The sequence below is a fragment of the Haemaphysalis longicornis genome, unplaced genomic scaffold (genome assembly GCF_048455015.1).
Source record: "Haemaphysalis longicornis isolate Haplotype H1 unplaced genomic scaffold, Haemaphysalis longicornis Haplotype H1 scaffold_1, whole genome shotgun sequence".
Classification (NCBI taxonomy): Eukaryota; Metazoa; Arthropoda; class Arachnida; order Ixodida; family Ixodidae; genus Haemaphysalis; species Haemaphysalis longicornis.
This window is the reverse complement of record NW_027526203.1, coordinates 276,829,482-276,956,403: the sequence shown is the minus strand read 5'-3', so window position 1 is coordinate 276,956,403 and position 126,922 is coordinate 276,829,482. Positions and strand designations below refer to the sequence as shown.

General features: G+C 48.1%; 1 protein-coding gene and 1 pseudogene across 6 annotated transcripts in view; one reads left to right on the top strand and one right to left on the bottom strand.

Moving 5' to 3' along the window:
* Positions 1 to 4,423, top strand: part of LOC144146562 (uncharacterized) — a 93,216-nt pseudogene extending 88,793 nt beyond the window's left edge. Inside the window, exons 3-4 of the transcript XR_013317685.1 lie at positions 1,338 to 1,558; positions 3,129 to 4,423. The product of XR_013317685.1 is annotated as an uncharacterized LOC144146562 (transcript). The remainder of the gene's footprint in view (positions 1 to 1,337; positions 1,559 to 3,128) is intronic.
* Positions 4,424 to 63,802: 59,379 nt separating this feature from the next.
* Positions 63,803 to 125,990, bottom strand: LOC144146528 (uncharacterized). 5 transcript variants are annotated; one of them, XM_077678479.1, is made up of 11 exons: positions 125,868 to 125,990; positions 122,443 to 122,565; positions 115,269 to 115,532; positions 113,534 to 115,122; positions 105,504 to 105,625; positions 91,100 to 91,224; positions 81,615 to 81,866; positions 75,409 to 76,011; positions 74,995 to 75,156; positions 66,931 to 67,169; positions 63,803 to 66,302 (listed from the first exon to the last, which is right to left on the bottom strand). In XM_077678479.1, exons 1-11 carry the CDS (start codon positions 125,868 to 125,870, stop codon positions 66,194 to 66,196), a joined length of 3,591 nt encoding a protein of 1,196 aa, XP_077534605.1. In that variant the 5' UTR covers positions 125,871 to 125,990; the 3' UTR covers positions 63,803 to 66,193. The 5 variants fall into 5 exon arrangements, with proteins under 5 accessions (XP_077534605.1, XP_077534625.1, XP_077534599.1 ...); XM_077678499.1 differs by lacking the exon at positions 125,868 to 125,990 and adding an exon at positions 124,715 to 124,997 and having other exon boundaries at positions 113,534 to 115,050; XM_077678473.1 differs by lacking the exon at positions 125,868 to 125,990 and adding an exon at positions 124,715 to 124,996.
* Between the last annotated feature and the right edge of the window lie 932 nt (positions 125,991 to 126,922).

The window sequence follows — 126,922 nt, the reverse complement described above, 5'->3', positions numbered from 1 at the left end:
TTAGCCTAGCTTAGCAAGAACATCGCAAAACCTAACAAAACTTATCAAAGCCTAGCAAAACCTAACAACACCGGAAGAAGCTAGGTCGGCCCCCAGCTCCGCTGTTTATTTTGCAACTGAACACCAATTCACACAACACCCTACAGAAAACCGAGGCTGTTGCAGTCGGTAAACACCCTTTTTTTCCACAAAAAAGGGTTGTAAAGCTACAAACTAGGGTGCTGTAACCTAAGAAAAAGGGCGTAATGACCCCAACACCCTTAATACACTTATGCTAGACCTTTTTTAGGCGATAAGGATCCCCAGGTGGGCAAAATTAATCCGGAGCCCTCCACTATGGCGCGCATCGTCGCCTGTGGCATCTGCGCGTTAAACCTCATAATCAATCAATCAATTTTTTAGGCCATAAGGGTGCAAAAAGTTGTGTGTACGGAGGTGGGTTGGACGTCTGAACATGTGACGACGACGTTTTCAGCACAGTGTGGGGTGCATGCTGTTATCAGCGGAACATTTCTCCACAAATGTGTATGTATATCACAAGGCCTCACCTCCACCTCCACCTCAATTATTTTCCGCTCGGTATAACCCCCGTAGTGGCTGAGGTCAAAAAGCACAGAACACTTGGGCGTCGTTCACCACTTTGTGTCAAACGAAAACCGATTGTCGCACAGATGGGCGGGGGTCGCTAAAAAAATGGTCTGACTGTCCCCTCTAATGAAGGATGAATGAAAAGCGGTAAAAACCGGGCCATTTCCACTAATGGAAAACCTGCGGAGGGACGAAGCATGCACTGTATAAGTGTGTTCTTGGCGCCTTGGCGTTTTGGCCCACAGAGATGAAACCGTTGGGAATAGAGGTATACAGCTTTGCTGTAAAAGTCTCGTGTCTTTGAAGCACGAAGCGTTCTAGCGCGAGGCGTTGGAAAACGAGTGTCCTGGTGTGTTCTTTTAGTATGCGTTACGTTCTAGCGCGAGGCCTTGGCAAACGAGTGCCCCCGTGTTTTAATACCGTGGCTACATGAGAGGACGACGACGACAGGAGACGTCGACAGCCCCGAACCCCTAAGGGGCTTCGCCCCTAAAAGCTTAGAATCCTGTAGGTGTATCGCTGGTGGGCGAATTTCTCTTGCATCTAGCTCATGCCGCTAGGACACGGGACCTTGAGTTTGTTCTGTTTGATAACGTCATCCCTTTTCGGGCTCTGTGCAGTTCTTCCAAAAAGGGATAAATCGTTTTTTTTTTTTTTTTTTTTTTTTTTCTGCGCTGAGCCGTCCCTGCCTCCTTGGCATATCTTTTCTCGCCTGAGGATGAGCGGCACCCGACGACCGTCCGTTGCAGGCAGATCATCCAGGGCGTGCTTCGGAACCTGAACGTGGACTTGAGTGACAAGGAGATCCTGGCGCGGCAGCCCTGAACCACGAGGACAGCATCGATCAGCGCGTGTGCCCCACCAAGCGCAAGACAATCTACCCAAAAAGCGCGCGCAGCGCGGATCAGGAGTGGTTGTACGTGGTCAACGACGTCGAGTACGCGCAGGCCGTCACCACGGAAATTTGCGCGTAAGTGCTGTGCCGCCACAACGCAGGCAACGTAAGAGCGAAGGGTTGTAGCTGCTACGTCACGCTCCACATGCTTTGCACTGCTGGCACGATGCGTTTGTTTTCCGTAAGGGACACTTATGCGCCTTCTCGTGACCTTCCATTTCATTTGCAATCTCTCCCTGTACCCTTCGTGGTACCTTTGCACCTCTCTCCCAATCTAACTTCAATGTTCGTTCTACTATGCCCTCGAGCGATAAATTCTCAGGGCCTTTATATGACGCTTCGTAAAACTAGCACTAACAGTTGGTAAGCGTACCGCCTCAAAAAGCACAGTGCCTTTTAAAACTAATGCTGAAAAATCGAGGTCAGTCCGTCTGTCCGTATTCCCGCACGCCCGCCTGCAACGGATTTCCGGCTGTATAGCCAAAAATATTTCTGGCCCCTGTACCCTCACAAAAGAAAGCGAGAACAGGCCACATAACTGTTAACGCACGTATGAAACTAATCCGTAGCTAACCATCACGCGAACTCTCGTAGCAGCTGTCACTGAGGTATACACTCGGTGGAATTTGCTTTTTTCTTTCTATTTCGCACGTCTTTTGCATGTCGTAAGAAAATGTGAGCGAGAACATTGGTGGGAATTTCTGCCGTTATATCCCTAAGGCCTTACAGTAGCAGAAACAACGGAACGCTCCTGTGGGATTCCAGTAACTTGAAGCACTGCATTAGAGCACGTGCTTAGAAAAATGCGTACGTGACCCCCCACCCCGCTTTAAAATAGCGAGAAAAAACTCAAGTACAAGTGTTTGGTGTTTAACATGTCCATAAGTTGGATGGCGGTAATTATAGCAGAGCTCGCACCATCCTATCATGTTTTATGAAGCAGTGTTTATTACGCCATGTTCCCAATCAAAGCTGTTCAATTCCGTAAAAACCCAAAAAAAGAACGTAAAGGTTTCCAAGCGCTCGAACAGCCTCGTCTAAACAATTCGTCTTTGCAGATTCACAGCTGGCTCCGTTTGAAACAGGAAGCCAGAGCATAAACTTCGCATTATTATGTTTATTTCTTGCCAGTTTTTTTTTAATCAATAAAAGCCGTGTTCAAACAAGTGCACCACTGATTTGCGATCGTATTACCTTTACTGTTTCAAACAACTCCAAATCGTGAATTCGATCCTTTTTCTTCGGATATTCAATAATGAACATGAAAGGCGCATCCGCTAGTCTAACGAAAGGAAGACATTGCTTCGTGAAGGTGTTAGCCGTTCTTTGTAATGGAGGCAAAGACAGAGGTGCCCGCGTTCGCAGAGTTACATTCGCGGTAAAGGACCGGCCACTTACCTCAATTAGACCGGAGCTGTGCGCTGCCGGCGTGCCCCATAGCCTAGTTTTAGCTTCGGCCCGTTAAACTTCAGCTCCAGTTTCGGTTGTTTCTTGGTGGGCCGAGCACTGTACGCTTACGGCTCCCCCACCCCACCTCCCCTCCCCTCCCCTCCCCTCTGCCACCTCCTGCCACTTCGCATGTTGACAGGACAGCTTTGGACAGCTCGGCAAAGCTCCCCTTTGACCTGGTCGGTGCTCTTTGCAGGGACGAGGAGGCGCCGTGCGACTTCGTGTCCACCGGTCTTCCGCCGGGCTACTCGTCAGCGTGCCGCCAAAAGTTCGCCTACCGCAAGCTGCTCGCCATGCACCCGACCGAGAAAAAGGCGTATGCCGAGAACTTCCCCTTCCCGTCCTGCTGTGTCTGTTACGTCAAATCTCCGCCGTTGGCTGGGCGCAGCCTCAACACGAACCGCCGCGCAACTGAGAATGCGGGAGTATGCATACGAGCGGCTCTTAGTGGCCCACGGGGCCAGCATCTCTGTACAGTCGGGGGGCGCGGCGAGGCGGCGAGCCGTGGGTGTGATTCTACGCGGTCTCTCGCGCTGGCGTCACGATACTGTGGCGTCGGGGGGTGCACTGACAGGATACTTCGCTCGTTGGCTGAAATGAGTGAAGCCCCTGCGCTGACGGCGCACACCGTTCCTCTCCATGTTAGTCAGCCCGGCTTGTGGAACCGCGGTTTATCCGCGCGAAACCACGCCAACACTTCGCGATATGTAGCTGGGTTAAAAAGACAACTTCCTACTCTAATACTAGCACATGGCGCTTTCTTTTGTGGCACCCCGCATAGTCCGCAAATTCAAGCCGCGTGCGTCAAGCGTGGCTCCTCTTGTGGCGTTGTTTCAATTTTCATCCGTGTCGTCGGCCACTGCACCGACCTACATAATTGTAACCTGGGCACTGAAGAGTTGCAAAGCGGAGAACAAACCTGCGAAGAGCAGGGAGAAGCGGGCACCCAATGCAGACCCTTCTTGCTAACTTCTAGTCCCGGCGCCCACCTGTGTGCGAGGATTAGCGTGTATAGAGCTCTTTTATCTACGGCTCCCTCATTTAAATGTTGTCCTTAACGGAGGTCTTAAAGCACGCAACCTTGCGAATGTTATCACTGGGGTGATCGCCTGGGCGGCAGGTCCTCTGCAGACGTCAGTCGACATTGTAGGACGAATGCAAGACGCTTCATCGCCTCACAATCATTCGAAGGCTAGAGTAACCCTGTTATATGTGGCCTCGTTTGCAGTGCGAGTACGTGCAAGCGTGATTGCGTGTGTGTACGTGTGTGCGTGTGTTTTGTATGCATCAATGTGCGTGCGTGACTGTGTAGTATAAAAAGTGAGAACGCAAGGTGTAATTTTACACCCGAAACTACTCGCTTGTAGCACCTACACCGCTTCGGGAGTCGCGTCTACGTGTCCGGTTCAGTCTCTGTTAATTAAAATGCATTTTTCTGCATACAGTTGCAACAATCATTGTCCCCGCCAATAAACTTCTCATTTCATTTGGTTCAAGCTCATTTATATATCTCTGACATCAACCTGCAATCTTTACCCTTAGATGCCTTCTTTGGGTTATGTCACAAAGGTTGACGCATGTCGAGCTAACGACGCTCTAGAAAGCAGCACGCCAGACTGAGTTGTAGTGCACGACTAGCACTTCACGAGCGACTAACATTTTTTTTTGTCGTGTTGTTTCTCGTCTGCGATTGTGCTGCGTTTCCTGTTGGATGTCCGACGATTCGTATTGTTGTTACCTTCGTTGCAGCGGAATTCTAATCACTCAGATGCCAGCTAGGACGTGTCTAGCGGACGCGTGCCTTATTGCAGGGGCAATTCCAAATCCGAACCTGAACATCACATTTCTCAAGTTTTCGACAGAACGCCTAGATCAGGCGACAAAACAGGCAAACTTCGTTGTGCCACCGCACTCAAGTGTGAAATGTTCGAAATTGAGTAATATAATCGTCACCTTCAAGAATACATGGAGCTTAAGCGTCGAGTTACTGAAAGGCATTTGAACTATAAAGTTCGCTAGAATAGCAAAAAAACGAATGCAGCATTTTAAGAGGCAACTGTATACGCGGCAAGTTACAGCTGCTATTTAAAACAAAATTTACGAAGCATCGTTTTAGGTCGGACGCTTGTGAAGGTGGACAGAAGTGTAAACTTGTTACGGCTCCGGTTGCAGTGCAGCACGAACAGTTTGCTCAGAAGCTACTGCTGCAAGATGAGCATAACATTGTGCATGTCAACCTGAGGCAAAAAAAAAGTGAAAAAAAGGCAAGCCGGGACATTGCGGAGCAAGGGAGTGTTTCTCAGTGAATAACTACTGGACTGTTTGATATTTCTCTTTTTGGGCTCACTTGGCGACTCGGTGTGTATTAGTGCCCTTAAAGCCAAATTATTCATTCAAAAAATATTTTACATCGGGATGAATACATATATATGTTCCCCCCAAAAATTGTTCCGATGCAACCCTGAAACTGATTTTTGTGCTCCAACAAAACGGTAAGTATAAAAATAATAAGGCAGAAGTTTTAATCATCGTGGCTAATGTATTTCACGTGATGCATAAAGGCAAATGTTTACTGAAACGAGAGAGCGCAACGTACAGTTTCTGACATATACAAGCTATAAAAATCTACGCTGTGGCTAGTGCGTGCACATAAGGGAGGCCTAAAGTGCTCATTCGTAACATTTAAACTGACGAAAAGCGTGGCTTGGTCAATGAAAGCCTACTGTGGTTAGTTGATCTCACCCTTGGATGGCGGCGTTACTGGGCCCCTTAGCGATGCACGTCAGAAGCCCTGCCGTTAAATTCTGGTAATGAAATGGTCACCGGGATGAAATTCTGCAGAGGGTGTTGGCCTCACCTGGCAGAGACAGAGTTTAATTCCTCTCCTACGCTCTGCTCTCTCCGCACCTTCCGTTTTCTGACTCTGGGCATATACAGGGTGATCAAAGTTAAGTCGACGGGTTTTTTTTTTTTTAAATAGACGCTTAGATTTACACAAAGACCACCTCTACAGTGAGGTTATGCGCCCAGGGGGACACATAATTAGGAGGTAATTATTGATGTAGGTAACTAAAATTGATGAATTAACTTTTTAGTGGCTACAGTAACCAGGCATGTTTGTATTGGAAAGTCAGATGCAATCGTGTTTCTGCGCAGTTTCATTTGGCAGAATTCTAGCGCATCCGTACTCCGAGATATCAAACTGCTAAGTTTAATTGCCGCTCGCATGATTATGCATGCTAGAAGTCAAGACCGGCGCGTAGCTCCTCCCTTTTGTTCTGTGTTTCGATAGCGGTTCCGAGCACTGCAGATTGCGATAACGCTAGCCAGGAATGAATAGGTGTCACTTTTGCCTATGCCTCCACCTCCACCCCTTTGTCGAACTAAACACCGTACACAGCAGGCAGGTCACAGAAGGGAGGAGCTTTGCGCCGGTGCAGACTGTCTTGAATGCGTAATCATGCGAACGGCAATTAAACTTCGCCGTTTGATATCTCGGTCTACCGATGCGCTAGAAGAATTCTGCCAATTGTAACTGCGTAGAAACATGATTGCGTCTAACTTTCCAATACAAACATGCGTGGTTTCTGTAGCCGCTAAAGAGTTAATTAATCAATTTTAGTTAATTAAGCGTCCAAAATCAATAATTACCTCCTATTTATGTGTCCCCTCGGGGCGCTTAACCTCACTATAGAGGTGGTCTTCGCGTAAATCTAAGCGCCTATTTTTTTAAAAACCTGTCGACTTAATGTTGATCCCCCTGTATAACGTAACGCGCCCAGCGCTTTGTTTAGATACAGTAAAGCCCGCTTATATCGAACACGGATATATCGACTTATTGCCTATATCGAACCCTTGTATAATTCTGGTAAAATTACATGCATTTAAAACTTTTTATAACGAACGCGATTTTGCTCACAATGGATATATCGAACTCTCCCGTGCGGGATTTTTCGCTCACCATCAGGGGCTCTACCCCGGCTAGGGCGGAGCAGGCAGCTATCGCTTTGGCACTCCTGGACGAAGAGAAAACTCAAACCTTCACTGATTCGAGGGCGGCGGTCAGGGCATACGCCTCTGGCTCCATCGCCGAAGAAGCTCATAGAATTTTCCATCTCCTCCATCCACATACTATCCATCCACACACTATCACGTGGTTCCCGGCACATCTCGACTCCCAGCTCGATTCCTTCGCCAACCTCCACGACATCGCACACGTCCAAGCGCGCGCACTAACCCACCGCGCGGGCGCGAATGCTAGTCGAGGTCTTGTTGAACCTGGGTTTGTCGAGTTCCGAGACATTCTTTACACCTTTAATGAGATAACTAAGCACTACTACCTTCACAGGAGAGTTTACTCTCCTCCCCACGGTGAACTAAACAGACCACAGGCTATCACACTCCGTATGCTTCAGACAGGATCGTATCCAAACTTGGCTTTATTTCTCCATCAAACCAGACGGCTATAGTCCGGACTGCCCGAGATGTGGACACAAAAGTAATTTAGAACATATGCTCTGGGGATGCCCCTCGTTACAGAGGGGCCTGAATAGCTGCACCGAAGAAGAGTGGAGCTCTGCGCTACGAAGCTGCGAGTTTTCATGTCAGTTATGGGCTGTCCAGAGAGCCCACGATGCGGCGGTGAAGCTTGGACTTCCCGTCCCAATGTGGGAGCGGCCCGCGGCTTCATCACCCCCCTGAAAAGGGGGGCATCGGAGTCTCTCAGGACCACCAATAAAGTTCCTTGTCTGTCTGTCTGTCTCCTTAGGCATGCGGCAGGCTTTCCCGCAATACATCGGCGCGCAGCGGCGGTGCGGGTGGCGCTTGCGACTCCCGCGCGAGCTCGGGCGCGTCCAAACTGGCCGTGGCAGAGTGATCCAGCTCCACGCATGCATGTCGTTGGAGCCGAAATTGCCACATTTGGCGCTGCGGGCTGCGGTGTCACCGAACTTCAAGTCCGCGCCACTCGCTGCCCGCACTTGCTCGGTTCTCTGGGTTCGCCGTTATTCGCTTGTATCCATGCTTGTCTCCGCTCTGTCGAAGACGCCGAGGACTCCGTACCGCTTCGGAGCACGAGCGAAGCTGTCGCTGCCGTGGCCCTGCTACGACGAAACTGCAGTGCCACTGAGAGCAGCGGTCTTGTGCTTTTCGACTGTTTAGATACCGTGGAGCAAGCAGTCACCAGCAACGCGTTGCGCTGCAAGAAGCAGGCTACACTCACGCAGTTCTTCCGCCCCAATAAATGATTGTTTTCTTTCAGAGAAAGTGTCGTATCAATAGTGAACTGCAGGCTGGTAAGAGCTCAGCGTTATCTCGTGACTCCGTCGGCAAGATTGCTCTCATATAAGTTTTTTTGCTTCACTTTCTATATCGAATTTTTTGCTATATCGAACTATTTTACAATCCTCGCGCTGTTCGATATAAGCGGGCTTTACTGCGTACAAAGCTGTTCGTCAGTTAACGGCCCTGCAAATACTGCGTAAAGTACTGTCACGCATACATACTTTATCCGTAAGAAGAAAAGGCAGCAGCGCTTCGCCACGAAAGGCTCCGGCAGTCGAGGAGTGAGGAACGCGATTGGGGCTTCCTCCCTTCCCACCTGCTTCGCCTGTGGTTCCCTTCGGTGAGCACGCGCCAAACTCCACTCTGGCGTCAAAGCGAGAGGGAGAGGCTTTTGCAAGTACCACCGGAATGCACAAGAGAAGGAGCCTCACCTCACCTCACCACCTTATCCTCTTGAGCGCTTTCCCCAGCCCCAACGGGACCTTGAGTCATGCTTCTCCTAAATAAGGAATAATAATTATTATTATTATTATCATTCAAATGCAGGTGATTAGCCGTCCCTGGGGGGCGCACTCATTTTAGGGCACTCAAAATCGCTGCGCTCTGCGCCCCTGGCACAAGCTTAATCCGCCTCTTTCACAACCCCACTGCGCATGCGCAATCCCCTAGCGGCCAAGTCCCTAAGCAGTCCAGTAGGGGCAGCAGACGACATTCCCCACAGCTCCCGCACAAGCGGGAAGGGGTCGTGGTTGTATTTACATCGTTTGATTTTTTGTGTGTGCTCGTTGTGCGCGGAACAATGCCCACAACTTGTGCTGCCTTCAGCTGTAACTCGGAGTGCCGAAAAGGGAACGGTGTCGGCTTCTATCGCTTCCCGTCGGCCGCACGCGATCGGCTACGGCGGTTTGCGTCGCTCGCGTCGGCTCGGGTGATGGGAGCTTTAAGCTTAGCATCCTGGCGGATATTTGATCGCTGCTATCTGTGCAACTGCGAATGACAATCCGCAACACAACTTTTCACTACACTATCATCCCCTTTCTCGCATGTGGAACTCAAATTAAGTTATAACTGCCGTTTGAGCGATCGGTGATCAAGACATCTGCGTAGCCTGTTTCGATGCTTCCGCGCAGGTATCGCCATCTCTCGGCCGCTCGGCGCACCGCGCGCCGCGGCGACCGGTCAGCGTAGGCTTGCATCGCGGCAGATATATCTGGTCGCCGCTTTTAAAATAAGCCCTGACAACAATCCCTAGCACAATTTTTCACCACACTAACACCTACTTTCTCGCATGTGGAACTTTTTAGCGATCAGATTGATTCAGAAGAGCAGCGACAAGCGCGGTTGCTACCGTGGTCTGCGCCGGTTCGAGCCGCTGAGTGTGCCGAGCTGGCAGGCGCGGCCGGCGTGTGCGCGGACTGTTTCCGAAGGCAGAAAACGCTTCACGATTGCTTGCTTTATCCATTTCTTGCGAACAAACGCGCAGAATCTACAAACTCAGCTCAGCGATCATCGTAGTTGACCATGGGTCAAAAACAGTGGGCGGAGCGACGCCGACGACGCATCTCATGCGCGCATCGGGCCGTCTCAAATTCACGCGTACGACTAGTCGTGGTGACAGTCGTAACGATCAGTCGCATGCGAATCGCGTGTACCAATCGTACATGTGTCCAGCGCTTAAAGACATTTTGCGAACTGCCGGCCTTTGTTGAGCTGGCGATCACACTTCATGCCAGACGACTCCAAGTACTGCTCGCTCTGCTGCTCGGACGGCACACGGATCTGTCCGAGATTTCTCTGCCAGCCCTCATTCAGTGATAAGAAGCCGCCTGGTATTATGTGTTGACCAGGGGCTGTCATCTTAAGGCGTTATAACACCAACACAGAAGAAAAACTTCGGCTGCTCCTAGCCGTAATGTGGGATTGCCGTGCATACAACGAGAACGCAGCCGGAGGAAACGCCGGCAAACCCTACAGCTTCAACTTCCGCTAGGCACGCTAGGTGGCAGCACACCGCAATGAAAAAGGCGGATTCTCTTAGCTGGACAGCACGGCTTGCCACGGCTGGAGGGGAGGAGGAGTTGAATTGGATATCGGAGGGGCCGCGGCTACTTGGAGTTTGGCCCAGGCTCACGCCCTACAATGTAGTGATGCGTGAGCCTGTCAGACGGGCTACCTATTGGAGAAGTAGACGCCGTGACGAATATTTCTTTAGGCGCTTGGGAAGAAACCCGAGGCCGGCTTCTCGTTGCTGCTACCGCCCTCTGCACCGGCTGCTGCTGTACAGCGAGGGAGAAGCTGGCTGGGCCCTGCTCCTGAAGTTCACGCGTACTAAACGGATTCGGCGGGGGGAAAAGGTGAACAGGGACACCCGCCCACTGCATGAAAATGTGGGCCCATGGCTCTGCAGTGTCAGCAGAGTCGCGAGCAGGTACAGGGAAGAGAGAGTTGCGGGTGGGTGCCGGAATGTGTTCGTTTGAAAGGCTCAGCCCGTGCTGGGCCGGGGAGAGATTCGGGTGAGATGGGAGGAGGGTTTGTCGATAACGCCAGGGAGTGATGCCCCCATACAAGACCAGAGGTAACGGAGGCCAGGGATGTTCTTCCAACCCGGATTCTCTGTCCGCAAACAGCGAGTTGTGAGGGGGTTGGTCCTGGCATTGCCTGGTGCCCTGATGAAGGCTTCAAGCCCTTGCAGGAGGTTGAGCCTGGACGAGACGCCAGGCTGTGTGGTGCATGCTTCCGTCGGAGTGATTTCTGCGAGCCTGTTGGCTGTGTGTGAGGATAGTCGCAGCATCGATTTGCGTTACTGCGAGGGTTATAGCCTCTACTGAGGTGTAGTCTTGATGGCGGCCCTAGTCCTGTGTTTTGAGCCGTAAGCACTACTGCTGTAAGCGCTTACATGCGCGTAAGAGCTTCCGCCCGAGCTGAACGACCACCCTCATTGTGGACGCGGTGCGTATTACGGGGTATGGAGGCACTGTGAGATGGTTGCGGTGGTTCTTGGGGATGAAAACCATGTCTGATGGCTGGTGCTTATAGTTGTGTTCGAAGACCAAGACAATGTAGGGGATTCGCCCGGTTGATTTTGCCGAGACTCGTACTCCCTGGTGGGACAGGTGAGCTTCACAGATCTCGAGAACAGCGTTATGAACACTATGTTGGATAAGCGTGGTGTAGGTGGTTTGATCGGAAGGTCCAGCGCCTGCCTCTAAGTCTTGCAAAAGAGCGTTTCGAGTTTAGCGACGGGAGAGTTGAGCAGGGCGTCAGAAGTGGAGTACGCGCGCTCCACCCTGGAAACCACGAAGGCCTGGACGAGCTGAAGAGCGTCGGGTGAGTACACGCCTCTGGTTTTGCAGATGACCCTCGCACCATGTGCGTGGCTTGATCGATGGTATTCTTCAGGCGGGCGATAAAAGTATTGTTCTTGCGATCAGACTGTAAGAACATCTCCAGGATCTTGATGCAGGGAAACAGCTTATGGGGCCCATGAAGGCACGATACAACTTTGTTTAATTTGAAAGAATTAGGCTTTAGTAGTTTACTCAGCTGCATTCGAGCCACGAACTATTTTACCGAAAAAACGCAAGAAATAGTGAAAAATTTCCAAATTTTGCGCTATAGTGACGTAATAACGGACGGCACTAAAACATTTTTATCGGGGTTTTAATTGCGCGTTAGCATTCAAGTGATACGATAAAACGGAACTAGAGGCCCCACCCATTACAATCTCCAAGTGATGTTTTTGGTGGTGTCTTAGGTCCGCGGCCGCCAATCGCACAAGTGATATTCTGTGACGTCATAGAGAAATCGCCGGAAAGTGGCTGGGGAGTCGCCACTGCTGAATATGTTTTCTTTAATATCTCGATTATTTCTTCGGCGTTTGTACCCGCCACGGTGGCTCAGTGGCTAAGGCGTTGCGCTGCTGAGCACGAGGTCGCGGGTTCGATTCCCGGCCGCGGCGGCCGCTTTTCTGATGGCGAAAAGCAAAAACGCCCGTGTGTTCGAGATTTCGGCGCACGTTAAAGATCCCCAGGTGGTCAAAATTAACCCGGAGCCCTCCACTACGGCGTGCCTCATCGCCTGCATTGCGTCGGCGCGTTAAACACCACATCAATTTCTTCGGCGTTTGCGATAAAATTGGCACTGTTGTTATCGGGACAAAACAGACTTTTTTATTGAACCAACCTTGTATGTTGTCTTCATGGCCCCTTTAATGGCATTACTGTGGAAGAAAATGCTTACTGGCGGTGGCGGAGAGTTGCCAGGGCGACCAGGTTTAACCGAGGGAGCTTCAATTTCCGAGGGGCGCAGGAGAGCCGCACCCTTTTGCGTGGCAATTCAATACTTCGGTGCCAGCCTGCAAACGGTCCTCAGTATCCCCATAGACCCCAGGATCGAGTCGCTGACCATATAGTTACGTCATTAACGTACAAGTAATGCCTGCCGCGCGGAATCTGAGAGTGTCTGTACTATAGGACGTATATGCACCTCGAAATGGACAAAAGCTACGACGAGCACATTCAAACCTTCAGGATTCCACGCAACCAACTTATTACACCGACGCCTCTTTCAAGAAAGGAAATGGTACGATGGTCCGTCACCAGAGAGAGTGCACGTGCTCCATATATACGCACCAGGCCCGACAGCCGAAATACGCTCCGTAGCAGACGCTATCCTGCTGCATGAACGTACCATTAAGATCACATGCGAGGAGCAATGGCCGAGCTGCCCTTCGAGATTTCGCCAACAGCATTATTCCTAGCGAACCGCCGCAGGTGGCTCAGTAGTGGTTATGGCGCTGTGGTGGTGACGGTGACCCAACGGCCGCGGCGGCCGCTTTTCGGATGGAGGGGAAAGCAAAAACACCCGTGTGTACGAGATTTCGGCCCACGTTAAAGATCCCCAGGTGGTCAAAATTAATCCGGAGCCCTCCACTACGGCGCGCCTATAGCACAGGTGTAGCTTCGGCATGTTAAACCCCACAATTAACAATCAATCAATCATTATTCATAGGAACGTGCATGGGACACTTAACTCCTACATGAAGAGGCATGCATCCAAACCATCACGTTACCTTTGAATGGGTGCCAGGTCACGAAAGAATAAAAGAGAATGAAAGCGCGCACGCCCCAATTGCTCGCGTTCAAGAATCACCGAGCAATCCCATCCCGTGGAAAGGCGGCTACAGTTCACTATTGAATAGAATGCTTCGCCATGGGAACGGCAGATACTTCTCCGCGCCCTACGCAACGCTCACCAGGCGCTTTCTTTTCCCCTACCACACTTCACCAGATGAGACGCCATCTTTCTCTATCTCTCTCTCTCTCTCTCCCACACACACGTGACATGACACACCACACATAATTCTATCTTGACTCACGATATATATTAACGACACGCAATAATTCCCCCATGCGCACTATGATTGGATTCGGAACCGGCCGCTTCAAGGAGCCGTCCTGCCACCATTACTCTTCAACCTAGCAATAAGACATCCCCCAAAACTAGCACGCATCTCACACCACTACCACAGCCTCTACGCAAAGGACATCACCCCCTGCAATAATTCCCCCATGTGCACTATGATTGGATTCGGAACCGGCCGCTTCAAGGAGCCGTCCTGCCACCATTACTCTTCAACCTAGCAATAACAGACATCCCCCAAAACTAGCACGCATCTCACACCACTACCACAGCCTCTACGCAAAGGACATCACCCCCTGGATTAACCTTAACCGGGAGAGCGATAGCCACGTCGAAGCAACGCTGCAAAGAGGCATAGAAGTGGTGGTGGAGGAGGCAGGGAAAACGGGCTTGACCTGCTCCCCGGCCAAGTCTGAGCAACTCGTTATTCCCCCGAACCAGACAAAACAACTCCCATCCAACATCAAACTCTGCATACTATAGAGAGAGATCACAGAGGTCGCGGCCTTCAACGTTCTAGGGATGCCGATGTAATCCACCACTTATGCTCATTCACAACTTTCTCCAGACAATAGAATGGCATGTAAACCAAACTATTAGTCTGCTTATAAGTCAGTAGTAAGCTCACAGGCCTGATCGAGCAGGACAGGGTCCGCCTGCTCCGAACCTTCACCGTGAGCGGAATAGTTTACTCCATTCCTTACCTTCAACTGATCGAGAGCGGCGGAAACCGACAAAATCGATGCCCTCATTAGACGCACCTGCAAGGCGGTGCCAGGGGTTCTCCCCGACACGTACATTGCCAGACTAGAAGGGTTGGGCCTTCAGAACAAGGCCAGCGAACTAGTCGAAACCCACCGAATGGGACAATGCGAACGCCTCGCTCGCACCCCCACAGGAAGACACATCCTCCGAAACTACCATTCCCCAAAATATCTACGCTCACTCATAGCCAAACCACTCGCCTGCAGTATGCCCCCCACGTACCACACCGACCGGAGGGGAAACGAGCCCGCGCACTAAACAAGAAGTACAAAAACGACACAGCCGTGTACTTCGATGCGGCGGAGTACAGACACCGCAATCGCTGTTCGCAATTACCCAACACCAACACGCTCGATTCTATCACAATCCGGACGCCCATCCCGGAACCGGCGGAAGAGGTGGTAGCGCTGGCCCTTACGCTAAATTCTACCCCCGCAGCAATCATTACAGATTCCAAATCCTCTCTTCAAAACGCATATCCCCAATGGCGCAAAAATTTTGCTCAGGAACCCCCCGCAATCCCCTGCACAACTGATCTGGACTCCCGCGCATTTCGGGCTCGAGGGGAACGAGGCGGCCCATGGCCTAGCCCGAGAGCTGCAGGGTCGAGCTCGTATCCCTACCACGGAGCCCGGTCCGCGCTAAACCGCGTAATCGGATTTTACGACATTACCACCTATTACCTTTTCTCCCGACGAATCTATCCGCAGACCAATAAATTCGTTAACTCAAAGTAATGTCGCGTCTGGCACCAATCGAGATAGGATTCTTCCCCGCTTCGGTTCCCATGACCCATATACACCCCAGCCCTCACCCAACCTCAGCGCGCCCCTTATGTGGTTGGTGCTCATGCCAACCTGGCCCCTCTGCGCATGCCCGAGGACTCTTTACCCAAAATTCTTTCTAAAGAAATGTGGGAGGCCTCGCTTCAGAGACGCTACCCAGACCTACAGGCCCGCCTGGCCAAGAGGGCGGAAGAGGTCGCGGAAAGGCGCTGGCCTGGCCATACGGGACCCCCAACCTAACTCAAGAAGACGACCAGAAGGGGAGGGCCTTCAGCCCCTTGCCCGCCTCCACCACCAGGACCTCGATCCTCCCCGACCCATTTCCTCAACCAATAAAATTTTTTTCTCTCTCTCTTCCACGATCCGTCCTTCCTCCTGGAATCCCGTACGCTTGGGACATTTGGGCCCATCCCTTACAGCCTCCAGCCTAAGCTGTGGTCACTTCTTGTGCGGCACATCCAGGAAATCTTGGAATACCCGAACTCCGTATGTTGTCTAGCCGACACGTCGGCTTTCAGTCCAGTGACCGTACGAATGGTCTAGAGTCGTTCAAATAAAGTTCTGCAACCGATACTCGTTCTTGGGCAACTTAAACGCGAAAAATGCCTGCCTGCCTGTCTGCCTGCCTGCGTCCTTCAATTCAGCCTTTCGGCCAAAAGTTGAAACAATTCGTCGACGAGAAGTACATATATGCACAAGCGTTACAACATAATACTAGAACTGCTGGCGTAATGGAAAGTCGTATACATGTCCCCATTATTTAGCGCAAAGAAAACCTCTGGCACATTTAAGGCATACGTACCCAGGAGTACTCCCCGCGTTCCTTTAGTGAAGAAAACACGTTGGGTTAAGTACGGTACGGTACGGTACGACAACTTTATTGATAGTGCCTGCAGACGGCTTGTCGCCCTGGTCTTGTTAGGGTACTTCGCCGCGACGCGGCCTTGACGTCGTCTCGGTTGGTGTCGCCTCTACTTTGGCCGCGGCCCCGCTACTTGCTCGGGTCGACCACGCCTGCCCCTGGTCTGGAGCGGCAGTCTTCCCTCGGGTTCGCTGGGTCGCTGCCTTTCGAGTGCGGCCGAGACCTGCTGGACGGCCTGGATCTGGGTCTCCCTGTCGTAGCTCCTCGTCGCTGCTTCTAGCAGCGGCGGGATCGTCTTCCTCGTTGCCGCTTCGTGTGGATTTTTGCTGCAGTCCCATAGGACGTGAGCCGCTGTGGCTCTCTCCTTCTGGCATGTGCGGCATAGGTCACTCGTGTACACGTCCGGGCACACGTGCTTCATTAGGGCTGGGGTGGGTAGCGTCCCCGTCTGGAGTTGCCGATATAGTACCGCTTCCTCCCTGGTCAGGCCCGGGTGGGGCGGTGGCATCGTTCTCCTCTTGTGTCTGTACCACTTCGTTATCTCGTTGTATGTGGTCATGTTGTCTTTGGTCTCCCACCACCACGTTGGATCGACGGCGGCAGTTGCCGCAGCGCGGTTAGTGAGGCCTCGCGCCACGGCGTTCGCCGTCTCATTGTGGTTTGCGTACCCTATTTCCGATAAGTCTTCGCCCATGTGTGCAGGGAACCATTTGATCGCCACGCGGCGGCTCTCGATTTTTGTCGCTCTCAGTATTCGCGCGGCTTCGCTGCTCACTCTTCCCCTGGCGTAGTTGCGTACTGCCGTTCTGGAGTCACTGAGTATGGTCGTGCACTCGGTGTCGGCGATGGCCAGGGCGATGGCCACCTCCTCTGCCCGATGCGCCTTCCGTGTGCGCACGCTTGCTGCTGCCTTAGTTGTCCCTGTCGTGGTTTGGACTACGACTGCTGCGTAGGCTTTCTCGTCTCCCGGGTATTCGGCCGCGTCCACGTATACGGCTCCCTCGTCCCTGGCGTGGAGGTCGATGAGTGCCCTGGCTCTCGCCTCTCGCCTTTCCCTGTTGTATTCTGGATTCATGTTTCTCGGTATTGGGTGTACTCGTAGCCTTCTGCTGATGTCTTCTGGGATTGTCTCTTCTGTTCTATTTTGTTCCCTCAGGCTTATGTCCAGGTTCCTTAGTACTTGTCTTCCTGTTCTTGTTTCTGTAAGGCGCGCGAGCTGCGCCGTTCTTTGCGCCTCTGCTATTTCTTCCAGCGTGTTGTGCACGCCGAGGGCCAGGAGTTTCTCAGTGCTCGTGCCGTCGATGAGCCCGAGTGCCGCCTTGTACGCCTTGCGTATCAGCACGTTGATTTTGTTCCGCTCGCATTGCCTCCAGTTGTGGAATGCTGCCACGTACGTTACGTGGCTTATTGCGAAGGACTGTACGAGTCTCATGAGGCTCTCCTCCTTCATTCCTTTTTTCTTGTTTGATACTCTCTTTATGAGTCGTATGGCCGCGTACACTTTGGCCGTCACTCGTTTGACCGTCTCGCCGTTCACCCACTTCCGTTCGATTAGCATGCCGAGTACCCGAATCTTCTCGACCTCAGGGATCGTGAGGCCGCTTCTCGTCTTGATCCTGATCTTGTCTCTTTCTCTCTCGGATTTGTCTCCCTTTGTCCTTCCGGTTGACCTCTTTGGTGGAATCACCAGTAGCTCGGACTTGCGTGGGGAGCAGATGAGGCCGGACCCGTCTAGTTGCTCTTCGATGGCCTCGACTGCTTCTTGCAGCGTGCTCTCGATGTACCCGTCACTCCCCCCCGGTACCCACAGCGTCACGTCGTCGGCGTATATGGTGTGTCGAACCCCCGCGACTCGCGAGAGTCTCTCGGCCACCCCGATCATTACCAGATTGAAGAGTAATGGTGAGATGACCGAGCCTTGGGGGGTTCCGACGCTGCCCAGCAGCTTCTCGGGTAGCCGCAGGTCACCGGCGTTGATCTCAGTGGTTCTGTTCGTCAGGAAATCTTTGATGTACGCATACGTCCTGCGGCCCATGTTTAGCTTCGCCACTTGCGCCAGGATCGCGGAGTGCCTCACTTGGTCGAAGGCGCTCTGGAGGTCCAGGCCCAGTATGGCCTTGTTGTCTCTCGTTCCCGTTGTGTCGTCGAGAATATCGTGCTTTAATTGAATCATGGCGTCTTGGGTGCCGAGCTTATTCCTGAACCCAATGATGGTGTTGGGGTAGAGCCCTCCGTCTTCTAGGTACCTCTGCCATCTGTTCAGAAGGACGTGTTCTAGCACCTTGCCTACGCAGGACGTCAACGAGATTGGTCTGAGGTTCTCGATGCCGGGAGGTTTGCCTGGCTTTGGGATTAAGATGGTCTTGGCCGTCTTCCATTGTCGGGGCAGCGACCCTGCGCGCCAGCACTTGTTGAAGTAGGCCGTGAGGTTCTCGATGGCCGTTTCGTTTAGATTTTTGAGTGCTCTATTTGTGACGCGGTCGGGTCCCGCCGCCGACTTTGTGTTCAAATCTTGTAGGGTGGCCCTGACCTCCCACACCTCAATGTCCCGGTCCAGCCACTCGTTCTGTTCCCCCTGGGTTAAGTGAAAAAAAAAAAAATCTCTTACACCGCTTGTCTACATTTTCAGTTCTTTGCAGCCAGATTTGGCTATGAGTAGCCAGAGATGTAAGGTCATCTTATTGTTTCTAAGTTTTATCTTGTTTCTTTTCGCCAATGATGTAAGTTTATACCATTATAGCGATTAAGTGGCCTTACTCCGCCAGTTGTGCGTTTTTCCGCATGTGCAAGGCGTCGTGCAGGGTTGGTCTGTTTTCGCTATTTTTATATTCGTGTTTACAACGTTCTTCTCCTCGCTTTTTATTCTTCGCTTTTTAGGGGATATGTATCAGATGTATATTTTTGATTTCGTCAGTGCGTTGTCAAACTTTTTTAATTTTTCTTATTTTCGGTTTTTCAAAATTCTGTTCGATCAATTATCTCCCTTTACACTATTAGACAGTTTTAGTATAGCGGCTAAACCCAAAAGAGTTTTACGGCCGCTAAACGCAAAACCAACTTTGCGTACTGCGCATGCGCAGTGCCACCGACACAAGGAAATAGCGTATGGTAACACTTTGAGTACGGCGGGAAACGCTATACTAAAACTCTCTATTATAATGATTATGTATATTACTTCCGCCAATTCTTCATATTTGTAAAAATGTAGGGCGTTACACGATTTCCCCATTTTTCCGGGTGTTTCTTCAGCTTAGTCTTCGTTTTTGAGAGATCTATAAGATGCATATTTTTATTTTGTTAATTAATTGTATTAAAATTTGTATTTCTGTATGTTTTTTTTTATTATTTCTGGGGTATGTTTTGAAATTCTGTTCGACCAATTATTTCCATTTACGCTAGTATGACAATTGCATGCGTTACTTCCATTAATTCTCCATTTTTGCGGAAATTCAGAGCGTTACACGGTTTGCCCATTTTCGCTGTTTTTTATTTGTCTTTCAAACGCTCTTTTCCGGGCTATGTTAGCTTAGTCTTCGTTTTTTTGAATATGTATGAGGTGTATATATAGAGCGCAGCTCTTAAAGGAGCCATGAAGACAAAATACATGTTTGTTTTATTCGAAAGATTTCGTGTTTTATAGTGTCCCCAGCGCATTCGCGGCAGCAAGTGATGCCATATTCACGGAGAAATTAATCAATTTAGGGTAAAATTTTGATTCTCCCGCCAAATCGTGTGTTTTGGTGACGCCTACAATGAAGTCATAACGACGCGTATACAAAAGAACTTCCACTGCGCCATTCGGCTCCGCAGCCTTGCTTGCCGTCAAATTTCCCAGATGGCGCTAGCATACGCAGCCCTCGTCATTGCTTTGTTTTTGACCGTATTTACACCAGGCTTGTTTTTGTTACGGTACAAAGTAATCGCTTCGTGAAACATGGGGTATGCTCGACGAACAGGGTCACGTAAGGCAACGTCGCTTACGCCAATCGGCCAGCGTCGTATATGACAACTCCAAAGCGTCGGACTTCTGTGCAGCTAAAACAAGCATATGCGCCCAGTACCAACAGCAGTGCGCATCGGTACTTCTATGTTTACTTGTATTTTCGTAACTTTTGCTGTTTATCGCACCATTCTTGCTACTGTAAAATGGATATACATTACTTTTAGGCACCAAATAGCTGGTTCGGCAAGCTTATATGCTGTGCCTAACTCGCGTTTGCTTTTGCCGGCCGCCGCCTATCGCAGAGCAGGCTGGTATGGCATCATATGTTCTGTTGCGGGAAATGAGCTAGTGGGTCGCATGGCCATTCCTTTTTTTCCTAATTATATAGCTTATTTGAGCGAAGTTTACGTTAAAAGTGGTGTCAGTATGATTCTAACGAGACAATGTTTTGAATGAACCAAACTTGTGTTTTGTCTTCATGGGAGGCTCCTTTAAGGGTTTGCTCCAGTGGTTTCGCGTCGTCTGGCGCCGTCGGCCTCGTTGTAACCGAGCGAACGAAAAGGACACCGACGGTAGACGAGATAGAGTGAGCAGGAAAACGGAGGAGGAAAGTATGGGGAAAGTGTGAGGGGGAGGGCAGTGTTCCTAAGCCGCGCGAGACATGCTCGGCGGCGGCGGCGGCGCGTTGCGAGATAACCCCAGAGCAGCACGCGGCCACGCGCTGCCGTGCGTACGCTGATGGAGCGATCACTTCCTGAGACGCAGCAGCTACGTGCCGCCACCAAGAAGACTGCTGCAGTTCGAGCTGCGCTCAAATTTCGCTTTAGGGCTTAAAGTTTCTCAGTAAGTATACTAGAGGGGAAAGTGCACGGAATCCATGTCGTCGTGGGGGATTATTATAAGAAGACGACAGCTTCTGGCTTGGGCTTGGCATGGCAACTGGATTCTTAAGCGGTTTTTTGGACTTTCTTTCTTCACTATGCATTAACACGTCTACGAGCTACGAGGTAGCCGCAATCCTCCCTGTTCTGTGGTAGCCGTGAGCCGTGGCAACTGCGTGTTTGGTGAAAGAGCAGGCAGTGCGTAATCGTACCTAACGTTGGTCATGCCGGACTCGAAGGAACGTTTGACTGAGCGGGTAATATGCCGCCGCGGGTATATAAAAAAAGAAACCAAACGCACTTTGACGAAGACCAAATACGGCAGATACGGCGCCTGCATCCGTTTTATATATCTTGTCTTCGTACACGACTGTTTAACGCTACGTTTTCCTTTTTCTTTAAGTATGAACCAACTCGCTCAGCAACAAGTTTAGTTAAAATCTAGCTGCCGTTTCGGGGAGAACCGGTGCACCGGTTCGCCACGAAGTCGACGTTTTCATTGGCACGCTCAAAAACATTTCCAAGCTTTTCAAACAACTTATTATTTGAAATAATGGTAAAATTAATAAAATAGTCTCTATAATGTTTCCCCAAAAATATTAACAGTGTTAACTACCAGCTTGTACTGCAGAATAGTAGACAAAAAAGGTACGGCAAAAATACGCTTTACTTCCTTTTCCCTAGGTTTAAAACAACCTCTTTATTTTTCATTTATAAAATAACACACCACTATTTGCGTTTTTGTGGCACTGTGTTCGAATATAAGGCCACTAAAACGTTTCAATCCAAGCCAATGATGAAACTAAGGCGAGCGCACGGTATAATGGCGGCCCGGGCCATGACGCCACATACGGCCTTGATGTGAGCCACATAGACGCTAGCGCCAGATTCCTCTCTGGTGTATATAGTAAGAAACTCTACGCATTAGGGAGTATCGCAATCGTCAGCCAATCTTTTTAAAGCATAGCTTTTTACCTCTACCCCCCAATGGTTCTGTCGCGACCGTTGGTGTCAACAGAAAACTCCCGCGAACAAATAAAAGAAGTTACTGGCACCGCCAGGAATCGAACCTGGAACGAACAGAGAAAGGGATCGAGAGCCCGTTGCCTTACCGATTGAGCTGCGACCCCACGAGGAGACGGGGGAGACTGACGGTGAACTCACCGAGCACATCTGCGGGTTTACCCCCAGCGTTCTCGCTGAATGCCACGTGATAGCGCTACGCGACCTTCGCGCCGCTGTGCGCTCCACCCACGGCACGTGTGGCGGCCGTGTGCGCGCCTAGCGCATGCGCTAGGAGTTCCTATCCGGTGGAACGCTACGCTTGGGCTTCTGTGTGGAACACCGCCCCGGCGCCGCTTTCCAAGGTGACTCGTCGGAAGTCGCGTTGTAGCCTTCTGTCATTTTGGCGTTTCTCTCGCGTCCACGCTTTCCGCAGGTGCTGCTAGCGAAGTCCTCGCTCGTGTCCATATCGGTGGTGTCAGCGTCAGGCTACTTCCTACCGTCCGCTTGGTTGCTTTCCAGGGTGCCTCCTCCCTGGGCAGCTTGGTTCACTGGTGGCAGTGATGAGCCATCTGTGTTGAGGCCCGGCCGATCATTTTCTTTTCCCTTGCCAGCTTGTACGGCGGATGACTTGCATATCAGCAGGTCCTTGGGCCCCGGTGTCAACCCTGGCTCGTCTTCCCCTCCTCCAGCGGTGACTTCTTGCGCTACAGCTTCATCCCAGAGGTGTTCAGATTGGTCGTCACACCCCACTGGTCCGGCGACGGGGGCGTAAGTTTGCACGCACTGCGGGGCTTCGTGGCCAAAACGGCGACAACGAGTGCAGCGCGGAACACGACACTCCCGTCGAACGTGGCCAGAACGCTACACTGCAGGCAAAACGGCAGACGCCCCGGCACGACGACTATGGCGTTGTCCCCGGCGATCCGGAGCTGGTGGGGCACGTTTGAGCGACACAAGGCGCGTCGTCGAGCCCTTGTCGCCGCACTGAGACACACGCCACCGGTCTCTTGCGACGTACGTCACTCACAACGCCAAACGGCGCAAACGCGGCTCGCACCATGTCTTTGGGCACACCGTAAAGAACCCAGAACACTTTTACTCGCAGCACCTGGTTGTTTTGGTCGATGACATTGCAGCGTAAATCTGTTACTTGTACGTCACGAAAATCAACCAACTTTTTAGCACTTTCCGCGTCCTTGAATGTTACTGCCCACACGTGATCCATTTGGAACGCTCCCAACGCTATCACGTCGAGGAGCAGCTCCAAGCGTGCGAGCAGAATTATCTGGAAGTCCTGTGCTTCGTTTTCCGTTGTCCTGTTTCCGCGGCCCACCCGCTGCGGTGGCTCAGTGGCGAAGGCGTTGCGCTGCTGAGCACGAGGTCGCGGGTTCGATTCCCGGCCGCGGCGGCCGCTTTTCTGATGGAGGCGAAAAGCAAAAACGCCCGTGTGTACGAGATTTCGGCGCACGTTAAAGATCCCCAGGCGGACAAAATTAATCCGGAGCCCTCCACTACGGCGCGCCTCATCGCCTGCGTTGCGTCGGCGCGTTAAACCCTACAATCAATCAATCAATCTGTTTCCGCGGCCCGAGGCCGCAACGACCGCTTTAACTGGAGAGCTCGACATCTTGCGTACGCTCGCTAGCGCTACCGGAAGCAGAGTCCCAATGCTCCATCTCGACATGATCGAAGCGGTTTGGATTTGGAGATGGGCGCATGGACGTGCAAAATTAGACTGAAAAATCCTGCACCCGATCGTGTAAAAACGACGATTATCCGTCACGAGAAAGCTAGCTTCGCGTTCAACCAGCCTTCAGGCGTTTAGGGTCAACCCTTTCAACATTGCGTCTTGTGAGGCTGCTACGACTTCACTTCGGTACCGTGAGTGGGTGTTTTGGCCAGGGCTGAAGTTCTTTAATTTGGGCGAACTTGTTGCAAACCTGTAGCGGTGGGGGATTTTGGGGCTATGGCCCTAGGTTCCCCGGGGACCAGCATGGCGTCTTGGTCCGCCAGCTTACCTGCAAGCACCTTACCCTTAGAAGCGTTCAAGCGGCATGGCGTGGAGAGCATTCCGGTAGCACTTGTCCCCGCAAGCGACGGGGTGATCCGAGCCAAAAATTCCAAGCTCCTTCAAGAGCAGCTGAAACTAGTGAGCCAGCATTACATGGCCATCTCGGAAGTAAGGCAATATGGCAGGGCAGGCCTGTTGTGCCGATACAAAGACCTAGATTGTGTCGCGGACCTGCCGCGGTGCACATCGTTTGCCTCGGTTCTCGTGAACGCCTTCATTCCGCCGCACCTCGCTTGTGTGAAGGCATTGTTCGGGACGTTGATCCAACACAGTCCCCTGAAGAAGTCCTAGAGAAGTTCAAAATGGCAGGTGTGACGTCAGTCTACCGCTATAGCAGAGTGGAGAATGTCAGGCGAATCCCTACCGCGTCCGTTATCATGACTTTTGCAGGACCAAAATGTCCCTCTGAGGTGATGGCATGGCCGCTAGTGCATAGGGTAGACCCTTTGGAGCTTAGGCCGCTGCAGTGCCGGAAGTGTTGGAGATGTGGTCACACATTTCGAGGATGCAAGTCAAATATCAGGTGCAAAAAGTGTGCAGACAGTCATGATGCGCAATCCTGTCAATCAGACATCGAGCTCTGCTGTCTCTTCAGGGCAGCCCGCGAAGCAACCTATTCCAACCACCCGACTAGGGCTCATGAATGTGCCCTATTAGAGATAATGGGCAAATATGGTAGCCACACCTCACACACCACTGACTGGATTTACATACTTAACCTGTGTATCCTCTTGGCAGAGTTTCAGCTTGCCGCCGAAATTCTCAGACTGACCGTACAAAAAAATGGGGTTCGGTCGGCACCAGAATCCCGGGACGCTCGCCACCGAGTCTGTACACAAAGCAGCCGCGTCGGCGGATTGCCTCGAAAGCGCGTCATCCCTATTTCATATTTGCCGCGCTTTCGAGACGCTTTTTCAAAGAAAGTGCTACGAGTTGCGCCGCGCCTCCGCCAGATGGTGCCACGGGTCCCGCGACCGAGAGAAGACGCAGTGAAACATCCCCCTCGCGAGGGGCACGATCAAATGCAGAGCATTTCCGGGGGCGCACGACGTTAAGTAGTTTGCGTTACATTAATGTTGTTGCACTTGTGGCAACTGCTGACGAGAGAGCGCTCGTCAGCAGTAATTTGAATGAGTCAACGATATAAGGCGCGTTCGTAGCGTCCCATTCTGTGTCGGCTTTGTGGCGCAGTGGGTAGAGCACCATGTACATTGCGTTCCGCCCGCAGGGTCGAGGGATCGAAACCGGGCGCCGGATAGTATTTTTTTATATAGTAGGGAGGGGTGCGGTGCGGACTACGGACGTCAACGCGGGTGACATCGTGAGTTACTGAAATGCTCTGCATTTAAAACCGCTGCTCTAGGTTTGAGGCTTCAGCTTTGTTGCAAAGTCGTACTCAGGGTTACGCGGCAGCAGTTCACAAAACAAGTGCAGCTGCTGATGCCGCGTTTCCAGCCACCCTAACTCCAGTAATTGCAAAGTCCGTCACGCAGGTAATGCAGCAAGTGGCCGCTCCGCTTACTCAGACTTTTGTCACGTGTTCACTCATATTACAAGCCTCCCGGCGACAAAGGTAAGGTGCTCACTGCCGGTTGTTTCCTTTGACCACCAGGCTAAATGTTCTACCTCTGAACCTCAAATTGTAAGTCATTCTGAAAGGCATGATACTGAGGCTATTGCAGGCTGCTCCTCCAAGAATATTAGCAGTATCAGATTCAGACTGGGACAGCGACGAGCCGGTCGCTCCGAAGGGACTTCAGATTGTTAGTAATGACGAGGTTGGAAAAGCTGCCGACATCGACGACTCCTACGTCATAGACGTGAATGACGTGTCTACAACAAAAGTTCTCCCCACAAAACAGAAGAGGCATATTTCCCCTATAGATGAGGCTAAGGCTGTGCGGTGCAAACCAGCAAGCAAAAAGGCGTCCCCTACGACTGCTACTAATGGCACTGATATACTGAAGGCCATTGTGGCGTCAACAGTACACTAGTAGTAGAATGTTGTTCAGTGGAATTGCCGCTCCGTTCATTCTTCTTTTATTGATCTCAAGTGTCTAGTTGCAAATTATAGTCCTGATTTATAGTCCTCCTTCAAGAATCATGGCTTACTACTGACAAAAATTTTGCTATGAGAAATTATCGGGTCTTTAGGTTAGAGCGCAATAGTAGAGGGGGTGGTTTAATTGCTAACCTTAGTTTTTTCAAAAATTTGTCACAGAGCATTTACCTCGTTGGAGCTGATGTCGCCCAGTGGTGAGGTACTCGCGGTAGACTTGGTTTTACCTGGGAGTCCTCCGATCTCCCTCGTCAGTGTGTATTCTCCGGTAGGCTTCTGTAGGGTAGATAAACTGGACAGTTTTATTTCCAGTAAATCGAGGGTTATTGTTGCAAGTGACTTCAATGCTCATCACGTTTCTTGGGGCTTCAGAACGGATCCTCGTTGTTTAGAGCTCTGGCACTGGTTGGAGGAGCATGGTCTTTGCTGTCATAACTCACGGGCAATTACATTTATGCGTGCGGGGTCTAGATCGGCCTTGGATTTAACCTTCTCCTCAGGCAATGCACAAGTCGCATCCTGGGATGCATTACCCTGCGGTTCAAGCAGTGATCATTTTCCTCTTGAGTTTACAGTATACATTCCCCTAATTAGAATTGAGGTCAAAAAGCAAAAATTTCTTAATGCTCAAATTTATCAGGGGATATTACGGGATTGTTTTACATCAATGCAGACCACCAACTCTATTGTAGATGCTCAGTGAACGATGGAGTCTTTGCAGGCAGCAGCAAAAAGCGCTGAGTTCACAATCAATTGTTTCGCACAAACAAAAGTTTTTAACTGGTGGAATACTGATTGTAGTTAAGATTATCACCGCAGAAAAGCAGCTCTGAGGTCCCTCCTGCACAATCAGTGCCCAGTAAATTGGATAAACTATAAGTACATGGCAGCAGTGTTCAAACGTACAGTTTCTAAAGCTAAAATGGATCACATTATGAAACTCAATGACTCTCTTTCGAATTCTAAAAATAAAGCAGCGCTTTATAAGTTCATGGCAAGCAATCGGGAGGTTTCTCTCAAGCAGTTACATTCATCAGAGGTCTTGATTTCTGCTGAAGAGGCCCAGTTTCTTGAGCGTTCCGCTAGAGGAGTTGCGGTTCGGCTTTCTTCACGTTGGAGCAACTATCACGTTAGCAATCCTGCAAAAATGGATGATTTTGTGCCAGTCTCATCTTTTTATCTGACGGAGGCCTTGCCCATCACACGATCTGCGGCGACGGGGCTTGACGGCGTGACTGTTGGTGCTATTAAATTTTTGGCTGAGGGATTCGAACCGGTCCTATTGAATAATTCATCCCTCAAGATTTGTTGGATTCCACAAAACTGAAAGGTGTCCAAGATAATTTTGCTCCAAAAAAGCCAGGTCAGGGTTTCGATTTAGCACCTTAAGGCCGGTTGCTCTGACCTCTAACATGATCAAATAGAGCGAATAGTTTTTAAACGGCTAGCTTCATTCATGCAGGATAGGCAAGTACTTAGTCCTGCTCAGATTGGTTTTAGGCGGGAATTTTCTATTTGGAACGCTCATGTGGAGTTAGAGGCGAGGATTCGCTTATCACAAAAAGGAAAAATGCTGTCGGCATTAGTGACCTTAGATGCAGCTAAGGCTTATGACAGTGTCGAGCATAGTATCTTGCTAAACAAGCTATCCCGCATAAACCTTCCCGCATATTTTTTGCTTGGATTAGGGAGTTTTTGGCCGATCTGGAATTCTTTTGTACAAACGGAAGGCTATTTTCAAGAGTTCGAGAAGGCTATTTTCAAAATTCCGATGTCGAGATTCATACGTTATATAAACGTTTGCAGGCCTATTTATCTCTGTTGGAGACATGGCTTTTCAGCATTCATTTAACGCTCGAAGAGTGCTCTACTCGTCTTCCCGGTTGCAGCTAGGGCCAGTTTCGATTTCTCTAGCTTACAAAAATCAAGTCATTCCGCAGGTGGATTCGCTGAAGTACCTTGGTATTACATAAACTTCTGCTCTTTATTGGCGTACACATATGAACGCATCAGTCACTAAAGCGGAGGGAGCATTTGGTTGCACGAAAAGGCTATGTGGGAAACGAGCAGGAATGCGACGGGGCACACTGTTGCTGTTGTACCGATCCTATACATCCGGCCAGTCATGGAGTTTGACTGCGTCTTGTTTTGCAATTGCCCTATTTACAAACTGCGACCGGACCGTTATACCTGTTGGAGATGCGCATCCTTCGATTTTGCCTTGGCCACCCCCGGTTTGTCTCGAATCGGGTTTTGTACTTACACGCATTTCTGAACTGAGGGTCCGATTTCTCTTGCTGAAGTTTCAACATTACCTCCGCATGTACGAAGCCCCCCCCCCCCCCCCCCCCCCCCCCCCCCCCCCCCCCCCCCTGGAGCTACCAAGCCTGTATTTATTTGTGCTCCCAGTTTATTTTCGACATCTGCGTGGCCGAAACTAATTTCCCCACAAGTGCAATTCGTTCAAACATGCCTTGATTGTATTTCTATTAAGCTATATGAAGTTATTCCAGCATCCACTATTGAGCGAGAAACTGAGTTTTGCTTTCAAAAACCCTTTCCTTCGGCTGCAAATTTCTTCTCCCACGCTTTCTATTAATTGCTATTTTAAATGAGTATCTATCCAAGTATCCTACTTATTCTGTGATTATACAGATGCATCTCAAAATGGCGGGAAAGCTGAAACTGTCTTTTTTTTCACAATCTCTAGATTTGAGTTTTTCGTTACGAATCCCGGATTACACACCCATTTTTATGGCAGAATTTTTAGCAATAGCTCTTGCTCTATGTAAACTACCGCAACATGTTTCACAAATCATCATATTATCCGATTCGGTGTCAGTTATATCGGCATTAACTTCCTCTTCCGACTCTCCCTTGTACCGCACACTATTGTTTTTTGTTCCAAGGCTCGTGAAGGATAATTAGGCTTGGGTCCCTGGCCATGCGGACATGAGGGGAAACGAGCTAGCGGACCATTTAGCTAATCTCGCTGTCACAGCTCCTGCTCAATTCGGCATACCTAATCTTGGTCTTTTTGCATCTTCAAGATTAAGACGATAGTGGCATTTAGACGCTACACGTTCCGGTGCACTCCTAATAGTCTCCTATCCTTTGAAGAGCATAAAGATTTAAATTTCGGTTGGAATGTTCATTTTTGTGGTTCTCGGCAATGCGAAGTAACCTATACCAAGCTGCGCTGCAGGATTCCAAGGCTACCTGACTACCAATCTGTTTTGCTTCAGTTCATAATGAACCAACTGTCCCAACTTCAGACATTAACCTACCTAGTTCTATCTGTTTAGAACAGGGTTTTCACCTATACGGAATGGTATGTGTGCGGTGCCAGGTCCATGAAACAATCGAACATTTTTTTCTCGCCTGTCACCGCTTCTCGGCCGCTAGACAACTGCTTTTGAAGGGTACCCTATTGAGCGTTTGGGGTTGACTCTATCTGTTCCACTTATATTATCTACTGAGGCAACAAATTTGGGGTATGCAAAAGGGATATATATATAATTGCATTGAAGTTTTTCTTTCTGCTTCAGGGCGCTTGAATTGCTGAAGGGTACTAATTATTGGGCAATTGGGGTTTTAATCGCAAAGAACTTTCATTTTACGGCCTCTGTCTTTCCAGAGGTAAAATAGTATTTTGAGGGCCTCATGAATTGCAGTAAGCCCTGATCAATCCCCCGTTGCGGGTACGTGTCAAAAACTTTGAGAGAACCATCATCATCATCATCATCGTTAGACGGACGGGTGCTTTTTTTCTTTTTTTCTCGTTTTTGGTTTACAAAATTCTGTTCGACCAATTTTTCGATTTCCGCTATTATAACGATTAAATGTGTTACATCCGCCGGTTATGCACCTTTATGCAGCACGGTTTGTCAATTTTCGTATTTTTTACTCCTATTTCCAGCGTTCTTTTCGGGGGTTTTTCAGTTGAGTTTAGCCTTCGTTTCTCGGAGGACACGCAAAGGTGCATAATTTGATTTTGTGAGTTCATTTTAGTAAATATTTTATTTTGCTTGTTTTTCGAAATTGTCTTCGACCAATTATCTCCACTTACGCTATTATAACGATTCACTTTGTTACTTCCGCCAGTTCTTTATTTTTGTGCAAATTCAGCGCATTACACGGTTTCGCCATTTTTGCTATTTTTATTCGTATTCCCCACGTTCCTTTCCGGGCTTTCTAGCTTAGTTTTCGTTTTATGGAAAGGTGTCTAAGGTGCATATTTTTTATTTTGTTAGTTGGCTTTTGTAAAAATTTTACTTTTTCTATTTTTCTTATTGTTTGATTTTTCAAAGTTCTTCTCGACAAATTATCTCCCTTTACGCTATCATAACGGTTAAATGGGGTACTTCCGCCACTCATGCATTCTAATGGAAATGCAAGGCGTTACGCGGTTTGCCCGTTTTCGCTATTTTTTTTTTCATTCTTTGCAACATTCTTTTTCGTGCTTTTTTTTAGTTTAGGGCTCGTTTTTTTTTTTTTGGAGGAGATATTAATAATCTACCTTTTTTATTTCGTCAGTTGATTTTTGTAATTTTTTTACTTTTTATATATATTTTTTAATATTCTGTTCAACCACTCATCTTCCGTTTACACTATTATAAGTACTAAATGTGTTGCTTCCGCCAATTCTGCATTTTTTCGCAAATGCAGGGCGTTACACGGTCCTCGCTGTGGGGTACTCGGCAAAGAATGCTACGTATTAAAAACGTGTTAAAAATGGCTCCGACAGAACTCCAGCACGTGCAAGATAAAAGCAAGCACAAGAAGAACAGAGCTCCCGCTCGCGCTGTTCCAGGCAGAACAAAAAACAAGATAAAAAGAAAATATTCGTGCTGTCCCAACAGATGGCGCGCGAGCAGTGTGAAGGCGGGAAAATTGAATTGTGCTGAACAAACCTCCATTAAATTCATCGCGAGAGAAGCGAGAGGGGAAGGGAAGAGCGCGAAGGGTGGCAGCGGTGAGGGGAGGAGTTACATGGCGGGGGCGGCGGACGACTACCGTCTTTCGAAGACACTTGCAGTAAAGCAAGCAGATACGCGGCCGGTTTTTAGTTGGTTAACAGTTTGCACTTACCGAAAAGGTTTGTGGCAGAACGAGGCAATGAAAACGCCGAGCCACAGGACACCACATATATTCCGAACACAAGGCAGCAGCGGACGGGCCAACGGCAGCTATGCATGGCCGAACGTTCTGAGTTCCTCGGAGCACTGACCACTCGCGGCACGCGCAGTGAGCCTCAAAGTGGTGCTTCGTCGCCTTCGGCAATGCTGCTACAGGTTCTACGCTTGCAAACAGGTTATGCCACCAGGTTTACTCCAAGCGGAACTGAACCATAATGAAATGAAGTCACTCGAACCTGAACCAAACCATATGTTCCTTTAGTGCGACGCCCGACATCAATTCTTCTGTAGACAGCCCCCTGTTTTGCGTCCAACTAACTTGTAGCGATGTGTGAGCTGCCGAATCTTTCGAATAAATCAAAGGTACAAGATTCCTTATTGGGCCCTCACAAAGGCCCATAATTGTGAGTGGTGACGAGGAAGAGGTTCAGGGCTGGAGGGTATAACAGTGGTGATGTGAAGCAAAGGGCTCGTTGGGAAAACCCGAAGCTATAAACTACGCTGTAAATGCACACTATCAACAGCGTGAGCAGCGTGTTCTGGTTTGTTTATGGCATTCACAACAGCCGCCACCCTATCGAAAAAACCCTTATGATTTTTATATGGGCCCCATAAAATTCATATGGGCCCGTAAGAATTCATATAGGAACCCATATGAATTTTTATGGGCCCATATGATACGGACCCATAAGAAGTCTAACCACATATGAATTCTTATGGGCCCATATTAGATTCCCATATGGCATCTTACGGGCACATATGATACGGACCCATAAGAAGTCTAACCCCATATGAATTCTTATGGGCCCATATGAAATCTTCATATGGATTCTTACGGGCATATATTATACGGTCCCATAAGGGATCGATCTCTATACGAATTATACGGGCTTGTTTCAACCACCGTTCAGGTTTATATGTGGTTCACGAAGTCATGTGGGGGCATACGGGGCACCATGCAGCTTTCTGTGGAACTTTCTGTGAGTGATATAAAGCTATACACAGACCCACGTTGTTACCACACTGTTGCAGATCGGGCCCGTAAGGTTGTAAATGTTTTAACACAAATTAAAATTGTTGTTCTACATGGGCATTAATTGTGGACTAAAAGTATACATTTATTTTTGTTCACTCTCATAATGATATTGCAAACAGCGCATTAAACATGTGCACCGTACCCAACTGATTCCCTGTCACAAACGGCCGGCCAGGCCCTCAATTTTCTTGTTCGGGCGGCCAACATGACGGCTTCCTCAGCGGAAGCGGCCATTTTTCGTCGCGCTTCTTGACCTGAGTCACCCCGTCCGCTTTTCCCGCGTTTGTTTGTTTGTTTCTTTCTCCTGCCTTTCGTTGGCGCTGCTCCGAAGAGGGCACGCGGCGGAGTCGCGGGGGCCCAGGGAGAGAGGGAAACAAAGGTGCCGGACAAGGGGGACAAAGGTGCGGCACCGCCGCGGGCGATCGGGCGAAGTTTATCGGGGTGCGAGCGGCTCAGCGGGGGCTAGGGGCAGTCGGGCTGGAGATTTTTCAAGGTGCAAGACGCTGGGAAGGGTCCGGCGGAGGCGCGGCTTTAGCGAAGTCCGTCGTTAGGCCCACGGCGGAACGACCAGCGCCTCCTCTACGGGAAGGAGTTCGCCTCGCCGTCGTAGTAGTCGTGGGTATCAAGGCCGACCAGACCTCGCACACCGGATCCCCCAAAAACGTAAGCGGCTTCCCGGCGAAGCCGACTCGACTTCGCCGTGACTTTCCGTCCTTGAACTCGCGGTAACCCATAGACACGCCTAGCGTTAAGACGTATGCCTCCTCCTGGTTTTTCATGTGTCGCGCCCAGCTTTTGATCAGACCTAGCTGCTAGGTTTTTTTTCTTTTTTGTTGTTGTTGTTGTGTTGCATAGTGTTAGGATGTAAGCCCCTGTGTCTCTGTATTACCCCATGGTGTAATGTTTTTTGATTGGTTGTCACCGGTCTAGTTAACGCCGTGCGTTAGCCGACCGGCGCGCACGTGCGCACATTGTAGTGTCCGCTTAGCGCCTGTAGTAATTCCTAAGCGACCACAGCTGCACGCCGTTGGTAGTGAGTATCTTTGCTGGGATACTTGTTTTTGCTAAGTGCATATTAACCAGTTTTCACCTCATTGCAATTAAGCTTACCAAATTGATGTGAACATATGGTACACTTTCAGGTGCATTCGACAACTTCATAGGTCAAGTGGACACCGACGTGCCGGAAAAAAGCCGACGCTTGAAGATGCACTGGTTTATTGCAGAGATGCGTAAAGACTTTAAATGAAAGCGCATCTCTGCAATAAATTTGTTCATCATTCAGCTCTGCATGTGTGTTTTTGTACACAAATGTGGCAATAAATGCCTTACAAAGCAGAAACCACACTGTCTCCTTGCAAAGAGAAGCCAGAAAACGCGGGTAGGACATTGACCACAGCACATATTTGTGTTCACACGTGTAAACAAGCAAAACAAAAGTTATTTGAGCTTTTTATATGGGGATGTAAAATATACGGGTCTGTGACACCATATGAAATCCCTATATGAAAGAAGCCCTATATGTTTCCCCCCATATCACCATATCCCCATATACCCATATCCAATAATGCCATATATATGGGCCCCATAAGATCCCATATATGGTGTTTTTTGGTAGGGCAGTGGGGACGCGTTGCGTGGCAGGCTTATGATGCGGGGTTGAAGGCCATTGTTCAAGGTGAGAATACTATAGCTCAGGTACAAGGCCCTGAGCCCATTGGGCGACGTAGAAAAAAGCCGCCCGCATCTTCCCACGGGGGGAACTCGAGTAAATGCGTCGCATCTACTCTAGTCAAGCAAAGCGTCACGTCAAGCGAAAGCCAGGCAAAGACGCCCTTGACTGAATTCCGAACGCGCGCTCCGCCGCTTATATACGTTGAGGGGACTGCGTAAGCCGGTCCCAGTCGACGACGTTGGCGTACTTGTAAAGCGGCGTGGACTCTAGGTGTTTGAGCCAAGCGCGGATGTTGCTTCGCCGGAGAACGGCACACCGGTTATATGCGCAGCGCGCCCGAAGGAGAGAGTACTGCACATGAGAGAGTACTGCACATGCGCCGGCCCCAGCGCGTCTGCCGCGGCTATGACGCAACGTACCACGGCTATGACGCAACACAATCCAACACAATCCACTTTAATCCAAGCCAAGCCAATCCAAGCCAAGCCAATCGAATCAAGGAGAGAGTACTGCACATGCGCCGGCCCCAGCGCGTCTGCCGCGGCTATGACGCAACGTACCGCGGCTATGACGCAACACAATCCAACACAATCCACTTTAATCCAATCCAAGCCAATCCAATCGAATCCAATGCCCCTCGCGAGAGAGTGTTCGCTATCGCCTCGACTCGACGCGCAGTGAGCGTGCGGACTACGGACGTCAACGCGGGTGACATCGTGAGTTACTGAAATGCTCTGCATTTAAAACTAGCATCACCTTGATCTTTACCGCTGCGTGGAGACTTCCCCGATTGCATATTGCCGTTGCGTAGCCGTATAGGGAGCGCGTTACACCTTGCGCATCCCCAGTGGGTGATAGATGGGATTTTCCAGTTCCTCCGACTCAGCAGGTGGGACTCCGGTGGGCGGTTGGCGCCACGGGCAACCCCCACCTTACACCCCACCCGACAAACTGGCCGGCAGATGAAGAGGCAGCCAGCCCACTGCCATTCAGGAGAATACGCTGGGAGCCTTTCTGCTCCCGCTATTTCCTCTTCAGGATGACCTGTACAAGGCATCCTGGTTGGGTCGACCGTTCTACAGGGTTCTCCCGGGGCTGGAGAAAGCGCGGACTGTCTCCGCCACAAAGCCCGCACGCTGGTGAGCCATGGAGTAAATGCAAGCTTAAAATATCGAGGAGGCACGTCTTCGAGAAGAAATGGCTGCGGTTTAGCTCAGCTAACCCTGGATACGCAAAGCAACGTCTAGGATTAGTCTGGTTAATTCTTGGTCCCATTTGATTAACCTTTGACTTAGCAGTAATTATTAAACTATTCGTCCAAAGCCTGCCTTTGTCGACAGTTATGGTCCCACTTCCGGCGTTTTCCGAGCCGAACGGCTCGACAGGCGATATCCGCGGGGTGGTCAGACGCCGCTTGCGGACGACGGCTCAATGCCTCCAGCTCCCGCGCAACGCTCAGAGAAGACGGCGGGACCTCGCTCTTATTCATGGCCAAGCTCGCATGCACGCGACGTGTTACGTGGTCAGGCGCGAACCAGCTGCGGAGAGCGCATGCGCCGAGCCAGCAGCGGCGGCGGCAGCGGTGAACGCAGCCGGCGGCGGAGCTCGGCCCGGCGAGTCACGTGATGCGTTGCCAAGGGTACGGCGCAGCTGCGGTCAAATGAAGGTCAAATTTACCGCGACGGCGAAACTGCTCGACGAGTTTAGTACAGTTTTGCTTTAAAAATCCCAGCGCTGGCAACGGGACAGCGCCCGTCTTGCCTGCCTTTTTGCATGTCTTGTCTCTTCTAGTGCTCCGTTTTCCTAAGACGAAATGCGTAGTGCCTTTAATGTGTTGGGTACGTTTCTAGGTTATTTCACAAAGAGGATAAAAACTTCGCTCTGTGCATTAACAGTTTTGTGATATTTCAATGGTCCCTATTTCGCATCGTTAAAAAAGGCCAACTTGACCGCTATTCACGTCCTGAAACAACGACGAATACCAGTGACCACGGGACACACTATTTTCACATCAATGACACGTCTGCATATGCGAAAAGCGAAACAAAAGAAGGAATATCTGGAGCGAAATCGGCGTTGTGGTTTTGTGCTTATTCGATGGTTGAAGGTTCCGAAGAAGAGCAGAAACTGTTATTGTTCGGTCCTCACACAGATTACATTAAAAACATGCATATTTTCCGTTTTTTTAACAGCAGAGCTGTTTAACGTTGAGCTTGGTCAGTTGGCGTTCGCAAAAAAAAAAAAATATCCCGGGCCATCTCCACTAACGTGAAACCTGGGGATGGAAGTGTATTATTGGCGCCTTGGCGTTTTTGCCCACGGAGATGAAATTGTTAGGGGGTAGAGGTATAGACCAGAATTTTGCCGAGTCGGCCATTTAGCGGCCACCGGTGCGTCATCTGGCGGGCATTTCTTGGGGTGTGCGCCGCGAGCAGACGACGCCGCAGTCACACGCTGTTGTTCCGTGCCGCGCGTGCATATCAGACGTCCCAGCGGCATCAAAAATCGGTAAGTGCCATTTATTCAGTATGTCAGCAGCGCGAAGTTTAACAGTTCAAAACGTCCGAGAGCTGTCAGGTTTGCCCATAAATTCCGTTCTCAACCCGCTAAGGCGGCGTGCCACCCCACGCACGCTTTGTCCTTGCGGGGGTTGCCTATGAGGCTACGTTTCGCCGAGCCAGCAGGACGCCCGACACTTTATTCCCAATGATGTTTATTTTCTTAATTTTGGGCAGGTTGCCGTCATTGCCTTTACTTTCGGTGTAAAGAATCTGCTCGTCGTGGCGTCACTACGCTGTTGTTGGCTGCGATCACCAATCAGCGTAAGCGCAAAGTGCTCATACAAGAAACGTGCGAAGTGCACCACGACAAAAGAAGTGTTTGCATGAGCGGAATCTGTTCGCTGCACAAATTTCCTGCGTCCCTTGAGTGCCGCTGCGAATGAGTCGTCACGCTGAATCGGAAAGATTTCGAACCTAGCAAATTTTCGAGGGCAAGTACAGTCGTACGCTCATTTGGGAAGCGCTGTTTATTCCCCCTCATGCTCAATCCCTATCGCACATTTCTGCGCTCTGGAGGCATTCTCTGTTCATTTTATTGACGGGAAGCGAACAAAAAAAAAGGCGAGCCGAAAGCGAAATAGCAGCGTCGCGGTGGCGGAGCACGCCCGGTCGTATCGGTAATTAAATTGCTATTGGCGGTTCCCACCCGCCGCTGAAACGCAAAAGTTTTTTTGAGCAATCCGTGAAATTTTGGTGAACCTAATACGTTACCGCTGTGTTTGTAGCCGGAAATTGTGTTATGCGGCGGCAAATACATGTCTCACGCTCACGCACGCTCAGAAGTCAGTGGTTCGGTACATTCAGCGAATGCGTACGATCGCGCGGCAGGGCAAATTTATAAGCATGGCATCCTGCTGCTGGTGTGCGAACGTGAGTCTGTTCTTAAACCAGGTCATGATATATTCGATTTGCCTGTGCAGGTCTTAGACGTTACTTGCTCACAAAAGTAAAATATGTTTTAACAATATCTGCCACCGCATAACAAGCTTATAAATTTGTATTACCACGCGAAATGTGGCATTCGCTGAATGTACCAAACTACTACTTCTGGGAACCGCCAACAGCAATTTAATTACCGACACGACCGGGCGTGCTCCGGCACCGCGACGCTGCTACCTATTTCGCTTTCGGCTCGCCTTTTTCGCGTACCCGTGGTGCAGCATTTATATTTCAGGTTGATTTTAGTTGGCTGCCCGTCAATAAAACGAACAGAGAATGCCTCCAGAGCGCAGAAATGTGCGATAAGGATTGAGCATGAGGGTAAATAAACAGCGCTTCCAAAATCAGCGCTATACCGTACTTGCCCTCGCAAATTTGCTAGGTTCGAAATCTTTCCGATTCAGCGTGACGACTCATTCGCAGCGGCACTCAAAAGACGCAGGAAATTTGTGCAGCGAATAGATTCCGCTCATGCAAACACTTCTTTTGTCGTGGTGCACTTCGCACGTTTCTTGTATGAGCACTTTGCGCTTACGCTGATTGTTGATCGCAGCCAACAACAGCGTAGTGACGCCACGACGAGCAGATTCTTTACACCGAAAGTAAAGGCAATGACGGCAACCTGCCCAAAATTAAGAAAATAAACATCATTGCGAATAAAATGTCGGGCGTCCTGCTGGCGCGGCGAAACGTAGCCTCATAGGCAATCCCCACGAGGACAAAGCGTGCGTAGGGTGGCACGCCGCCTTAGCGGGTTGAGAACGGAATTTAAAGGAGCCATGAAGACAAAATACAAGTTGGGTTTATTAGAAAGACTGCTTAGTCCCGATAACAATGATACCAGTATCATCGCAATCTTCGAACAAATAACGGAGATATTAAAGAAAACGTGTAAAGCCGAGGCGACCCCCTAGCCAATTTCCCGCAACTTTTCTATGACGTCACGGAACCTTGTTTGTGCGATTGACGGCCGCCTAACTGACCTGTCGCGACGACACATGACTGGACATCTGTAATGGGGCCTCTAGTTCCATTTGACCGCATCACTTTAATGCTAACGTGCAGTTAATGCACTGAAAATTATGTTTTATTGTTGGCCCGTATGACGTCATTGTTGCTCATAACACGTCACTGTGGCGCGAAATTTGAAAGTTTTTAAATACTTCTTGCGTTTTTTTCGTTAAAAAACAGCTTTTGTGGCTCTAATGGAGCTGAGTGAGATACTGAATCCTAGTTCTTTCAAATTAAACGAAGTTGTATTTTCTCTTCATGGCTCCTTTAAGGGCAAACCTGACAGCTCTCGGACGTTTTGAACGTTCTCCTTAAAGCACTGTTAAACTTCGCGCTGCTGACATACTGAATAAATGGCACTTACCGATTTTTGATGCCGCTGGGACGTCTGATATGCACGCGCGGCACGGAACAACAGCGTGTGACTGCGGCGTCGTCTGCTCGCGGCGCAGACCCCAAGAAATGCCCGCCAGATGGCGCACCGGTCGTTAAAAAAATGACGGCGCCCACTGCACAGTGAAAATTCTTCTTTTTGTAAAAGACTCGTGTCTTTGAAGCACGAAGCGTTCTAGCGCGAGGCGTTGGAAAACGAGTGCCATGTGTGTTCTTTTAGTACGCCTTACCTTCTAGCGCGAGGCGTTGGATAACGAGTGTCCCGGTGTTTTAGTACCGTGACTACATGAGACGACGACGACAGGAGACGTCGACAGCCCGAGCCACTAAGAGGCTTCGCCCCTAAAAATATGAAGAAGAAAACTCCGTGCGCGCGCCGCCCGGCACGACCTTCGCCCAGCCGCATACGCGAAGCCAAGCCTCACCTATAATGATGTCATCGCGCGCGCCGCCACCGCTCGACCATCGAGAACACTCGACCCATCCTCCCATCCCATCCCTCCCTTCCCATCGCGGACGCTCGGATCTGGCGCTGCATACAGGCCAACACTTTCTATAACCACCAACATCTACACCGCATTATTCCGACACCTACTCCCTAAACTGCACACTATGCAACTCCCCACTAACGACTCTCCACTTGGTATGGCGGTGCCCTATAACTCCTCACCCCCCATCGCCTCCACCCACCCAACCTACGAGCAGTGGGAGTGCGTGCTGCGCAGCGGCCAGCTCAAGGATCAGGCTGCACTGGTCGAACGGGCTAGGTCAGCGGCCGTGGCACGTGGCCTATCGGACTACGATGGCCGCCCTGCCCGTCTTCTTTAACATCCTCCTTTACCCTCACCCAATTTTCAGAAATAAATATTTGCTCTCTCTCTCTCCCATCTGCCCATCTAACTTTCTGCCGCCCCCTGCCACGCTTGCCTTAGACTAGGGATCCACTCTGTTACCCTTAATGACCAACGGTTATCATGCCTTCGCATGACATGCCCTGTTAACGCCCATTTCTTCATTTCTACTAATATGTCCTTAACACGCGTTTGTTCCCTGACCCACTCCGCTCTCTTCTTGTCCCTTAGTGTGTTTTTTGTTTGTGTTTTAACTTCGTGTTTTTGCCGCGCGGCACTGAGAGGAGATTTAAAGATGGGAAGAGATTAGAAAGTAGGAAGGCAAGAGAAAGAGAAGAAAGTAGAGAGAGAAGGGCTGCCAAAAGCACACGTGGTCACAAAACCGATAGGTTTTCCAGTCTAAAGGTATGCATGAAGTCCAGAGGCCAGCAGAAAGTCCATCAGCGACCTGCAGTATTTATCTTCCTGCACCCAGCGGTTGTAGTCATCCGGTTTATCCCACCGGAGACCAACCTTTCTGAGCGCGTCGTCTCGAGCTGTTCTTGTTCCCGCGCACGTCCACAAAAGATGCTTGGCATCAGCTTCAGCCGCCGGAGACGGACACTTGGGACAAGTTCCTGGGTCGTCTTGTGGGTGTTACACCAATCATCTTCCGTTCCATTGCTCGCTGAGTCGTCGTCAATTCAAGTTGAACCCTTTTAGTGAGCCTCCAGGTTTCTGCACCGTAGGTAAGCAGAGGTCGGTGGACTCACTCATGAGTCCACTCACTCAGACTCATTTGGACTCAAACTCACAAGTGAGTTTGAGTTTGAGTGAGCACGAGGCTAGTGTAGCATGGTGAGTTTGAGCTTGAGTGAGTTTGAGCCCGACTGAGTTTGAGTACGCCTGAGACCGAGTGAGTTCTGAGTCCATTTCGAGTTTTGAGTATATTTTGAGTTTGAGTACATTTTGAGTTTGAGTTCATTTTGAGTTTGAGTACATTTTGAGTACTGAGTACATTTTGAGTTTGAGTACATTTTGAGTTCTGAGTACATTTTGAGTTTGAGTACATTTTGAGTTTGAGTACATTTTGAGTACTGAGCACATTTTGAGTTCTGAGTACATATGTACTCAGCCTAGGAGGCAGATATGGTTGGCGGCTAAGTTTCATGTGGCGCTTTGGGCTCGCAATTCAGGTTAGCTGCGGGTACTGCAGCATTCGCGATGCACATGATCGGTTGGTGTGGAGGTGGTCTGATTTAGCGGCTGGGCGTGTGAATAATAATCGACTGGTGAGGTCATTAAAAAGGTTATCGCAACTTTTCCTCTTGATGGATCCTCTAAGAAGGTGGGAGAAGGTTGTCGGAAAGCACACGGCGGCGCTTTCTTGCTGGTTGTTAACCTACTCCTGTTAACGGTTTGATTTGCTTGGGTCAAAAAGGAAAAGGTGAGCACCGGGCGGAAGGGGCCGCGGCTGTCCCCTCCGCTGTTTCTAATGAGTTGTCAACTGAACTGACTGGGCGACGCCCGTTTAGATAGACTAATGACCGCATTATGAGATAGATTGTGTAATAATTAAAACAGATGTCGCTAAGGCGTGTAAGGTATAGAGGTCCTGCTTAACGGAATCACGCGAGGTAAATAAAAAAATGCTTCCTGTGTATAGTCATCAGACAGTCATAATAAGTCATAGATTGGGTTAAAATTCAAAATGATGCCACGAGGGCGTGTGGTGAATCATATTCAAGGTCTAGACGAGAGGAATCACGTGGGACCAAAATGCGTTATGGTTATATTTTGACCTAGTCATAGCTAGTCATAGATTAGGTTAAAATTCAAATTCATGGCGCTAGGGCGTGTGGCGTATGAAATTGAAGGTCTCGATGAGGGGAATCACGTCGGACAAATGCAGAAATGCCTCCTGATTATTATCAAATGACATAGTCATAATGAGTCATAAATTGGATTAAAATTCAAAATGATGGCACTAGGGTGTGCGGGGCATCAAATTGAAGGTTGCGATGAGGGGAATCACATGGGACAAAAATGCGGTATGGCTATATCATGAGATAGTCATGGTTAGTCACTGTTTGAGTTTACACTCAAATTGATGCCACTAGGATGTGTTGGGTATCAAATTAATGGTCTCGATGAGGGGAATCACGTAGGAAAAATACAAAAATGCTTCCTGGTTATAGTCATGAGATAGTCATGGCGAGTCTTATATTGGTTTAAAATTCGAAGTGACCCCGCTCGGGCGTGTAGGGTATCAAATTTGCGATCTTCATGAGGGGAATCACGTGGAACAAATAAAAAAGGCTTCGTGGTTCTAATCATGAGATAGTCATGGTGAGTCATTTATTGGGTTAAAATTCACGGTGAGGCTGCTAAAGCAAAAAGGGTATCAAATTAAAGGTTTCAATTAGGGGAATCACGTGGGGCATATAAATAATGCGTCCTGCTTACAGTCATGATGGTCATGGCTAGTCATATTTGATTAAAATTCCAAATGATCTTGCTAGGGTGTGTGGGGCATCAAATTAAATGTCTCGTTGAGGAGAATAACGTGGGGCAAATATAAAAATGCTTTCTGGTTATAGTTATGAGATAGTCGTGGTGAGTCATAGCTTGAGTGAAAATTTAGAGTGACGCCAATAGGGCTTGTTGGGTATCAAGCTAAAGGTCTCGATGAGGGGAATGGCCTGGAATAAATAAAGAAATGCGTCCTCCTTATCATCATAATATAGTCATGGCTAGTCAATGATTTCGTTAAAATTCGAAGTGATGCCAGTAGAGCGTGTAGGGTATCAAAATATTGTTTCGGCGAAGGAAGGTGGATCAGATGCAACCATCGGAAATCATGGCACTGAATAATGACCAGTTAAGTAAAAAAGTCTTATTCAGTGCCAGATAGATATAATTGTACTTGTTAATTGTTGGCACGCCATCTTGAACGCGTGGTTGGTTCGACACATAGCAGCACTCAACATCCGTCAACAAGCCTGCGTTCCCATGAAACAGCTTAGGAACTATTGGGCTGATATGCCTCCTACGTATACGCTAAGTAAGTGGGTTGGCGCAATCAGTGAATGCCTTCGATCGCGCGCGATAGTGCAAATTTCCATGCATGGCTTGCTTCTGTTGGTGCGAGAAGGTGTTGACATTTAATACGCGCTCCCATACCTCATACTGAGTTGGTTGTTAAACAAGGCTATGAAATACTCCTTTAACTGTGCAGGTCGTAGACGTACATGCCCATAAAAGTCAAATATTTGCCGCCTCATAACACTATTTCCTGCTGCCAAAAAGGGGCAACTTATTTGATACACCAATATTTCATGGTCGTTTGCTTGCTTTAGAGTTTCAGCGGCGGGTGGGAACCGCGAACAGCTATTTCCTGACACGACCGGGCATTCTCCGCCATGTTACGAATCGGCCAACGTCGCCGTATTTTCCCGCATCACTCCACGGCTGGGCGGCGAAGCCACCACGTGCGCCTTTCTGCCGTCAAGCGCCAGCGTGTCGGCGAATCATACTTTCGTGTCTCGACATGCCGGGTCAGACGCCTCGCTTTGCAACGCGCCTCCGGCGGTTGCTAGCGGCACGCCCAGGCGTGCTTCACGGACGTGCGCCCCACAGCTAAGGTGGCTAGAATGGGGAGGTGTGAGTACCGCGGCGCCTTTCTTCGGCCGCGCGTGACTCCCTTGCGCACGGATGACACCAGGGAAAATGTGGCGCTGCCCGTCGAGGCGCGGTAGCCGCAGCCGGCCGCGCCGTCCTGCCCGCGCTCGCCCTGCCCTTGCCGCGGCCAGCTTTGTCGTGCGTTGTGGACTGTCTCGCGTCGTTCTCCCATTCTTGGCGCAATGCAGTCGACAGCAAAGAAGGCAGAGAAACGGAGAAACTAAGCTAACTCGCGCATTCAGCGTAAAACGTTTGCATGCTAAAGCGGCGGCAGAAATTCGTAGTCAATGGGTGATGTGCCACAGATTGCCTACCCAGGGCATTCTGGTGCCCTGACGGCAACTGTTGTACGGTTTTATTGCATTACGAGGATACACTTTATACTTAAGGTGTGAACCAGCAAGGTAATTAGAATAAACTGAATGCAGTGAAGCCTTGCGTCATGTAAGCTGAATTTCACAAATTCTTGTTTTCATTCTTCACCTGTAAAAAAATTCAGGAAAGCTTGCCATTACGCGCAACACTTGAATGGTGAAGATCTTGTAGGTGGGCCTTGACGGACCCATAGTTAAGTTTCATTATCATTGTTTATTTGCACAGTTGCGGAGCTAGTAATTCGTCGTCATGTGCATTGAAGAGGTCGTCGTTTTCTTCGCAGAGAGTAATAGATGCAAAGTCATCCTCAGCATTGCAGACTTCCACCATGCTCTTCTCATGCAGCGGTGGCGGGATCTGCAACTCGTCTCGGGAAGGAGGGGCAAACTCCTATCCATGTGTTCTATTTCCATAATGGCTTATGCGGCAGGGTCTTTTCCCAACAGGGTCTTTTAAGTTTGACATTGCGATAAAGTTTTTATCTATTTTTACATGGGCGGTAGCGCTTGACGACAGCGCTGTTTTTATTATCATTATTATTAAAGCCACCGCGCGAGCCGAAGGCGCTCGGTGGTCGCCGCGAGGCACGCGCTCACGAGGGCTCCGCATTTTTTTGTATCTTTTTCCTGCAACGGCAAACTTACGGCTTGCACAACAGCTCCGCTGTTAATACTTTTTATTTTTCCCCCAGTAAATATACTTTGTTCTTTCTTCATCTGGAAATACATTTTATTTCTTCATCACCAGTTAGTAGTTTGCTTTTCTAGTTTTTTTTTCCTCTTCGTACTGTTTTGTTTCTTCACTGTAAAGATTTTTTTTTTGTTTCTTCACCTGCAAATAGTTATTCCCCTCTGAATACTTTTTGTTTTCTTTTCACCGGTAAATGCTTTCTTGTGTTTCTTCACCACCTGTAAATATAGTGTGCATCTTCTTCACCCGCAAATAAACCTTTTTTTTTTCATTGTAGATAAACGATTTCATGACGAGACCAGATGTGTTGCTTTAATGTGTACCATAATTTCTTATGTGAGTGGGAAAACTGCGTGCGGGTTGCCAGTTGGTTACGGCCGGGTAGCAGAAAGCGTTGCAGTGTCCGTCGAGAAGCCTTCAGTTCGCAGTCTCTACGGTAGTGCCGATCTGGAAGACGGCGGCGATATACCGAGGGAGGCGAAATGCATGGCGCCCGTGTACCGGGTGGTGTCAGTGCATATTATACAACCCCAAGCCTTTTTTTAAATAGAACCCGGAGCCACTTCACGTAATGCGCAAACGCTTTTGAAACTGCAAAGCGAACTGGGCCCATAAAACTACACTTCACGGGTGCAATAAAATGGGCTGACAAAATTTTTTGAGTGATAAATATTCGTTCTTTTACTCTTCCAAAAAGCGCGATACCGCAACGGGTTAGTTTTCACCTTGATGGTAGAAATGCAGCCGACGCGATGCCAGCGGTGCGCTCATTCCAGCCGCGCACTTACCGCGTCCTACCGCGTCTTGGTCAACAGCGCCGCCCGTGGCATCTGCGCGCTGTGGAGTCACGTTTCCGCCGCGATACTCACACCTCCCCATTCTAGCCACCTTACCACAGCCGTCAGGTGCCAGCACGTCGGTCAGTCATACATTCACGCCTCGACATGCCCGGCCCAGTCGCCTCGCTTTCAACGCGCTTCAAACTTCGACGGTTGCCGGCCCGGCGAGGCATGTCTCAGCATTTTTCAAGGACACTCTCTCCCCTCTCTCGGACTCGACGTGCGCCGAGGCTACCGATGACTCACGACCTGTGGAAATAGCGTTGTGTGTGTCTGTGACGTTCGTGGCGTGTTGCTACTTGTTGGCGTTTTGAGCGTTGCTGCTTTTGGGTATAAATAGAAGCAGCCCAAGTGCTGAAATTCATTCCTGTTTGAGCAGCGAATCCATGTTGTCGCTCTGCTCGAGTCCTGTATTGTAACCTCGCCCGTCAGGGCATTGTTTTTTTTTTTTTTTTGGCTTCGGCTCACCTCTCGCTATGAAGTAAACAGTTACGTTAGCCTACGGCTTTTGGACTTCTTCACGGCTGCAACAGCGGCTGGCCGCTCGCATCATACACGCTACCACTCGTATGTCGGAGGCCACGGAGCTCGGATCGGGTGATCCCGCCCGGTCGCAACAACTGGTGTCAGCGCTGGGATGACACGGTTGCAACAGCCACCGCGACGCTTTTATTTCGCTTTCGGCTCAATTTTTTCGCATACCCGAGCTGCAGAATAGGCGTCCGGATGATTTTTGTCCACTTCCCGTCGATGAGACGAATAGAACATACCTCCAGAGAACCATAGGTCGGCGTACTCACTCGTGAGTACATTCATTTGTACTCATTTGCACTCAAACTCACGAGTGAGTACGATGATGAGTGATCACACACCCAGAAAAAAACAGTGAGTACGATGACGAGTGAGTACAGGGGTAAGTCCACTACTCATGAGTACAGTACTCATGAGTACACTACTCATGAGTATGAGTACTCACGAGTTTGAGTACTAATGAATATGAGTACTCATGAGTACACAGTACTCATGAGTACACAGTACTCATGAGTACACAGTACTCATGAGTACACAGTACTCATGAGTACACAGTACTCATGAGCACACAGCACTCATGAGTACACAGCACTCGTGAGTACAATACTCATGAATACTCTTTTTGCGAGTGCTTGCACTCTTGAGTATATGCACTCCTGAGTACAGTAGTGCAAACAAGAAAACGGACGACAAAAGCTGCCACCCGAAGACACACAGAAAAACGCAGTTTACGGCCACGGCTGCACCGACAACCCCCGAGCTCCCTTGAGCCCGACCCGGCCTGAGAACAAGAGGAAACGCCAGACGCAACGCGAGTGTTTACGTTCCGTTTCGCTTTCTCACCTGTACTTGCCTTCGCGCAGTAAGTCGCTCAACGACAGTGCACCGCGTCAGACGTTTTCTTCCTCTGTCCTGATTAATATGTAACCTGTGTTTTTCTAATCAATTAAACAATTTAATTTTTCTACTTAGTCTTTCATTCGAGCTACGACCTAGCTAACAGTGCAGATAAGTTGATTATTCGTGAGTAATACAAATTGAGTACTCATGAGTACAGATTGAGTACTCATGAGTGCAGAATGAGTAGTATCATGAGTGCAGAATGAGTAGTACTCATGAGTGAAAAATGAGTAGTACTCATGAGTAGTACTCATGAGCAGTAGTACTTATTGAGTACTCACGAGTACAGATTGAGTACTCATGAGTACAGAGTGAGTACTCATGAGTACAGATTCAGTACTCATGAGTACAGATTGAGTACGAATACTCGTGAGGACAAATGAGTTTGAGTACAAGTGAGTACGATTACAAATGAGTATTTGATGAGTGAGTACGAGTGATTTTGTAAACAGACGAAGTTTTTGAGTCTGAGTTTGATTGAGTACAGCGTAAATGAAAAAAAAATGTGATTGAGTTTGAGTGAGTTCTTTCTGTTTTGCCGACCTATGCAGAGAACAAAACGTGCGATAGGGATTGAACATGAGGGTGAATAAACAGTGCTTCCGGAAGCAGCGTATGACCGTACGTATTCTGGCAAATTTGCTTGGTTCGAAGTCTTTCCGATTCAGCACGGCGACCAATTCGCGGCGGCACTCAAGGGGCGCAGGAAATTTGTGTAGCGAATAGATTCCGCACAGGCAGACACTTCTTTTGTCGTGGTGCACTTCACACGTTTGTTGCACGAGCCCTTCGCCTTAACGCTGATTGGTGGTGCAGCCACCAATGGCGTAATCACGCCCGGACGAGTAGCTTCTGTACATCGCCAAGTAAAGGCAATGACGGCAACCTGCCCCCAATTAAGAAAATAAACATCATGGTGATGAAAAGTCAGGCGAATTGCTTGCACGGTTAAACGTAGCCTCACAGGCAACCCCCGTCAGGACAAAGCGCTTGTGGGGTGGCCCGCCGCATTAGCGGGACGGACACAATTTATGGGCAAATCTGACAGCTCTCGGACGCTTTGAACGTTTTCTTTAAAGCCCTGTTGAACTTGGCGCTGCTGATGTACAGAATAAATGACACTTACCGATTTTCGATGCCGCCTGGACGTCTGATATCCACGCGTGGCACGGAGCAACAGCGTGGGACTGCGACGTCGTCTGCTCGCCCCGCAGTCCCTAAGAAATGCCCGCCAGGTAGTGCCTCGATGGTTAGAAAATGACCGACCCGGCAAAATTCTAGTCTATACAAGTTATAGAAACGGGGTACAGTGAGCAGTGGTTGGCTGCGAATGTTGACCTATCCCGACATTTAAAAAAGTTTCCCCGATTTCCATTTCCATCTTTCCCCTGTGGCTGTCCCCCAATGTTGTTTTGGTGGCTACGCGGGCTTTTTTTCAGACATTGCGAGCCGCAGGGTGTCGATCAAGCCACGTTTTAAAGATGGCCTGGTCAAATGCTGCAAGCACGATGGATCCCTCTGAAGCACCAGATGAGGGTTTTTGAATTGTAAGGGCCTTGGGTACTTGTTGAAGTAGGACGTTTATTCTACGACACAGCCGTCTCCGAACACCGGTACAGGTACCAACGATGATGATAATCAGTCCAGAAGACGACGAAGTGTTCCTCGAAGTGTTTCGTGATGGGGATAATGTAAAAGTTAAATAAATGAATTTTCACGCTTCAGAGCTTTGCCCTTACAATATTACCGTCCTTCAAAACTGGACTTGCCATTACTAAGTAGCATATGTTCGCTTTAGCTACACGTGAATACCGACACGGAAACCAATAATTGTACAGCCCCGATGAGCTTACGACACAACTCCCAATTTTTACTTATGAAGTGAGTGCACATAATTTTACGATGCGGTCATTGCCCGGTTTAAATTTTCTCCCTCAAACCCTTCCCTTTGACACAATTGATTTTGTGCTACCGTTCTAGCATCTGCGATGAATTTGCGCAGTTTACTCCTAACTAGTATACTGATCAGTGGGATGCCCTTTTTATCTGCCCCAGATTATTTTATTCATTGAAACCTTTAATTTGATACCCCACACACTCTGCCGGAATTTCTTTGAATGTTAACCTAATTTATGACTTACCATGACTATCGCATGAGGATAACGAGGAAGCATCTCTTATTTGTCCCAAGTGATTCCCCTCATCAAGACTTTCGATTTGATACCCCATACCTCGCGGCAGCATCACTTTGATTTTTAACCCAATCGATGACTCACCATGACTATGTCATGATTATGACCAGGAGGAATTTTTATTTGTCTCACGTGATTTCCCTCATTGAGACCTTCAATTTGACACCCCACACGCCCTAGCGCACATCGATTTGAATGTTAACCATATATCTATGACTCACCATGACTGTGTCACTATTATAACAAGGAAGCATTTTTTTTTGTCCCACGCGAATCCCCGCACCGAGATCTTCAATTCGGTGCGGGGGGACACACTAGCGACATCCCAATGAATTTTAAATCATTGTATGATTTACCGCAACTATGTCATTATTACTACCAGGATGTATTATTTGTCCAATGTTATTTCCCCAATCGAAACATTTAATTTGAGACCCCATACGCCTACGGGTCATCATTATGAAGTCCAACCTTTATTATGACTCACGATAACTAAGTCATGATAATGACCACGAAACATTTTTTGTTTGTCCCACGTGACTTCCCCACTCGAGACCTTCAATTTGATACCCCACATGCCCTAGCAGCACATCACTTTGAATTTTAACCCAAGCTGTGGCTATTCAGGACGCCCGTGTTACACGGTTCGCCATTTTCGATATTTTTTATTATTTCCTTTTTTCAGTTTTTTTTTAATTTCGTTAGATGAATTATCTACATTTACGCCTTTATAATGATTACAGGTTGAACTTCCGTGATATGACTGATATCTGTATTTTTATGGAAATGCAGGGCGTTACACGATCCTGGCCGGGGGAGGTGGTACTCGGCAAAGAATGATACGCATTAAAAAAGCAAAGGCACATCCATGAACACCTCGCGCTTCAGAGATTCGCGGGTAATTGAACTGAGCAGGGAGCGCACGTCCCCTCGCCCAATCTTGTTTGTTTCGCCCCAGGGCCCCAGCACACCATCGAGTCCGGACCGCCTCTATCATGCACACGAACACGGAGCCTACATCAAGAGTTTGGTATCCAATATATACGTACAGTTGCTTGCAACCAGCGCTAATCAGCATGGCCAGCAGGTATACCTGTATTAAATCTGCAACGAAAATTGTTTCCGACCTCACAGGAGTTACGGTGTCATGTCGTACTGAATGCAAGAGTTTGAGCTCACGAATTTGCACCCGTAATATTTTTACCAGGCGTGAATTTTAAAACTATGAATGCTAATGAAATCTGAGTCCATCTGAGCCAGAGTAAATTCCTAGCATGAGAGAGTTGCGAGTTCATTTGAGTTCTGAATTCATTTTGAGTTTTCAGTCTATTTTGAGTTCTGAGTTAATTTTGAGTTTTGAGTACATTTTGAGTTTGAGTACATTTTGAGTTTGAGTACATCTTGAGTACTGAGTACATTTCGAGTTTGAGTACATTTTGAGTACTGAGTACATTTTGAATTTGAGTACATTTTGAGTTCTAAGTACATTTTGAGTTTTGCGCTCACTGTGAGTTTGAGCGAGCGCAGATGTGCTGCTCAGCATTGAGTCTGAGTTTGAGTGAATGGTGATTCCGAAAAAAAAATGGTGAGTGAGTTTGAGTGAGCCGCGTCAACTTTGCCGATGAATTTAGGTGAGTACCGGTAAGATGCAGCTGTCATACACTTTCTTCTTCAGGGACAATGGTAAGCTGTCCCTCATTATCTGAGAATGCCTGCCGAATGCACGCGGAACGCACGCACGCACACACACACACACACACACACGAACGCACGCACTTCACTTGCACACCATGATGATAAAATGTACCCATCATTAGAGAGAGAGAGAGAGAGAGAGAGAAAATGACTTTATTGAAGGTTCCTGCGGAGGGTAGGGACCTCGGCCACGCAGGGCCTGCCCTTCCTAGACGAGTATTAGGTCGTCCCCGAAGCAGTGCCTCGCGGGCGTCGGCGCGGTCGGTGCGTGGTGGGTGTTCGGGTGTTGACCCGCCGACCCCCCGACGACGCTTCCCTGCGCTTCTGCCCTGCGAGAGCAGCCTCGAGCCGCTGGATAGTTCGTAGTTGCACCTCGTGCTCACCCGAGTTCATGGCATACGTAATGTCCTCGGGCAGGCGCGTTGCACCGTCTCCCTCCAGCGAGTGTCGTTCACATCCCCACAGCAAGTGGGCTAGCGTTGCGTTCGTTCTCGCGCACACACTGCACAGCACACTTTCGTAGACCTCTGGACACACGTGGCGCGCCAGCACCGGGGTGATCACCGAGTTCGTTTGTAGTTGTCTGTATAGCACGGCTTCCGCTCTGGTGAGCTTGGGGTGGGGGGGCGGCTTGAGTCGCCTGCCGAGCCTGTACCACTGTAGTATTTCCCCGTACGACGCGAGGGGTTCTTGTTCGGTTTCTGGGTGCCCGTCCGCCGGGGAGGAGCGGGGGGGCGCCTCGCGGTTGGAAAGTTCTCGCGCGGCGGCGTCCGCTGTCTCGTTGCGGTTGGGGTGCCTGCTGGCTTCGACGCTCGTGTGCGCCGGAAACCAGCGGATGTGGGTGACCGGCGTCGCCAGCTCGCCGGACGTTGCACGACACTGCACTGTACTCACTGCCCTATCGCACACTGTGTTCTTAGCGTAGTTCGCGATGGCCGAACGCGAGTCACTAAGCACTGTGGTACACCGCGGGTGTGTTAGCGCGAGCGCGATCGCCACCTCCTCTGCCTGTAAGGCGGTCGGAGCACGGACACTGCACGCACTGTACACATCACCAGTTGTAGCCTTCACCGCCACGGCCACGTAGGTGTTCGGGCGGTCTGGGTATCTCGCTGCGTCCACGTAGAGGGCGCCCGTGTCGTTTGTGTGCGCCTCGGTGAGGGCCTTGGCCCTGGCCGCCCTGCGTCCCGGATTGTGATCGGGGTGGACGTTGCGGGGCAGCGGGAGTACCTTGATGCGTTGGAGCATCTCTCTTGGGAGGCTCTGTGTGTTTTGCGGTTCCGTCCCCGCTCGGCCGCGGCCGTAGCCAAGCCGTTCGAGGATATTCCTACCGGCCCTCGTGGATGAGAGGCGGTCGAGTTGCGTTGTTCTCTGGGCCTCGCTGATTTCCTCCAGGGTGTTATGGAGGCCCAGTTGCAGTAGTCGTTCTGTGCTGGTGCTGTTGAGTAGCCCCAGCGCGGCTTTGTAGGTCTTACGAATGGCCGCGTTGATCTTGTCTCTCTCGTGTTTCTTCCACGGGTGAAAGGCCCCCACGTAGGCCACGTGGCTCATGGCGAAGGATTGTACCAGCCGTAGGAGGCTGGTCTCTTTCATTCCGTGACGTCTTGTGGATATGCGTTTGATGAGGCGGGTGGCGGTGCCCAGCTTCGTGATGACGCGGTCCACCGTGGCGCCATCATTGTGTATATGCAATATGATATGTCGAGATTTCGGCGCACGTCAACGATCCAAAACTGGTCAAAATTACTCCATAGCCCTCCACTATATATACAGCAAGCCTCTAGCCCGGGTGCAGAATTCTGCCCGTGCACCATAATCTTAATCAGATTCTGATTTTGTGTGAATCCGGCTTGGCCACATTTTCAGTAATGAATGAATTATATATATTTATGACCTCTGCCTGCAAGTGACGATGTCTTCGTCCCTAAGAAACGTAAATTATTAGGAGAGCTTCCTTTTTCCATGAGTCGTCAGGATTGCCTACTTGAAAGAGTAGCAATACTGAGACACAGAACACTCATGTGCATTTGACAAGCCGTTGATAAAAAAATACCGAAGGGGTCACTGAGGACTGCAGCCTTTTTTTCATGCTCAAAAAAGCACACAAAGCAATTTAACGCGGGGTGAACATATTCTATTCCTGAGCATAAGCTATCCCTAACATTAGACGATGATGGTTAGTTTGCTACGTCCTTCTCTTTAAAAATATACATTATTGCTGTGTATATATATAAATGTACCTTTTGTGTACATGGCGTTCACAGTCCAAAGTAATAAAACAAGGAATAAAAATACGGATGACGCAACCGCCGCTGGTGCTTCTAAAGGATTTGAAGAAATTAATGGAAAGTATGAAAGTAAGCCGTGCACGTCAGTGCCAACAATGATGCAGTAAGATTTTAGCCCCAATAGGATTTCAGGTGAAAAGGTAGAGGCAACACAAAAGAAACCTCAACTGGTAATGTCACTGGCAATGGAACTTCGGGCAGTAGAGGTAGGTCGGGCCAACATCACCCCGCCCCCCTTCCCCCAAAGAAAGCCCCTGTAATCGGCGCCTATACGCGTGCTAACGCGGTCCACTTTGGGAGAGATGTTAAAGCCTGCGGAAAAAACGATCTGGGCCTGCCAGTGATCGAGAACTGTCAGCGGCAAGTTCGGAAATCCATGTGAGGTGCAACAGCTGGGCCTCCGACGAAGGGAGAGGGGCCGCCAACTCGGCTGTTTCTCCAGCCTTGCACCACTAGTTCAAGCTGTAGGTTATCACGTTGAAGTTAGCACATACGTTTGAGCGCAATGCCGCCTGAAGTTTTCAGCGAGCTTTTAATCAGCAAAGTCGGAAAGAGATCTGCTATGGAGCACCTATTTAGCCTACCAGAATACCTATTGAGTAAAAGAAAATTGTTAAAAACCGTTAGGTTAGGTCGTTGGAACAGCCCTTTTAGGTATGTACGTGGAACGCCCTGCAAGCAGACTGGTTGCAGTGAAAACTTTTTCTTTCAAGCAGGGATGAGACAGCTAAATCAGTTTTGGGAGCACTTTTTGGAGCAGCGAAATTTCGATTTTGGAGCAGAAGAACCTTGATTTGGAAGAAGAACGACATTTATTATGTCACCTTAGGAGCCTAAAAAATCACATTTTTTGCAACTTGGAGGAGAAAACTGCACTTTTTAATCGGTTTCGAACGTGCATAACACTGAAACAGCCTTTCAATAAAGTTTTTTTTTTTTTTTTTTTTTTTTTTTTTACCGGAGTATCACAAGGTACGAACTGCACTACCTTTTTACAAACCATTTTTTTTTACTTCTTAGGCTCTGTGCTAGCATGGAGTGCCGTCGAAGATATTGAATTGAAAAACTAAGCAATCGTAAGGCATTTTTATTATCATGTGGATGCCGAAATTAATATTTTTAATCCCATGTATACTCACCCTTACGCGCAAGAGTAGAGAGCCCCGGCAAAAGTTGCGCAAAGCGAGGGTCACTGACAGTCGTCGCACCCCACCAATTTCAATCCCCAAGGTGCACATTCACTACGATCGTAATTTGAGTAACGTTGGTATGTTTAGCCACCTTTCTCTTGGCATTAAATTTCACTTCAGATAGATGAACCATTAGTACTAGCGTGCAATAAAAGCCCGTCCCGCTATCGGACACTGCTTGAACATTTTGCGGCGATGTAGCCTGCGCCGCCACTTCGGTCGCCCCATTCCCGCGGCTCGCGAGCTCGCTGTCAAAGGCAGCAATAACTCAGCGTTTTATAACACTGCAAATGATGAGTCCGAAATTTCATTTCAAGCACGCACCACTCCTCACACTCAAGGCCGAAACATGGCGAATTCGCTGGCACCACGTTGTTTTTGATGAACTCCCGTCTTTCGAGTCGCGCAACTTCTCGCAACAACTCAAACTACTAAATGCAAACTCAGCCACCCCCATAACCAAAACCACGGCAGAAATCGGCGAAGAGCACTCTTCCCGAACCCCGAGCAACTGCTTCGCCCGGCGGCCACGTTTTCCAATCTTCACCACACCAAGATGGCAGCGCCCAGTAATGTCGTTCTGGAGAGGAGGGAGCATGACGTCAGGCGGCACAGCTTTGGCAAGCCAACCTCCTCTGACGCTGCATTCTCCTCTCCTCGGGCTCCTCCCGCGCAATGCATTATGGAAAAAGCACTACTCTCAGTCCCGCGGTAGCATTTAGTGGCTCCGGCTGGCTGCCGGTGGAGATGGAGGCGAGCGCCGTCGCCGAAGGCGCCGTACAAGATTGTTCGCCAACGTTGCGCTCCAAGCTTCGTATCGTGGAAGTAATGCCGCAGTCGCTGTTCAAAGCAAGGCGAGACTTCGATCGCATTCTTACGAAGCACCCTCACGAGCTGCAAGCCGAATTTCACTTCTGACGTTGGATCCCTCGAACGCGCCGCCGTAAACATTCACAAGCATGGAGCGGCCTACAGCTGCGCTAGGGTCCCTAGCATAGAGATAATATACTCTAGAGGGAAAGCGCGCCGCTGAGCCAATGCATTGGAACCGTACGACACATGGTGGCAGACATGATACAACGATTTGAAGGTTGCCAGCTGAGCTTTTGCTTACTAAAAACGACGAAAGCGATGGGTTGTAATCTGGCAACGTGCTACTGTGGCGTTTCCGCGTCCGGCTAGCGAAGCATGCCGGGAGAAATTGTAACATGGCGGACCGCTGGCCAGGCCGGCCAGGCGGATTTTGTGTAGGCGGCGTCAACAGCATTGCGTAGTTTATCTCCTGTGGGTAGGTAACCGACGTGTTTTTGGTTTAGCGTACGTGCGACTTGTATGTACTGAGACTATTTGAGCAAGATGTGGCAACGCTCACGCAACACTTGCGCGCAAGCTCGAATGCGACTGATCGCATGCGCGAGGACGCCAAGGAGTCAGCTGATCCGTACTGGGCGCACAGAAATGAATCTCCGTATGATCTCCGTGCATTTTGCGCTGTGCCGCTTTATCTGCCATTCTGTGACTTTTGCGAGTCGCTCAATGCTTTTCAAACGAAGTGTAGTGAACTGACTGTGGCTTTAGCTCAATGTAAAACCTTTATTGACACACGAAAAAGACATCGCATGGGCCAACGCTGATATTGCCGGTGAGTCGCGGCGCTTTGAAGCACAGGAACGAAAGAGCGCGGTCGATCGCAGGCCAATGGAGTGGAAGAATGCATGCCAAGGGAGTATGCGAAATACAGTCCGCGGCGTGTCCCGTTTTCTTTTCTGTCTGTATTCGTCAAGTTCTAGCTGCTTTCCACCACTTCAAAGGGAAAGTTTGCGGGGCTGAATGCGCAGTCTTGAATGGGCATTAATTTACCGCACAGATGGCGTGAGGAGAGAACATTGACTGATTAAAAAAGAAACCGCATTTCGTTACCTATGTTTTCGTTCTACCTTCACGAACGTTTGCGCGAACGTTCGAAGCACGAAGAGCTGTAAGAAGTTCCATGAATAAAACAACTGGAACTGAACGATTATAAAAGCTCCTTTTATTTCTCTTCCAACGGGAACGATCGCCGGCTGCCACTCCGTAGCCTGTAGTGAACTTGCGGTAGTCAAGGTCAGATCAGAATCGCTGTTCCGGCGTCGATAGATAGGGTGCTTAACGTGAAGAAAGAATGACAGCCTCGCAAGCGCCCGGGGAGGCACTTGCTCAGCGCGTGCATCCAAGTTGTACCAGTTGTACACGTTTTGCACGCATGCAGATCTGAGCTGAAGACTGCACACACACTATGCAGTCAGGCGCAAGGGCCTCGCCACTTCCTAGCACACTTAAAGAAAATCGAAACCAAAACTGAACTACACACTTACTCTTTCTCCGCTAATAAGAGATTAGTTACACTAGAAGTTTTTTATAAAGCTAGTTTTAATTACTGAAGCGATTATTTGTAACTATTTTGCTTCAGTTTTTTGGTTTAGTCAAATAATTACGGAACAACTTTTTAGAAGACTGAATACAATTGATCTGGCAACCATGAAAATTGTATCATGTCAGCGCCCACGATTCGTACGGTCTCGGAGCTCGCTTTACCCCCCTGGTCCCTAGAAATCTTGCTAGTCTGCCGTCCGCGCGCCTTCTCTATGGGGAGGCGTGTCCGCGCCGCTGATGCACGCGCAGAGCTGCGCAGAGGGCGCTGCCAGCAATCGGAGCGCCCGAGCGGCGGGAGCGAGAGCGGCCGCCGGCCGGCCTGTGCCGCGCGCTACTGCTGCGGAGAGCGGGCGCGCATGGGGCTTTGACGGCCAGTTAGAGCGGTGAAATTCAGCGGCTCGGGGTACATCAGCTCACAATTGAAGCTGCGATAGAACTACTATAGGACCTTTTAATTTCGGCGGCCCAAATTTTTCGCGAATCGGGCTGCGGAGCCTAGGCTATTTGCGGACGCTTACCTTCGCGAGTGAGACAGAAGGATGAAACCCCAGCAACGAGATTAGCCGTTTCGCTACCACCGCTGGAACCATTATTTCGCGCATTGTTGAGACAGTGAGATCCGTTCCAGGAGAGCCCGGCGGCGCCACACGCAGTGTTTGTGCTAATTGTGAAAACTACGTGGTTATCCCCGAACGTCATGTATTGAAGGAGGTCTGCATGTACCCGTCCTGGCTGACTCGAGAAAAAAAAAAAAAAAAAAGCTGCAGTGAAATGCTTTACCAAAAAACCCATTCCTAAATACTTCTGGCAGAGCCCTCCTACATCCCCAAGTCATATGGTCACTGAAATAAATAAGCCTAAAGAGCTTATGTTTTTCATTTCAAACAGCCGCAAGTAAAATGATTGGCCATAACACAGATGTTCTCCCTTGTTGCTTTCCCTGCGTGCGTCTCGTGATTCACTCCGAGTATGCGGGCGATGAAAGAAAAAAAGAAAGCCCTGTGTAATGAAGAATGCAAGCGCAGTTACTATTTGGCAGCCTGATTCTATGAAAAAGTTTCCCGCACTCTTCAAGGTAGCGAATTTTCCAAATCGTGGAATTCACAAAAATTACAGGCGCGCAAAATAGAAGCTAGTACCACAGTTTCTGTCTGTTGATTGAAAGTGCCAAAAACATCATATGCGTGCGTACATTCCTATTACTTTTATTCGGCATTTACATTTAACAGATATTCCCAACTGAGGAGGCAGCGTTCGACGTGCGATGGGGCCTAGTTAATGAACGATGCAAATTGGTCAGATTCCGTTCAAGCTTCAAAGCATATAAATAATCCCTCGTTATAACGAAGTCAGCAGGACGGCGGAAAAATTTGTTATAAGCGGTATTTCGATATAAGCAACCGCTCGAGAAGAGCTTGAGCAATTGAGCTTTAATTGCACCACAACTGCAAGGAACCAAAACAGAATGTATTCAGAGAAGAACAACTTTATTCGGGTGCAAAAAGCGAAGTGAGTTTTGGCTGTTTCAAGTTTTTGTCGGGCACGAGCAACCCCATCTCCGATTTGACCAGCAATGCATGAGGCCGTGGTCGTCGCCCATAAAAGTGTCAGTGGCTGTGGCCAATTTATAGGGAGGCGTGCGGGCGTCACGGAATGATACGCGAATTTCGCGCTGGAAACCGCCGCAAATGCCGTGGCTATAGAGTCTAGGGTTGTGCTTGTTGCGCTCAAAAAACGATTACCCGCTCACTCTGGGTACACAGCGCAATCACGAAAACTGACGGTTTTCGCTCTAGAGGCTTAGCATGATCACTGGGCAAATTTTCCTCGCGGTGTGCAGCCGTGAAGTTTGCAAAACAAGCGCTTTTCGGCGTTCCCTCGTCAACGACACTGCTAATTCTACGGTTCGAGTGTCGGTGTTCGCACACCGTCGCGCCCACACCAATGTCTAGGAACAAAATTTAAGGACCGTACCACGCAGTTGGACCATTTGTCTAAATTCGGTTGACGCAAATCGAGCATGAACTGACTCCAGAAAATCGTCCGGGGAAAGACCAGCTTGCGTTGACCGGCCATGTTGACCTCCTGACTTGCCGATGGGTCGCCGCCAATGGGCGACGCCTCCGCTCGACACTTCGCTCTAAGCGGGTCAGGCTCTTCGAGCGCTTCGAATAATGCGGCCTAAAAAGCATGCGTTTGGGTTGGGACCAGAAGAAATTTCGAATAAAGCGATATTTCGAATAAAGCGATCTCGTTATAACGAGGGAATACTGTATTTGACTCCCAAGCAAATAGAAGTGAGGATGGTTCCAAAGCGCCTCAAAAAAAAAAAAAATATGAAGCGCCCACACAATATTTTCACGCGCTATATATCCATGAGGTCGCGGGTTCGATTCTGGGCCGTGGCGGCCGCTTTTCTGATGGAGGCGAAAAGCAAAAACGCCCGTGTGTACGTGATTTCGGTGCATATTAAAGATCCCCAGGTGGTAAAAATTAATCCGGAGCCCTCCACTGCGGCGCGCCTCATCGCCTGCGTTGCGTCGGCGCGTTAAACCCTACAATCAATCAATTATATATCCACGGCAGTGTACGGTGGGGGCATACACAAAAACGCTTCTTTGTTAAGTAACTTAGTCGAAATACCGCGTGATGTGCCCCAGCTAGCAAAAGATTCCGTGCCGACAGTGTTTCCGATGCCCCCCAGAATGTGTCGAAACCTTTTCCCTTGAAGAGGATATCGAGGATAGAGCGCAGTGACACGATTCCATGGTTTGGCGGCTCGATCTTTCTTAATTCGCAAAAAACGTACTGGCATTAATTCATGCTTCGGTAACAAACTCTTCGTATTCGTAGGAACCAATTTATTTGGCTAATCTGTTTTGTAGAGGACAAAAATGCGCCCTTAAAATCGGCTGAAAGCGCCCATACCTACGAATGCAGCACAGCGAAGCGCCGTCCGCTGCACTGCTCCCCACGCCGACACTGGCCGGCCGCGCTCCGACTGCGTGCAGCGCCGCCGCTGCATGCATCACGGAGGAGCCCCCTTCGCGGCCGCCGGACGGCAGACTAGCAAGTATTTCTAGGGACCATAGCTGCGCGGTGTTTGCCAGGTGTGCAGTGACGATTGCGTTTGGCATTCTGCTGACTTATCGCACGTAACGAGTGTCGTGTCAGCGGGGAGGTGGTGAGAGTAGCTTTGGTTTCGCTCGCGCGCGCTTTTGCATACGTTCGCCTTTTCGGTGCTCCGGCGTGGTGGTACGTGTTTTTATCTACTTCAGTGCACTGGAAAACAAAGGGTTTAGAACCCTTATGTTGGGTGTGACCACGTCGCGTCGCAAGCAGTACGCCGGCTGTTTGTCCGCTGAGGACCGCTCGATAGGTGCGATACGTATATGAAAAAAAAAAAAAAAAAAACGAATGCTAGATTACGCATGGGAGGGACCTTGCTAAATTGTGGACTGACTGCGCCTTGCCAATAAATGGTTGAAGAAATGGTTGATCTTTTCAACTTTGCCTGAGCGGCAAAGTTGAAAAGATCATCTCCACTTCTGCACGCGGCGGCGGCACACAACTCTCCGACTGCGGCGTGAACTTCGACGGGTCGGAAAGCTCAGTAAACAAAGATGTTTTCTGCCTCTCCCGTCCCACCACTTTGCCCGCACGATCAGGCCGCTGCGCGTTTCGGGTTGCAGGCAGAGCTGCGCGCAACGACTCGTCGCCGAAACTCGAATACGCGGACGGCCCGGCAACCAAACGGATAGACGCACGCACGCAGCGTCGGCAAAGGGCCACATGAGGCGCAAAGAACTACCGCTTGCCTGTCACGTGAATAGAACACCTCCCATCAGTCTTTCCTTTTTATTTTTTATGACTAGACTTCAAGATTGTCACGTGACGCTCCCTCCTAAACTTTTCTTTCCTCCATGTTCTGGAGATACGGCGCTCCGAAAACTGCTGTTTTTTCATCAACTTGCACAAGCAGTTTGTCGCCTCCGTACACAGAAGTATTTTTTCTGCAGGAATTTGCAATGGTTTTCGATGGGAAAACTCTCGGGGACAATTTTATGCCGGTTTTTTATTGAATGACCAATCAATTAAACCTTTACAAACATCATGACCTTGGGATCGATGCTGGAAAATTATGCCATCAGTAAGCATTTTCCCCCTGAAACTGACAGGAGTGTTAAAATCCTTGGCTCTCGGGCTGTTTTGGAGCAGTTTGGCGCAATTTTTGCAATTTTCAAGCTTTTGGAGCAGCGTGGCGCAGGAAAACAAATTTGTATCAAAACTGCGCAATATGCGCAGCTGTCTCACCCCTGTTCAAGTAAAAGGCAGCAGTCCAGGGAGACTCTCCTGGCGTCATGCCCAATGTTCTAATTTCTAGAACACTTTACCAGCGTGAATGCCCCGTGCAGTGCAGCCTATGGCACCATGTAGTATGACCACGCTTTTTTAACAACTTACGGCGAAACGGAACCGTTTGGCCGTAGCCAACAGCTGCTACTTTTTTTGGTTCAATCCTGGTTGGGAATGCTAACTTCACGGTATGGGTTTAGGATTAGTTTTAAGAAAACTACCAGTTCAGTTACGACACCCGGAATGTGTAGATTCAAATTTCCCGCTTTCCGGCGAGATCGACATGTAGGTGGCGACAGCGTCGCGCTGCTAGTGTGGATGCTCCGCTGTGCGGCCCGTAAGAATGCACAGTGTGGGCGCGCGTCGTGCCTTTTTTCACGCCTTATGTGCTCACGAAAGGTGCAAACAAGAGTGGTATGCTGTAGTTCGGTTAACGTTTAATGTATAGCACGGAAGTGACAATAAGTTTTCATTACTATGTCAAAAAAGCGGCGACCCATCGGGAATCTCAGAACGGCCGCAATAATGACAATGAACTTGTATGCCGTGGCTCGTAGCAAGCTCGATCTTTCCAGACTATGGCTTCGAGCCTTCAATAAAATCATAAATAAAAACAAATCAGGAAACCTCGATCTCCGTAATTCAGTTTACGACAGGAGTTCCAATCGCTTTCACTGGTAGCATGACGCATCCTTGCATTTGTGGGATGCCAATGGTAACACCACTTAACTGCCCCGATATTTTTTCTAAGAGCTTACAATATTTTTTTTTTTTGTGTTCGATAGGCAACATGAAACTACTGAATTTTAACCAGCGCAGAGATACAAATGCAACCGTTCTAACAGGTCTTTCGCGCGCAGCTTTAGTTAAATGAAATTTTAGCGACTCTGAGGGCAGGTTTGATGAATAACGGTGTTGAACCACTTATTTAAGGCTTTCATCGCAAGAGGACTTGCGAATTAAATTGCTAACGCGTGCAGTTCAATCAACACCTCATGTTTAGCTAGACTTGCAAAGTGACAAGCTGGTTTACAGCGTGTGAACGCAAGCTTCTGGGACCTCACAGTGAGCCCAGTTTTTTGTTACGAGTGCACTGTTGACCATTTGCGTTCAGTTCCTTTTAAAATCTAACAGGTGCCTAGAACAGCGAGATGTGTTTACATTCTTGCGTAATGTCTTTTACGAACCATAAAGATGGCAAATGAAGTTGCCCTGTTGCAGATGTGGTACAACGTTCCCTTTTTATTTCTCGTTACGAAACAGCGCAACAGGTTCCCGGTAACTACTTGTGTTGCAAACTTCAAATGTTGTTGCACTGTCAAGAGAACCACTCGTATCGCATCCTCAGCTATAGTTGTGTTCACCCAACTTTTATCAACTTCGCACACACTTCTGCACTGTGGCCGTCATTGAACAATCACATCAATTAGCTTCAACAGAATAAAGCTGATAAAGCGGCTATCTAACACATGGACGCCAGTTTAGACTCCACTACTAGAGATGGTGCTATTGCCCTCCATAGCCCTACCCGGTCCGTAGACACCATCGTCCCCTTCAAAAACGCCCCTACTAGTACAACCCTGGAAGAATTCTCCATAGCCGCCGCAGTCCAATACGCTGTCAAAGTCGAACCCCCTCGTACCCCACTTTTTATGTTTAGCGACTCGCACGAGGTGTTACAAAATATTTCTCACCACGCCACACCTTCATACCTCCGACACCCTAAGCTGTGCCCTTCTCGCCCATCCTCCCGACAAGATAACGTTGGCATGGGTCCACAGCCACGCCAACTTGGACTGCAATGCTCAAGCACACGCGCTTACCCAAGAACTCCCCCCGGGTCTGTCCATGTTGTGGCCAGCACCTCTGCACGCTACATGCCAGTAGGCAGTGCTTCCCAGCCCCCCACCCTCTCCCGTGAAGCCACATCTGTGGCCACCCCACCCCATATCCACTGCATAGATGGTGTCCTCGCGAGCCTAACTTGCCCTACACCCATAAGTATGACACCTTTACTGGGAGTGCCATCCACCAGACCTACTGCCTCACCTGCATTCTATCCTAATGCAGCTAGTTTACTGTGCCTTCACAGTCACTTTAGCGTGCCCTGCAAAGTACTCAGAGGCAGGAAGGCTTCACTATGCAGCAGTCAAGTGATAGGGATGCATTATTTCATTGTTTACACAAACTGGCCAAGGTTACAATGCAAAGGAACTTTCCAATACAGCAAAAGATACCTCTGCTGAATCGCATTTAACAGGAGTAGTGGAACTGTAGGAGATATTCAGCACGAAGTAAAGAGAGACTCCCCAAACAGGAAATTCATTACTTCAGTGGGAAGTAAATTGTCAGCAATATTGCTTCATATATATATATATATATATATATATATAGCAGAACAGAGAGATACGGGACGAGGGACTCGGTAAAGATACATATCAAGGTTGCAGTCGTCATTGCCAGTGCTATTCGGCTTTATATATATATATATATATATATATATATATATATATATATATATATATATATATATATATATATATATATATATATATATATATATATATATATATATATATAAAATCCCGGGAGCTATAAAACTTTGAAGATGGTAGAGAACAGAAGAAAACTTCGAACACCCTGACAAAGGCAAGTCTCTTTGCTGAAATGTTGGCAAGTGGTTTCTACCTTGTTCGAAGTTTTCTTCTATATATATATATATAGTTAGGAAATGAGGGGCTCGTTGAGGAAATACAGAAAGGTAGGTGGCAGTCAACGCCAAAGGAGGCATAAGGGTGTTGTTAGGCTTTTTTACTAGGGTTAGTGAAGTCAACTTTTTAAATATATGTAAGAAAGAAAAACACACCCAGAGTGGGGATCGAAAAGCGTTGGCACTAACCCTAGTAAAAAAAAGAGCCTAACACCACCCCTATGCCTCCTTTGGCGTTGTAGACTGCCGACCTATCTTACTGAATACAGATTAATATATACTATTGCAGAAAACAGTTTGAGTGGCATTGCCATCTTTCTGCAGCACTGTAACCATAACAGGAACGAGAGTGATACAGCTTTGTGAAAATAACTTTATTTTTATTTTCCCACAATAAACTCCTGAACAATGAACAATGATTTGTAAAACTTTCACACAATATTGAATATTATCACAGCAAAACAATGAAAGGGGAGGATGTGGTAGTTAAAACCAGTTTGCTGCCAGTTAAAATTAAGGTATTTGAGCAGATACAAACTAATTTTGCCAATCAAAACGAATTCCACGTCAACCAAAACTCATTTTCACTATTCACACTAATTAAAACAAATTTAATTACTCATGTACAATAACTGAAACACCAATCACAGTAGATGAAGAAATTCAGTCCCTAACTGGTGTTAAAACTAGAAGCCAACTTATTAGCAAAAAGTTTTTTTTTTCTGTTTCAAAAATGCAGTAACACCAGGCCCTCCCCTATATGTTAATCCAGAACAAACTTTGTTCCTAACAATAAATAACTACATTAACGAAAAATCCAAGCAAATAAAACTCAGAACTGCTGCAGACACTGCTGTAGACAGATCCACACACCTTACCCCAACACAGCATCACGGCATTTGTACTTTTGCTCTTGCCCATCAATGCATGATCAAAAATGACGGTGCACTATACATGGCAAGAAATATGTGCTGCACGACAGATCCCACATAAGAAAACAAAGAAGCAAGCTTTCAGCCAACGAGGCAGTGTTGAGCTATATGGTCCTCTCTTTTACAGCTTGTCAAAACAAAGAAACATGGGTTTGCCCACCTTAGGGCGAGTCAAAAGAATCCAGAAGGTAAGTTAACAGCCACTAAGTGCTGCCTAATTGCACAGTTTCATGCATGCAACAACTGTTGTGCAGACAAGCAGTAGTTTCCATAGGCCATGCTACTACACTACCAAAACAAACAAGCAGACAAACAAACAAAAAAACCACCCACTCGAACAACTGCCTTGTGACGCATATGGGCCAAGACAAAAACACACAGGAAACAGCTACTCGTTGTGACTGCACACAGGCCGGCTGATGACCAGGGCTCTTTGGCTAGTGTAATGCATTTTCAACTTAGAGTTTAGGTGTATGTTATAAGCGTTACAATCAAATTTTGCTTCGTGCCTTCTTTTGCAGACAAACTAGAGCGTGTGCCGATCTACAGCTTTAAAAATAGAGGACCGAATCTTTTGCAACTGCCATGATGCTGTAAGATTACCATTATTAAAACAAACACTAAAATCCACAACTTCCCATGAAATGAACACATATCGCAAAACCCTACGGTATTGTAGGGCAGAATGCATACGTACAGACTACATGTAGGTCAGAAGGGCCAGGGTCCTTTGGCAAACGGTGCACTTCTCCTTGTATTACCAATTTTTTTTAGGCAGCGATGTTCTTTTGAGGGCCAAACAGAGCATGTGAAGATGCACTGCTAGAAAAATACAACCTAATCAAGGAGTGGATCTTCCACTATGACCTTGTCAGTAACAAATGCATCGTCTTCAGCATGACAGAAGAAAGACGTGCAACGTTTCCCTCAATGCAGGTCCCCTAAGAGAATGTGGAAGCTGCAAAGGCTGTTTTATATTCCCTCACTCTCATTCACAAATATGATCTCAAATTTAAACTTTTTTGGGCCATCAGGCACTGCAGAGTAGTTCTGCCCCAATCACAGGTACTTTGAAATAGGGAAACCCACGACTAGCCCGATTCCTATTTTAAGAAGGCTTTCTTCTGCCATCTTGCACTGCAGAGTAGTTACACAAATAACAGATGTTAAATGCCACGAGAGAGAGAAAAAAAAAGAGAGAGGAGGAGGGGGGAGTAGGAGAAGGAAAGCATGCCAACATCAACATGACATGGATAACGAGATTAATGGAGGATTGAAATCTCCACCCAAAAAGTTTCCCAATTGTCTGTGTCGTCTTGAACTGCAGTGTGTTTCTGCAGGTGGATCAAATGGAATGCATTTAAACAAACAAACAAAAAAAACCCATGGCGATGGCTGTGCTACTGCTGTAACAACAGCACAAAATAGCATTGCAGGCCCTGAATGCACGAGAACACTACCACACACCACATGCTCACTGGATTTGGCACGATAATTTGACAAGGACGAAACAATAACATAACCTAAACGCAACAAAAAATGTGCACTGGAGACTTGGGGCATGAGTGGCAACTTCAAACGAGCCCCTGGCTCAACCCGTTTGCAGACATGCAAGCGTGCTAGTAGTACAGAACACATGCGACACTGACGTGCCACCCATGCTTGTATGCCCTCTAACAGACTGAGCCCGCAACATGCCCTAAGTCGCCAGCACATTGAACTTTTTGTGACAATACAAGCAACAGAAAAACTCGTGGCTGACAGACGGGTCCCTCCTCCTCACGGGGAGTCCACGGGTTGCCTTAGCTCTCGTCATGGGGACTTCAGCTGCGCAAGCTTCTTCTCGACCAGCAAGATGTTGATGTTCACTGGGGTCGGGCCATTCTTGTTCCACAGGACCACTTCGGCAACGGTTTCCAGACTGGAAAGAGAGAAAAAAAGTCTGTAAGCGTTAGCATAAAGTGTGAAGAGGGTGCCAGCATGGCTCTAGTCTGCGCAGGTTCGGAACTGCCACAAGAGCAGCATGTGAATAGCTACGTTTATAAGCACATGAAAAGATTGCACATCTAGGAGTGAATCACTTTTTAGACCCTTTTTTTTCCCACACATTATAGGAGCACTGCCAGCACTGCAACTAGGGGTGGAACAGGGTCCATGGGTTTGGGAGCAGTCCTGGGAGCAGGCGAAAGTGCCTTTTGTAGCAGGCTTGGAGCAGCCAGAAAGGCATTTTTGGAGCAGGTTTGTAGCGCCCAAAATTGCCATTTGGAGATGTAACACCATTTAACGGCATTATGGTGCCTCCCTAATCTCCGTACAGGCCGCTGTGCAAGTCCCCTGCCAAGTACCTAATCTCTCTACTATTCTCAGGCGTTGGTCGCGTGCAATTTGACAACACCCCAGAACAAGTTTGCCCCAAAAGGCACAACCCATGTTTGGTGTCCCGTTCAACCCCCCGCCGCCAGGCATTTTACTACACCATGCACAAGCCTTGAACCCTGCTTCATGCCACTCAAGTGGGTCAGCTGCCCGTGGGAAGAAGAGCATCGCACCCAGTCTGGTGCTGGCTTTTCTTCTCGGCGAACAAGACAGTATTGAAGCCGGTCTCATTGAGAAACAGCGCCTTGGCGGCCTCGCCCCACTTGCTGCCCTGGAAGGGGTTCACCAGGGCCAGGGACATGCGGTGAGCACAGGCCGGGAGCTTCGCCAGGTACTCCGGGAGGGGCCGCAGGTTGTCCAGCTCCACCAAGCCGCGGTTGCCGTAGTCCACGTACAGCACACGGGCTCGCCACTGCACAACACAGCCAGGCTCCCATCACGCCACTGGCCAGGGCTTCACGGCACACAGCCCAGGCACAACAGAGGCCAGGCTGAAGACCCTTGGGCTCCAATCCACACTAAGTGGTTGGGCAGCAGAGCTGTGGGTATCACCTGCAGCAACTGCCCAATGCACTATGCACTCCAAGGGCAGCCTGTAGCCACTGAAAGCCCCTAGCGGCTCATTTTTAAAGCAGCTGCGGGTCGCTCCAGGCAGTTCACCACTGTCACCGCTGCTTTGTGGCACATTCAGGGCTGAGAAATATAGTTTTTATGCATTGGAAAGAGAATTATGGGGAGCAGTCACTGTGTTCACAAATGAAGTGCATTTACAAGAGTGTCGATGTTTCCGACGCGAACTTAGTGTGCTACATTTGGTCTGTACAAGCACCAGGTGTGTGTCACCCGTCGGCGTCGCGAAACCGGCATATGCATGCAGCTGACTAATTTCACTACCCTGAAATTTACTAAGCAGCATTCCCTCATATGGTCATGCTATGGCTATACACTACAATGCAAATGTGTTTCAAGAATGCACTTACACGATCTAGTAGAGCACTCATACCCGACAGTACGCTAGTTACACTAGCCAATATCATGCCTCGAAGATTGATCACGTAGTCCCTGGACAAGCCAATGTGGCATAAATTTCAAGAACATTCTATGAAAGAAGCACGGGAGATAAATCAAAATTATACTTGGGGATCAACACACGACGAAGGATTTAATGAGTCGGCTTGTTTCAAGGCGTACAACTGCAAACATTTGGCTGCTACTAAATGGCCTCCGCGAGTAGCGCGGCGACGGGCTTATTGAGAAAGCCACATTATTTTCTTTCTTCTGGGAGACATCACTATATGACACAGGGAGCCTGCAGAAAATAGCACAAGCTAAAATCAGAGGGCCTTATGGGCTACCATACTCTAGCGACACCTTTTGCCATTTGTGGGCAGCCTACTGTGTACTTCAAAAAATGCGTCCACCAAGTGATAGCTGCTCGTTGAAGTCGAAAAACCAAAGGAAAGTGAACGCACAGCTCGTGTGTGCGATTGCTGAAACAGTGATCCAGGGTTCGTACAGGCTTCAAAAGAAAGAATTCAAGGGTTTTCAAGGACTTTCAAGGACCAGAAAACACATTGCCAATGTTCCCATCTAATGTTTTATTTGGAATTATTTATAACCTTTCCAATACAATGCAAAAGTTTTTTATTGCACAATACCTAAGCCCATTAAAGCACATTTAGATAGGTGCTAACGGGTTCGTAAATGCTCCCCCAGCTTTATTTTTTTTATTTCATGGCTGGTATTTACAGGTTTTTCTTTTTTCTTTGTGTTTTTCTGAGGCTCTTTGATTTCAAAACTTCGTTCATGTTGCCTGCATCTCCTGTTTTGTCAGCAAGAGCATCAGCTGGAGCAAGTGTTGCTTCAAGGCAGGATGAACTATGTGCACGTCCACCATTTGCACGTAAAAGCAAACGTAGGTGGAGCGTATGAGGCACAGACTAGATGGAAGATGCAAGATAGAGAACAGAAGCTGGCTTTCACTGGATTGTATCATGATATGGATTGGATTGACAAGTGCCTGCTCCCAATGTTGCCTTGTAATAATGAAAATCCACCAAACTTGTAATTTCACGCAATACACTGAAACTTGATTGTTACAATGATTCTTTACATTTGTTAACACCTAAACTCCACGACAAACACTTTAAATTCTTGTGAAAAGGAGGGGCCATTGATTCTCTCCGGAAAAATCAAGGGTATTCAAGGGTCATTTAAAAATTCCAGGACTTTCCAGGCCTTGAAATTGACACTTCTAAATTCAAGGGTTTTCAAGGTTTTCAAAGACCTGTGCGAACCCTGTGATCCCTTGATTTCGTTCCACATTTGGACACGATAGTTAAGCACTCCCCTTAAGTCCTGCAAAATAGCAGTGCATTTCGTATCTAATTGGGTCTGGTAAGTTCTACCTGGCTTAAGTTGAGACGAACTTCATTAACTCTTTCGCTACCACCAGAAAATTGACCAATTTTTAAGGGTCCAAGAAAACATTTTTTTCCTGCTAAAAAAATTGGCTAGGCACTAATTACAGGAACACAAAATGCAGATTATTTGACGGCCTTTCCAATAAAACTAGTTTTTTAAATGTTTTTATATATCATGTTGTGAAAAAAAAATATCAAAATCAAAATTTTTGTCAAGTTGTCGAAAAGAATGATAAAAAAAAGCTCCCACCTCCCCTCGCGGGAACCCTTGTGTAGATGCGACGCATAGGCGGAGCGGGGAAGGGACCGCGTTTTATAGCGCGCATAACGTTGAGGGGACTGCGTAAGCCGGTCCCAGTCGATGACGACGTTGGCGTACTTGTAAAGCGGAGTGGACTCTAAGTGTTTGAGCCAAGCGTGGATGTTGCTTCGCCGGAGAACGGCACACCGGTTATATGCGCAGCGCGCCCGAAGGAGAGGAAACCGCTTTTAAGGGGGGACGAGGGTCTTAAAACTAACTTTTTTATTTATGGGTAGAAACTTATGAAAATTTGCACACTGATGTGCTTTTCTCTGTAGATTTCAAATATGCAATTATATTTGAGCTGGTGCTGTTAGTTCAAAAGTTATCATACAAAGTCTAAACCGCAATTAGGTAATTTCTTACGCAGCTTTAATGAACTTTCGCATTGCATTTTGTCGCTTTTAATTACATGAATGGATAGCCAGAGAGTTCCCATACCTGATGACATTCTTCGTTTTTCTCTAAAGTCACGGCATCCTAAAAAAATATGTCAAGTACAAAAAATGGCAGTATTGGATATTTTGGCTCATCAAAATAACTGCAAGTCATCATTTATGCGTAGCCTAAACAGAAAAACTAAGAATGTCATCGGCTGCCTCAGGCTGTACTGAAAAAAATGGTACCAAGATTGACCTTATGAAGCAAAAATAAGTTTCCAAAAAGCTGCGTAAGGCTGAGGGAAGTGACCAAAAATATGAAACTGAGAAAACTGCATTTGAAGTTTGGCCATGTGTTATGAGATGAACCATCAGTAGTGTAGCTTCAAAATTTCCCAGTGACAAAGACATGTTCTTCCCATTTTCAAATCTGTCTTTGGATTCCAAAAATGTCAACTAGAACTGGAGATACAAAAGGCCAAGTAACGGACCCCAACAGGAATTTAGCAAAATTTATCGACTTCGAATCTGTTGGCATTTTGTTAGCGTTGTGAAATCTGGTGGTGTCTTGCTGGCGTCGTGAAAACTGCAACAGTCCTTCGTGAAGTGCCATCATCTATTACAGTGCACTGTGGTACCCAGAATATTGTGTACGGCAAAAGTGTAAGGGTGAAACTTGCTTTAGGTGCCCCCCTTTTTTGTTCTTTGGTGAGGCTATTTCATTCGCGGTTTTTATGCTGGAAGTTTGAGAGGATACAGGGGTGGGACACTGCGCAGTGCGTTTTCCGCAAATGCATCATGTTGTTGGCCCTCAACAGAGTCTTTTGGGGAAAATAAATGTAGCTGGAAGGCAAACTTTCTTGGCCTCAGGGGATAAACCCACAGACGCCTTTTTCCTTCAAGCCGTGCATGGTGCGGCTATCTCCATCGGACATCACGGTTGTGTACTGCAGCCCATTCTTGGAGAGCGAGCGCTTGAACATTATCAGGGCTGCCTCTACCTCCATGCGTCCTGCACCACAGTCAATGTTTCGCTGACACTCATGGTCTGCCAGCCAATCTTCGTAGCCCTCATCTGAAGCTTTGGGTCTGATGGTGCAACCTAAGCAAAAGTTAGAGAGGACTACATGATCAATCACCAAGCCGGTGTACACTCCAATGATGCAGCCCACTCCAATGCGTGACAACCGTCCCTTTGTCATCCACGTGCCATCAAACATATCATCTATGTTGTTTGGCGGCTGACCAAGGTGTACAAGTCCTTGATGGCACGCACACTATCAGCTTCAGAGGCTGCTGCAGTGTCCTCGCAAACCTGAACCACTTTCCTCAAGTGCGCTTGGAATGTCTTGTGGTGCAGGCCTCTGTGGGACAAGTTCATACCAGCACAAAAATCTGAAAGAGCAGTCACCCCCTTCCCCATGCTTTGAATACTTTTCAAAGCCCTCATATTCACTTCAAAAAGAGTGATATTGCCAGATCCTTCGGTCCTTGGCGAGGAAAAGCGTTCCACACGGTGTTCACAAATCGAGCACGTCACCTCGAGCTTCACGGCGAGGCCGTACTGCCGGTCAGGCTTCCTCAAATCCGGCACCGCCAGCCCGCACTTGCCGCACCTGACGTGCGCGAAAAGGTCCTTCAGCATTGCAAAATCCACTAAGACAAAATCTGTGCCGGATTCTTCCTCTGAGTGCGCCAAATCCACTTCAAGGAGGTCGAATTTCCGCTGCGTTGCTGACTTAGTCTCCGTTCCGCGCTTGACCTCGTCCGCGTGTTCCGTACGCGCGGCGATCTCCTCCGCCGTGTAATACCTCGTGTCAAGCCGGCAGGACGTGCTTGGACCAGGTATGGATTCCGGAGGTGGTTGGTCAAGCGATGGGGCAGGCGAGGCAATACGAGGCGGCGAACGATTCTCATCCGGCGGAGTCGAGCGGCCCGAAGTCGCACCACGCGACCTTGGGATAGGCGGACGACGCTTTCGCTTCCCGTGCGCATGAAGGGTCGTCTTCTTCAAACGTACGTCTCCTGGCATCATTCACGAAAGTACGCGATGGAAGAATTAGAAGAAACTGTAAAAAAAAACTGCTCTAAGCGAGCGCTGCGCCAGAAGAGCGGACTCCGTCAGACGCGCGTAGCAGACGCCATGATGGCGACCGCCATGACAGCAGTCGCGCCGACCAATGGGAGGGGTCGTATGGCGAACTCAAACCGCGCGCGCCCGCTCTAGCCAATCAGCGGCCGAGAAGGTGCCTTCGGAAAACTGGCAAGGCCGGTCGTTCTACTCAAGCGACGCCATTTTGAGATATCGCAAAATGCGCACAAAGAAACAAGCTTCAAAACAAGACCAAGATGGCGGCGATCGGTCGGCTGCTTCGCCCGCGGGGCGCGCGGGAATTTGAAGCAACTTTTGCCCAATTCTGGGCATTTCGTGGCCCTCGAGGCGTTTCAAAACATGATTTTAGAGTATTTCCCGATGGAATTTCGCGTTGATATTTTGAAGGCTGGTGCTTGAAGGTACAATAATTCCAAAAATTGGATTTTCTCAAAATCGATATTTTGGCCATTTTTGACCATTCTAAGACCCGCGTCCCCCCTTAAGAGAGAGTACTGCACATGCGCCGGCCCCAGCGCATCTGTCGCGGCTATGACGCAACGTGCCACGGCTATGACGCAACACAATCCAACACAATGCACTTTAATCCAATCCAAATCCAAGCCAATCGAATCGAATCGAATCCAATCCAATCCAATGCCCCTCGCGAGAGAGTGTTTGCTATCGGAGAGGAGAGGGGGTGAGCGGCGGAGAGCGCAGCTGGCGCGGCGAAGAGAATGGGAGAGGGGTGGACAACGCCGGAGGGACAAGGCGAGTGAATCAGATGCTCTGCATCTAAAAAGAACTTGTGTATATCAAACCACCGGTAGTAGAAAAAAATTAGAATATACATTTTGTGGGGAAACATTTCAAAAACACGCTCCAGAAAAAATGTCAACTTGCGCGGAATAGTTGAGCCAGAACTAGCATTAAGATTTGAGAAATATTGCTAGAAGGGGAGCAAAACAACCGAAAAAAGCCCCAAAAGCAGCATCCTGGGCACACAGAAATGTTTAAACAAGTAAAATGCTTTCGGTGCAGACGAGTTTCTGCCGCACAGATGTCTTTTAGCAGTGACTATGAAATGCCTTAAGACAAGCACCGAAAGAGTTCGTGCGAGTGTGTACATGCATTCACTGCATGAGCCAACAGATCATGAAAGAACTTGAAGTTTTATTTAAAAAATGACTATCGGGGTAGCATTCCAATCGGTAGGCTACAGAACGTTTCGTAAAACCATAATGAACAGAACAGAGTGACACGCGACAGAATGTACTGAGTGCATTTTATGTAAAAGCTTCTAGCGCCCAGCCTAAATGTCTGTTTCTTTCCTGGTTCACAAGACGAAATTGCATGCTACATGTCCTCTCCGACTTCTACACTCGCTTTCCAATTTGCAGGGGACTGGGTTTGCAACAACGGCAGCTCTCTGGCTTTTTTGAGCGGTAAGACTCTGTCTTCATGAAGAGCCCACCCAGCTTGTGAAAGAGGGTCACCTATAGGTGGACCAACGGCTTACAAAAATCAGTGAAAACGTCGACCACATTCTTCACGAAGAGTAGCTTTGCAAAGAAAGTTTTATCATAAAATGCGTTCCTGAAGCGCTCCTGTAGCGTTCCTCTTGAGTCAGGCAAGATCACTTTCTTCGAAGCTCAAAACTGTTCAATGAACCGGTCCCAAATTAAGCCATCTTGAACTTTCGTCCCTTTCCCCTTTCCCGCTAGCTACCCTTGCAATGCCCTCTCCATCTCGACCCCTCGGAGTTAGTCACGTGAACTCCTGCCAAGCTTTCATCATCATCACAATCATCACCATCACCACCACCACCAGCTTATCTACGCCCACTGCAGGGCAAAGGCCTCTCCCATTAATCTCCAATTATCCCGGTCCTGTGCTAACTCGCCAAGCTTTATTGAAATGCAGATAGTAAAGCGTGAACCGCATGGCGCACTTTGGCACGTGATTCGTGCTCGTCGGCATTGCGAGCGCGATATTTTGACGCCCACACCGATTATATCGCGCCCGCGGCACCTTCTACCTCGGTCAGAAACTGACACGCGCGACAGTGGGAGGAGCTTGCCGACTTGCCCCAATGGGGAGGCGCGCGCCTCAAGGCGGAAGTTTCGAAGCGCTCGAGACAGCCAGCTGGCTCAGACAACTACCCTGGCAGATATTTGATAGTCGCTTTCACTAGTGGCGTGGATGATGGTTTATAGTACCGTTTTCGACCCCATTATAAGCTCCCTTACCACACACGCAACTTCGTGTGTGCCTTGAGCAGCATTTTAGAGAGCTGTTGGACGCATTCGCTCGAGATCCCCACACCACTTCGCGCCCGAAGCCGCCACCGGCCGTGCCGCGCGCAGTGTTTGGGTGTTCCGCGGCAGCAGCAGCGTGCCTTTGGCGTGCGCGGCATGTTTTCGTGAGCAGAAAACTCCAAGAATCCCTCCTCTTCAACGCTCGTGGCGTAAAGAGCACGCCATATCGAGGAAGCCTGGCGAAACGGAGCTTCAGCGCAAGATTGGCACATATTGCCTGAAAAGCAGTCTTCGTAGCAGGATGTAGCAGGATGTAGCAGGATTTACCTCTCGGAGCAGTTAGGCTCAATTGGCGCAGCTATCACATCACTGCATACACTATTTGCGGTCCACACTGTACTTGCAAAGAAAAAATCTTGTGCCCAATGCGAGCGTGCTTCCTAATAAGGTTTTTTGCTGACTTGCCTCGGCTTGTGGTCTGCTTACGTCAAATAAAACTGATTTTCTTCTTTTTAATTAAAAAAAGAATTATCTGTTTTGTTTTTAAAAACTATTATGAAAACTTAGATGCACTTGAACCATAATTTTGCAAATTGCTAACCGTCACCGCTATCACTATAAAATGATGCAAATGATTTGTTTCACCGCATAGACCCGCACAGCCAAATCGAATGTCACTAGCAGCTAATGTCACTTTGAACGACATTAGATTTGCCATGTAACAGGGGTATTAATTTGCCAGATGCCCCAGTACAGCCATTTCTGCAATGCCGTAGCACTTACCCCAGTATTTATATTCCCCGTCTCAAGGACCAGTGTCCGGTAATAATTCTTGTCTGCTGGATGCGCACAGATCCAGAAGGTGCCTTTGGTAACCAATGCTACTGGTGGGGGAGAACTAGTAGATCCCTTGTGGTTAAGCTGCTGCTGCAGCTCCTCCATCACCTGCAGGCAGAGAAAAGCGACAAGCATGCTCCTTAGAGCGCCCCTTGTATGCGACAGCCAATCAACTCGCACGGCAAATTTACGAACGCCATCACACATCACTGGGCTAAGTCTGCCAGTCCAAACATCTTGCCAATGCCCTTTGTGGCCTTTTTACAGTCAGTATGGTATAGAATTAAGCGAGCATAGGCATATCATCCCTCAACTTGCAAGCATATCAAGTGAAATTGTACTAAACAGGCAGGGACTGACCCCTGGTGTGCTGTTCCCGGTCAGTATCTGGCCATAGAAGTCCGCCGGACTGAATATCACCGACAGGACGAAGCTAAAGGACCCCCCATCGGGGATTGAAGTTGGAGGAATGGTCGGCAGAGGCAGGTGCACGGCTCCCGGAGGCGGAAGGTGCTGAGGAACAGGGCCCGGAGGAAGTGCCGCAGGGGCAACACCTGGCGGCAGGGGCTTGCGAGGCAGCCTGGCCACAGCCCCTCCACTGGAAGGTCCTCCGGCCGGGGGGACGGCACCTGGGGGCCTCGGTGGAGAGCGGGCGGCAGCAGGCTTCGACACCTCGGGGACCACAACTGGAGGCTCGCTGGCCAGTGGTGTGCTGGCCGGAGGAGGTCCAGCGGCCGAGATGGCAGTGGCTTGAGGAGCGGGCGCGCACGCAGGTGCCACTGCCTCAGCTGACGCAGATGTAGGCACACTGACCGTGCCATCCCGGCATGCAGCAGCACCTTGCTCGCCAGGGGGTCCAATGGCTGGCGTTCCACTGTCCAAAGGCTCGCCAGCAGCTGGGGCACCCTCTGCTGGAGGCTGCTGAGCCGCTGGCCCGACCCGCTCCAAGCCACATGAGGGAACCTGGTTCAGAGCGCAAGGGGCAGTGAAATGGCAAACACTTGAAAAATCCGAAGCCTTTTCGCACCCACAATGTGCATGGTGTGTGCAGCACACAATCAGCTTTATAGATACGACCTCCCCATAGCAGTCAGAAACAATGGCAGCCAGCATGCCAAAAAATTGCTGCGTAGGCACGGCACGCTCCGTCAGGTGGCGCTAAATTTAATCCCCAATCTTGGCAGCTCCTCTTCACTCACAGAGCCACCTGCAACTGCTCATATTAAATTTAGCAGTCATACCAATAAATACCGACTGTGCCGATCAATACCTATAATACCGGCCAGTGCAAAGAATTTAGTTCAGATCCACTTTCTTGCTATGCAAACTACAACCAACACAAGTAAAACACAGTGCTACCATATCTGCCTACTCGACTAGCATTCCTGATTTTCTAGCATTTCCATTCATTTAAACATTCGGAAATTGAATAGACTTTGGCTATACATCGACAAGCTTTCTTTTTTACATCCAGCTAGTCTATGCAAGTGCAAAAGTTCATAGGGAAGGCTTGAATTTGTATAAAGCAGCTCCAACAGGGCCATTTTGTGCATGAAAACGCTGTCCTTCTTGCGCGAAAACTGATTGTTTTCCTGGCGAAAAGAGCACTAATCGACCCAAACTTTTACAATGGCTGCATCGTTTTCACCGTAACTGGAGTCCCGCTTGTAGGAGCTCCCTTGGGGTGGCGTCAATGCCAACGGCACTAAATTTCACCTCGACCAAATTTATTTTTAATGTGTAGTAAGTACCCCCAAATCAGCTGGGACACGAGTGGCAGCCCCGTGAAACGCCTCATTGATCAGTCAGAAGCGTTTAAAAAAGCTCCGCCGCAGACCACGCTGCACTTGCCAGCTGATCACGTAAACAAGCCATGACGCGCCTGTGACGTTTCAGCCGAGGGGGCTTCTCCCTCTGGCTAGCCACCAGCTTGAGAACCGGTCGAGCTCTACTGCGCACGCTCCACCCATGTGCTGCCCCGTGCGCGCGTAGAGCTTGTGCACAGACTTTCTCCCGAGCTGGTGACTGTCCGGCCGCTCACTGAAAGGCTGCAACGTCACTGCAATGGCCGCTCTCCTCGGTTTCAGTTTTAAAATCGCCTATTTTTGCTGGGCGCTTGTGGCGTCCACGCGTGTATTTCAGCTGTAGTATTCTGCATGTTGCTTTCTTTTTAAGCAGACTATACGAAAATAGGGTTTTCAAGAGGTCGAAATTTCGAGTGCAGTTTAAGAAGGCTGTCTTACTGGTCCCTTAAGGGCACAGAGTAAGCCCTATACTTCCCATGCATTTTTGGCCCTTTTGAGGTACATTTTTCTCGGCATCTAATAAAGGTATCTGCTTAACGTATATATCATTTTCTTTCAAATTTTGTGCTCTCTTAACTGTACTAGAATTGTGAACATTCTTAAAAAAATCAGTTTTTTATAATTTTTTGTCCGTTAGTACCTAAATTTTGGCATTATTTCAGTATTAAAAGTTGTGTACCAAAAAAACTCTTACGTGCATATTTACAATTCTAGTACAGCAGGTGTGACAAGTTATGTAGATAACAGAGGAAAAAAATCAGCTTGTTGTCTTGGAAGATATAGGAAATAATGGTACCTATGTAAGAAAAAACATTGTTTCGAGATAATTGAGTTTAAAGTAAAAAAAGAGGTGAAAAACAATACTTTTTTGCGAAAAACACCAATGGAGCCATTTATTTCAAAAGCACCAGCTTCATAATCACTGTCAAAGTAAGTTTCTTGCTTTTCACCCGGTCGTTTGTCCTTCCTTGACTATTTTGTGGACCATCGTACAGATCTGTTCCCACGGTGTTTTGCTTGTGGTCAACCTCTTTAAGCCACTTGATGGTGGTGTTGCGCCCAGGGTTTGGTCTGAATGATTTCAAAATGCTGCCTCATGCGTTGCTTCATCATTTAATGAAAGAACAGCATCCAATGTTGCAATCATTAGAGTGTGAAGCCCAAAAAAGATGTTTTTTGTGCGCAGCTTCGAAGGGCAAATGTGGAAAAAACGTGCAACAGGGTCTTTGGATTGCCCTCGCTGAAAAATCAGCTATGCAATGGTTGCTATGCAATGGTTTCTCGCTAAAACTGCTTTTTAGCGAGAAATAAGACTTTTTAAGGCAAGTGTGAATATGGAAAATGTGCACAAGGAATTGAACTTCCCTAATTGCGAAGAAAAACAAAAAGTCATTTTTTCAAAATTTCGCCTTACCCTGTGCCCTTAAAGGGACCCTGCAACGCTCTTTGAGCAGTGCAAGTAAACCTGCGCGACGTTTAGATTACACTGCCAGAAATACCTGAGCCAAATATTACACGTGCGCGTGAAGCGGTGAGCGCGCAAATCGATGTGAAAGACGCGGAAAAACCAACCGCTCTCTCTTCAGTTGTCCTCATTATGCATGGCCTAAGGGACGTCACATAGGCCATGGCTGCCCGATCGGCTGTCACTGGTCAACTTCGCGGCTAGATTCTCCCATTTCCGTCGTCTACATCGCTGTGTACGAACCTCTTCTATGCCTGAACCTGTGGGCACAGTTTTGCCGTTTCTTTTGTGTTTTGAGTGCCGGCGGAGTTTGAGTGATGAGCTCAATACTTCCCTTTCAACGGGACCACTCGACTACAAACGTTTATTGCTTCAAAAACGCCCTACCAGCCCGAGCGCGCACTTGCGAGCAGGCACCCATGCCTGCTTTTTTGTGGCACCAGACCGGAAATAGGCCCCTCCGCGTTGCGGAGAAAAGGAGAAAACTACCCGGCATGTGATATATCGAAGGCCGCCGAAGAGAACGCCGCGAGCCGCCCCCCTCTCCGGGAGAGAGCGCGCAGCTTTCGTCGCGTTCCGCGGTCGAGTTGAGAGGGAAAGATTATGCGCGATTTCTCATCGCGCGTAGTTTCGTTAATTGTGAACGGATTTTCATAATTCTTGCGGGAGGAGATTTCTGGGACAATAGACTTTATCCCAAAACACATTACTAGTAGCCGATGGCAAGTGTTGCAGGGTCCCTTTAAGGGGGGACGTGGCTTTCAAAATGAACTTTTTTATTTCTTTGTGGATTTTGATGAAAATTGGCACAGCAACTGGAAATGCTTCTGTTATAACACCATAAAAATTTCAAGGCAATATTTTGATAACTTTTTCATTTATTAAATTTTCTTTCTGTTCCGCTTGTACCGAGCTTGAGCGACCTATAAAACATCATAGAAAACTTGTTCGGAGTGCTTTACATTCCCAAATGAACGGACGAGGTCGTGACAGTTTTAGAATTTTTTTTTTACAACACAATGTTTTTTTAGTTTTCATTTTTTAGAGGTTAATGAGCAACAGGCATGTCGACTGCGAACGACTATTTGAATTAAAAAAATCACAAAAAATAAATCTGGAAAACCAAGAGTGTCACGACCTGAACTGTTCATCAAGGAATGTAATGCAAGAAACGGAATCAAAATAGGCCCAGCGGTCACAAAGAAATCCCTGGTACAAGCGTCACAGGTGGCAAAAAAAACTGTTTTGAGAAAACGGCTTCCGAAGTTGCAACATAGGTTTCACTTATCAAAAGTTGTCATGGTTGTAGCCTTTCATGTCCTTTTGAACATGGGGCATCTGGAAGGCCTTGCCTTGAAATTGGAGTGCCTTTTACAGCCTTTCTCTTGCAACAAAACATCATTTTCAGCTCCTCTGTGAACAGTACATAGCCCAGTTAGCAGACCAAACGGAGGGGGAGATGGCTTTCAATGGGCTTTCAATGCAAAGTAGGTTAGCTGGTTGGCAGTATCGTACTGGACAACTTCCCATTGCAGTGTTGTCCCCATGGCAACAAGTGAAGCGTTTTTTTACTTACATTTCAAAATTTCTGGCTTCTTTTATGTTTTATTACTTTACCTGGTGCAGCAATTCAGTACTCATATGTGCAGGAGTTCATTGCCAAAAGTTTGCATACCATAAGGGTGCAAATGAACTACTTTGAAGCTTGGTATAATACTGTGAATAACTCCAACTTTGATGGAAGTTTTTTTTTTTTTTTTTTTCACTCCTTTTGACAGCATCCAACATTTCTCGCAGCACAGTCAGTATGCCCTAAGCCATGATTATCTGCATTGGTGTCAATGATTTTCCTACAAAAATCACTGTTAAATACTGCGACAGTAAGGTAAATTTTTAACGCAGAGAACATATTTTTATTCCTATATTCCTAAATCAAACCTGTTTGCATGATTATTAGAAGTGCACTGGAAACGTTGCGCAAGAAAGGCGATATGGCTCGCGCGCATCGCAGCGCACGCTTACCGCGACATATCGTACTTTGATTATCCCTGATATGGCTTGTCAGGTCGCTTTTAAGATTAAATCTAACGTCGCAGGCATTAATTACAACTACTGGCGTTCAATTGTAACCGGTTGCGCAGACATGTGATGCTGCAATGCGCGTCGGCTATGCCGTGCGCGCCGCAGCGTTTGACGCGTCGACTGTTTCTTTCCCAAGGCTAGCGAGCCCACAATCAAATTACAGCAATAACTAAGCGTGTAAACATCGCAAATCCGACTAAAAGTTCACTTCACGAACCGCTATCGCAAGCGCGCACACCGCGTCACCCTCCGGGGTCTGGCGACGGTAGAGTCACGCGCCCCACTAAGCGTTCGATGACCTCCACCTTTCGAGCCACACAACTTCCCGTAATCTGGCTCGTGATCTCAGGCATTCTTATCACGATAACGTCCGTGCTGAATACCACCGATTGAATAGAAACTTGGCCGAGCGAAGCACCGAAAATGAACTCAAACCGCACGCTACGCAGTTCTGGCGGCCGCCATCTTGCATTGCGACGCAACACCCAATCAGGAGGGCCGTCTTGGCGCGGCCCGACCGGAGGACGAATAGCGCTTCAGCATCTATTTCTAGCTTCGTTTGTGCGTCATTTCTTTTCTGCTGTTCGTGCGTTTGTGAATGAACGAAGATAAAAGAGACGAGGGGAACCGGAAAGATGAACACTCCGCCGATCTAACGATATTAAAATGGCCGCGCCCGATGGCACCGTTGCGGAGATACAGCGCTCCGAAAATCGCCGTTTTTTCGCCCTTTTGCGCTGATAGTTTGTCACCGCGCCTGGCAAAACTATTTTTTATGCCACTTTGCGACGCTTTTCAGCGGAAAAACTTCGCAGACATACAGATTAGGAAACATAGAAGCCGAATATGTGGATTTCAAAAAAACGATGTTTTGGTCATTTTTCTGAAGTTGAAAGCCGCGTCCCCCCTTAAAACCATCTAGGCTTCGATTGGTGCATGGAAGCCTTAAAACGTGTCTTCAATAACAGCGAACAAAAAAACCAAGCATTCCATCCTACAAAATATGTCCGCATTCACCCAGCATTAGCATGACACGAGTGTTATAACAAAACGCAGAAAAAGTGCCGATTACCAGCATAGGTTGCACAGCCTTTAAGAACAGTTTAGTTTAAAGGGTGGCACTGCAGAGGTTAAGCCCCCCCTTTCGAAGAGCCACACGAAATGTACACAACACACAGGGTGCAAACTCCCTACAGGAAAGGCACACAGCCCACCTGGACGGCCTTCAGTGGTTCCATGGTGCAAATGGTTATGAACTCGGCACTCAAGTTGGCCACCGGCCCGTCCCCAGTGCGGCCCAGGACGTCCACGATGAAGCGGCCGGACATGCGGTCCCACAGGTAGAACTTGGCCTCCAGCCGCAAGTCGTCCTTGACCACCATGTCCCGGAACACACGCACAGTGGAGAGGGGCCACTTTCGGTTGGGCCCTGCATCAAACAGCTGGAGGGGGAAGGAAACGACCATCTACTCTCGCATTATTCCCGAACCAAGCTCGCCATTAGAAAATCACATCCTCGTGTGGCAAACCAAGGTCCTTTACACCCGTGCTCTACCGGCGTTTCGAGGTGCACCTGAAACGGACGTCACCCTCCTCACTTTGAACGGAATTTGGAGTTCACCGTACTCCACCACAGTTTTGATGACAGGGGAAAGGTCCCCTCACTTGTTGCAGTGGGGCTGCTGCCATCAAGTTGCTTCCATGCCATAAAACAATTGAAATCAGAGGCAAGCTATGGCAATGACACATCCCTGCAGTCTTTCAAGTAACTCTCAAACATGATTTGGCAGTTTTCTTTTCGTACCAATTTGGAACCGCTAAAACATTGCAGGCATGGAGAGTATGACGTAAATAAATCTCATCTACATCTCCACTCAAAGAAAAATAGTCTGCAAGAGTAAGTTGTAATAAGAACTGCTCCGTTAACTCAGTAAAAAATAGTCTGCAAGAATAAGTTGTAATAAGAACTGCTCCGTTAACTCAGTATTCCATTTTCAGTGTTCACTCCTTAAAAGTTTACTCGAGGCATTCAGACAAGGGTGCAGAAGGCTCGTGTCCTGAAGGTATTTGAGAGCCCCAAATGACCTCTTTCTACCACCAATTGCTATTCAATTAGGAAAAAAGCATCATGTACGAGTTTTTTTATTATTTGCACTACAGGTTTGAAAATTTAAACAGTGATAGATTTTTTTCAGTTAGATTTCAAATATGCCAATACCTTTTGTGTGGCTTTAATAGTTCTTGAGTTATGTGATACACAACAGCAAATTGTAGTGATTATTGCAGGAACTTTCTTGATGTAGCAAATATTCACGAAAAGCATATTGCTGTAGCTTATTTACCTCTTTGGATATCACAAATTGCCAATATCTAGGTAAAAACTGTGCACAAGTACAGAAACTACACAAAAAAAATTTTGAAAGTCTAGGTAATTTTTCTAACATTACCCAGGGGTGCAACAGGGTACATGGGTTTGGGAGCAGTCCTTGGAGCAGGCACAAGTGCCTTTTGTAGCAGGCTGGGAGCTGCCAGAAAGGCTTTTTGGAGCAGATTTGGAGCAGCCAGAAACGCCACTTTGAACACATGTAACGCCATATTTAACAGCATTATGGTGCGTCCCCAACCTCCCTACAGGTTCACACACACCAGTCCCCTGCTAATTACGATTTATCTATCTACTATTATCAGTGATTCTACTGTGCACTACATAGCCTACTCCGAACCAGGGACGCAGTTCTTGAACTATATCTGGAGGTTTCCAACATGCGGAGTTATCTCCCTTCGGCCCCAGCCCGCGGCCGCGCTATCACCCTTGAAAAGTCAAACCTCACGCGCAGAGTCGAAGGGGATCAGATAACAGGCCTTGCTTCGTGTCCGGTAAATGGCAGAGTGTATGCGATTTCACGGCGGAATTCTGAAAAACAAGGTGTTTGCTAGCATTTTTTTTCTATTGAACAGCGGTTACAGTGCATGTGGGGCTCAACATGGTTTTGTCTTGGCCCGTTTCAGGTTTTCAAGAGTAGATCAACTTACGCCGTAGACTATGCAACTAGGGCGTGTTAGAAGGCATGACTAATGTTGGACCATCCTCCACTAAGCAAAGCTAACCCCAAAGTGCACAGGCGAAAATGAGTAATTACCTCACAACAAAAACAAACCGAATTAACCAGAGAGGGCAAAGCGTCTGAGACCCTGTTTGTTTAATACATGCAGCTACGGAAAGCTGCAAGCAGCAAAGCTGGGATCGTCAAAAATGGGCGACTAAATTGATCTTCACCTCCAATATACTATAACGTTTCATGCGGATATCATTCTATCCATTTGCACTGAGACACAAAAACATTTGGCTTTTGGTCATTTTCCATTGATTGTGGCACAGCGGCCGGCACCGGCAAACAAAACCGTGCAAATACAACATGCAGGAATGCAACGGGAACGCGAAGAGGGCGCGTAGTGTCTGCGGCCTTACGGCTAAGCCAGAGCGAACTTCCATAGCCACTCTCATAGCCTTGATGAAACCGAAAACACTATGTTTCAGCCACGTTTTCGGCCATGGGGCATCATGGGGGGCGAATAATTCAGGCGCTGCGGCGCAGGACGGCGCTGATAAACGAATTTGGCGCAACAGGGGCAGTTAGGCGCAGGATGGCGCAGGTAAACAAGTTTGGCGCTCAATGGCGCAAATGGCGCAGATGTTCCACCCCTGATTACCCAGGAACAATATCCTGGGTTGCATTCTACACATTCTAATTGCATTCTACACATCTTCAGTACAAATTTCGTTTTTCGTGGTCAATTCTAAGTTTCCAAAAGACGTTCCTGCAAAACGTTAAAGTTACCGGAAATTCGAAAACGAGAAAATGGAGTTTGAAAGGTTGAGACTGTATTGGTGGAAATGATAGGTCAATTCTAAGTTTTCAAAAGACTTTCCACAAAACGTGAAAGCTACAAGAAATTCAAAAACAAGAAAATGTAGTTTGGAAGTTTGAGACATTTGCATTCGCAGAAATGCAATTGTCATCATACAAAACTTTGCCACAGGGAGGAGAAGCTTGTGTACAAAACATAGCAAGTCGATAGAACCCTCCACCACTGCAATTTGGCCCTTCACGGCATGAATTCCAAAGCGGAGTTGATATCACAAACACAATCGCCGTGATCAGTAGCAGCAGTAAGTCTAGCGACCGTCAGAGCATCACGAATGCCGTCCTTCTCTGTCACTTTCTGAAGCATCTTTTGCCGCCTTCCTCAGTACCTGCATCGAGTTCCAGGTGTAGAAATCACGGTTTTTCGGCCTGGCAATCACGCGAAAATGAGGAGAAAGCTTTAAAAATGATCTATCAGTACTGCTTGCAGACGCGCGTGGGCTTTGGATCAGTCGCAATTCTGAACGAAATCAAGGGAGACGTGCAGCGTACTAATAACAATGCTACTCTTGTGCTTTTTGTTTATTTTGAAGTTCAGTTAATTCGCAGTGTTTTGTGGTCCCCGTGGGCTTCGTATTAACGGGAGTCGACTGTGTAGGCGAACCTGCTGTATCGGGACATTCAGGTATGGAAGCGGGCTTGAGCCTTTCAAAGCAGCTCAGGGAGCAGGAATAATGCTGTTTAGGGGCAGCTTTGGAGCAATAAGAAGAGAGTTTTGGAGCAGCTTTGAGCATAAAAAGGCGAGCTTGGGAGCAGTGCAAGTTTTATTTCTTATAAACACACACAAAAAAATTCAAATCGCTGTTACTTAACATTCGATCAATGCTAAGCCAACCACTTCTCCAAGAAGTTAGAAAATATGCGTTCCCATAAATAAAAAAACAACAGCTGACAGAGCAATAACTACGAGAAAACTAAGATAAGCGATGCTTTGAACAGCTACATCTAACCAGGTCTCAGGTAATTGAAAACTAAATGTTCGTGGTGTTACAACATCATCATAGTCATGAGAAACAACCCAGAAAAAAGGACTAGAGAGACAAAATGGTCCCTTTTGCACCTAAGCTGTCAAAAGTTTAACTTCAGTGCATGCCCTCAAAACTGCAGCGCTGCCACAATTCACGTCTGGACGGTACAGAGCTGGAAAATATATTGTCCATGGTCGGTTTAAGTTCTCCTGTCAAAGCGTTTGCTTGTGTTTGCAAATGAAGCGTGGGGAAGGAGACGTCAATATGCCTGTATGCTCGGTGATCGTGGTTCAGCGCACTTAACCGCGGAGCTCATGTGAAGAAATGGACTGTACCAAATGCGTTTCTGTCATGCTGAAACTGAAACCATAACCAGTCGGGAACTACTTTGGTGCAGTAAGTTGTAACACAGAGCAGTTAGCTCCTACCCATAGCTTTCTCTCCGCTGCCACAGAAAGTTGTCCCCCAGTATAGCTGTCTGCAAGGTGCAGTGTTTTGAGTTTTCGCCGGAGGTTTGAAGCCATCGGAACTCTGTGTCCGATGGCCAATGGCACTGTAACAAAAGAGCTAAACAGCAGGCTTACCCGCGAAAGATGAAGGGGGAAAGGGTTAGGGCTATACAGCAAGACTCACCTACCAAGCTGATTACTAGCAAAAGCCGCTAGATTAACCCTTTGAGGGTCGAATTTTTTTGAAAAAAACTTTCCCTGGTGGTCAAATTAGTTTATTGCGGATTTGGAATGTACAAAATGTCTAAAGTCAGGATTACATGGTAAAAAATTATCAGGAACAGTATTTTGGGGTCAGCATCACTTAGAACTGAAAAATGTTCAATAGAATTTCACAGTGTGGTATTCCTTGAAATACGGGTCTACGCACAGTGCCTTATCGCAGTCTGCACGCATAAAGCGCATGTCCGAAAATGAGCTGTCTTCTTCTGAAGAAAGACTGTCTTCTGATTCAGACTCGGTGAAAGGAGCAAACTCAGAGTCAGAAGTCATCGCGGTCGGTGTCATCAGAGCGGGCAGTTCGTTGGGCCATATCGCCGCTTCGCCGTGCATCTGAAGAACTCGAAGGCAACCGAGTAAACGAGGAGAGCGAGAATAACTCATGCGCGCCGGTGATAAACAAGCTAATAGCAGCGCCAATATAGATAGAAATCAACTTCCGCCGCCCCCGCAACGGAGTCTCCAATTAGGTTACTTCAGTTCCAAGCAAGGAGGGCAAGAATACCTAGTGAGCGTGGGTAATAAACAAGATAAGAGCAGCGCCAATATAGACCGAAATCAACTTCCGCCGCCCCTGATAGCGAGCGCCGATCAAGTTTCCCGCGCCTCCGATGCGATCACGTGGCGAAACTGAAACCACGAAACGCGTTGACACGTACAGACGCCATAACGCGCCGAAGCCAGAGAGTTCCGTTTTTCACCACAAGAAGGTAGCACAATCAAATTTCAAACACTTCTTGTAAGTCCCAGGAGGTGGCAGCACCTCCCAGGGAGCATGCATCGTTAATATGGCGCGAAATTTCAAACGGATGCTCGAAATCGTACCCGTACGGCAAAGACCTTGCGGGACGGAAAACCGCCGCAGTACACGTACGGCAAAAACCCTCAAAGGGCTAACAGAATCTCCCCTCTCACTTGAACCAGGGCTGTGCCTGTTATCTCATCCTGTTGTGGCATCTAACCTTCGGAATGGGAGGCGCACTCACAATAGGATAAAGTGGCAAGGGTCTGACTGAACAGTACAACTTTTTTGCTTGTTAAGCAAGAATATTGCAATGACTGCTGGTGACAACGCATGCATTGCATACAGCACAGCGCGCTGTGCGGTGAAGCTACATTTAAAAGAAAAGTATGTGCAGTGCCCACACCGCAAGTTCACTCCCAAGTCCCGTGAAACCACGCCACCAGGACCGCCGCTAGGGGGCCGAACGGAGCTGATCGCCCTCACCATGGCTCCGTCTCCAAGCCTATATGGATGATCAGGGTCTGTTGCCTCACACCATGCTGGGCTTTCGTCCTAAACTGTCTGCCCAAGATGTTATTGTGCAGCTTCAGCATCAGATTTTGGATAACCCCCTTATCTCCCGGCAAGACACTAAAGATCATGGGCATCGATTTGACTAATGCATTAGATAATGTCACTCATCAAAGTACACTGACCGGGCTTAACCAACTTCACGTAGGACCCCACACCTACCAGTACATCGCCAACTTTCTCACTGGTCGCACAGCATCCCTCTCGGTCCAAGGCCTCGAATCAGACCCCATGCCCTTGGGCAGTAAAGGCACACCTCAGGGGTCAGTCATTTCCCCTTTTCTATTCAACGTGGCTATGCTCCAGCTCCCTCCCCTCTTGGAATGCATCCCGGGCCTGCACCACAGCATCTACGCAGATGACATCACCGTTTGGACAGCTGGGGGCAGCGATGGTGAAATTCAAGACCGCCTTCCTCAAGCTGCCAACATCATTGCCACTTACGCCCATGAACGGGGGCTCAGTTGCTCACCGCAGAAGTCTGAGCTCTTCTTCTACCACTCGAGAAAGCGTCGCCATCGGGGTGCCTGCGTCCGATATTCAGGTCATGCTACAAGGCAACCTCATTCCCCATGTCTTCTCCATTCGCATTCTCGGACTCCGAATTCAAGAAAATGGGGCTCACACTGAAATTATCCGCAGCCTCGAAAACACCACCGACCAGATTGGCAGACTCATCGCTCACAAAGCCAACCGCAACCATGGTCTCAAAGAAGCCAACCTCCTTCACTTGGTGCAAGCATTTATAACCAGTCCCATCACATAGGCCACCCCCTTTCTCAAGTTTACCCAGACTGAAATTGGACACCTCCAATGCACCATCCACAAGGTGGTCAAGCTGGCCATGGGTCTCCCTCATCATACCTCTACTGACAAGCTTCTGAACACTGGGACATACATTTCCTTCGAGGAGCTGGTTGAAGACCAGCGTGTTGGGCAAATCCACCGTCTGGCCTCTACACCGACGGATCGCTCCATCCTAACCAAACTGGGCATCTCCTTTGCTACGCAGAACGGAGACAAGGTCAGTTTGAGTGACTCTCTCTGATTGCGCCACAGTGTGGCCCCCATCCCACGGAATATGAACCCTGCCTTTCATCAAGAACGCCGCCTTGCCCGGGCCAAGGCCTTACACAAGGCCCACGCTTCGCACCCCACTACCCTGCACGTCGACGCAGCGGAATATCCCGACCGTGCAGCCTGCGTCGCCGTAGTGGTCAACTCCCAAGGAGACTCTGTAGCTTCGTGTTCGGTCTCCACGCCTCACCCTGAAGTTGGTGAAGAAGTTGCCATTGCCCTGGCCTTTACAGCTGCCCCGGCCACCGCAATAATCTCCAACTCGCAGACGGCTCTTCGGAACTTTGCGACGGGTCGTGTATCCCCCATCATCGCACGTATCCTGCAGACTGCACAGACTCCGCCCGCACATTGTCCACGCCTGATATGGACTCCGGCCCATTCGTCCCTTCCGGGTAACGAGCTGGCCAACGAGGTAGCCTGAGATTTCTGCTGCCGAGATGCCGCGGATGCTGCCTCTCCACCTTGGGCGGGAGGGAGGGGTCGCCTGGTTACGTATCGGGAAATAACGCAGCACTACCGCCTAAGTCGGATGCACTTCCCCGGCCCCGCTCCTAAAACGCAGGCAGTCTGTTCAGTGGCGTCGACTGCAGACTAACACCTTCCCGCATTGTGCCACCTCTACTTGCCCACGCTATACTGCCACACGTGCACGTGGTGCGGCGTGCATTTTGCTTTCCTCCACCACATAGCGAGCGCGTGCCCTTCGAAACCCCCCCTCCATCCTACTCTGTCCCTGCCCCTTACCACGGTAGAGCAATGGGAGGCTACTCTACTCAGCCCCGACCAACAAGTTCAAGAGTGTGCGATTCAGCTGGCCGAACTCGCCGCCAGAGCCTACGGGCTCCTGGCTGTCGACTAGGGGACTGTAGTGTGCCGGTGCTCCCAGCCGGTGCCTCTTTCTTAACAGCTCTGGATAAATAAAGTTTTTACCACCACCACCACCACCACCACCATGCCACCACCACCACCATGCCATTACTTGAAGACCAGAAAATTGCGATGAATGACTCAAACCATTAGTCCTTGTGGATTCTACCGGAGCGTGCCACATTGTGAATGACAGCGCAGCGAACGAGTCCCTGCTGCTGCCTGCGCATTGCAACTGGCATTGAACATAATTTCACAGTTGCCAGACATTTTGCGGCCCCGCTTGTGAGCAGTTTTGGCGCAATACTGCCTTTTAAAGCAAAGCTTTACTACTTTCGTCCAGTGGTTTCGCGGGGGATGTGCAATTCAACCTTTTGACCGGAGACACACCCCCGGCGCACACCCTTCGAAGCGCATGGCGTGATTCGCCAAACCCGCTTTCGGCGGTGGGCCCAAGGCCCCGTTTACGGTCGTTGTGCTCAGCACAAGCGGCGGCCGCTGCCGCCGCTGCGGTCGATCAGCAGCCGACTACCCCCGCAGCCTTCCATGCATGCGCCGCTGGGTCGTCTCGGGCTACTTGATACTTGACTCGTTTCGCGTCCCGCAAAGAGGAACAGCACATTCACCATGAATGAACGCCGCGTTCGCCGGGTCTCCTTCTGTGAGCGTTGCACAGGACCGAACGGCTTTGAGACGTGGTCAGCAATACAGCTACATCAAAAGTTAACCAAGCAAAACCAAGAATCAACCAGACTAAGCCAAGCTTTTGCTCTGCATATTCAAGGTTAGCTGAGCTAAACCGCAGCTGTTTTTTGGAGCAGGATGGCACAGGAAAAGCGGATTGGTGCAGCGTTGGTGCAAATGGCGCAGCACGTCGTCCGCTGGGCAACTTCTGCTGAGCACATGGTTAAAAGAAGCAAGGTTCAACTAAAAACATTATAGCTCTCGTTCCACGCATGCAATCACGGCCATCTGGGTCACATTGAGAATAGCACCTTTCTTTATAATTTCCTATCACAACTGCTTCGTTTAGTCTATCAGTTACACTTGAAACATCAGCAGAAAAAATTTGCATAAACAATTCAACGACGAAGGGCCATTCGATTTATGGTGAGGCACCGTTTTTCTGCCCACCATCAAGTGTCAACCAATCAAAATCGATCACGTCTGATGCGGCAAAGCAATTCATGGCATTTTAAAGCATGTGAATGATTGCCAATATCAAGGAACATCTAGGGATTTAAAAATCATCAACTGTACTGCTCTTGATGCACTATGTGGCAATATTCGGTGAAGACACCACCGAGAGAAAGTAGGTTTCGCACACTTACTCACACTTACTGGCGATGACAGAGTTTACTGTTTTAACTAGGTGCCAGAAATAAGGGACAAAGTGCTGCCAAAGTTTACCCTTCAAAGCTAGCCCAAAACCATGCTCAATACTGACAGTGGCCAGCTCTCTCGCAGTACAGTGACAAAATAGTCAAGTAAAACCCCGTTTGATTTTGTAACAAAAGGAAGAAAAGGTCATATTAGTAATGTATTCTAACAAAATTATAATAACAACTTAGCAACACTGTAGCCATTAACTGCAAAAATATGTAAATTTTGGAAGGGAGATGCATGGCAGTGCTGACAGCCATACAGGACAGCCAAATGTGATGCAGACAAACACTAACCCTGCCTATACAAGTACGTATGAAGCTGTGCAAAGATGCAGCGCCATTTAGATAAGAAAAGCAACATAAGAACAACACTACACTGCCGGGAAAAGATAAGCTAATGACAAAAGATGAAGATAATGCACAAGCGTACCCCTTTGATGCTGCAAGTGAAGGCCTGCACTGGGAGCGAAGCAAACTGCTTGGCAAGAACGCACAGCTCGGTCAGCGGAACTCGGTCACAATTTCCAAAGTCCACGTACGAGACCTTGGCATGGTCTGTAAACAAAAACGTTGCGGCCCCTTAGTTCATAAACAAGGACGCGTGTGCGCACGCGTGCTCACACACACACACACACAAATAATGAAACTGATAGACATTAACTTTTTCGTGACCACGGGAAAATTGACCCATTTTTAGGGGTCCAAGAAAACTTTTTTTTTCTGCTAAAAAAATTGGTTAGGCACTAATTACAGGAACGCAAAACGCAGATTATTTAACGGCCTTTCCAATAACACCAGTTTTTAAAATGTTTTTATATATCATAACTGTGAAAAAAAATATCAAAATCTAAATTTTTGTCAAGTTGTCGAAAAAAATGATAAAAAAGGAGTTGTGTATATCAAACCACCAGTAGTAGAAAAAAAATTAGAATATACATTTTGTAGGGAAACATTTCATAAACACACCCTAGAAAAAATGTCGACTTGCGCAGAACAGTTTGTCAGATATAACAAAAAAAGTTAGCACGCACGGTGCTCATGTCATGCGGTGAAGCCCAACCTCCGATTCAAAATTTGCAATTTTGGGTGGTTCCCTGGAACAAATCTGGCGGTTGGACATTATCAGAGGCACCAATTTGCCCCCACATAATGTAAAAACATCTTGTCAATGACTGACTTAGCATTTACAGCTGGCACAATATTTGGGACAAGCACGCAATGCGGAAAAAAACATGCATGAAGTTTAAAACGGAACGCTGTGGTTGATGCTTGTTGTCGTTCACGGTCAGTTATCTCTCAAAACATAAAGTTGAGCTTTATTATCATCTTCTTACTCGCAATTGTAGCCTTGCTTGCAAAAATGAGGTACGATGCCCTGCGAACTTTGGCCAAGTAGCAGTTGCGCAATAAAAAAGATTAGCACCACAAGCCTCCTCCATTGCAGCACCACCTAACATTTTTCAAAAGAAACAGTACAAAAACTTATCGGAGACTCTGTCCGAATAGACAGTTCAACTACGCAGCAACACTAGACCTCCAGAGCTACCCTCGTATGGAAATGAAACTGGCTGGCAAACAGCTGGCAGTGTAAGGCCAGTTTGAAGTGCTGTCCTCAGCGGAACAGATATCTGGCGACTGGGTGTGATCTTTTGACTTGCATCTGAAGTTCTTATCGCAGAAATCGGGTTAGGGTGGGGGGAAATCAGGAGCGGCGAGCTTTGTTCGAGGATCAGTCACGGACGCTCAAGGCGCCATGGCAGGTAGCCTTGAAGTTGGGTAACCGCGTAGTAGCACTAAATATGAATTTTTCGATGCAGAAACGAAACCGAAACTGTTGTAAACTGTTTGCGAATGGTCCTGGGGTAAGTACAACTACCACACAACTTAGAACAACGTGCGCAAAGGGAATAAAACTGTCTAAAATCATAAAGTAGCTTTGCAAACAGGCACTGCTTGACATTTTCAGCCGATTTCTGGGATTATTACTGTCAGAGTGCGAACCTGACGATTGAAAATCGTTTTCTGGTTCACCATTTACGTCCTGATAGCAAAAAACAAACGCTGCTGCAGAGTAATTACGAGTGGCACGCATTCTTCGTTGGTAGCAGTGACGCGCGATGACCACGCCCCTTTTCCACACCCAAGTGATTCAAACGCGTGTCAAAAATCACGTTTTCGTTACAAAAATGAAAACAAAACTTATTTTGATCTGATCTAACTCCAAACAGCTTTACTTGTTTGAGCAACACCTGGAACACTACGACAAGGCGCTCCCAAAGTGTCGATTAAATTGAACAATTTTGAATAGGCGCGGTAGCGAAAGAGAACTTAATCTACAGCAGTGAGCGAGATAACTTTCTACAGCAGTGAGCGAGAAAACATTAGCAGTGTTTCAGAGCAGCTTCATGGAGTTTTAGAACAGGCAAAAAAGCTTTTCAGCCAATGACACTAGAAAAAAAAAAAGTGACTTTTTGGTGTTTGTGGCAACGAAAGAGGACTCTCAGGCGACCGACAATTTGAGTTGGAAAGATGGCCAGTGCTCGCCAGGCTTTTTTGCGTCGCATTGCCATTAGATTAAAACGATATGACACGTTGTTCCATACTCTGCACAACTAGAGTGCCTTCCATGTTGAGAATTCATACAAAAAAAAAACGTATACTTTGTTGCTGTTGTGTTCTACAGCAGTTTGACTCATGAACAAGTTTGCTGAGCCACCAAACTTGTGTGGGCTGCAACATCATCTTCATACAATACCTCATTTACAACCCATCTGGTTAACTCAGAGGTGAGCCAAGTGCACGACTTTCAATTTCAGAACCTTTGGTTGCAAGGGCTTCCATAGCAACCGCCGCCCCCAGGATGGTACACACTACGCACAGAGTGGTCACTGCTAGGGTAAGACACGTTTTCTGCCCCAACCAGTGGGAGAGATAGCGTGCCCATGAGTGAATGCACAGGCAGGTCACCTTAAACAGTAACGCTAGCATAGCATAACACAACACACTATGCTAAAACACTGGCAGATCATGCAGCAGATAAACATGGCCAGCGACACAGCATGATACCATCAGGCTTGGCTTAGCTTAGCTCGGACTGCCGCAAGCAGTACTTCAAGCAATGCTGCCTTCGATGGAGAGCTGACAAGTACCACTCGAGGAATTAGTTTTGTTTTCAAAAGACGGAGCACACCTTTCAAAGCAGTGTGGGTGAACATGATATTTTGTGGAAATGTGGAAGGATGTAGCAGGGTTTACTTTTCAGCGCAGTTCGGCGCCGTTGGCACAGCAGTATTATCACTGCCTTTGTATCCAACTCTACATGCTTAACACAAAATTTTTAGTTCACAAGGCTTGGCTATCGTTTTATTGATCCCGATCCTGGCACTTTTTTCCTTTAAAGTCTTTCCTGTTTCATGGAAAGTCATGGAATGTTGCGCACCAACTTTTGCAATGCGGGTGCTGAATCTCCTGGGTACCAAAGATATTACAGCATCCGAAACAATAGCTGCCCACACAAACGCGCTCCGTGAAACAAGTTACTAGGACAACTATTCCCTCAATGGCACTGCGCAGTTTTTACACGACTGAAGCACAAGTACAGCAACGCCTAGTGTCGCAATCAACTTCTCTACCATATCCTTGGTAGCATTCCGCTTGATCAAAGCCACTTTTCTAACTTGTTCCCAAACGAAGGAAAACGAACGGCCACAAATTCCCAAGCCTCTCCTTTTTTCTTAGGGAAAATGTACCGGAACACCTCTTGAACTGAAAAGTGAAGCCAGAAAACCAAGACAGCATTGGGAGTCCAGCCTTCCAGACAAGAAGACTTTGGCTGGTGAAAGGAATCGAACACCACAGCCACTGACATGCCGCCACATCTGTGCACACCAAAATCCCCAGAAATGGTCACTTTGCCATCTTAACGCACAGGGCAAGGCACTCACTCAGAAGGGAATTTTACACAATGCTCAGCATGTCCACTTTTGACATACGTCAACCTTGGTACCACGAACATTCTGCCAGGTGCCTCTCAGGCACTTCCTCGTGTTATCACAAAAATAGGCTAGAACGTGCCGAATAGACCTACACCTCTCCAAACCATCACACACTGCTATAAATGTCAACTTACCGATTAAATTCCAGATGCCGCAGAAGTAACAAAAAACAGCAGATTTAAACTTCATGAAGTGCAACGAAGTTATCAAGAAACAGTGCTGCAAAGCTTAATTAAGAAGCATAATACAGCCATACAAAGAGGAAGAGAAAAAAAATACGCAGGATCACCTCAAACTTTATACGCTGCTCTATCACAGCCAACGATAGCTTTCTGCATTACCAAGAAACCGTACCCAGTCCTGCAGTCCAAAAGACTCTGGAGGTCTAAACCCCTACAGTGGCAGTGCTGCCTGCCCACCGCGCTATCATCTGTGGCACTGCAGCGGGGAAACCATTTTTCAAGTGCCAAAGAAACTATTTTTGTCACCACGAATGTTCAATATGTATTAAAAACATTAAATTGTAGATGTCATGTCCTCTTTAACCATATTAGTGATTAAATTAACCCCTTGGGTCAGAGAACAAGCCACGCGTGATAGCCAACTCGTCATAGGAAAACTGGTCATAGGTGAACTGGTTAAAGAGGGCACCTCATTCTAGGTGATCCTGGGAAACTGGTCACACTGACCTTTTAAGAATTCGGCACGCACTTTTTTTTCTCTTTTTTCGGAGGGGCGGAGTACTCGGGTGGCTTACACCTGGCCTCAATACTGCTAAGAGGCAGTTGTCCACACTTTCTCTGTTTCAGACCAGATTGTACTTAGCTTACTTTTGTTACAGTTGAAAGTAATTGTTCGTGAAAATTCGGGTATGCTCGACAAACGGGGTCACGCAAGTGGCAATGTCGCTTATGCCGGTTAGCCCAACATTGAGCTTGCCAGTGTCGTGCCAGACAAGCCCGACAAGTCGCAAGCAAAATGACGGGGCAGTGTGCATCGCTTTGCGCCCTTTTAACCCTTTGAGAAAAAAAACCATTGTGCCATTCTTTAAAAAAAAAAACTAAGACGGCCGTCTCAGCTAACGTGCTTCTTCAAGGCCACCAAAATAACTTAGGGCCGTATTCTGAGTCCCTCCTCCCCTCCATCTGCTCCCTCCACTCGGCTGAGGAGAGGATTCCGCAATGCCTATGCATGGGGAAATCCATTTAAAGGATCTCCTCCACTGGAGGCTCGAGTGGAGGAAGGGACTTGGAATACCAGGGATTATGTTGATGCAATGGAGTAACGGAGGAATGGCATAAGCAATATTACACATCAGTAGGCTATTCTCAGAATTTGTGCTTTTTGAGCTAGAATTGCCTACGCAACTGACGAAAAAGTAAGCAGTGGCAAAATGACGCCAAAGCTTATTTCTGATGGTCCCCCGCATGTCTAGAAAGTGTGCCTGTCATTTTCAGCCAGTTTCAAGCAGTTTCGGTTTCGTTTTTGCGTTGTGAAATTCATAATTGGCGCTACTACGCAGTTACCCAACTACAATCTCATTTGCCATGGCACCTCCGTTGCCCGCTACTGTTCCTCAAAACAAGCATGCCGCTCGTGCTTCCACTTTATCTACACCTTACTTCTGTGATAGCTTCCGCTGAAAATCAAAAGATAACACCAAGTCCCCAGGTATCAGTTCAGATGAGAAGAACGCTTCCAATTGGTCTTGAACACCACCAGCTGTTCACCGGCCAGTTTCGATTTCATACGAGGGTATTTCCGGAGGTCTAGTGTCGCTGCTTAGTAGAATTGTCTATTCTGGCAAAGTCTCCAACAGCCTTGTATTTGTTTCTTTTCAAAATTGTCAGGTGGCGCTGCAATGTAGTAAGCTCGTAGTACTAAACTCGTTTCATAGCACGACGGCGGCTTGGTGTAAGTTTCCTGGGCACGATTCTAGCGCATCGTACATTATTCTGGCAAGCAGGGCTACCACAGCGAGTCAGAACATGATAATAAGCCGCAAATGAAAGTTCTGACTGATAAGTGATCATCAGAACGTCGACAAGCATCCACCAAAGAGTTTGGTTTTCAACTCGAAGCGGTTTTTTTCGCATCGCTTGCTTGCCTTCAATATTATGCTTGTAATAATCATTTACAAAGTTTTTTTTACATAATGTAGAGGCTAATTGGGGCCTTTAACAATGTCAAACCATCAGATTTCTTTTAGAGAACCATCCAAAATAGCAAAATTTTATTAAATAGTGGTCAGGCTTCACCACAAGGCACGGGCACCACGTGGGCTAACGTTTTTTTTTTTTTATACCTCACAAATTGTACCGCGCAACTCAATTTTTTTCTACGACGGGTTTTTGAAATGCTTACCTACAAAATGTATATTCTTAATTTTTTCTACTACTAGTGGTTTATTATACACAACTTTTCTTATTTTCTTCGATGCCTGGGCAAAAATTTCGAATTCGATTAATTTTTTTCGCAATCATTATGAAAACATTATTAAAATTGGTGTCGTTGAAAAGTGCGTGGAATCATCTGCATTTTATGTCACTGCAATGTGTGCCTAACCAATATGTATAGCACAGAAAAAATGTTTTGTTAGACCCCTCAAAACTGGTCAATTTCCCGCGATAACGAAAGAGTTAAGGGGTTAATACAAGTAAAAAAATGCAAGTTAAAAAATTACACCTCAAAAATAGACCATAAAAGCATTGATTACTATGCTCCCTAATGCAAAATCTGTGTGTCTTTCGTTCATGGTGCATATCTGCTGCATCTCAGGAAGTGATCGCATGGCAGCGCGCACTACTCTGTCGTTATCTCACAGCGCGTCACCGCCGCCGAGTATGTTGTTGTATAACTCTTGTTTAAACCTCCCGCACAAATGTCACGTGGTTTGGATGAGCCGTGAACAGAGGAGCGTGTGGCGAAAGTATAAGGAGGAGGGCACTCCTCGGCGGCGCAGCATGGCGAAAGTGTGAGGGGGAGGCAGTGAGAGAGACGACGCCATAGCAGCGCGGGCCGCCCTCCCCCTCAAACTTTTGCCAGACGCTCCTCTCCGTTTCCTTTCTGCCTTCTGTGGCTCGTTCGCTCACTTGGTTACGCGAATATCGACGCCGCCGACGCTGAACCTTGGTACCAGGTACAGTCTTTGTCAAAATATTGTGGGCTACAGCGACCGTGGCCAGGGCAGGCACACGGCCAAGCAGGGGCGCTGCGCTTGCCGCTGTCGGCTGGTTGCGCGACTAAAGAGAGCGAGAGGAATTTTTGCTTTTGCTTTTGTAGTGTGTCCGGGGCAACAATTGCTGCACAAAGTGCCTGCGCTGAAGCAAAGTGCGCCTGCTCTGAGAAACCGGCCCCGCTGCACTTACCGCGCCAGCTGTACTGCGAAAGGAAGCGCGAAAGTTCCCCTCTCTCTCTCTCTAGCCACGCGTAACCAGCCAACAACGGCAAGAGCAGCGCCCCTGCTCGGCCACGCGCCTGCTCAAGCCACGGTTGCCGTGGCCCACAAAATTATGACAAAGACTGTACCAAACTGCTGCACACCAAAAGAAATCAAGATTATGAATTTTTTAGGTGCATGTGTCAAGAATACAGCTTAGAAGAATAAGTAGTACCAAAACGGATTAGTTTTGCCGCTTTAGATGAATTTTGAGAAGGGCATTTCCAAGGCTAACCACTAGATCACTTTACCGTATTTTCCGGTCTATAAGTCGCACCTTTCTATAAGTCGCACCCCCCCTCAAAATGACAGTTTTTCCTAAAAAAAAAAACGTATATAAGTCGCCTGGTGTATAAGACGCACCGGTATACAAGGCACACTTGTTAATTAGGTAAACTCATAGTGAATCATATCGTTAGAAAGTGCAGCGAAAGTGCATGGTTGCGGCAGCCACCGCCGACGAACGCATCCCCCGGCAGACCTGCCAACCCCACACTGCTCCAAGTACTACAGAAGATGCCAAGAAATACTAAAATTGCATACAAAAATACTAAAATGCCATTTTATTTCACAGAAACTCACTTGGATGAAATACATAGCAAAAATATCACAAAAGACATACAAAATGTTCTAAGAAGTAAATCGTGGAAGTGGAGGGCTGGGCTAGCCCAGAGGCCGTTGCTGCCTTGGCACATCTTGCAACAATCGAATGCTCAACTGTCTTTTCGGACATGCAGGCACGGGACTGTGTGTGCGCCTTTCTGACTTTGCTGAAAGCTCTTTCACCCTGCATTGCTATGCGGTAGTGTCAACATTTCCAGCATAACTTTCGCAAGTTTAGCATACTACAAAGTGCCATCCACTTCTCGCAGATCGGAGACCGCACACCACTGCTCGTCGATCCGCTCCTGCTTTGTTACTTCAGCAGGTAGTTCTTCCAACTGAAGACGGGCAAACTCTGCCCGATTGTCGTCCAGAGCAGGATTGATACCTTGCCCCTCTTGAACTGGTACAAGCACTAGGAAGCGGTTGACTAGATACTTGATATCAGCAAACCTGGCATGTTCAATGGAAGCAAGCCTTGCCACTTCTGCACTCTTCAACAAGTCACACTTCAGTGGAAATTTCAAGACCATGCACCTACTCTGTTGCCGACACGAAGAATCTTCTGATTCATGTAAAAAACTCCTCCTCGCTTCTTTCTTCAGGCTTTACAAGCTCTGCGTGGTCTGGCTGCCAATTACTAGGTCTTCATAATCTCTTTGGGTGGTTGAAGACTTGTACTCAATGTTGGTCAGCACAGCAAAAAAAACGCACACAACGCACCACACAAAGCACACGGGGAAACAAAGAAAAGCAAGCACATTTCGAATAGTCTTCGGCTTTGGCTCTGGATACAAGCCGATACAGTGCTGCCAGCATGACTTCGTGAAATGGCGAGATACAGCCAGTAGATTGGATTGTATAGACCAAATTTGCCAAGTTTGCGGCACGAAACTTAAAAAATCGTAAAAATATAGTTGTCATTACAACACTCATAAAAATGTGCTGAAAATCGGGTACTTTACGATAAAATCATAAAACTTGGCAGGTCTGCCCCGGTAAGGATGGCTAGACCGTCCAAAGTCTAGACAGAGCTTCTCAAAAATGGTTTGTTGATATACACAGATGGCATGTACTTACAGACGGCGTTTAGGCAAAACCATCGAAGTCTTCCTCCGAATCTCTAACAAATAAACAATTCAGCAACTTCAAGTGGGTGTTCCGCCGCCGCATCGCTGTCGTCCTCCGACTCACTGATGTCTTCTTCGCCAACATCGTCACCACTCGCGGCCCGGATTACTCCGGCCTTTATCAACCCGGCTACAACTGTTTTTTGTAGAAATGGAGTCCCAAGAGTCGGAGACCCATTTGGCCACCTCTCCGAACATCACACGTCTCAGCGCAACAAAGGTATCATGGCGGATGGAAGTGACGCAAACGGAAGCAGCCCGAAAATCGAAACTTACCAGCAAGCTGTCATTTTAAAAATTAGCAGCATGTTTACCTCCTTCAGAGTAACTCTCTGTAATAATTAAGAAGCTGCATTTTGTTTTTGCAACCCAGTTTGATGTTACTCTGAATTTATTCTGAACTGTAGTTACTGCGCGTGGCCGAAAGTGACGCTCAGTTGTCGCAGGCCATTATCATTGTTTTTGACTAGAAAAAGCTGCAAATTCTTTGGTTTAACGTCCCGAAGCGACTTATGGGCTACGAGAAACGCCGTAGCGGTGGGCTTCGGATTCATTTAGACCATAGAGCTGTGTCTCAACATGCGCTGGCCACGCGTGGCTGCCGCAAACCAGATTTATTCCATACCAGGGGTGAGACAGCTGAACCAGATTTGGGAGCAGCTTTTGGAGCAGCGAAATTTCTATTTTGGAGCAGAAGAACCTTGATTCGGAGCAGAAAAACAACATTTATTATGTCACCTTAGGATCCTAAGAAATCAAATTTTTGGCCACTTGGGGGAGGGGGGGGAGAGGGGGGGGAGTGCGCTTTAATCGGTTTTGAACGTACATAACACTGAAACAGCCTTTCAATAAACTTTTTCTACCTGAGTATGACAAGGAAAGAACTACACTACCTTTTTCAAACCATTTTTACATTCTTGGGCTCTTTGCATAGATAACACGAAATTCCGTTAAAAACATTGATTTGAAAAACTAAGCAATTTTAAGGCATTTTTATTATCCCGTGAATGCCGAAGTTGTTATTTTTGTAATCCCAGACTCGGCGTTACGCACAACCGAGAGCCACGGCAAAAGCTGCGCAAAGCGAGGTGACAGTCGTCACACCCGACCAGCCCTCCCATTTCAAGCCCCAAGGTGGGCATTCACTACGATTGTAATTAGAGTATTGGTATGTTTAGTCACCTCCCTTCTGGCATTAAATTTCAATTCAAATAGATGAACCATTATTACTAGCGTGCGATAATAGCCCGTCCCGCTATCGGACACTGCTTGAACATTTGGCGGTGATGCAGCCTGCGCCGCCACTTCTGCAGTGTCCATCGTCCCACTCCCACCGCTCGCAAGCTCACTGTCAATAGCAACAATAACTCGGCGTTTTATAACGCCGCAATGAGTCGCAAATTTCACTTCAAGTGCACACCGCGCCTCCCACGCAAGGCCGAAACATGGCGATATCGCGGGTATCCTGTTGTTTTTGATGAACCCCCGTCTTTCGAGTCGCGTAACTTCCCGCAACAGGTCAAACGTAAACCCGGCCACCCCCATAACCAAAACCGCGGTAGAAATCGGCAAAGTGCACTATGCCTGAACCACGAGAAACTGCTTCGCCCAGCAGCCATGTTTTCCAATCTTCACCGCACCAAGATGGCGGGGCCCAGTAATGTCGTTCTGGAGATGCGGCGCTCCAAAATTGGCGTTAAATCAACTTGCTCAAGTAATTTGTGAAAACCTAATATGAAAAACTTTAAAAATTCGCACAATATAATATGTGCAACCCGACATTGAGACTTTCGAAAAAACTATCCCGTGGACAATTTTATGCGGGTTTTTTTGTTGAATGATCAATCAATTAAACCTTTACAAACAACATCACCTTCAAGGTGCAGGAAAATTATGCCGTCAGTAAGCATTTTCCTCAACTGAAATTGACGGGAGCGTTAAAATCCTTGGCTCTCACTCTTTCGGAGCAGTTTGGCACAATTTTTGCAATTTTCAAGCTTTTGGAGCAGCCTGGCGCAGGAATACGAAATTGTATCAAAACTGTGCAATATGCGCAGCTGTCTCACCCCTGAATAAGTCCCACCGGTGGATAAGACGCACCAACGAAAATTCCAGAAAAAAACTGCGACTTATACACCGGAAAATACGGTACTTGTATTAGAAACACCTCAAATGAATTGAAATTGCGCACTGAAGTCATTACTCAAAATATTTGATTCCCATAAGCAGTGAGCAAAAAAGTTAAGGCCAACTTCCACAGCATACACGGCTCACCCCCCATTTTGAAATTTTTGCAGGAATCCTTGTAGCAATAGCATGTGTCACTGCCTAGAAGCCCGCCAGTATTTCTTGTTACCTTGTATCTTTTCATTCCCCACTCTTTCTTTCAGTTGTCATTCTCGTTCCTCCACCTATATGTTTCGCACAGCGGTGGAACAGGGCACATGGGTTTGGGAGCAGGTAAAATTTCCTTTCGTAGCAGGCTCGGAGCAGCCAAAAAGACCTTTTGGAGCAGGTTTGGAGCAGCCCAGATGGCAGGGGGCTGACACATTAGCCTGTGCTAGCCCCCTGACAATTACGTTAATCTATTCATCTACTATTAGGTGTTCTGTCATGCACTAGAACATACTTTAAACCAGGAATGCAGTTGTACTGTGTCTGAAAATTTACACTATGCGGAGTTATACCTTCAGCCCCAGCAAGTGTCGCATTATCACCGTTCAAAGTGTGATAAGGTGCAGAGTCGAAGGGGATCAGAAAACAGGCCTCGCTTCGTGTCCAGTAAACGTTATAACTCAAGGTGACAATCCGTAAAACAAGGTGTTTGCTTGTATCTTTTCTATCGAACAGCCGTTTCAGTGCATGCGAAGCAGAACATAGCTTTGTCTTCACCCATCGCAGCGTTGCGAGAGTCAAACGTATCCCATAGACTACATAATGAGAGCGTTCTAGAAGAGAATGCTGGATTATCCTCCTCCACATAAGCAAAGCTAACCCCAAAGTTCACAAACGAAAATGAGTAATTACCTCACAACAACGGCAAACTGAATTAACAAGTGAGGGCAAAACATGGTTCAATACATGCAGCTACGCTTGTCAAAAATGGCCGACTAGTTCACCTCCAATAAACTACAACCTTTCATGCGAATGTTATTCTGTTTTCTATCCGTTTTCGATGCGACAAAAAAACATTTCACTGACTTTCGGTCATTTTCAATTGATTATGGCACAGTGGCCGGCACCGAGAAAACAAAACACGCAAATGCGACCCAAATAAATCCGAAGTAAAGGCGGAGAAGGCACGTATTGCCTGCAGCCATACAGCTAAGCAAAAGCCAACTTCCATGGCCGCTCATATATGCTGGGTGAAACCGAAACCATAACCACATTGAAACCGAAAGCACGATGTTGCAGCCAAGTTTTCAGGCACGAGGCATCACGGTGGTCGCATCTCGCAGCTTAATTCGGGCTCTGCAGCTCAGGACAGTGCTGATAAATGATTTGGGCGCAACATGGGCAGCTCGGCGCAGGACAACGTAGGTAAACAAGTTTGGTGCTCTATGGCGCAATTGGCGCAGCTGTTCCACCCGTTCGCATCATTCAGAATAAACCCAGTTGCAAGTGTGTCGTTTCATGTTGAAGTGTACGTCCCTTTGTTTTGTCTGTCTTTGTAACAAGTTCCAGAGCAATCCCCCAACAGTGGCTGCATGACCCCTTTAAAGGGGCCATGCAGACAAATGCAAGTATGGTTCATTCAAAAGATTGCATCCTTACAACAACACTGACACCACTTTCAACACAAACTTCCCTCGAATAAGCTTTATAATTAGGAAAAAATGAATGGCCGCACAATCCACTGGCTTACCGTACTTACCCGATTCTAACGCGCACTTTTTTTCGAAAAAATAGGCCGAAAAATCGCATGCACGTTAGAATCAGATACGAAACCAAAACTTCCGAAACAGCGGAAATTTCATCCCACCCATTGTCATCGCCATCTCAAGATGGCACCAAAGCTTTTAGCAACAATTTTTCGGACGCCGGAAGCCTAGGCTTTTCTATCGGCGTTCACACAAATCGTCAAATCGTTCCACTTGCGCACTTCATAACAGCAATGGCAGCAGCGGCAACGAAGGTGCGCCGCTTCCACGAATGGCTTACGAGCAGCTCTCACGCGTTCAAAACGAGCGGTCGGCTGAAGCCTGCACCTCTGGAGAAGCTCACGGGATGGGCATGCGAGGCGTGGGCCACGATCCTATCGACCATGGTTGAATGTTTGATTAGAAGTGTGGCATCGCGGACGCGCTTGACGGCACCGAGGACAAGATGTTGTAGTCAGCGGAAAGCGACAAGGAGCTCTCGGAGAGCGACGAGGAGTGAGATGAGTGAGATTACTTCGGGAAATAAATCGCCCGTTTCTCTTGCATTCATTTTTCTGGGTCACAAAGTTTCGTGCGCGTTACAATCGGAGGTGCAAGTTTTTTCGTTTTTTTTTTTTTTGCCTCGAAAATCAGGTGCGCGTTAGAATCTGGGGCGCGTTAGAATCGGATAAGTACGGTATTTTGCACAACAGAACCTATGACATATTTGGGCAGCTGTGTCATTGGTTGAGGTTGTCAAACGCAAACGCAAGATAGACATGGGTTACAAGCTTGCATAGCGAGCTCCTTAAGCTTAAATTTAATGCATATTCTTTTTATAACAGTAAGAATGATGGGGCAAACAATAAGTTACAAATGCACACAACATAGAAGCACCAGTGCGTATTGCGTGCACTACGCTGATTGTAGCTGCACAGCTGCCTGGCACGTTGAACTTACGCTGGCCAAGTGGCATAGGCGACATTGTCTTCTGTGACTCTGTTGAGCATACCCCCATTTCACGAAACGATTACTATCAACCATAGCAAAAATTACCCCACTACAAATCCGGTCAAAAACAAAGAGTGCGGACAGCGGACCTGACAAGCATCGTGGCGCCATGTGGGAGGCCAAATGGTAATTGATGCAACAAAACACGTTTGGCTGTTCGCTGCAGCCCTAGTCCCCCGTACTAACATTCATTTCGAATACCTGCCCTGGATACGTCACCATTGACGTTACGAAATATGATTTAGAGGGAGAATTAAAATTTTGGCTTAAATTGTGCAATTTCTCAGTGAATAAAGTATTGTTTGCCGCCAGACAAGTGCTGGGGCACTATAAAATACCAAATCTTTCAAACAAAACAAACTCGTATTATGTCTTCATGGCCTGCTTGAGAAGTGGTGCATGGAGAGTAGACAGTTCGCAGGTTAGCCAGCAATGTACGGATAACGTACATGGCCAGCCGGAAATACGAAAGCATGCCGGAACATCGAGGACACTACACGAGTTAAAAATAAATAAAGTTCAATAATTTTCAATGTCTTGTCACAAGGGCTAAACATGGCTTCAGTGATAACAAGTAGGCACACTGAATTTCGAACTTCACAGGCTCATAAAACCTTGCCTATGTGGGACAACGCAAAGACCGGCACGTGCTTGACAATTTCCCAGAGTGAGAGAAGTAAGCATTCCCACTGTACAGTGGACGTTATGAAACGGCATGCAAGCAGCCCTAGGTGCTCGGGTACACATGGGGTGACACAAAGCCAAATGCGTATGGCAAGGCCAGAGGAACACGTACCTGGCAGTAGCTCCAGGATCTGGACGCGGTACCAGCAATTATCCACCGCATAGCGCGCCACACAGTGCATGCCCACCTTGGCTTCAAACTGCTGGTGAGCAGTGCTGGACTTGTAGTACGCACTGCAGGGGCACAATCAAACAGGTCCCAAGTGTTTCAAACAACTCGCGCCATCAGCCACTTTCTAGACAATTTCTCAGCCTGACTGGACTAGACTAAGGTCGGTCCAATCACACGCACATGAAGAAAGCTAGAAATGAAATATTCGAGATGAAAATGTACAAAACAAAAGCAGCCACGGCAGACATACTAATCTCTGTGCCACAGTTTGAATAAAATTGCCCAGGAGACGTTGCATGAAGCGGAGAGTTCAAAGTAGATTTAAAAAAAAGAAGGGGGGGTATCAAGAAATTATGAGGCCTTAAAACAGGTTATTGTCTCGATATGCCCCACCAATCCTCCACCACCCAGATCTCCTACCCACGAGCAGTGGGAGTGCGCATTGCAGCACTGCCAGCTCGAAAACCAGGAGGCCCTGATCTCTCGGGCGAGGATGGCAGCCACAGCACGCGGCCTACCAGAACAGGGACTCCTGCTGCCCATAGCTTTTTCTCCCCTTCCCCCCCTACTGTTTTAATAAACATTCCCCCCCCCCTCTCCCTCCCTCTCTCTCTCTCTCTCTCTCTCTCTCTCTCTCTCTCTCAATGACTTCAAGCAATATTACTCTTAATGGCTTAATGCACATTCCCAAGCATGCCAACACATTACAAGTTCATTTTCTTGGTGCAGGAAGTTTCACTCCACAAACTTTTATTATGTTATTACACCGTAATCAATTAATCAGCTAGGAAAATGAAAAGTTTTCAGTACCCAGAGGAGGAGCTTGCAATGAGTTAGCAGGCCCTCTTTGCAGCAAACGACAATAAGTTGCTTTTTAGAAGAAATTGGGTGATAAGTTTTGTGGATCTGCTGTTGTATTTCGGTCAGCATCTGCTGTTGTTGACCAAGAAGACTGCAGCTCGCACTGAACCCAAATTTCCCATTAGGGAGCATAGTATTCATCAGTGCATTTTTTAGTTAGACGAAACTTCTCCCAGGGGAAATATTGGTGAATCTGGACATCAGAAACAGGGAATAAAAATTTCAAGCAAAAGACCCTTTATTTGATCTTACCTGAAATCACTTTGTTTAACAAAGCACGGTGGCATTTAACCTTTGGTATGGCAAACGCATTCGCAATAAGACAAAATGGCGAGGGTTCATCTGAACAGTAAATTTTTTTGCTTTTGACAAAAAGCGGGAAGATTGCAATGGCTGCTGGTGACGACACATGCATCACGGCGCAGTGAGCTGAGCAGGGAAGCTGCATTTAGGGGCAAAGTTTGCGCATTGCCTGCATCACAAGTTCACTCCGAAGTGCTGTGAAACCGTGCTGCCACTTGAAGGCCAGGAACTTGTGACTAGTGACTCAGAGCGTTGGTCCTTTATCGAGGCTGCCGTGGCACACCACGGCGTGAATGACAGCGCAACAAATGAGTCTCTACTGCCCAATGTGCAAAGTGACTGGCACTGAACATCCTCTCACAGTTACCTAACATTTTACGGCACTGCTCAAGAGCAGTTTCGACGCAATACTGCCTTTTGGAGCAGGATGGCGCAGAAAAAGCGGATCGGTGCAGCGTGGTGCAAATGGCACCCCACTTCCACCCCTGGAGTTCAAAATACATGCGATTGCAGTTACAAAGGCAACAAACTTGCAGGGTTGGCAAACTAGCTTCGAGAGTGCCACAGTGCCAATGCCGACTTGTCAACTAAGTTTTGTATCTATGTCTACAAGCACTAAGCTAGACTTTCCTATGTCATAGACAAGCTCAATGTTTTTAATGTCCTACGTAAAGCAAAAAGAGAACAAAAAAAGTTCACCTTCACACATCGTTTGATCAGAAAACTGGAGACTCCATGTCAGCATGAAGCTAGGCTTTTTTATCTAGGGAGTATTGACCAGAGGAGCTTGAGCACGTGGGTGGAAAATCCAGGACATAAGAGGAGCTCCACAAGCATTCTCCTGTTGCCCCTTAGCTGCACATCACTGCCGCATTGCAGGAAAGCCTGTCACTGCTACAGGAGCAAGCCAGTGTATGTCTGCAGTGGTAAATCATAGGCGCAAAAGTGCGATATGAACGGTTAAAACTCTTCGGAAAACATTATATTTTGGAAATTTCGAAATTTTTTACAAATATTTTCAGTTTTCGAATAGTGCTATTCGATTCAACACTGAATCAAATACAGTAAAACCACATTATAATGAAATGGGATATAATGAACTAATGGATATAATTTGCCTTGTTCACAACTCCACTAAAATGGTGGCCGAATTCGCGTCTGAAGCTGACGCGATAGAGAAGACGCTAGAAATTCGAACGAGGCAGTACGACCGCCCTGTCAACGCGCTGTTCTCGAAGACAATCGGTGCCGCCACTGCAGGCTCCGATACATTGCGCGAGACCATCCGAGCAGTGGTCAGGGAGGAGCTTTTGAAGCTTTTTCAAATGACGTCACAACCTCAAGTGGCTTCCCTGACCGACGTCATCCAAGAAGACGTTCAACAGGCACTGGGGACTTCTACGCCACCCGAAGCAACTCGCGAGCCACAAGCAATGACCTACTCCACAGCTCTTCGTCAACCCCGCCCTGCTCCGAATTGTTGTCAAGAGGCCCCACCATACCACCGTCCACTGTCGCCCGTCCGACCCCCTGTGACCAATACCAGACACCGAGGAAGACCTACGTGTGGTGAACGCCCGATAATCGCCCACTGTGCTACCACTGCGGAGAAGCCAACCACATCTATTGTCGCTGTCCCTACAAGAGGCTTGGTTTGCGAGAGTTCTCCGTCGACGCACCACACCCCCGACCAGGCCAGCGCCCTACTGCGATCGAAGAATACCTCTCCAACACCAACCGAGGACCAGCCCGCTTCAACCGTTCACCGTCGCCCTACCCGTACCAGTCGCCGAACCGCCGTAGCACTGCTGCCTCTCACGTGGAAGGTCCCCCAGCCCACGCGGGGTAAACTAAAACCAGCAACTTCTGGAGGTAAGGTTGCATGACTGCGGAAAAATGAAAACCCTCCAACGACGCAACGACCCATAACGAAGCAATCGTAATTCCCCTTGAAATTCCTTAGACACCCATGTTTTAGACACCTTAGACACCTTGAAATTCCTTAGACACCCATGAAATTCCCTTAGACACGTAATTCCCCTTGAAATTCCTTAGACACCCATGTTTTAGACACCTTAGACACCTTGAAATTCCTTAGACACCCATGAAATTCCCTTAGACACCCTTAGGACCTCGTTTTAAAGAAAGTAAAATTTCCTCGCAACGGGAATTTGCAGACCATTTTGGTACCCCTCAGGTGAATGTTTTGCAGCGTGCAACGGTCTACGTCGCATCATGGATGCGGTAATTCAGAACTCGCACTAGCTAGGGGCCGCCAACTTCAACGAGCTAAACTGGCTGCAAGCGACTGGCAACGCGCAAGTGTGCGCGTCTCCCGGGCTCCTGGTAGGGTGCCTGGATGTTCCCCCAGGAACTCTACCAGGATGCAGCAGACCTGCTGCGCCACTTCTTTGGTGCTCACAATGATGGCAAGGGTGGATTCGAAATTGGGGCTGCAGCTGCAAAAGCCATCATTCACCTGAAGAAGACTCAGCAAAAATTTATCAAGGACTTCTCTGCGAAGTGAGCCGCCAGCTCGTCTGCTGTCGAACGATCATGGATAAGGCAAAAATAAAGTAACAATTCATAGCCTTTTTTTTTTCCGCTCATTTTTCTAGTTTTCACGGGATGCTGCAAGTTTTGGTGGTGAGTACATTCTCTCTCGCATGTAAATTGTTCGTAAAAATCGACATTGGCTACAACGAAGTAATTGTTATAACGAAGTAATCACAACCCCGCTCCCCAACTTTGTTATAACAAGGTTTTACTGTACCCTGTTATTCACTTTGACATTCGAAAGTTTCGAATATTCACCTATCCCTACTATACAGCGCAGGAAGTAGTAGGATTTCTACCTTCATAGTTTGGCTCAGTGGAGCAGCAATTCTATCACTGTAATCGCCAGTATTCCTGCCATGGAATACATCAAGACAGCTTTTAAAAGTATTACCACCTTTACTGCCTATAACCAACAAGAAGGAATCATTTCAATGTCACTACGCTGGGATCTATTACTAAAGATAAACCAAAGAAAAAACAGTCAACCCAATATGATAGGCAGCAGGCAAATGGTACAAATTTGCGAATCCACAAAAATGCGGTCAAAAAATCGTGCATGCAAGTTTTATAAAGTCAGCCTTTTTTTGTGTGGTAAGGCATTTGCCCAGTTCTGCATCACATTTTTAAGTTTTTAGTGGTGGCATGTCTTTACCGTTCTTCGATTTAAAGGGACACTGAAGTGAATTTGTCAAGCGCCCGTTTTTGCTTGCACTGCGTAGACTGGCTCAAATTAGCACACTTTTCATCGTTTATCCGGTTGACAAATCGGTAAATATTTTACAAAGCGCGAAAGAAGAAAAACTAGCATGCGCGGTTTGCGGCGGCCGCACCAACTAAGGCTGTGACGTTGGGAGGAGGGGGCACCGTGATTGGATGATGCCCAAGGTTAGCAATCAAACAAGTTTCGGTTTCGGTTTCGGTTCTGTAAAACACAACCAATGGCGTTGTTGGATGGGCATTCTCAATATCTCAGTAATCATCGTGCCGCGCTTCTGCCATTTTGTCGGCTGTAAAATGCATAAGATAAGCCTCCCAGGACGGCTTGGAATCGTAGCATTCACTAGCCGAGGCCTACGCAGTGCATGATGCCCTCCGCGTCCCCGCAGACGCTCAAATGCCATGCGCTTTTCCCCTATATTTGGAGCTTGCCTCACTCATGCCTGTATCGTAAAAAGCGTGTTCGCACTAGGCCAAGGGTCTGTTGATTCTGGCCTGTGCCCACTGCCCACAAGCAGTCGGTGCTTATGGCAACAGCACGCCAACGAGAACTCGCTAGCGCGCCAGTGCCAGCCTGCGCGCGTTCTGTGAATTAGTTCGTGGAGCAACGAACGTTGCGCCCAAAAAAAGGTGAACTCAGTATAGAAAACATCGGCGGAAAACGAAAAAGTTAACTTATAAAAAAAAAAGCATGTACCCGCGGGGATTCGAACTTGTGACTAGCAAAACACTTGCGCTGACATACGTAGCGCTCCAAACCACTCGGCCACGGGTGAGCGCTGCCGACCTTGGAAATATAAGGTATATAATGTATAACCAGTTTACACTTTTATTTAGTTTTAGCATTCCAAGCAGCTTAGGTGACTATTTGTTGTTTTGCGCTCGTGCAGTAAGCATACCCCAAGTTTCCACAATATCTCACGTCTAGCAATTGCATTTCTTAGACGGAAAAGCGTTCGCAGATGCGTAGTCGTGCTGCTGGCCGCTGTGCTTGTTCGCCCAGCGCAAAAAAGTGCTTCCCGCACCCTAGTTTTACGCTGTACGGTAAAAATATCAGTTGATTTTATTTCCTTAGTACCTATATTGACTTCGCTGACTCTTGTCCCGCCTTCAAGAGGCCTTATATTTTCCTACTGGCGTACCAGTCAGCGAAGCGTCGCATGTGCGCTTGTGCAGCGCTTGTGTGAAGCGACCTTGACTTGGAGCTAGATGCAGTGTACAAACTAACCAAGTAAAGAGAGGCACATTCTTCCATTCACAAACGTGTCCTGGCTTCGTTTCAACTGAGCGAACGAATTGCGACGACCCGTCGGCGGCCGGCGGACGAAATGCTGGGCCGACTGACTCTGTCTGAAGGCCGGGGAGCCGTGCAGTAGCGCAGCCAATGGACCTCTCCCGGGGTACGTCACGCGGTGGCCGTGACGTCACGGAAATCGCACGTGCTGGGTGTGGCTGGGAGGGTGGTTGGCAAAACATTCGGACCGGCGCGCGGCGCGTATGCAGTGAGGCTGATTTAGACGCGCGCAAAAGTGGAATTTTTGTTTACGTATTGGCTTTTCTGATGCCGGTGGGCTGCTGTGCTCTCGGCTACCCAAATTTTGCGAGCAAAATCAGCGGCATCAGACTTTTCGGAGTCCCCACAGAGGTAAATTCGGCGTGTGTTGTGGATGCGCGCTATGTGCCGAAGAGGCTGGCAGCCAAACCAGCGACATAGTCTGCTCTTACTCGTAGCAACATTTCGCATTCTCGAACTTCAGCTGTTCTCCAAAGCGCAGTCATACCATCTACATTGGCAGTCCGCGCTGATGCGTGCAATGAAATGATACTGTTTATGAACCATCTGCGATCATGCAGCACCAGCAGAAATTTGCTCAAGTGAAATAGGGGGGGGGGGGGGGGGGGGAGAGGAGGGGGCAGACGGAAATTTTCTTGCTGCGAAATATTGTCATGTTATGAGGAGGTAGAGCACTGTATTAAAAACACAATGAATGCCTAACCTAGCTGAATTAGGCGACGCGAAATAAATGTTTCGACAAGGGATCCGCGATAGCCGCCTGCCGCCAGATCGACAACGACAAGTGTGATCTTATGGGGGGATCTGTTCAAGACGAACGAAATTCATTTCTTGTAAGTGCAATAAATTTTTACCTTGATCAATTATATTTTGCCTTGAGGATGCCGGAAAACTGAGATGCTTGCCGTGCTCACATGTAGCATCGTGCCTTCGGGGCGAGATGGGCCGCTGACGCAACTCGAAAAATGTACGTTTGCCCTTAGCGAACAGACTCGGTGAATGTATTCATTTGTTGCGGCCTCCCGACGCTGGCGTATGCAGCGGGCGTACATGGACACTAACTTTGACTACCATGAAATAATGACTACCGAAAATATTTCAGTGCACTGTCGCAAGATATACGCACTAACCATAAGTGGCTGCTATGTTACTATCACAATGACGATGAACCATTTCGAGATTTCACTGGGGTAAAGGTAAAAAACAATCGGTCAATCTCGTAGAGAACGACATCATCGCGATATTTTTATTGGAATAATTTTTGCCTTTTGCTCTTCATATTTTCGTTTCATTGCTGCTTATTTTACTATTTAATCCTTTCATGCTTTACCTTTCCTTTTTCCCCTCGACATGAAATCGTGTGTACGCCACTCTCCGGGCGACGCAAAGAGACCAAGAACAGGGAGCGTTTAGCTGCCTGAGGCACCGCCTTAGCTTAAGCGGACCTCGAAAGCAACAATAAATTAGCTTTCCTTGGTATGTGTCCGAACACAAAGAATCTTAAAAAACATTTAGGGATGCGTCGCAACAGCACCAACCTTCAGAATGACTCGTTTAGGCTGTTCTGCCGCGCACTGATTATCCGAAAGCGTCGCCGTTCAGTTGACCGTACGGTAAACGAAAGTGTTGCGGAGGTGGTAGATGCGGAAAGCTATATGGAGGTGCGACGGCCACAGCTAGGATAGCTAGACCCCCACCTGCAATGTGGGAAGCCAGTGACGGCCCGAACCAACGGCACATCGTTCCTTTCGGGCGCCGCGCGGCCAGGCCGGGCCGTCGGCGCAGGAGCTTTCTGCCAACCGCCACCTCACTTCGCGGCCGCCAGCAGGCGCCACCCGTCGCGCACGTGCGCTTAGTGACGTCACGTTGTTTACATACAGGGAGAGGTCCATTGCGAGCTCGGCTCCTCCCGACGTCACACGAAAATTCCACAGAAAATGGGCGAGCGTAAAGAGAGGAGGACAGCATTTTCGAATTAATTTTTCTACTAAATAAAATCGCGTAAACGCGCCCAGAGTGGTCGAAACATGACCTGGGGACTCCAGACTACAATTTGTGCTAGTAATCCCGCAATGTTTACATATCACTTCAGTGTCCCTTTAATTAATTAGTGCAGAAGCAGCGGCATTAGAAAATTAATTCTCAATTGCGAAGGCGCTTGATGTAGCCCGTTCTTGGCCTGTGAACAACTATAGTTGGCTTTCTGCTGATTAAAAAAGACAAACAAGAAACTTACCCCAACTCGTTCAGCAGACCATCCAGCACTTTTCCAGAGGACTCCAGCTGGAGCCAAAACTCTGAAGGAGACTTGTAAAATGAGAGGACCACCTTCTGTGTGGTCCCGATGACCTTAGTGTCAGCCGGTGGAATGGTGAAGCGCTCGTAGTCGCTGGGGGACTGCGACTTGACGCTGCCTGCCATCACACTCTCCAGGTGCTGCTGCTGTTTGTCAGGCAAGAAGGCCTTCATGTCGGTCACGATGCGCGGTAGTTGCCTGTGCAAAGCTGTGAAGCCTGGAGGCACAGACACAGTGGCCTTCTTGCCGGCTGGCTTCCCCTCTCCCTGGGGCTGGCTGCAATTGTTGTTGCTCACTCGATCCGCTTCAGCCAGCAGCGAGCAGGCATCCCCTCGGTCACGGACGTCCTCCTTGATGGCCCCCTCAGCAGGCTTCTGCGGTGCGCTGCTGGCCGACTGCACAGGAGGTGCCACACCCTCGGCTGTGGGCCCTGCTCGCTCGGGGGCTTCAGCACGTGGTGTGGCACTGCAGCTGGACATCTCAACACGCCCAGCTTCGGCCCCGCCAGCGGGCGGTGCCATGGGACCCGTGTGCTTGGTGGCCGATGCTGGGGCACGATCTGTCTGTGCTGTGGTCAGCTTCGGTTCTGTAGCGAGCTGGGCTCCAGTGCTTGTGTACGGCGGTGGTGGCATTGAGAACTCGGGCAAGCGACCAGAACCTGACACAAACTGGGTCCCACTTTTCATGTATTCTTGGGTGGGTGGGGACAGCATCTCCGGCAGGGCGCTAGGACCCGACACAAATGGGGCTTTGGGACTCTTGTGCACCGGTGGAAGTGGCGACGAAAGCTCAGGAAAAGCACCATGACCTGACATGAGCTGGGCAGCAGGACTCTCGTACCCCAGCGTGGGCGATGGAAGCTTGGCCACAGGAACATGACCTGTGCCCACTGCCACTGGAGGCACCATAGACTCCTGCTGTGGTTCACCGTTGTGATACCCCAGAGGTTGCTGTGATGCTGGAAGTAGAGGCCGAGTTCCGGGGCCACCTTCCATCACTGACTGGAGCGAGCGTGCTGATGGCACCATGAACTCCTGCTGTGGTTCACAACTGCGATACCCCAGAGGTTGCTGTGATGCTGGAAGTAGAGGCCGAGTTCCGGGGCCACTTTCCATCGAGAGTGCTGGTGGCACCATGAACTCCTGCTGTGGTTCACCGTTGCGATACCCCAGAGGTTGCTGTGATGCTGCAAATAGAGACCGAGTTCCGGGGCCAGCTGCCATCGCTGGTTGGAGTGAGTGTGCTGGTGGCACCGTGAAATCCTGCTGTGGTTCACAGTCACGCCACCCCAGAGGTTGCTGTGATGCAAGCAGAGGCTGAGTTCCGGGGCCACCCTCCATCACTGGCTCTGGGGCTCCGGGTGGGGCCGAGACCGGCTGCCGCCCTCCAGGAGCTGCATACCCTGGCGAGTTGAGCGACAGGGCCACAGCTTGCGGTTCACTCTGTGGTGGCAGCGACTGGACAGAGCGAGAGCCAAGCATTTCATCGCAGACGGACAAGTGTGGCGATGCAACAGAAGGTGGACGGGACTGGAAAACAAAAGCAAAAGAAAAAGCAGGCAAAGCACACTTACTTTAAATGTGCCTGATGCATTCAATGATGTGACGAGTGGACTCCTAGCAGTATTCTAAGCATCCTTTTAGAAAACACTACACCCACCAAGCATTATACTTACAATTGATGGAAGGGAGCCAGGAGCTTCAAGTGCAGCACGTTGGGCATAGATCTGATCGTTGAAGTCTTGGAATGAATATGTAATCGCCATAGGGGCCCTTAGATAATCGGGGCTCACAGCAAAGACATCTTCCTGTGTGAGGAGGACATGAGCCTGGAACATCTTCATGTACAACCGGTCCATCGAGCCAGTAGCAGTCACAAAGTGGCAAAGGAATTCACTAATGCTCGTCACATTTGCTGCACGGCTTGCAGCCAGTTCCACCTGCGAAAGAGATAAGGGCTAATTGTTTATGCCGGCACAGCACTTACCTGAAATGCCTCAACTTCAAATCTAGTAATAAAATGCCTAGACAGCTTCTTCAGTCACAGGTTGAAATATGCCTACTCGGCAAAAATAATACTTAGAAATCCCATTAACGAGCTACGAAGTTTAGCACAAGGCACTGAAACATATAACATTACCTTGTAGCCCAGTCTGATTCACTGGTAGGTACAGATGGGAGTCGTTGCTTGCCCAAACCCAGTAAACACATTTCGTGTGAAATAAATGCTCGCCTGATAAACCTGCTGTCCCTCACCATGACAAGCAACTTCAAATGCACCACAAATAAAGTCAACACTTCTATGCACATTAGGGCAGCTTAAACTTTCTTAATGCCACAGCTATTCTACTGTTACACTTTCAGCTCTGAATTTTATTTGCCACTCTAGAAATTTTTCTTCCCCATATATTGCATCAGTGCTACCTAAGAAGCACAATCACATAAGCTATTTCAGAACGACCTTTGTTTTACAAAAGATGATGTCGTGCCCTACATTTACAGCACCAGGGCACAGTGATTGTTCAAAGAAATAACATCATTTTGTGGCAATGTTAATTACCAAACTATGCACTGAAGTGCTAAAAAGCATGATGCTCATCTTCAGCTTGAAGCTACTGCTAGGCAGCATGGTTGTGAAAGCCTTAAAGGGGCCATGAAGACAAAATAAAAAATTGGTTCATTCAATAGACTGCTTTGTCCTGATAACAATGACAAAAGTTATCACATCAAACAAATAATCGAGGTATTAAAGAAAATATATAGTGGCGACTCAACCACTTTTTGGTGATTTCTGTATGAAGTCGCAGAATCTTATTTGTGCAATTCACCACTGCCGACCTAAGCCACTGCCAAGGAACACGACGGGGTGATTGCAGTGGGACCTCTATATAGTTCATACCACAAAACTGCATGCAGTACTGTGGAAGCTACATTGTCGTCAATAAAGCGCCCACTGAGGGCGCCTAACTCACCGCGAGGGAAAGCGAGACGAGGCGTCGGGGCCTTGCGGTTCCACCTGCCGAGAGGGGAGACTGAAAGGTCCTTTCAAAACCCCCTTCACGGTGAGTTAGGCGCCCTCAGTGGGCGCTTTATTGACAACAATGTAGCCTCCACAGTACTGCATGCAGCTTGTGGTATAAACTATAGTTCAGTTTGGTCGTTCAGAACTACTCAATCGGCAATATTAACAGCTCACCCCAAGGAAGTCATCACTGAAAGCGATTCACGTAAGAGAGGAGAACAGCATTCGTTCAGTCTCCTGTCGTGTTGTCTGTCAATCGCATTTTGTTTTGCCTAGGGGTAATGCACTAGGCAGAACAAGAAACACGGCTCTTGCGCACACCCCTGCTGCTGTATGCTGGTGCCCTTTAAATTGCCCTATGGTGTTTGTTAGGAATGGTGCAACAAATCCAAGAGTGGCGTAAACAAGCACAGATTTCATTTTAGGGCACTGTGCACGCGGTGGATACGGTAGCATGGAAAATACAGAAGCCACCTTTTGTCAAGGTTACTTCTGCAAGAAGTAAACACCTTGTGTTGCTGAACACGCCACACAGAAAATTCATCAAACCTCAGAAGATGGACGAAAACGCAGCTTTCCAACGACCTCTGCTTTGCAAGGCACAGCGAGCAGCCACAGCAGTGCTTGTTTTGCCACTCTGGAACGCACTCTGCCGAAGCACTGAGCCTTTCGTGCAAAAAGGAGACTCTCGCCAAAGCTGGACGATGCTTCCGTTGTCTCAAGAAGGGTCACTTGGCGAGAGATTGCAGAAGCCAGCTAAAGTGTGGCAAGCGCACGAGAGGCACGCAGGATCCGTGTGCCCCGCAGACAGCACTAACAACGACATGGAGAACGTGACGTCTGCACCGGTCAACATGGTTGCGAGACAAGCAGGCTCCGTCGTGCTGCTGCAGACTCTCTCAGCCACAATAGCAGGCGCGACATCAGGGCACTACCAAGTTCTCTTCGATGGAGGAAGCCAGCGGAGCTTCATTGCAGCCAGTGCTTCTGAAAGACTCGGCTGCGAACCACTGGGCGAGGAAATGTTGACCGTAGGCGTGTTCGGAGGTCAACATACGCAGAAAATGATGCAAAAGGTGCAAATCCTCTTCCTAGCTGCAAACAGGAAGCGTCCAATTTCTATAGAAGCGTTGTAAGTGGACACGATATGGAGCGAAAATATTCCCGTACCAGGAAAGAGAGTTTTAACGGCTGTGAATGAGGTGCACCTTGATGCGAATGCCCTCTCTGTAGAGGGAGCGCAGGGCAGCCAGATTGCGGTCCTCGTCGGATCGGACTATTACTGGGCGCTGGTAACGGATACCGTAAAACCTGTGCACGGAAAGCTGAAAGTCATGGAGAAAACATTAGGATGGACTGTACAAGCCCCATTGCCTGCAGCAGCCGATGTCATTCAGTGTGCCAGTGCTGTTGTGCTGCGATCGTCTGTCTAAGATAGAGTGGTCTCAAAAACGTTTCCCTCATTTCTGGGACGTTGAAAGCATCAGAGTCAAGACCCAAGAAGGAAGAGTGACGGGCAGCAATTCGGTGCTGCCACAATGCAAGCAAAACACCACGAAGAAAGAGAAGTGGACATCCCCACAACTACACCACCCGCTACCCTACTTAGATGCGTGGAAAATGACTAGGGCGCCTTTTGGAGCTACTTCGAGTCCTGTCCTCATGATGGCTACCTTGAAGCACCACTTTCAACCCACCGAAAACCACTACCCACAGGCAGACCGACTACCGCAATACTCCATGTGTACGAGCGATCCGCTCATAGGAGCTGACACTAATGAAGAAACGATGGAGAACAAGGAAAGAGATCTTACAAGAAGCTTCCACGAACTTTTGTAATCCGGCCAGCAACGACCCTGTTGTAGTTGCCACCTTAGAACAAGGACTAATGTTGCCGGAAAAAACCTTCTGCTCGCCTCCCGGAACCCGAAGAGTGCTGGGACCTCGTAACACGCGTTTGGATACCTACTCGTCCGTGCCCAAGAACCTCCAGCACTCCCCCGAGCAGTCAAAAAAACTTGAAACGTGAGCGAACGTGCATAAAACCAACTGAGTCTAAATGACACAAACTAAAAACGAAGAGAGCACAAGCCAGCAGACATCATAACGAGCCCGGAGGGAAGTGTCAAGAGAAAAATTTCGGCCTGCAGACACGGAACACGAGAACAGCAGTTGAAACGCCAACAACTTCAAGAAGAAAAACTCAAAAAGCAGGCTGCAAAACCCTGCATTTCCTTGAGATTCGACACCTGCCAACAAAAGTTTTTGTTTGCAGAGAACTTCCTTGGCCCCGAAACCCTTATCGCTCCGAACTCCACGAGGTGGGCCTGGATTGCAAAATGCTGGGGACTCCTCCTAAGGTGCAACAAGTTCGACGGTATAAACACCAATGGCGAGAAAGCGCTTTGTGGATGTTGGAGGGTCGATGGTTGGAAATTTTACCTGTAACCAAGGAACAGGCAGACTTATTGAAGAAAGACAGTATGATACTCAACAAAACTGAGTGTCCAAGACAACTGTGTACTTTCGGAAAGAAAAGATTTCATCAACGGACACAATGGCATCGTCACGTCCAGCACAGTACGTTAGCCCAGCGTCAACTCTTCCGCGCCTATATATTCCACCCTGTGGAAGCCACCTACCGCCATCTGTTGGCGGGGGAGACTGTTGTGACTTCTTCCGTTTCATCACCATTGCAGCAGACGACGCTAATCATCCTTTCATTCTGGTTCTCACGAGCTGTCGCATGCTCTCGTGGCTGCGCCAGCTCGCACCTGCTTTTTCTAGAGATTATATTAAAGCCTCATCCTATCAAAACGTGTCGCTCCGCTTCCCGAGTATCGCGCCGCAGCTGGAGGACCCAGAGGTCCAACACCTTGCTCACTGAAGATCTCTACTGTCTATTTGTTAAGCCAGTTTCAGCAAAGCACGAGTACATTTTTTTTTAAGCTTGTTTGTAAATGTGGAAAACACACGAACAAACCAGTGTGCTTTAACGCTTCCCTTTTGCCCAGTTTTTAATGTCACAGGTGCTCCTGCCTCAAGCAGTTCCACTAACATTTACAAATAGACAGCACTAAAGCTAACTAAAAATGTTAAATACCTGAATTACAACAGTGCATGCCTCTTTATTCAGTCGATATAGTAAGTCACCATACATAAATCACAATAGTTAACCACCAATACAACCCGCCGCGGTGGCTCAGTGGCTAAGGCGTTGCGCTGCTGAGCACGAGGTCGCGGGTTCGATTCCCGGCCGCGGCGGCCGCTTTTCTGATGGAGGCGAAAAGCAAAAACGCCCGTGTGTACGAGATTTCGGCGCACGTTAAAGATCCCCAGGTGGTCAAAATTAATCCGGAGCCCTCCACTACGGCGCGCCTCATCGCCTGCGTTGCGTCGGCGCGTTAAACCCTACAATCAATCAAAACCACCAATACAGCTTCGCTGCTTGTCCATCTTCACAGCAGTGGAAGGGCTCTAAATTTTTCCTGAAAAGATCATGCCATCTACAATGCTGGCTTACGAATAAGTAAAAAGAATTGTAGCACTGCTGCTTTTGGCAGACTTCTCCGTACCATAGCCAGGTTGAACTTCACGTTACCACACAAACCATTGAACGCGGCAACCAATTTGCATCGTGCTATCAGGGTGCATCCATACAGGCACAATTTTTGTGGACTCGCAAGATGCCTTCCATCAGATAACCAACAACAAACAATGCGAAGACACTCACTATGACTCTGGCATCATTTGGGCAAGCTGGGATGTCAAAGTGCTCGTCCCTGGGCCCCAGACAGCCCCCGCACAGAGGTTTATCATAAACAATTAGTATTAAGGTTAAATGAAAAAGGGCATCACTTAAAACACCTTAACCTGATAGCACTCTAGAACTTTTGAAATGTGAATCTTTAGAACTACCAGCCATTTGTGTCCGGCCAAGAGGAAACCATGACAGCGAGCCTTGCAGCAACACATTTTGAACCGCTTTTTACTTTAACTGCACGCGAGATTAAAAGAGGTGTTTTAAAAAACTTGCACCCAGCTAAAACAACAATAATGTGCAACCTTTACTATTCCTTTATGCAGCTTTGGAATCGTGCAATGAAACTGACGGAGTTGCGTGCACACATAACGTAGTGTCCCGTTTAGACACTACGTGTCGCCACTTTTCAGACTTGAAGAATTTTAGTGCAAAATTATAACTATTTCGGCCCGTTTGTTTAGAAATTCCTTGCGGCTACCCAGTGTATAGAAGGCTGGCTTTCATATGAGCCAGACGCCATGTATTCCACAAAAATCGGCTGTCTGTCCCTTCAGTACCTGGACTATTTGCTAAACATTTGTGACTAAACTGGTATTGTTATTGGGACAAACAGATCTTTCTAATGAACCAAACTCCCTCCAATAACTAAGAGTCTCGCTAGGGAAAAAGTAACGCTACTTTCTTTTGAATTCTGAAGCATAAGGTTATTAGACACTGTTTTCAGGATTGCTTTTGGTCATGAAAATGATAAGAATTCGACGACCTGATCTCACCTAAACTCTTAGCACCTTTTAGGAGAATGGCAGGCTCAACTTATTCACAATTCTTTCGTCTTCAGAAGCTGTCACCCTGTTGCGGGAGCCTCTCAGATAGCACAACATTTGCACCACGTTCACCTCCGACTCAGGTTGATTTCCCCTACATTACTGCACTGTAGGCTACCGTTTATTTAAATGCCTTATGGCCACAAAATAGAGTTGTTTTTTATTTGAAACATTACAAGTTCTGAAGCTCACAAAACAAACTACCTAAATATTTGGTAGACATGTCCGTCATTAGCCAATTGCTCAAATTGGGCTTGTAGCGTCACAAGTTCAGTACAAGAAAGTAGCTACATTCCCACAACAGTGCGGGAAAGTCGCTGGTGAGTAGTCGCCCTTCCAGTAAGGGCTGCTCCTAGCATCCATCCCAAGAGTCGTGGGCTAGGGGTTCCTCATGGGATACGAAGCTGCTTTCTTCTGAAATCTGGTCCTCATTCTAGTGAGGCGAGAATTGATGGGGAGAGTTGTGGCAGGATAAATGACAGTCTGGATTGGGTCACTGCCGCTCACGATTTTCCTTTCCCAAATTTGAAGCGATAGCATTAGGCCTTGCCTGGAAAACAGCAACTGAAACCCCTCCTCATTTTACTCCGGAGCAGGTGGCCTTATCCCTCCGAGGGAGAAGGGTTGTGGATGACATCACTGAAGAGTGGGATGACCGTAACTGCCTCCAACAATTTGCTATAATGAGATAAAAATGCTAGACCATCATTTGATCAGATATGTGTGCACTAGCTTTTTTTTTTTTTTTTTCGTCGACACATCGCTGTTATGACTGTTGTACATTTGGCAACTACTGAGGTGCTCGTGAACGGGGACAGTGGCCCTTCACCGCTGCTGCTCACCAGTGGAATGACGAGCCAAATACCCACCATGATCCTTGTGACCAACTGCGGCGATTGTTCTCGCTCCACACAGACATGACGAGCAGAATAATGAAGTGCAGACTCCTCAGGACCAAATGTATGCTCTTCCACATTAGTGCAAGAAGACGAATGCATAAACCCACTCGACGCCAGAGTCAGTGGAGTGTAAACCTCCTGTGCACCAGCATGGGATGCAGAATGACGACCAGGACTACTACTCAGCTCACATCACATTTCCCTTGTTACTGACAGCAGGGCAGCTACTCTTGGCACACCACAGGAATACACTAATTTCCCCTAGTTTCCTTCTGCAATCAGCCAATCGCAGTAGCAAACTGTGCCCCCCCACCCACAGTAGGCACAGAAATGAAAACTTACCCTTCGCACCAAGTCCTCTATAACAGTCGTTATGATCTCCTTTTGTTCCCGAAGCTTCTTTAGTCGATTGTGCAGCTCTTCCTGTCCTATTTCCCGCGGGTTCGCCATTCTGACTTGCAAAGCCTGGAATGACAACCAACAAAAGAAATTCAAAATTCTTGCAGGAATTCAATGAGACGATTCTAATTATGCACTTCAGGCAGAAAGCACGCAAACAGCACGGTTCAAAATGTTCCGAACTTGCCAACCGCCACATAGGTCAACCGCGAGAGTGTGTGTGCTCGACATAACTCGTTTGGCGAGAATTTGACACCACTAAATGCCATAATTCATGCCAAACTAAAATACGGAAGCAGCGACAACACTTTGCATGTTTTCATGGCACAAGGGCATCGAGGCCAAAGAGCGCCATGTCAGAGTGAGTGGTCTTTCAGTCAGTAAAATACAATTGGAAAGTATGTGAGGAAGCTAAAAAATAAATCATTGGTATGAGGTAAAAGGCCCTCAGTCTAAAACGTTATCAAAAAATGTAAAGATCCTGGCGTATACCATCTTGGAATTACGTGCGGTAGGTAATAAGTTTTAAAAATCCAATATCTTGAATGTAAGTTAAAGGCGATTCATGAGAAACATAGGTTCATCTGCTAAAAATAGTGATGGGTGTAGGGGCATGGCATATTAATACATCTCGGGAAAGTGACGACGTCTAGCGTCCTCAAATCCTGAACATTCAATATGGAGAACTGAGAGCCGTCCTCCACATCTGTAACATTCTGATGGTTGTGTGCTGGCTGATAGGTAAGAATCAGTACCATACATGTGGCCAATTCTCAGTCTGCATGTAGATATTTCAGTAAGTCTCCCAACTGTGGTTTTATTAAATGTAATTTGTTAAGGATTTGCTCATCCCATTCCTGTTGCCACTGTTGCCGGAGTTTTCTTTGTAGAAGTCGCTTCATGTCCTGGTATGGGGGGCCTGCGATATGTCTATGCCACTCAGGACTGCGGCCTTACCAGCCAATCTATCAGCAATTTCATTCCCCAGAATGTCAATGTGCCCAGGCACCCAGCAAACTATTTTTTGGTTGTCGGAATAGGCCAACGCTATCGATTTGATGAGGTTTAGAACTATGTTTCTAGTAGCTCACAACACTCACAGTCTGTAAAGACAATATTAAGCTAAATTATTGTACTAACCGCGCCGAGGTAAAGAAGTCTAGAACCGGCAGAGCATTACGATAGGGGCAGCAGAAAAACTTGCCTGAACGCAAATTCCCAGCTAATAACAGGTACCACTTAATTATGGTAAGATCAATTTAAAGAGCTATAATCAAGCGAGGCGCGCAAATGGGACAAGAGCCGTGCATTACGGTAAGATCAATTAAATCAAGCAAGGCGCGCAAATGGGACAAGAGCCGAGAATCTAACGCACTTCGTACTGAGCAATCAGTAGCAAATAGCAGGAATCAGCATACGATTACAAACGGAAGCGACATTTCAGCATTTTACTTGAAGGCGGCACTTTAGTCACAGTTATAGCGCGGGAAAGCATGCATCAACAGGACGTCTAATAAACCACGAGGAAACTTACTCGAACAGAAGACGCGGGGTCCTGGAATTTAAGGCGAACGTGAAGCTATACAAATCGATTACGCCACCTGAAGTTCTAGGTGATAGAAAACTTTTCATGCGCATTAAATGCACTAACAATCGTCTATTCTCAAAGCGTGTTCCACGGTCCCTACAGGCAGCGACGAACGCGCATTTGACAGCACTTGTTGCTTTGTATGAGCAAGAGCCGCTCGCCGACGCAGATGGGTGAACGAGGCTACGAGCCCCTAGAAATCAGCCTAGGTACTTTTGCGCTTGAGGCGGGAAGCATGACTGAACCACTTCGAATGCAGAAAAAGGAAATCGCATGCCGTATTCCAAAAGCACAATTGTACCAAATAGACTGTTATCGAAAATCCGTAGCACATAAGGAAGGCTTACTACGCCACAGAACCTGCGTCTAGACTTTACGCTCGATAAATAGGCTACCACTAACGATAGCACGAGCAAGCAAAACGAACGAGTAAAACGGGCAATATGCAGCGTGAGGACGCTAACGCAAATTCCAAGCTATTAAAAAATCGTCACAACGCAGTAAACGGAAAAAAAAACTTAACGCATTGAAACGTGAAAGGAGCCGTTAGCCCGTACGGTGTATCAGTAATTGTAACCTATAATAACGAAGTACCGACAGTTAAACATTTTAAATCGGAGCACTCACCTCGGCCATTGCGCGATTAACCAACGCACCAGAATGACAAACGCAGTTGAGAGGCTTAGCTTGTAGGCTTAGAACCGTGACAAAATACTCGTCTTCGCAGCATACAGTGTCAGTTTGACACTAAATTATTACGCTATCAAGGCCTGAAGGTAGCTTACGCTAATTAAATTTATCAACCGCCGTCAATAAACAAGCATAATTAGCGCATCTAAACTGGAGCTACCAGTCTACATGCCACGCTGCACACTTTACGTCACACACTAGCGACGCTAGCGACGCCAACGACGTGGCGATGGAGTAGAACAAGGCTGGCATCATGGCTGTCAGCCGTGAAGCCCTCCTCCCCCCCTCTTCCTTTTTTTTATGGGCATTAGCAGCATTAGTAAACGCGTTCGAAGCGGGGATTACCAGTTCGAATGCACAGAAATTACCAAATGCAACACGATCGCGAAGTTACGAACCCGAACTTGTTCGTGGTACATATCAGACACTCAAAGATGCATGAGACACCAGGCATCCGATATGAGTGCTTGTGGTACATTTGGAACGCCGAGCTAGCGCCAGCAAAAACCACATTCGCAGAAATTTATAGGAAACTGAAGTTGTTACTACGTTACCGCAAACCAGAATAAAAAAGCTGAGGCGAGATTTTACGCTGAAAAAATGCGCCACCGCGAACAAAGCACCCGCCATTGTAAACAGAAACGAGCAAACCGAAAACACGCAACAGAAACCTCTCTTGAAGCAAATTTCAGGTTAGCAACATACATTTACATTACGCTAGCATAAACAAAAGAAATGCAGGATTACTAAAGCAAATTCTACAAACGTTAGGAGCCGCAAACCAGCCAGGCTCAGCAGTTTTTCTGACCCCGTATTACACACGAGGCTAACACGCTTCCACAACAAATCAGTAGCAAATAACAGTGCCCGTTAAATTAAACATAAACTGTAAAAACAGAGTATCGATTCCTTGCGTAGACATTTATGAGGAATCGGTACTTAATTATAGCGAAAGCTTGAGAAACTGCCTGGCGCAGACGCGTTGTTTCCGCAATGAATTTGACGTTAATTAAAAACATTCCTATGCCTCCGACCCCTAAATTGAGTAAGGTCGAAGTAGTAACATATTGCGCAGAATAAATGTACTAACCATCGTCGATCGCAGAGTGCTACGTGGAAAAAGCGTTCCAAAAAGCGTGCAGCTACTGGGCAATCGTTCTCTCTGTTCCTTTCTTCGTCCGCGTGCGCGAACGTAGAGCGCCGGCGGGAAACGGGAAAGTGCGCAGCATGCTAGAAACAATGGTAACGAGGCTAAGACATCTCAGAAGGCTAAGAAAGCTAACGCCAGATCCGGTTTTCCCGTCGATCACCCGTTTAAAAGGGAACGGCAACAGTATATCTATCTATCTATCTATCCATCTTTCTGAGAGTTTGTTCATTAACTCTATGGTTTGTTCGCCGGTCACCTTCTCCATACATTAATTCCGTGTCCCCTGGGCGGGGCGGACGAATCTGCAATGAAAGGGCAGGGGACGCTGCAGTATCATGTTTGTGCGCGCAGTGCGTGCACGCGGTGGACTCTTAATTAAGCGTACGAAGGTGTTCGTACTCTCAGCCCTATCCTGCCCCGCCGGAGCGGGATTTGAATAAAACTACTGCGGAAGTCTGAAGTCTTGGCCCTTAGCTTTTGCCTCCGACATGTTTGGAACGAGTATGTTTCGGCAGTTTTCGGATGTAGCGTACCTTAGCGGGCCCTGCCTGTCTCCGCGCGAGTCCTGATTTGGGTTTTTTCGAGGTTGAATCAGTTCGAGGTTGGTTGGTTCATGATGTGAGTGTTCAGATCTTGTCCGTGATCAGCAATGGTAATGGTAAGGGCGATGGTAACGCTGGAGCAAGAGACGACCAAACGGAAAGCCCGTTGGTTGCGAACCTCGTGGTTGGCTTGAAGAAATCGCTCGTACTCTTGCAGGGAATTAGCAATGCACTAGAGGTTATTGATTAATGCGTGCACTGTATACGATGCGTAACTATGGTGTTTAGATGACGGGGAAATAAATAAAACTAGAATGAAGAAAAAGTCTCGCTTTCGACTAATCGGCCACACGTCGCAACATAAGAAAGGGCAGCGTTCGGGCAAAAACTGCAGCCCGTAAAGAAAGAAGGCAATGAATGAAACTTAAAATGTGATTTAGGGGTCTTTCTAGC

What these genes read in the sequence shown, in the direction of transcription:
- LOC144146528 (XM_077678473.1), bottom strand. An exon ending in TAGAGGACTTGGTGCGAAGG is followed by an intron (nt 115,533 to 122,442) that starts GTAAGTTTTCAT and finishes TCTCTTTCGCAG; the next exon opens with GTGGAACTGGCTGCAAGCCG. An exon ending in TCACTTGCAGCATCAAAGGG is followed by an intron (nt 81,867 to 91,099) that starts GTACGCTTGTGC and finishes ATGCGAGAGTAG; the next exon opens with ATGGTCGTTTCCTTCCCCCT.